Below are 144179 nucleotides of genomic sequence, written 5' to 3'. Positions count from 1 at the left end.
AATTCTAAGAATGGTGGTGTTGAGAAAATGATGGCCAGGAAAAGCAAATCCAAAACCAGAATAGGTATCTCTTCCAGTAAGGAAAAATCACTGTCTCCATGAAGCGGTCCAGTGTGGCTGGCTGATCCCTCCAGGATATAGTATTGAAATCAGAAGTCTCTCATTTTATGAGCCTTAGTAGGAAGCAGCCCTCCACATCATACTGTGAAAGCTTAAAACTAGAGATGCCTAGATATTCTCTTTCTCTAGACAGCTAGGACATGGCATGTGATCTAGGTTTGGCCATTCATATCATCGTTCCTGAGACTGCTACTCGTGAATATAGTATCAGTTTTGAAACTCAAATAAATCAATTATCTCTAAATTTTGATTACTGTTTTGTAGAAGCCATCCTGATGTTCACAAATATAGTGTGGAGACTGTACAGTGGTATCCTCATGACACTGGCATGTTCACATCAAGCTCATTTGATAAAACTCTGAAAGTATGGGATACAAATACGTTACAAGTAAGTACATTAAAAACTTTTCCAAGTTGCTCTGTGCGATAAATGAGAACTTAATCCTAAACCATTTTAGTGTGATTATTTGCTAAGATGTCATATAGTATATGTGAAATTAGTATAGCAGTTAAGGAGACGTAGAGTGCTTGAGTTCATATCTTGGTTCTGCTGCTGACTGTCTGTGTGATATTTGTCTGAACCTCTCTGTATTTATCTGTAAAGGGGGTAATGATTGTACCTTATAGAATGGTTGTGAGGATTAAATAGGTCAATATATGTAAAGTACCTGGAACAGTGCCTAGCATATAGTAAGTGCTCAAAAACCATTAGCTATTATTATTATTTGTTTTATTATTCAAAAACTACTATGGTCTAGTGGTGTAGGGAAGAAAATTGGATTTATCTCCTATTGGCCAAAAGACTTAAAGGAAAAGAAAGTTATTAACATTATAGCTTAGTAAAGGTAGACAGTAGATAATAGTTTTTATATTTGATCAAATTTATATTTCTTTCTCATGCTAATTTTTTCCCTGAGCTCTAGTCCCATATGTCTCCACCTGTCTTCAGAACCTCTCTTTTTTTTTTTTTTTTTTTTTTTACGGTACGTGGGCCTCTCACTGCTGCAGCCTCTCCCGTTGCAGAGCACAGGCTCCGGACGCGCAGGGTCAGCGGCCATGGCTCACGGGCCCAGCCGCTCCGCGGCATGTGGGATCTTCCCGGACCGGGGCACGAACCCGTGTCCCCTGCATCAGCAGACAGACCCTCAACCACTGCGCCACCAGGGAAGCCCAGAACCTCTCTTACTTAAATGTAATGTCATCTTCTCAAACTTAACATGTTCCAAACTGAAGTGAACATGATGGCTCCTCACATCCATTTAGTCCTCAAATCTTAGCAATTCTTCCTTCAAACTCTCAGATTTCCCTTTCCTATTTCCCTCACCATCACTGTACATCTAGACTACTCCTAAAAACTCATAACTGGTTTCTCTGCATTATTTTTCTTCCACATTTCCACAGCAAGTTTACCCCAGAATTAATCAGAATCAAGCAGTTTCATCCTGTCTCAACACGAAACCTCTAGTGACTCCATTGTCTAAATTCAGCCTGGCATTCTAAGTTCTCCATAACCTCACTTCCCACTTTCTCAACCTTAGCTTCTACCTCTTTTCAACCTAAATGATGTACTGCCACTAAATTGATCTCCTTTTGCCTTCTGAACACATGTTATGTGTTATGTTCCCTGCCTCAGGTCCCCTTCCCTATGAAACTTCTCCCTTCTCTTATTCATCTTATAACTGGAAGTTTATACTCTTTAACCAACATCTTTCTATTTCTCCCACCCCCCAGGCCTAGTAATCACTTTATTCACTGTTTCTATCAGTTTGGCTTTTTAAGATTCCACATATAAGTGATATTATACAGTATTTGTCCTTGTCTGCCTGACTTCACTTAATATAATGCCCTCAAGGTTTGTCCATGGTCACAAATGACAGGATTTCATTCTTTCTCATGGCTGAATAATATTCCTGTGTGTGTGTATGTGTGTGTGTGTTATCTTCTTTATCCCTTCATGCGTTGATGAACACTTAGGTTGTTTCCATGACTTGGCTATTATAAATAATGCTGCAAAAAACATGAAGGTGCAGCTATCTCTTTGAGAGAGACATTGATTTTATTTCCTTCAGATATATACACAGAAGTGGGATTGCTGTATCATATGGTTCTATTTTAAATTCTTTGAGGAACCCCATATTGTCTTTCATGATGGCTGCACCAATTTACATTCCCACTACCAGTTACAAGGGTTTCCTTTTCTCCATATCCTCACCAACACTTATCTCTTTTTGATAATAGACATTTTAACAGATGTGAGGTGATATCTCATTGTGGTTTTGATTTGCATTTTCCTGATGATTAGTGATATTGAACACCTTTTCATATTCATTTTGACCATTCTTATATTTTTGGAAAAATGTCTATTCATGTCCTCTGCCCATTTTTTATTTGGATTGTTTGGGTTTTTTGCTACTGAGCTGTATGAGTTCTTTATATATTTTGGATATTAACCCTTTATCATGATTTTCAAATATTTTCTCCCACTCTTTAGGTTGCTTTTTCATATTGTTTATGGTTTCCTTTGCTGTGCAGCAGGTTTTTAATTTGCTGTAGTTCCATTTGTTTAATTTTGCTTTTGTTGCCTTTGATTTTGGTATCAAATCCAAACAGTTTTCACCAAGACCACTGTCAATGTTTTCTTCCAGGAGTTTTATGATTTCAGGTCTTACATTCAAGTTTTTAGTCCATTCTGAGTTAATTTACGTGCATGGTGTAAGATAGTGGTCCAGTTTCATTCTTTTGCGTATGGTTGTTCAGTTTTCCCAGCATCATTATTGAAGAGACTATCCTTTCCCCATTGTACATTCTTAGTTCCTTTGTCATAAATTAATTGACCATACATGCCTGGCTTTATTTCTGGACTGTCTTTTCTGGTCCATTGATCTGTGTGTCTGTTTTTATGCCAGTACCATAATGTTTTGATTACTATAGCTTTGTAATGCAGTGGTCCCCCCTTATCCATGTGGGATACATTCCAAGACCCCCACTGAGTGCCTGAAACCACGGATACTATCAAATTACCGTGGTTATAGTATATACCAACCCTGTATATACTATATTTTTTCCTATACTCATGTGTGGGTAGCATATATGATATGGATACACAGAACAAAGGGATGATTCACATCCACGTGGGACAAGCAAACTTTCATCATGCTCCTCAGAACAGTGTATTATTTAAAACTTATGAATTATTTACTTCTGTAATTTTCCATTTAATATTTTCAGACCACAGTTGACCTCAGATAACTGAAACGGAGGAAAGTGAAATACAGATAAGAAGGGGACTGCTGTATAGTCTGAAATCAGAAAGTGTGATGCCTCCAGCTTTGTTCTTCTTTCTCAAGATTGTTTTAGCAATTCGGGGTCTTTTGTGGTTCCATACAAATTTTCAGATTATTGTTTCCTATTTCTAGAAAAATGCCATTGAGAATTTGGTAGAAATTGCACTGAATTTATAGATTGTTTTGGGTGCTGTGGACATATTAACATTGTTAGTTCTTTCAGTCCACTGGTATGGAATATCTTTTCATTTATTTGTGTCTTCAGCTTCTTTCATCAGTTTCTTATAGTTTTCAGTGTACAGCTTTTACCTCCCTAGTTAAATTTATTTCTAGGTATTTTATTCTTTATGCTGCAGTTATAAATGAGATTGTTTTCTTAATTTCTCCTTCTGATAGTTCATCATTAGTGTATAGAAATGCAACTGATTTTTTTTTAACAGTTTGAATCCTGCAGTTTTACTGAATTTGTTTATTCTAACAGTTTTTTGGTGAAGTCTTTAAGGTTTTATATGTATAATATCATTTCATGGGCAGATAGAGACAGGTTTACTTTTTCCATTCCAGTTTGGATGCCTGTTATTTCTTTTTCTTGCTTAATTGCTCTGGCTAGGAGTTCCAGCACTGTGTTGAATAAAATTGGCAAGGGTGGGCATCCTTCTCTTCTCCCTGATCTTAGAGGAAAAGCTTTCAGCTTTTAACTGTTGAGTATGATGTTAGCTATGAGCTTGTCATATATGGCCTTTATTATGTTGAGGTACATTCTCTCTATACCCATTTTATTGAGGAAAATATTTAATACTTCTTAATATAAGTCAATACCCATTCGTGATTTTTTTAAAATTCCTAACATAGTAGGAATAAACGGGAAATTCCTTAAACTGGCATTTACAGATTACATGATTACAAACATGGAAAATCCAAAGGAAACTTTAGCCAAATTATAGTATAAGAAAATTCAGCAAAATTGCTGAATATAAGGTCAGTTGTATCTGAATTCCAGGCACAAAGAATTATAAAATGAAATTTCAAGAGTAATATAGTTTATAATTGCAGCACAAGTCATCATATACCTAGTAAGAAATTGAAAAGTGTACAGGACCACTCAACACTACACAGAAAACTATAGAATATTATTGAGAGAAATTAAAACCTAAATAAATGGTGGGATATGTCACATTCACACTCTCACCACTTTTATTCAACATAGTTTTGGAAGTCCTAGGCATGGCAATCAGAGAAGAAAAAGAAATAGAAGGAATGCAAATTGGAAAAGAAGTAGTAAAACTGTCACTGTTTGCAGATGACACGATACTATACATTAGAAAATCCTAAAGACACCACCGGAAAACTACTAGAGCTCATCAATGAATTCCAGTAAAGTTGCCAGAAACAAAATTAATATACAGAAACCTGTTGCATTTCTGTACACTAACAATGAATTTTCTGAAAGAGTAATTAAGGAACAATTCCATTTATAAACGCATCAAAAATTAAAATACCTGGGAATAAACCTACTTAAGTTAAAGAACTGTACTCAGAAAACTATAAGACACTGATGAAAGAAATTGGAGAACACACAAACAGATGGAAATATATACCGTGTATATGGATTGGAAGAATTAACATTGTGAAAATGAACATACAACCAAAAGCAATCTACAGATTCATTGCAATCCCTGTCAAAATACCGAGGGCATTTTTCACAGAACTAGAAGAAATAATTTTAAAATTTGTATGGAAACGTGAAAGACCCTGAATAGCCAAAACAATCTTCAGAAAGAACAGAACTAGATGAATCACGCTTGCTGACTTCAGACTATACTACAAAGCTACAGTAATCAAAACAGTATGGTACTGGCATAAAAACAGATACATAGATCAGTGAAACAGAATGGAGAGCCCAGAAATAAACTCATGCACTTATGGTCAATTAATCTACGACAAAGGAGGCAAGAGTATACAATGCAGGAAAGACAGTCTTGGCAATTCCCTAGTGATCCAGTGATTAAGACTCTGCACTCTCACTGCCGAGGGCCCAGGTTCAATTCCTGCTCGGGGAACTAAGATCACACAAGCTCTGTGGCATGGCCAAATAAAGGAAAAGAAAGGAGAGTCTCTTCAATAACTGGTGCTGGGAAAACTGGACAGCCACATGTAAAGGAATGAAATTAAAACATTCTCTAACACCATATACAAAAATAAACTCAAAATGGATCAAAGACCTTAACGTAAGGCTGGAAACCATTAAACTAAAAGAAAGCAGAACATTCAGCGCATTCTCGATATAAATCATACTAAATTTTTTTTTGCATCTATCTCCTAAAGCAAAGCAATAAGAGCAAATATAAACAAATGGGACTTAATAAAACTTAAAGCTTTTGCACAGCAAAGAAAGCCATAAACAAAACAAAAAGGCAAACTACAGAATGGGAGAAAATGTTTGCAAATGATATAACTGATAAGGGGTTAATATTCACATATATAGACAATTCATACACCTGAACATCAAAAAAACAAGCCTAATTAAAAGATGGTTAGAAGACCTGAATAGACATTTTTCCAAAGAAGACATACAGCTGGCCAACAGGCACATGAAAAGATGCTCAACATCATTAATCATCAGAGAAATGCAAATTAAAACCACAATGAGATATCACCTCACACCTGTCAGAATGGTTATCATCAAAAAGACCACAAATAACAAATGTTGGTGAGGATGTGGAGAAAAGAGAACCCTTGGGTGCTGTTGGTGGGAATGTAAATTGGTGCAGCTACTGAGGAAAACATTATGGAGGTTTCTCAAAAAACTGAAAATAGAACTACCGTATGACCCAGCAGTTCCACTCGTGGGTATTTATCTGAAAAAAACAAAAGCACTAATTCAGAATGATACTTGTATCCCAATGTTCATAGCAGCATTATTTATAATTGCCAAGATATGGAAGCAACCCAACTGCCCATCAACAGATGAATGGATAACGGAGATGCGGTGTATACAATGGAATACTACTCAGTCATAAAAAAGAATGAAATTTTGCCATTTGCATCAAATGCATGGACATGGAGGGTATTATACTAAGTGAAATGTCATACAGAGAAAGACAAACACTGTATGATATCACTTATATGTGGAATCTAAAAAGTACAACAAGCTAGTGAATATAACAAAAAAGAAACAGACTCACAGTTATAGAGAACAAACTAATGGTTACCACAGTGAGGAGAGGGAAAGAGGGAGGGGCAAGATAGGCATAGGGGATTAAGAGGTACGAACTACTATGTATAAAATAAGAAAGGTACAAGAATATATATTACAACACAGGAAATATGACAAATATTTTATAATAACCATAAATGGAATGTAGCCTTTAAAAACTGTGAATCACTTTGTTATTGTATATCAACTATACCTCAATTCTAAAAAGAAGAAGAAAGAAAAGAATTAGAAGGCTTAATATTATAAAGATAATGATTTTACCCAGTATGATCTATAGAATCAGTGCATTTCTGATCAAAACCTTTGCAGAATTCTTTTGTGGAAATTGACTAGGTAATTCTAATGTATAATACATATGGAAATGCAGAGGGACAAGGTGCTCTTGAAGAAGAATGAAGCTTGAGGACTTCACTACCTGTAACCAAGACTTTACCATAAGTTAATTACACTAATCAAGGCAGTGTGATATTGGTACAAGTGAAAACAAACACACACAGGGGAACAGGATAGAGAATCATGAAACACACCCATAGCTGTATAATGATGTGATTTATGATAAAAATAACACTGCAGTGAATTGGGGAAAAGATAACCTTTTCCATAAATGGTCCTGGATGAACTAGGTATCCATATTTAAAAACTAGTTTTGACCCTTACCTCACACCAGACACAAAAGTCAATTTCAGGTGGATTACAAGTATATAAATGTGAAAGATAAAATGATACAGCTTAAAGATGAAAAAAGAAAATGTGTTTATGGCTTATGACAGTTAAAGACACAAAAACTACAAAAAGGCAGAGATAGATAAATTGAGCTACATTAGAATTAGGAATCTCTAGTCATCAAAAAACACTATTACAAAAGTGTAAAGGTAAGCCATGGAATGGGATGATATATCTGACATATGCATATGTTTGAAAAAGGACTGATGTACAGATTATATAGTCAACAAAAATTAAAACAGTCCTATAGAAAAATAGGCAAAACACTTGAATAGGCACTTCAAGAAAGAGGATATCCAAATAGCCAATAAATAAAAGTGTTCAACTTTATTAATTGTGCACCTGGATGTGTTATTTAAATACATAATGAGATACCTCTCTGTACCCTCCAGAATGGCCAAACTTAAAAGAGGTTGATGATAACATCATCAACCTCTCTGTACCCTCCAGAATGGCCAAACTTAAAAGAGGTTGATGATAACATCATCACACATTACATATGTTGCTGATGAGATCACAAATTGGTACAGATATTTGGTATTGACTGAAGCCAAATATGTGCATATCCTCTGACCCAGCAGTTACACTTTTGGGTATATAAATGCATGCATATGTGTACTAAAGGATATTTGTAAGAATGTTCATAGCAGCACTGTTGATGATAACCAAGAACTGGAAACAACTCAAATGTCCATTAGCAGCCAAATGAAATCTGGCAAATTTTACATCGGAGCACTCTCCTACAATGACAAGGGAACACTTCTGTATTAACAAAAAGTATGAATCTTATATAATATTAGATAAAATAACCAAAAACTAGAGTGCCTAATATATAATTCCCCTTATAAGAGGTTCAAAAATAGACAAAACTAATCTAATGATGATAGAGGCCTGTATGATGGTTATCTTTCTTGGTGAGATTTGTAAGTGGGGGTTCTAAGGAGCCTTCTGGGGTATTTGTAATGTTTGTAATGTTCTGTTTTTCAATAAAGGTGGTCATTACTTTGTGAAAATTCACTTCGTGAAAATTAATTGAGCTGTACACTTATGATTTTTGTGTACTTTTCTGTATGTTACACTTCATTTAAAAGTATGACTTTTAATTAAAATTTTTTTAATTAATTAAAAATTAATAAGCCATACATTTACATTTTCTTTCCTTAACATTGACTTCTATTAAAACTCTGACATCTTGGATTTAAATTTTCTTTAAAACGTAAATGTTTTGCTAACTTAAAACAGTATTCCATGAGTTCATAATTCTGTTTGAAATAAAGGTATGACAGTATTTTATTTTATTTATTTATTTATTTATTTGCGATACGCGGGCCTCTCACTGTTGTGGCCTCTCCCGTTGCGGAGCACAGGCTCCGGACACTCAGGCTCAGCGGCCATGGCTCACGGGCCCAGCCGCTCCATGGCATGTGGGATCCTCCCGGACAGGGGCAGGAACTCGTGTCCCCTGCATCGGCAGGCAGGCTCTCAACCACTGTGCCACCAGGGAAGCCTAACAGTATTTTATTTTTAATAATAAATTTGAAAGCATTCAGTAAGAAACAGTTGTGCCTCTGCTATTATTTTCTCTGCTATTATTTTCTCCATCGTCTACTCCCATCATTAGTTTTTCCTATTAATATATATATTAGGTACTTTTCATACCTTCATCTCAGTTTTCCATGAGCATGTTTTAATAGCTTGAGCATATGTTGTGGCTTAGAGGAATGTCTTCTCTAGAGTCTTCTCTATTTAACTTTAAGGTGTAGAGCCAAGTGGAGATAATCCAGGAATTGAGCTATACCTAGGTGGAATTTGGGAGTGTGGTCTAAACTGAAAATATAGATTTGTGAATCACTAGGATATAGGTGGCAGTTGAAGAGAGGAGTCTAAACCTTGAGGAAGATTATAAGGACAGGAGAAGGAACAACAAAGCCTGCAGAAGACAATGAAAAGGCCTAGCCAGAGAGAATAAGAGGGAAATCAGGAGTATGTGATATAATGGAAGCCAGTGGAAGAGATTGTCTTAACGAAGGTAGAATAGTCAGCTGTGTTGAATGCTACTGACAGATTAGGTAAGATAAAGACTACATTTGGTGATAGAAGGTTATCAGTGGTATTGGCAGGGTGGTGAGAGTGGGAGTAGTGGAGATAAAAAATAAGTTTGCAGTAAGTTGAGAAATATATAAGAGATAAGAAATTAGAGACAGCCAAAATTTGGATTTAAAGGGGGAGGAAGAAGATTAATTAGGAGGAATTTGGGTGAAAAGGATTTTGTTTTTTTGTCTTGGGGAGGGGAGTGCTGTTACAATGAAAGAGACTTGAACATGTTTTAGTGCTGATGGGAACGAGCCAGTAGGGAGAGAGCAGTTATACATACTCGGGAGATAGAGGCAATAATGTATAGGATGAGATTTCTGACAGTGCTGAAAGTGATCTGAACACAGGTGGGGAAATTAAATAAGAGGAAGGATCATTTTTTTCATGATAACAGGAATGAAGAAGGAAAAAAGATAAGCGGAAGCAAATGTGTTTATAAGTTTGTTGTTAAGACAATAAGGAAATTCTCATTGAATGGCTCCTATTTTCTCTTTGGAATGAAAGATCAGATCACCTGTAGTGATGAAGGGGCGATTTTTGTGGAGAGTGGCGAAGGTTTGAAATAGCTGCAAATATTGTAGACAACGCTATTGAAATTGTAGGACCGGCAGTCAGTACTAAAGCCCAGTTGAGATGAATGATCTTTTATAGTGATACTAGTCTTCTCTATTATAAGATTTTCTTCACCTGGATAGGGCAGAGGTCAACTAACTGCGGCCCATAGGCCAAGTCTAGGCTCTGGGCCAAGGCTTCTCATGGACTCTTTTTGTAAAAAAAAAAAAAAAAAAGTGTTACTGTAACACAGACATGCTCATTTATTGTCTATGGCCACTTTGACACTACAGTGACAGAAATGAGTAGTTGGTTCTCAAAGCCTGCAATCTGACCCTTTACAGAAGTTTGCTGACCTCTGGTGTAGTTAAACCTGCATATAGGTACACGGAAGGCAGACATTTGGAGTCAGGTTGAGGTCTTGACAAATGCAATGATAACATAAAAGATATTGGCAGTTGAAGCATTGAAACTTGGAATCCAAGCTGAAGAAGGAAAAGAAGTGAAGAAAGGAACTGATAGGACTTCTGGGCTTTATTGGGGTGTCTTGTAGGTAGCTGGGCGGGGGGGACCTGGAACGATATAAAATTTGGTCATATATAACTGAAATAGGTGATTTCAAAGGAGAAGCAGTTCTAGGTGATGAGAATGTCCTGGGTGTGGTAGCTGAGGTTGTATGGCACTGGGAGGCAGAGTACTGGCTAGATCATCTGTGTAGATGCTGAAGTCCCTCAGAATGGAGCGGAAGGGAAGATGGTAAACCAAGTGGTTGTCTTGTCTTGATTTCTGAGATTTATTAAAGAAAAATAAATAAATTGCTAACAGTCAATTAAAAAATTGCTAACTGTGAAAATAAGCAAATAGAAAATTTGTTGCTTTTGTGATTGTAATTAGAACTTACACTTATTTTAAATGTCTTTTGATTATCAGATTGCAGATGTATTTAATTTTGAAGAAACAGTTTATAGTCATCATATGTCTCCAGTTGCCACCAAGCACTGTTTGGTAGCAGGTTTGTACATATGTTGTTTTTTAACATATTGAAAACTTTCTCCCTTTTAATATCTAGTTAGTTTTGATATAAACATTTTAACCCTGATGAAGATCACAATTCTTTAAAAAAAAAAAAGTGTGTATTACTCTTTGTATTCAGTTTAACGGATATTGTACAAGTTGGGCACTGTGCTAGGTTTCAAAGTGGCTAGGATTCAAAGATTAAGAAAGCACATTTCTGTTCCCTTAAGAGTTACTTTTTTTAAAATTTTTAACATCTTTATTGGAGTATAATTGCTTTACAATGGTGTGTTAGTTTCTGCTTTACAACAAAGTGAATCAGCTATACATATATCCCAATATCCCCTCCCTCTTGCGTCTCCCTCCCACCCTCCCTATGCCACCTCTCTAGGTGGTCACAAAGCACGGAGCTGATCTCCCTGTGCTATGCAGCTGCTTCCCACTAGCTATCTATTTTACATTTGGTAGTGTATATAAGTCCATGCCACTCTCTCACTTCGTCCCAGCTTACCCTTCCCATCCCCATGTCCTCAAGTCCATTCTCTACATCTGTGTCTTTATTCCTGTCCTCCCCTTACATTCTTCAGAACCTTTTTTTTTCTTTTTTTTAGATTACATATATATGTGTTAACGTACGGTATTTGTTTCTCTCTTTCTGACTTACTTCACTCTGTATGACAGACTCTATGTCCATCCGCCTCACTACAAATAACTCAATTTTGTTTCTTTTTATGGCTGAGTGATATTCCATTGTATATATGTGCCACATCTTTATCCATTCATCTGTCGATGGACACTTAGGTTGCTTCCATATCCTGACTATTGTAAATAGAGCTGCAATGAACATTGTGGTACATGAAAGAGTTACTTTTAAATCACCAAAGTTTCAAAGATTTTACGTGAACAAAATTTGGCAGCTTTTTCATTTTGACACAGTAAAACAAGGAAATGATTTCCTTTTCTCTAGAATGTGTGATTCAAATTAAACATCCATTTTTATGAAAGCACCTGCAACAAAAATTTTCATGTGTGAAGAAGAAAAAATGTCTTCCTGGTATCAGGTATCAGGTCCCTGTGACATTATTTCTGTGGCACTTCATGAATCTCTTCACCTCCAGACATCAGTCAGCTGCTTCATCTTTAAAGAGTTTGGTCACTAACTTGTCTTTGAGGTCCACTCAGTCTGTGTCCAGAGTTTCTGTGAATCTGTTACTAGTGATTAGAAGTATATCATTACCATGGAAAAGCTAAGCTATTAAAATAAAATGAATTTTTCTAGTTATAAACATTAATAACTATTTAAAGTATATTATTAGCATACATTTTTATATTTCTGCATGGATACAGTGAGTATGTCATGACTCATAGGGTAGTTTCTTGTTTCCTTTTGGTGATGATTTATAGTAAAATTATCTTAAACTATTTTTTTTGTTTTGTTTTTACAGTTGGTACTAGAGGGCCCAAAGTACAACTTTGTGACTTAAAGTCTGGATCCTGTTCCCACATTCTACAGGGTATTTGAAACAACAACTACTTTGAGTAAACCATTCAACAAAATGAAACATTATTAACAATGTATTCTTTATAAGTGACATGACTGATGTATTTTGTGCTAGTTGTTAGAAGTCAGCAGGGAATTAAAGATCCTTTTGTGCATTATTGTTATAAAACTAAACTATTGAGGAGACATTTTTATGTACAGTAGCCAAGGGGAAGCTCAAAGAATATAGAAAGTCTAACTCAAAAACCGTGTGTTATTTCTACATTGAAAAAAATGAACTACTTATGAAACTTACATCAGTACATTTGTCTCCATGAGCATTTTTTTAATATTGTTCTGGCTGAGTAAACATTCTTAATATTTAGGTGCTTCTTTTCTCAATAAAAATATTTTAGAAAAAGGTATTGAAATAATACTTCAGTAAAGTTTTACTAGCTTAAATTATTTTTGCTACTTTTTTATTAGTATTAGATCATCTAATTCTAAACAGTGAAAAAATAGGATGTAATTCAGATATACTATTTTTATTCATCTCTGAGAAACACATAATAAATATATCAGGAAAACTTGGTGAGATGGATAACATTTGTTTTACATTATCATGAATTTCTATGAATATAAGCTAGGTAGATGAAAATATATGATTTGAATAGTTTAGTTAGGTAGAAGTGAATTAAAATGCTGAAATCACTTATCCTATGAACTTATCACTTGTGCTTTCTAGATAAAAATTTTTATATAAATACCTTTTACAATCATGATTTAAAATAATTTTTTTCTGTTATAACTTTCTGAAAACTTAGAGAACATTTTTATTCTTTAGAATGTTTATCTTGTATGGTGGTTTGTTGCAGGGATTTTGTTGTAGAGATAAGTAAGTAAGCTTGAGCTATATCACTTATTAATAGATAGACTTGCTAGGCTAACACCTGTATTTGAAAAGACAGACTCACTTGCTCTGAATGTTTTTTCCAAAGCAAACCCAGACCTTTTATAATAAAATAGCATTGTGAGAAATGCCCCATAGACTTCACATTAATATTTAAATATAGATTATTATAAATGTGAAAAAATCATGATTGTATCAATTTATTTTTAAGATTTAGTCTATGCTTTCTTCATAATCCAACAAAATTAATTGCACTGTATCTTTTGATTTTTTTCAAATATTTTGCAAGTCATTTTATACAGTTGTTTTGCAGGTCACAGACAAGAAATATTGGCAGTTTCCTGGTCACCGCGTTATGAGTATATCTTGGCAACTGCAAGGTAAAATGCAAATTATTTGGTTTTGAAGTTAATAATTAATGATAAGCATTTTGGAAAGACTGTTTTTATGTTAGACGCATATTTAGTTGCTAAGTAGGTCCTAGAAAATAAGATAATTGAGTTACAGATTTTAATTCATATCACCAAAAGAAATCTTCCTTTGCATCATAATCTTAATCCTGACTATCTATCTTGAAGGTGCTCACTTTGTAAAACAGAGAAAACAACAGAATCTATGTAGCAATGCAAATCTACTAGTACTACCCATGAAACAACTGTGTTGTGTCATTTTTGCTTACAAAAGTGTAACACTGTCAATTTAAGAATAGTAGCATTTTAATTCATTTTCTTTAACCCAAAATTATTTTGAATCTGATTCAGCACATTCATCCACTCATTGATTCAGTTTACTAACATTTAATGACTCCTGTCGTGTGCCAAGCATTGTGCTAGGGACACAGAGGTAACACAGGCGTAGTCCTTTCAAGAAGGTAATAGTCTAATGAGGGGGTATAGTCAGAAAAATCAGTGATTTCAGAACATCCTGAAAAATGATTTAATAGAGATATGTCTCTGGTAGGTATAATATGGGAAAAAAGAACAAGAGCACGTAACTCTTTTTCTTTTCTTTTTTTTTTTTTTTTTAATTGGGGTATAGTTGTTTTACAGTGTTGTGTTAAAAGCACTTAACTCTTGAGGATCAGGGGGGTTGGGGGTTTTGTTTGCTGAAAGGAAGAGTCTTACATATTTAAATGCTGACGGAAAAGTATCGCTGGAGAGAAATTAGTGAAGATAAGAAATGAAGGGGTGACTTCCCCAGTGGCGCAATGGTTAAGAATCTGCCTGCCAATGCAGGGGACACAGATTTGAGCCCTGGTCTGGGAAGATCCCACATGCTGCAAAGCAACTAAGCCCATGCTCCACAGCTACTGAGCCTGCACTCTAGAGCCCATGAGCCACAATTCCTGAAGCCCGCATGCCACAACTACTGAAACCCGCGCACGCTAGGGCCCACGTGCTGCAACTGCTGAGTCTGCGTGCTGCAACTACTGAAGCCTGTGTGCCTAGAGCCTGTGCTCCACAGCAAGAGAAGCCACCACAATGAGAAGCCCATGCACCATAATGAAGAGTAGACCCTGCTCGCCGCATCTAGAGAAAGCCCACGTGCAGCAGAAAGGACCCTACGCAGTCATAAATAAATAAATAAACAAATTAATTAATTTTTTTAAAAAAAGGAAGAAATGGAGGGAATAATTGGTACATCAGGACCTTGACTAGACAAGAGAGGGTAATATCAAGGGTCCCAGTAGAAGGGGACACTGATTTGACACATGAAGGGTATCATGAGACTAAATGGAAGGAGGAAAAAGGCATGAATACAATTAAATTTGTGACTTTGGCAGAGAAGCTCAAGAAATGTGAACCCAGTGGCCTCTGTTGTTTTTTAGTGAGTAGAACTTGATGTCATCTATTGAAAATACTGGAATAGGATGCAATTTTCAGGGAAGGTAGTTAAAGATTTGGAATAACAGTTTTAATGAATGGAAGAAGGAGCTGATTAAGGGCACATAGGATTGCTGGTCAGTATTTTGTGCTCTATCGAAGGTGTAGCCCACAGCTGTACTAAGCCACAGAAATCAAAACATTGAATGACACAGACTTAACAATTGTCTAAAAATCGTTCAAGTCACAGGTATAAGGAAGGAAATAAAATCACCAAAAGGCTTATAGGAAGGATCAAGGACCTAATGAGATACAAGCATGAGTGTTGATAAGAAAATTTAAAAACTGAAGGGACAGGAAGTAGTAATCAAATTTTGATATAGACATTTTAATAAAACTTTTTGCAGAAGAATTATTACAAAAACTACTTTTATTAGTCTTATAAAGAAATGTCTCAGTATTTGTATAGCAGCCAGCCCTTCCTCTCTGTCACAGTTTATTCCTCAGAGAAGCTTCTGTTAGTAATTTGCAGAATGTGACATTGAAATTTATGATTTCTGAAGTAGAACAAAGTCGAGAATGTAGCCATAAGAAGGCTGGCCAAAGAGGTGTGAAGGTGAGGAGCTAGGCACTACTTGTGGGTCCATGCTAGACTGGATTTACATTGTTTGTTTCTAATTTGGTTTTCCTCAAATCAGGAGGGAAACTGAGGCTTTCAATTCTCAGAGTACCCCAGGAATTTGAATCAGTACTACAATGGACTTAGTCATCAATGTTAGGAGTTAGTTATGTGCATATCTAATCTGTTTCAGAAGAGACTTAAGTCCTCAGACTCCTCCCATTGCAGACCTATTCCCCAGCTGGAAAGAAAGAAAACCAAATTGAGAATGGAAAATGCTAACTTTTTGCCGACTATTCTAATTGGCTACGTTTGATGGTGATCTGTGAAAATAACCAAAGTTATGGGAAGAGATAAACCCTGTATAGATATTTTTTTAAAGGTTTATAAATGAGAAATAAGCTTATAAAATGCAGCGTAATACTCTTTCTAATTAAAATGACCTGGATAAACCCAACAGGTTAGAATATTATTGAGGGCTTTGTGAGGATATGATAGCATCAGTTGAACTGATTTATATTTTCTTTAGTAGTAGTTTAGAAGCTGAAATTGATATATGATCATGGTTTTACCTTTTTTCGTTTCACTTGAAATAAAATGAAAATAAGTGTCGAATTTCTAGGAGACATTAAATTTATTTCTTGTATACCTGGCAAAGATTGATTTGAGTACAGGAAACCAAATAAAAATATTTTGTCCTATGATTCACCTTATTCTTAATTTTTTTCATAAAAAAAGAAAAACCATATTCCTACCAAATGGATTCTTAAGCAAAGTGAAATTAGTTCACTGCTTGATTATCTAGGCAACATTTGAATAACAAACAGTAGAACAGATATAGTAACAAATTTGCCAAGGAACAAAGCTCTAAGCCTGTCTAGTCTTTGGAGAGGAAGATGCTCATGTCATTAAAAACAACAGAAGAAACAGCAGAATTCCATCCTTGTGATTTACTTTTTTTTTTTTTCTATTTTTTCACTTCTTTGTGCTACTATTGACTATTGAATATTTGCTGGAAAGGCAAAAGTACAACCATCCAAATGTACAAATGCATTTGTGCTAATATACTGAGACCTCTGTATGCCATAATACTGGAAAGGTGGGTGAGGAGTACAGTTATTATCCTAGCTATACACGTTAATGTAACATTTATGTCTTCTCAGTGCTGACAGTAAAGCAAAATTATGGGATGTGAGGAGAGCATCAGGATGTTTGATTACTCTTGATCAGCATAATGGGGAAAAGTCACAAGCAGTTGAATCAGGTAATGAAAAACACATTAATACAGAAATATGGCATTGATAGTATTTTTATATTGAAATTTTTGAATTGAAACCAAATAAATGTATGTTGACAAATTGTAGATTTTATGTTTTTTTTAAAAAGGCATTCACAACAAATCAGTTTCTAAATTTACATCAACTAAATTATGGTTGTCTTTTTTTTCTTTTTTTTTTTACTAAGGATTCCAGTGAGCTTTTTTTTTTTTAAATTTTTTTTTAAATTTTTAACATCTTTATTGGAGTATAATTTCTTTACAATGGTGTGTTAGTTTCTTCTTTATAACAAAGTGAATCAGCTATACATACACCCCCATATCTCCTCCCTCTTGCGTCTCCCTCTCACCCTCCCTACTCCACCCCTCTAGGTGGTCACAAAGCACCGAGCTGATCTCCCTGTGCTATGCGGCTGCTTCCCACTAGCTATCTATTTTACATTTGGTAGTATATATAAGTTATGGTTGTCTTTCTTTAAGATACAAGTAAGGGGACTTCCCTGGTGGTCCAGTGGGTAAGAGTCTGTGCTCACAATGCAGGGGGCCCAGGTTTGATCCCTGGTCAGGGAACTAGATCCTGCATGCTGTGTGGCATGGCCTTTAAAAAAAAAAAAAAAGAAAGAAACTAAAAGATACAAGTAAGTATGGCATTTCTTCTGCCCCTGAATTTTTGAATGTAGAAACTTTTCTGGATTAACTTGTTATTTTATTTTTTTCCTCACATGAGGCCAACTAATACAAATTCAGTGCCATTTAGGAAGTTACAGTAAATTAAAGAAATGGTAATATTTTGTGTCCATTTTGTCACAAAATTTGCAAGTTGTGTTTAATTTGAGTCCACTGCAATCCAGGTGACAAAGTACCTCGATTGCATTTTTATAACAGAATTTAATTTCTGTGTAGGTTAAAATTCTGATTCAGAATTAAATTTGGACCAGAAATACATTAGGTTGAACTATATAAAACCTATGATTGTTTTAATAATCTTTTAAATTAAATTAATCAGGTTATTGAGAATTACACTTTCTCAAACCTGTTCATTTTAGAAGTAATATAAATTTTGATTGAGACTATAACACTTCTTTAAGTGGCAAATACTAGTATTATTGATTTTTTTTCTTTTTTTTAGTATTATTGATTTTTAATAGTCCATGGAATGATTTTTAGATTGCAAATGGAAATAATATATAAGAAGTTTAATTTTCAATTTAAAATTTTTGTGGTAAGTTTATGCAGTTAATTGAGTTTGATAGCACAGCTTACTCTCTGAAGAAAAATTATATTTGGCAGGATTTTCTCCCTTTGCTTTTCCTATTTTCCTCTGCTTTTATGGTTCTAATTTATATAGCTTATGTTCAAGTAATCCAAAGGGATGATTAGTTTTAAATATAATCAACTTATATTTAGATAATTCAGATAGTTTTCCTTTAATATGTTTAAATAACTGTATCATCAAGCATTAAGTGTGTGTTGAATTTATAAGAACAGATAAACTGAATTGTGTTTTTCATTGCAGCAAACACTGCTCATAATGGGAAAGTTAATGGCTTATGTTTTACAAGTGATGGGCTTCACCTCCTCACTGTTGGTACAGATAATCGAATGAGGCTCTGGAATAGTTCCAATGGAGAAAACACACTAGTAAGACATTTTAAGTACCTTGAATGTTTTGGATCTACATTAAGGAAATGAATCTGTGACTTAACACTTGGTGTTTTTCTGTAGATTTGACTTTGTTTCTTGCCTCTGAATCACAGCTTTCTTTATATAATATTTTTCCATTATGTGAACTAGTAATTCTCAACTCAGGACAACCCGCCCCACCTCACCCCACCACATTCTCCCCACTTAGTGTAGAATCATTGCTCTACTGAGCCACTGTGTATAATGGGAGCGTGCCATCTCTCTCAAGTTTATTGTAGAAGAATAAAAGATTGAGAACAACTGATATAAATTAAAGCTATAAAGTTAGTCAAATTTTATATTATGTCTGACTTTTAAACAAAATCCAAAATGAGGGCTTCCCTGGTGGCACAGTGGTTGAGAGTCCGCCTGCCGATGCAGGGGACACGGGTTCGTGCCCCGGTCCGGGAAGATCCCACATGTCACAGAGCGGCTGGGCCTGTGAGCCATGGCCGCTGAGCCTGCGTGTCCGGAGCCTGTGCTCCGCAACAGGAGAGGCCATAACAGTGAGGGGCCCGCGTACCGCAAAAAAAAAAAAAAAAAAATCCAAAATGAGGGATTTCCCTGGTGGCGCAGTGGTTAAGAATCCACCTGCCAATGCAGGGGACACGGGTTCTATCCCTGGTCCAGGAAGATCCCACATGCCGCAGAGGAACTAAGCCCGTGCGCCACAACTACTGAGCCTGCGCTCTAGAACCCGCGTGCTACAACTACTGAGCCTGCGTGCTGCAACTACTGAAGCCCACATGCCTAGAGCCCATGCTCCGCAACAAGAGAAGCCACCGCAGTGAGAAGCCCACGCACCACAATGAAGAGTAGCCCCCACTCAGTGCAACTAAGAAAGCCCACACGCAGCAATGAAGACCAAACGCAGCCATCCATAAATAAATAAATAAATAAAAATCCAAAATGAATGTTATAGTATGAAAACATATGGTAATTGGAATAGATGTGTTCTAAAAGTGCTAGATTCTTTTTTTTTTAATTGAAGTATAGTTGATTTACAGTATTGTGTTACTTTCAGGTGTACAGCAAAGTGATTCAGTTATACATATGTATATGTGTATATCTTTTTTTTTCAATTCTCTTCCTTTATAGGTTATTACAAGATACTGAATATTGTTTCCTGGCTATACAGTAAATCCTTGTTGTTTATATATTTTATATATGGTAATGTGTATCTGTTAATACCATACAACTAATTTATCCGCTCACCTTCCCCTTAGGTAACCATGGGTTTGTTTTCTATGTCTGTGAGTCTGTTTCTGTTTTGTAAATAAGTTCATTTGTACTCATTTTTAGATTCTGCCTATAAATGATATCATATAATATTTGTCTTTCTCTGACTCACTTCACTTAGTATGATAATCTCTAGGTCCATCCATGTTGCTGCAAATGGCATTATTTCATTCTTTTTTATGGCTGAGTAATATTCCATTGTATATATATATATATATATATATATACTACATCTTCTTTATCCATTCATCTGTCGATGGATATTTAGGTTGCTTCTGTGTCTTGGCTATTGTAAATAGTGCCACCATGAACATTGGGTTGCATGTTTCTTTCTTTTTTTAATTCTTTTTTATTTTTTTTTAATTTTTATTTATTTTATCTTTGGCTGCGTTGGCCCTTCATTGCTGCGTGGTCTTTCTCTAGTTGCGGCGAGCCGGGGCTACTCTTCGTTGCGGTGTGTGGGCTTCATATTGCAGTGGCTTCTCTTGTTGTGGAGCATGGGCTCTAGGCACACAGGCTTCAGTAGTTGCAGCATGCAGGCTCAGTAGTTGTGGCTCACGGGCTCTAGAGCGCAGCCTCCATAGATGCGGCGCACAGGCTTAGTTGCTCCACAGCATGTAGGATCTTCCTGGCCAGAGCTCAAACCCATGTCCCCTGCATTAGCAGGCGGATTCTTAACCACTGCGCCACCAGGGAAGCCTGCATGTATCTTTTCTAATAAGAGTTTTCATCTTTTCCCATTATATGCCCAGGAGTGGGATTGCTGGATCATATGGTAACTCTATTTTCAGTTTTTTAAGGAACCTCCATACTGTTTTCCATAGTGGCTGCACCAATTTACATTTCCACCAACAGTGTGGAAGGGTTCCCTTTTCTCCACACCCTCTCCATACAAGTGCTAGATTCTTATGTGGTAATTAATTTTTAGTCTTTTTAAAAATTTATGTTATAGTCCTTACCAGATGGACCTCTGGTTTAGTCACTTTCAGAATAAGCTACCAAAAGTTTATAATTTGGCAATAATACTAATAGTTAATATTTATTGAGAGCTTATGTGCCAGTTACTATGCTAATAAAAATTAACATTTAATATATGTGCCAGAGTATACATGGTGTTGTTTAATCACCACATCAACACTCTGAAGGGTGTTACTCTTATAACACACATGAGGAAAATAAGACATAAAATTAGGTAACTTGCCTGAATTTGCATAGCTAGAAAGCAACAGAGTTTGACTCTAGATTCTACTCTTGCCATAATGCTGATTATACCCAGACCCCTTAAAGCATTTATTAACTACCTTAAGGTTCATATTAATATTAATCATATTCCTTTCTTTAATCATCCTTTCTAGCTAATTCTCTCTTAGATATTCTAGGTATCACTTTTATTATTAAAAACTAACTTTAAGGTCAGGATTGTTTGTGCCAGATTACTTTAGGGTTTGCTAATCCCTCTTATTCTTTATGAAATGCTTCTCCATCGTGTCTCAGGCTAAAAACTCAGACATTGCAAATTTTAATTTAGAATCTCTCACTCATTATATTGTACCATGTCCCTAATCAGGTCACACCTTCCTTTTTCTCATTTTATTCATTTGTTTAATAAGAATTTATTGAGTACTTCCTATTTTCCAGGCAGTATTATACAGGAATAGACAAAACAGAAAAGTTCTATCCTTGTGGAGCTTACATTCCAGGGAGAGAAAGAAAGACATCCATCAATCAATGAATGGATGGATGGACGAATGGGTAAAATATATATTCGGTGCAGTAAGTACTGTAAAGAAAAGAAAAGCAAGGAAGGGAGCATAGAAAATATTAAGAAGCTGGAGTTGATGTTTTACCTAGGGCAGTCAGGCTAGGTCTGACTCAGAAGATGACATTTGGCCTTAAGGAAATGAAGGAGTGAGCCATCCAACATCTGGGAGGGAGAGCATTCCAGGAAGAGGAAGAAAGAAAGTACAAAGACCCTGAGGCAGGAGCATGCTTGGGATACCCAAGGAGCATGTATGTGGCTCTTGTGTTAGACTAGAGTAAGCAAAGGGGAGAGTAATAGGAGATAAGCAACAGAAGGAACAGGATACCAGAGCTTACAGGCTTGTAGCCCTTGGTAAGGGCTTCGGCTTTTTCTATGCGTGAGATAGAAAGCCACTCAAGGCTTTTGAGTGGAGAAGTGACAGGGTCATTTTGGAAAAGTAGGTTACATGTGCATCAAAGGTGAATGTGATAGAAATAAATGGTATTGAGTACATACATAAATTGTTAATGTGATTTTATTCCATTTTTCTCTCCATCTTGAAGGTGGTGATACTCATACTCTATGGATTTTTGCTAGTAAGCCCATATTTTGAATAGTGTGTTTAGAATGGATAATACATTTTAAAAAGGACTTGATCAAAGGAAAAGTCATTCATGCAAAAATACTAAAGTGACCCAGAAACTCACCTACAAAGAACACTTAAAGGAATTGGGACATTGATCCCAGAAAAAGTAACTCTCAGGGGAAGCACACTGTATTCAAACACTTAAAGTGCTGTCAGACAGAATAGTAAGCAAATTTCAGCCCTGCCATTTAGTAATTTGGGTAGTAGGCAATTTATTTAAGGTGAGATCATGAAGGACTATGGTCAGAGTTTCAGTGTCTCCATCTTGTAAATCAGGATTATTAGGTACCTAAACAGTAATTGTAAGGGCAAAATGGAAGTATGTTAAGAGTAGTACTGTACCTGCTAAATAATAGGCATATCATAAATGATAACTTTTTGTTGTATGGTGTTGCCTTATTGGTAGTACCCTTATAATTTAAGAAAAATGTATAAGTACATGCTTCCAATATATGTATAATTATTTATAAATTATATACACGTACTGTTGTGAGTCCATATATTTTATTAAAGCTTAATTTCTTATTTTTTAGTTAAAAATGAAATAGAAATTCTCACATTTTCCCCTCATACCTTAATGGATCATCTTACAGACTCTTTGAGGTGCCAACTGCACTCTGGAAACCATTCCCTTAGAGTACAGAAAACTCTACCTACAGGGAAAATTCACAGAGAGACAGCTTTTGGCACAGCAACAAAATTTTAAAATAGCTATTCTGGTGTTTACTGTTTTAGTTATTGGTGTTATCATTCACCCAATCACCAATGGCTAGAAAGTGGGAGTCTATCCTTTATTCTTCCCTTCCCTTATCCCAGCTATTAAATCATTTACAAGTCCTCTTAATTGTTTCTTCATAATTTATTTCTTAGCTCTCTTCCCTTCCAGCCTCACTTTGGGCCCTCATGGTCTCTCTTTAATTACTCTAACGTCCGTCTAACTTTTCCCAAACTCATCTCCCAGTGAAAGTGTTTCCTCAGTAAACTTTCAGGTTATGAAAACTGAATATTTTTGCCTGTTGTGCACAAGGCCTTCATAAGCTGTCCCTTCTAACTCACTAGCTTTACATCTTGCCACTTCCCCATTTTTTCCCGTGTCCTTAGCCATACTGAGCTACTTAAAGGTCTTTAAATATATGCTCTCTCACCCTTCCATTCTTTGCGTGGACTGCTGCCTTTGCTTTGGAATACCGTCTCCTCCTTCCTGTCCTAGCTGCTTCTCAGCTTTCAAGATTCATTTCAGGCACAATCTCTTTTTAACTCCTCTAGTCTAGCTTACCTGCTTCCAGAGTACCCAGTGCTCACTTGTATTACAGTAGACTGTGATCATCACTTAGTGGAATTAAAGAAAAATAATTTACCACAGTGTGGCACAGTGCTTTTTGGTTAGTATAGTCTAGATTTCAGTTTCTGATTCTGTCACTTACTAGCCAAGAGACCTTGATCGAAATACTTACTTAACCTTTCTAAGTGTTTTCTTTTTGTTTAATAATGCTACCTATCTTATAGTATTGTTTTGCATATTATATGAAATAATGCATGTAAAATATTTAACACATTGTCTGATACTTAACAGCAAATGTTAACACTTAGTAAACATTACCTGTCATTATTATTAATTATGCTGATAGTTGTTTGACAGTGAAATGGGCTGCCTTATGACGGAATCTCGGCATCACTGTAGGTATTTATTCAGTGACTAGATGTATATATTTCCTGGAACAATAAAAGGGATTCATAAGATAGGGAACTGTGTTTGCCATCATCCTATCCCACATCTATGAAAATTTCCTCCCCATCAGAATCTTTTCAAAGACTGTACATACCACCTTTAAGACATAACCAAAAGTACCCTGTTCTTCTTCAATACTTTCATAATATATAGCATGATATTTGTCACATACTGCTTTTTATGTTAAGTGTTTATAGTCATAAAACGGGGAGCTTAGATAATCACCTAGCACAGTGTGTGACACTAAGCACTTAGTAATTGGTAGATCTCTCCTTTCCTTCACCTGTTACTAGAACTTCATTCCATAGGCATTGAAAAGATATTGATAGTTTTGAGCCCACAGGTGATTTGATCACAGCAGTGATTTACCAAGATTAATAGGACAGTAAGTTGCAAGATGGATTTCAGGGGGAACGCCTAAGGACAAAGACAAAAGTTAATTAGCTGGTTCAGTATTTATACCTCATTGAACACTTTCCAGTTCACATTTGGGAAGGAATGTGGTATAGTGGGAAGAAAATAGATTTTGTAGGTAGGTGTTCTGATGTGTGAATAAGACCATCACATTCTAGCAGTTCATAATTTTTCCAGGAGGAACAGAGAATTGCTAGTTGAGATTTGTGTTTTTTCTCCACCCCACCTCCCCACCCCACAGTGTTATTCTACAAATTGTTGTGCATGGAGAATCAAAAGACACAAATGAGGGAATGTTATTCTTTTAAATATATAGGAATTAATAAATCTAAGGACTCACTGAATACTTCTATATCCTAAGTGTTTTCTTATGCATTATTTCATTTTTTAAAAAATATTTATTTGGTTGCATTGGGTCTTAGTTGCGGCAGGCGGACTCCTTAGTTGTGGCATGCAAACTCTTAGTTGCGGCATGCCTGTGGGATCTAGTTCCCTGACCAGGGATTGAACCCGGGCCCACTGCATTGAGAGTGTGGAGTCTTAACCACTGCGCCACCAGGCAAGTCCCTGCATTATTTCATTTTATTTTTCACAATAGCTCTGGTAAATGATGTTATTTCCTTTTAACAGATTAGAAGAATGAAACTCAGAGGTTAAATCATTCATTACTCATAAGAGGCAAAGGAGGGGTGTAGTGGGTTTCAAAAACCGAAGTCTACTGATTATAAGTTTAATGTTTTAACATTTCACTGTACTGCTGCTGCATTGAGATAGTTGAACACACATGCTCATTTCTGTCACATGTTAACCTCGAGGGTGGGTAAGCCGAATGTAGTATCCACAATTATCAGCATATATCCATTTGAGCCTCAGTGTTTGTTTATACACAGAAACACACACACACACACACTCCCACCCAACCTTTATAAAAAGAAGGCAAATCAGTCACTGTCTGTTTAAACTCCATTATTAGCCATAGTGAAGGGAGATATTGGTGATCTGCTTGCTCATAATTCCTAAATGATTAGATACTGGTTTTACACTTACCCTAAGCTTCTTATCTAAATTATCACCAGGAAGTAAACCTTTATCCCCAAGCTTCTCAGACTTTGATGGACCTACAGAACATCTAGGGATCTTGTTAAAATGAAGATTCTAGTTCAGTAGATTGCGATGGGGCCTAGAATTTGTTTCTAACTGCTCGGGTGATGCTGATGTTGTTGGTCTTGCATCTTTGACTTACCGGTGTAGAATTTTTGTTTTTGTCCCAAATATATAATTATTTATAAGAAGCTGCAATTGTAGTATACACAGTATTTGTGTTCTTTGCTTTTTTATACTTAACTTTTATCCCTATTTTCTGCATAATTTTCATACTTATGATTTTTTTAATTTCTATATAAACTGTAGAGTTAATATAACACTATTAGGAATTTACATCTATTCTCAGTTACTTTGCCATTCTAGATAGTGTGGAATTGAATTCCTCTCGGCATGTACCTTTTTGCTGTTTAATTATTTCCCTAAGATAAATTCCCAGTAATAGTTACTACGTCAAGGAATAATGTCTTTGTTGTTTAAAGGGTACAGGGTTTCAGTTTTGCAAGATGGAAAATGGATAGTGGTGACGGTTGCACAACAATGTGAATATACTTAATGTCACTGAACTGTACACTTAAATTGTGGTTAAGATGGCACATTTTATGTTATGTGTATTTTATCATAATTTAAAATGTTATAAATAAAAAGAAAGTTATCCTCCCTCCAAAAATATGTATACATATTATATATGTATGTGTGTATATATTTAATTTTTTTTTCTGGAGGGAGTATATACATATACGTGTGTGTGTGTATATATATATACATATACATAAAGTATACTTTTATATTTTGTTGCATAATAAACCATTTGGTCTTTTAGAAAGAATGATCAAATTGTGGTGCCACCTACACGTTTACCTCACTTGTACTAGTATTGAGTGTCTCAATGGTTTATTAAAATTTTTGCTAAATGGTCTAAAATGATTCTTCAAGGTTGCCTTAATTTGCATTTTTATTTCTATCACAGTTGAAATGTGAACATTTGTTTTTGTGGGTCTTTTTACTATTTGTGTTTCCCTCGTATATGAAATGTACATTTATGTCATTGGCCCTTATTCCTATTAGGACATGGATCTTTTTTTTTTTAGACTTACTAGAGTCATTTCTATAGTAGAATATTTTAAGTAAATATTTTTTCCTATCTTTGTTGTCTTTTTAATTCAGATTTAAGTAAGTAACTATATGCTTTTACATCCTACAGGTGAACTATGGAAAAGTGTGTAATGACAGTAGAAAAGGATTGAAATTCACTGTCTCCTGTGGCTGCAGTTCAGAATTTGTTTTTGTACCATATGGTAGCACCATTGCTGTTTATACAGTTTACTCAGGAGAACAGATAACTATGCTTAAGGGACATTATAAAAGTGTTGACTGCTGTGTATTTCAGTCTAATTTCCAGGTAAGAATGATATTTAGGGGAATTTAGAATGTTCGGGTAGCTAGCTTGCCAGAGTAGTTGTATATAAAAGAGTAAATTGCAATTTCATTCTAAGGAATTATACTTTTTATCCACATCCGAGCTAGAGTTTATTAAATAGAGGATAGATTTTTTTTTAGGTGGCATAGGATGTCTCTGTGAATCAATATAATACTGTGCAACTTGACTGGGATAAATTCTTTCTTTTGTATATGGGCTCCATTTATTTGGCAGTTGAAAATCTCTGGCAAATTAAAATAATTTCTTGCAAACGAGCTTTTGGGAAAAAAATGGAACATATGTGTCTCATCTCAAAATATAGTTTTTGTATCTTGATTTACGTATGTGTGAATGTCTGAAATTTTATTTTTTTCTTATTTTCTGCCAATGGCTAATAAGTTTACTTTAGTGTTGATGCAACTTACATAATTTCTTAAATACCTATGTTTTTTGTTTGTTTAACATCCTGACCTTTCTCTTTCATCTCACCAATGGAACAGATTGGTTTTTTCATAGAACATTTGCATAGATTACCTCATATGCTCCTTTAAATGAGTCCCTAATGTAGCAAGATTGTTGGTATTTTCCCTGCATCGTAGATAACGAAAATGAGGCTCATGAAAATTAAATACTGAAAGAATGAATATTATGGGTTATTAGAGCTAGGAGGGAATTTATCACCTTATTCATTCATTCATTAATACTCATTACTTAATTTGTGTCTGACGCTGTGAAGTAAGATATACAGTGCTGGTTTTTCAGCCAGCACACATCAGCATGGCAGTATCCATTATTAAAATACTCAAATTCATATCCTGCTGTTTGTTACATAGCTGTTGTACTAAGCCCCCTAAGTGACTTCCAGCTTCACCCCCTTCCCTGGGGCCTCCTAGACCAGTAACTAAGAGGGACCTTCAGACCCTGCTCCCTCTCTATGTCCAGTATCTCTTTGGATTGGCCAGTGTCCTGATGTACCAATTATTAAATATTTTTAGTGTTACTTCTGGGAAAAGGCTACTAAGGCAACCAGAGGGGTGATGTGACTTGCCTCAAATCTGCAAGTAGATTGACGAAGCATGATTATCCATTCAAAGAAATTCTTAGAATACAGTACCTCTTTTCTTATCCAGAGTCACTTAGAGACACAGCCAAGATTTTAACACAGGTATTCTGACTACCAGTTGTTGCTTTCCACCAAATCAGAGCTTCCTAGAATGTATTGAAAGTATGTCCAGATATTTGATTCCCTTCAGTCCCTGGAATAGCTGGGACAAGCCTAGGATAGCCAGAGAGCTGGGGCCAGTTGCCTCCTGGCAAATACCAGTCCTTTTATTTATTTATTTATTTATTTATTTAGCTACATTGGATCTTCGTTGCTGTGCGCAGACTTTCTCTAGTTGTGGCGAGCAGGGGCTGCTCTTTGTTGTGGTGCACAGGTTTCTCATTGCGCTGGCTTGTCTTGTTGCAAAGGACGGGCTCTAGGCGCATGGGCTTCAGTAGTTGTGCTGCGTGGGCTCAGTAGTTGTGGTGTCCGGGCTTAGTTGCTCCGCAGCATGTGGGATCTTCCCGGACCAGGGCTCGAACCCGTGTCCCCTGCATTGGCAGGCGGATTCTTAACCACTACACCACCAGGGAAGTGTGACAAATACCATTTCTATATGTGCTGTGCCCTAAGAAAGATTTGAATCACTGCATTACATCAGAAAGCTTCCAACTCTTATCCCTATTATGATTTCTGAAAAGGAAAATAATTATAAATCTAAATTATAAAAGTAAAGGAGAGTAGTATTTTTGCCTCCATTCAGCATCAGAACCCTTTTAACCAATTACATGTTACACACAACCCACTATCTGAAAATAAAATTGATATTTATAGTAATTCTATCATAAATGTAAAAATTTGAAAATATATACCCAACATCAAAATAAATAATGATAATAACTGATTATTTCCCTTTGACTAAAATAGGGATCCATGAGTCCATTCTGCTATTAGTAAGTAATAAATTGAAAGTCTGATGAGGAATTTACATAATCTCAAGGTAGCACCCTACAAAATATTAATTACAAAGGTAAAATGAGTAATTTTACCTTGAAGAAGACTGGCATACATCAGCTTAATCAAATTATCAAAGTGTGTGATATTCCTGGCAAAGATATATCACCTGAATTTGATCATGAGGAAACATAAGACAAGGTTATCTGACCTTAGTGTATCTTGGGTATATATCTTCTCAGGAAACTAAATTGCTCTAGGGCACTGAGCATATGAAAATATCTTTGCATCATGCATAGTTAGTGTAACCATACATTCTAGATTTAACAGTGCAGTCTGTAGAATTTTGTTCCATTTAGGAAATCTGATAATGTGTAACTAAATGTAATTTACTTAATTCTCTTTATATCTATATTTCCTATAAATCACTTCATAATCTTATTTTCCCTTTACCCAGAACCTTTACATATTTTTTTTAGAAAAATACTAATTATACCATGCCTCAAATAGCTTTTGAGATGAGTAACAGTAAAACTAAATTATTTCATACCAGAACAGGAAAAAAAAGTTATAGTGTTAGAAATATTTGTGTAGAAATATATTTGCGAGAAAAATAAACATTTAATCAGTCAGAGGTTTATAACCACTTAACATTTTGCTGTTTTTTCTTTTTAGCCCTTCCTCTTTGCTTAGTAGCTTTTTAAAAAATTGACCTAGTATTTTACATCCTGTTTTTTTCTTTTCACACTATGACTATTTGGTTTACATCCTGCTCCTTTCTCTTGACAATATGAATATTTTCCACTGTCATTAAATATTCTTCAAAAATGAATTTAGTGATTATGTAATATCACATCATATTAATGCAGCATAAATTTAGAAATCATTACCCTGGACAATAATTTTTGGAAAATTATTATTATTTTTGTTATTATAAATATAATATTGATGATAATATCCTTGAATTTCATGTGTGTCTTTGGCATGACTTCCTAGAAATGCATACAGAAACTTCTGACACATGTTGAGATTTCATTCTCTGAAAAGATTATAGCAATTTATACCCTCTGTATGGGAGCATATCTATTTCACTGCCGCATAGGAATATTTTCAGTACTAGCCAATATAACATATTTCTGAAGTTTTGTGGGGAGGTGAATGAACATTGTTCAGCATGTGCAGGCAGCATATCCATAAAGACATTGACACTGACTGTGCATCAGCCCAAGCTGCTTATAAAATAAGCTTCTCAGCAAGCATGGCATATATGTCTTAATGCTCTTTAGTTGAGTTCTTTTTTTGAACTTTTGGTCTATTTTAGCTAGAAACTCGTATTTTCTTCATTGAAGTCTTTATTAAAGCTCAGTTATTGACAGAAAAGGATGAAATTTATTTCTTCCATTTTTTTCTCATTCTCTGACACTTGAAATAAATGGATACTATGGGGCTTCCCTAGTGGCACAGTGGTTGAGAGTCCACCCGCCGATGCAGGGGACACGGGTTCGTGCCCCGGTCCAGGAAGATCCCACATGCCGCGGAGCGGCTGGGCCCGTGAGCCATGGCCGCTGAGCCTACGCGTCCAGAGCCTGTGCTCCGCAATGGGAGAGGCCACAGCACAGAGAGGCCCGCATACTGCAAAAAAAAAAAAAAAAAAAGGATACTATGATTGATTAAAAATTACAGTGATTGTTTTTGTGAATTTTAACATGTTAGCAACATGTTAACATATCATAATACTATTTTTAAATACAAAACAAGTCTTTACTACATCTTAAACAGAAAAAAACATCAGCCCAGTTTCTTTGGGGAGTAGAAATAGAATTAATCTTAATTAATCTAATCTAACAAATAATCATTTAAAAATTGATGTCATTTATTTCAGATTGGCACCAGCTTTAAAGTGACCTACAATTACATCTTTGCTTTGTGTTATAGGAACTTTACAGCGGTAGCAGAGACTGCAATATTCTTGCTTGGATACCATCCTTACATGAATCAGTTCCTGATGATGAGGAGGTAAAATATTATTTATACAAATTGAACAGTGACTTCTAAATCATAAAAAAAGTTTTTATTAATTTACTTTATATGAGAGAAACTTTTAAAGCATTTCTTGCTATTTTGTGATTGTAAAAATAATTTGCCTCTATATTTGGAAAATTCAAAAAAATATTAAGAGAAGAACATAAATTTCTGAAGTTTATTAATTACTATTAACATTTTGATTTAATTCATTCTTGTTTTTTCCTGTGCGTACTTTTTAGCATGGTTAATGTTATGCTTGAACATACAGCTTAGCATCCTGCTTAAGACTTTTTCCATGTCATTAATAAGTATTTGTAAATATTGTTTTTAATAATATAGCATTCTGTCATTTATTTACCTTAATTTACTCAAGTATTTTCCTATTGGAAGACATTTCTTTTGATCATTATAAACATATCAAGGTAAATGTCTGTTCAAAAATTATTTACATTTCTGATTACTTCTTTGGTTAGATTCCTAGAAGTAGTGTTACCTCTTGAGTTATCACGTATGACATGTTTAAGGTTCTTTATTCACACTATCAAATTTTATCAGTTTACACTTCTACCAGCAGTCTGTTAGTGCCTATCTCAGAGCATAAACTGGTACAAATATGACAGTGTGAATAAAGAACCTGAAAAATGTGGTGGGGAAACAAAGATAAATAAGACATGATTTCTGGTCTTAGGTAGTAGCCTCTGAATTTTTTTACTTTTTTGTCAAGCTATCTAAAGGTGAAATCTTCCAGATTTCATCATGTGTCTATGATTTATTATGGCTTTGATTAGTTTTAGTGTACACCTGCTTTAAATACTGAATTTTTTTTTGTACAAAGCTTAATATGTTCAAATAATTTGGTTCAGCCATTGATTTTGCATTATTATTTAATTACTGTGTCCTGCTGTTTGGGAATTACTATATACATTAAATCCAACTCATAATACTATAAGCCATGTTAGAAAGTTTAACAATCATTCACCAAATGAAAACTATAAAAAAAAAAAGCTAGAAATAAATCATCTTTGGGCTTTCCTGGTGGCGCAGTGGTTGAGAGTCCACCCGCCGATGCAGGGGACACGGGTTCGTGCCCCGGTCCGGGAAGATCCCACATGCCACGGAGCGGCTAGGCCCGTGAGCCATGGCCACTGAGCCTGCGCATCCGGAGCCTGTGCTCCGCAATGGGAGAGGCCACAACAGTGAGAGGCCAGCGCCAAAAAAAAAATCATCTTTGACTTATGTATGAAAAAAGGATATTATTTAGAAGAAAACTAAATTGCTTATTTTATAAAGAGAGTATGTGACTCTGATGGTTTATTTCCTCATTATATAGTTACAGTGATAGTTTGAACTCCCCATCTAGAAGAATTTTTGTATATGGGAAGTTAAGCTGAACAAGTAGAAATCAAACAGAGGTACACAAAAAATAGGTTAGCTTTATAGTTAAGCTTTAGAGCTATGAAACCTTACCTTTTAAAATGCACTGTATATATTCTTTAGGATAGGCACCATTCTCAAATTAATATAAAATGGTAAGTGCTAAGATTATTTCCACAAAATTTTAGTTTGAAAGATTTCTGTGAATGTAGGTAGAACATGAATATGATCACGATGCAGATCCCAATAGAGAAGTCTGTCTACACTAGACCCTGTTCCTTACATGTATATTTACTATTTAACTCATATTTAAAAGTATTTTCATCTCACCTATCAAATGAAGGACTGCTGCAGTTCCCCAGAGAGGCAACTTAACACAAAACAAAGCATACACATGCACATACTCACACACTCACTTTATCTGTAGTTTCAGGTAAACTAAATAATAGTAATACTGGTAACTGGGTTCGAATCCCAGTTCTGCCATTCATTAGTGATCTGAGACAAGTTTATGATATCTTCAAACATCAGAATCATCAAAGCAAAATTGTTCTTAGGTTTCCTTTCAAATCCCCCCTTGAGATGAGATTTACTTCTCCATCAACCAACATACAATCCCTTAGGGGTGTTTTCTTCTGATATCCAAGATAGAAGAGGAACTTAGTTCTACCATGAGAAATTGAAGGGCATTGGGCAATAGGGGCAGGTTTTATGGTCTTTAAGCATAAATCCTGTTATTTAATTGGCAGGCTGTTTTCTTATATTCTGAGGAATCTACCTTCCTTTTGCCCCCTCTTCCTAACATTTGGTCACAATCAAAGCAAGCCTATGTAACTCCTACTCACTTTTTCCTGGCTGAGATCTCTAGGGTGACTATATTACAGTTTAAATCTGACCTCTCATCAAGAATCTTACTTTATTTTGACAGTTACACAATATGTAGCTGTTTTATTTACCACTTGTGTAGATGTATAATCACTTGCTATATTGAGACAACCCTATATTCTACCTATAAAGATTTTCCACTAATTACCAGTAAGAAATTTAGAATTTATCAAGATGCATGTATGGAAGATGATCCAGTTTGGTTTTGTTCTTCCTTCCCGTTACATGGACCTGAACTATATCCCCTTTAAACTCATGCTTCCCTGTCTCCATAACATTCACAACTATCTGTCAGTAGAACAGGCAGGCTGGATGGATATGTTCAAGCATAGAAAGAATGTCCACTAGGAGGAGATGTTGTAAAGAAAACTGAAGTAATAGATGGTAGTTAACTTGATCAGTAGGTCTCAAACAGTATTTGTGTACCACATCATATATAATATTTTTACTGAAGCTTTCAATTACAAGTAAGATGTTTTATTTGTGTTTTTTAACAATAAAATGTACTTCTAATAATACTGTAATATATTCATATTGTTATCCTTTACTGCTATAAACAGTAAAATTTATATGCAACTGCCTTTCCAATTTTCACTTATTTTTGTTTGCTTACCATAGCAACAATAATTTACATTAAAATATAATTTTGCTTCTCTGTTGATTTTTAAAATGAAATTTAAGTGTTTAATAGGTTACATATTTGGCTTCCATAGTGAAATTAGAAGGCATGGCCTTTGTGTGGTTCATCTACCCAGGGACATTTTGGGGTAGATATCTAAGGCAGAGTTAAAGGCTTTTAGAGCTAGAGTAGGGAAGAATAATCACCTAACCCCTAAGGATAATACATCTTTAAATAAACTGTCACTAAATAACCTAACTTGGTAGTTAAATTATAAACCCAGAAAGGTAGGAAATTCAGTAAACACTTGGATGAAAGAATAAATGAACAGTCTTCAGTATGCTACTCTTGCAAATCAGTGGACTGCTACTAGAAATAAGTGAATAGTTTGCTGAGGTTTGGTAATAGTTTTGGATCTGGACACCAGGTATAATGGAATTTTGTTTGTGCAACTAAGTGACAATAGCCAATGTTACGTTTAGTAATGGTGACAATACCACCATTAGATTAAGTAATGGACTCAGATCTAAGCTTTAACAACTGTAAAGAATACCTAAATTCACATATTGTTTTCTGACTGTCCTGGCTGATACTTGGGGAATTTACTGCAAACACCCACTATTTCTACTGTTATCATTTTTTGAATTTTAAGAGTCTAAATCATCATGTTCATCAAAAGGAAATGAACATTCTCAGACATACAGTAGGGGCTACCCTTAACATAAAATATTGCTATATGTTGTAAAAGGTAATATATCTAAGATAATTTAAGAATAATCTAAGAACTAATACATTATTGGATTTGGAGTCTGAACAAACTGGCAGCAGACATAAAAACTGCAGAGTAGGAAGCACACGTGGCTCATAATGCCCAGATAATCAAAAAAGAGATCATTTTAAAGTCCTTTAATCATTTGCCAAAGAATAAGAAGGTTAGCCATTCAAAAAATTTCCCCAGACAAGTGAATTGATTTGAAATACCACAGGTAATTAAAATTCCTCTGTTGCTGATTACATTTATTATTAAAGTTGTGAGAGTACTGTGATGTTTTGTTATTTTAGATAAATACCATCTAATGCATGTTCTCTTTCACAGAAATCTCCCAGGGAAACCTATGTGCTAATGACAAAATGTTACCGTTTCCAATACATTTTACCTTTTTCAACTGCTTTCCTAACTACATACATACATACATACATACATACATAAACCTCGCCACTTAATACCAAAAATGATATTACTCTGACGAACACCTTATTCCCCACATGTGGATATTTGCTTATTTATAAAAATCAGGTCCATCCAAGCAGTAAAAAGTTGCTCACATTAATAATTTGGGCTCTCAAGTCAGACTGTAGACCTGAGTCCAGGCTTAGCCACATGGATATTAATGTGCCCTCTTCTCCAGGTAACTCCAAAGAGGTGTAAAAATGCCTTAAGTAATAGCAGCAGCAGCATATGTGTGTCTGTGCGTGTCTGTGTGTGTGTATGAGGTAACTACTTTGAAGGAAACAGATAATTTAGATAAAGTCTGATATGTCTATTTAAAATGAAGTTACATTATTTTATATTGTATGCGGGGTGTTTCTTTTGTTAACTTTTGGTTTGAAATTAACAATTATATAGTTTCTTCAAAAATAATCTAGTTGCTTTTTATCTGATATATTTCATAACTATATTGTGAGCCTAAAATTATGAGGTAGAATAATTGAGTCTTTCTTTTTTGCCCCTTTTTTTTAGACTTCAACCAAAGCACAGTTAAATCCAGCATTTGAAGATGCCTGGAGCAGCAGTGATGAGGAAGGATGACTATCATTCTTAGTACCTTTTTGTCTCTATTGATGAAACTTTTAAAACAGGACTGTTTTATTTTTTTAACTGTCCAGTGACAGCTAAATTAGCCCTGAATTTGGGTGTTTTTTTTCCTTTTATTTTAAAATGAAGTTAATAGTTGCATGAAATCCTGCAACAGAGTTCCATATAGTTTATTTAATCAGAACAAGTCTCCTTGATCCCAGTTGCTGTTGTCTGCCGCAGCCCGTATAGCTGTAGTAGAAGGAGACAGGTCATGGTAGCCCCTTTGTGGGAACTTGAGCAGATTGTGTGAACAATAAGATGCAGTCTTAGAGGATGAGCACGTAGAGGTTATCAGCACTGACCTTCTTCTGCTGGTTGCACCATCACCTTGCTCATTTTCACTTTTAAGAATGATTTTACTGAGGATTATATCAAAAAGTATAGTTGAGAAGTTAACATCAAAATTTGTTTATTATTATTTATGTATTCCGTTTTTGCAATGATTTCATTTACTTAACCGTTGTCTAGCTTTATGTTAAATTTTCTTGAACTCATTGCCTTCCACAATCTAAAAAGTGCATCACAGGAGGTATTTAACTTAGGGAAAATACCATGTTTCCTTTATTTTAATGCATCAGATGGCAGCTTAAACTACTCTTCTATGAATCTGTTTAAGATGTGACCAAGTCCTACTTCATTCATCAAAGCAGAAAATATCCTGGCAGGGAATTTGGCTTAAACATGAAATGTCATAAAATTTCTATTTTTTTTCCACTCTTCTTGTGTCATAACCCACAAGTGATTATCATGAACCTAATCTTATATTCCCTTTCTTTCTGATTCTATCAATAGGAGGCTAGTTAAAGAGGTTTTTGTGAGCTTGAATACCAAGTATACAGTTGTTGAGTTTTTAAGTGTGTGTTAGGCCTCATATCAGACCTTTCTGGCCAAACGTTTTCCATACGTTTACTTTATAGTTGATCTTCTTAAGCCCTGACCATTTTACTCTCACTTTTTCTCACTTGGTGAGGATTCTTAACAATCTTTGAGAATGCTATTGAAATTGGAATTTTTTTTTAATTTTAAGAAAAAAGGAGTCTTTCTCCAAACTTCAAATACACATAGGTAACTGGTACATTTCGAAAAGGTCCATCTGCTGGGGATGTGGAATGACTACCCTCCTAGAGCCATGGGATGAGTCTAATCCACTGACTGGGCAGTGCCAACAACCAGTGAGGCCTTGTCAGTACCTCGTGTCTGCGACGTTACATGTTCCTGTAGGCATCCATAAACCATTTTCCTTTTCCCCTCTGAGCTTTTCTGAGTCAAATCTCCACCTGTTCCTCAAAGTAGTCGGAGATGGCTGCACCTGAGCACTCACCTGTGTGCTGTGGGCCATTTGTGGTGTGAGGGCCTTCTCAGGAGATCATGGCTCCCCACAAGCACTGTTCAGGTCACAAGCTTCTCTGCTATGTCTGCTTCCTGCTGTCGCAAGCAATCCGTTCCCCACACTAGTAGGGTATAAGAGGTCCCATCCCTGGAGACCGTGACTCAGTGTTTAATGAAGAAGGAGAGGAGGGGAAAGGAGCACCAGTTTCCAGCATGTCCCTCGCCAAGACCTGAAGAGTTGATCCAATTAATTTTAAACATACAAAGCCCTGGTCCATGCATATGGGCCGTCATAAGAGCTGCTGCTTATCAACATGCAAAGAGTCTCATGCTCAAAACAAAAAATGTAAAAGGTGAAGTTGATGCCACCGTTGCTTTCCTAGATGTAGACCCTAGCCCCTCTAAGGTTGATTAGCACACCCTAGAGAAGGGGGGGGCGCTGCTTACAGAGAGGCCACTAGCGACCAATAGGAGCTTATCAGGTGAACACCCAACAGAAAACAAAAAGGAAAAGTGTTAGTCATCTAGAGGTACAAGCCATTCTGTAAGTTTTAAAAAAAAGGTGGCAGTGTGAGGAAGGGACTGATGATTCCATGGACAGGGGCAATCCCGGGGGTAAGTTGCCCAGAAGCACCTGGCCCCTTCAGCCTCCCTTTTTTCCTCTTATTAGCCAGAAAAAGAAAGTAAAGACTGCACCTTCAGGGTGCAAAAGCCTGAAACAGGAAGAGAACAGAAAAACTGACTGCCACTTTAGGTGGATACAAGCTCAAGGGGAGAAAAAAACAGGAACTTTAAATCTTAGGTACTAAGCAAACACCAATCTAGCAAACATAATGCTAATTGTGGATTACTTAATGATTTAAAAGCAAAAACAGAAAATAAAAGGTAATTGAATAATATATACATAAATATAATATTAAAGCAAAGTTTTATAATTTGATGTAATTGTAAATCCAAAATTTATATACTAAATGAATATATTAAAGAATTTATATAGCAATAAGATTAAAATGCCACCTTATGATGGATTACTACAACGTTAATGATGTGGTCCCATCCATTGGGGCCCCCATACTCAATATCCAATGTCATTTCTTTTAAATTTTATTAAAGTATAATTGATTTACAATGTTGTGTTAATTTCTGCTGTACAGCAAAGTGACTCAGTTATACATATATATATTCTTTTTCATATTCTTTTTCATTGTGGTTTATCACAGTATATTGAATATAGTTCCCTGTGCTATACAGTAGGACCTATATTTTATCCATCCTATATATATAATAGTTTGCATCTGCTAATCCCAAATTCCCAATACTTCCCTCCCCCACCCCCCTCCCCCTGGGCAACCACAAGTCTGTTCTCTATGTCTGTGAGTCTGTTTCTATTTTGTAGATATGTTCATTTGTGTTGTATTTTAGATTTCACATATGAGTGATATCATATGGTATTTGCCTATCTCTTTCTGACTTACTTTGCTTAGTATGATAATCTCTAGGTCCATCCATGTTGCTGCAAATGGCATTATTTCATTCTTTTTAATTGTGTGTATATATATTTATTTATCCCACATCTTCTTTATCCATTTATCTGTAGATGGACATTTAGGTAAATAGTGCTGCTATGAACATAGGGGTGCATGTATCTTTTCGAATTATAGTTTTGTCTGGGTATATGCCCAGGAATGGGATTGCTGGATCATATGGCAACTGTATTTTTAGTTTTTTGAGGAACTCCATACTGTTTTCCATAGTGACTGCACCAGTTTACATTCCCACCAACAGTGTGAGACCCTTTTCTCCACACCCTCTCCAGCGTTTATTATTTGTAGACTTTTTAATAATGGTCATTCTGACCAGTGTGAGATGGTACCTCATTGTAGTTTTGAATATCCAATATTATTGAAATTACTGATTCTATTCAGTCAACAACCTGTAAATATTTTGCCCCTGTACACTTGGCTAACATGTTCTGTTCAGTGCCTATTTCACCAGCCTCTAGCTGCTGTTCGCCTTCACTTCAAAGAGACACAATACACCTTTTCCAGACTATCTATTGGGTACCTCAGCAGCTTTGCCATCACAATCTAGGCAGACAAGATCTCAACTGCATCCACCTTTTTCCAGGAGCACAGGTGTGATGTTACATTGATGACATCCTCCTCCAAGGAGACTCATTTGATATACATTTAAGGTATACAGGTCCAACATGTTTTAGTACTTTGGGGGTTCTGAAGGCAACATATTCTTTATTTACAAATTTTACTTCCAAATTCAAATCAGTAGGTACTCCCGTTAGTGCCCTGAAGGACTCTTTCACCAAGGAAATTTTGGCAACCTCTTGTCATACCTCCTGGAATCTCTAGACCACGTAGGATGGCCATAAGTTGTCCAAGGGCTTACGATGCAAAAAACTGCCCTCTCAGCCTCATACTATACTCCATTAAAACAACAAATAAAATACATGCTGAGCTCTCTGGAAAATAGAGGCTCTCACATACTCTGAGCCTGTGACCTTTCATACCCAACTGCTTGTTAAGCGTTGGGTCGTAGAAACAATACACCAGAAACTCAGCACAGCTACCAAGGCCTCTTTAGACAGGATGGAGCCGAACCTGAGCTCTCTGGCGTATTCCACCTGCAGGATGAGGTGGCTTCCCCTGTCCTCAGTCCCTTGTTAAGTGCCATGGTGCTGGAGGATGTCATCCCTCCCCCAGATCACTTGGCTGCTCAGAATCCACTTGGGATTAACTGAATGAACAGCAATGGGAGTAGATAGACTATGCAAATGGCACTGCTAACCATCATACATGATGGAGCTCAATGAAATATTGCTGTTTTCCATCTCAGGGATGTCCCTAATAATGGATGGGACCCAAGAAACAACACACTCAACCAAACTTCTGGATGCCCTGGCCAACAAGTAGCCTCATTTCACATTTATTATAAACTGTTGGGTCATTGCCTAAAATTGTCCCTTTAAGGGAGAAAAAAACTAACAAAACTGGGACTCTCTTGCCTCACAGATGTCCAAAATATAAGTCAAAATCACACATCTCCATATATATTTAGGCCACAATACAAGGCCTTTCCAGTTGCACGCCATACTACTTTTAGAGTTACAGATGTTATTGTTAATAACTAAGATATACATTTTTCTTCTAAAAATACACAATGCTAATCTCTTGGAAAAGGTATTCAATAGAACTTTCACATCCCTTGTAGGTATCAGATAGCCAGTTTAATTAAGAGACATAATGGTCTCACACAGCTCTTTTTCAAATTCCACTCAGGTAAATGGACCCCTAAATGGGTCTCTATCTTGCTCTAGGCCTTAATCTCTCTTAATTCAAGGCCCCTTGGCCAGTTTACACCTCACACCAACTTTTAAAAGTTTTCTTTCCCCCTTATATTTAAAGGGGATGTGCATTGCCTCCGTGTATATAAAGACTCCTTGTAAATGAGACCCTTTTTATAATGTCTTCCCATATCTTTATAAATGTTTTATCATTCCTTCATCCCAGAAGGGCTGGAGGCCAGATCAAGGGGCGCATTAACCAAATTGTCCATATACTAGACAGCTGTTTACCTGATAGAGGACCCATTTGAGCTGAAACTTCCACCAAAAACAAAAGCCCTCTCAGTGCAGCTGCTTATCTTCCTGTTGACTGTTGGTCTTATTGCTATTGGTCTGTATACTTTCATTAATTTACAGTCTGAAGACCCAAACACGGTAAATGTGAGACCCCACATCACCTCGAGTGGATACCCTCTGGGAAAGGATACCCCAGCCACGTATCCCAGAGGGCATCTCCTACTCCAAGTGCCCATCATTGGAGATGACTTCACTCTGACACTAAAACCTCGCTTCCAGCAACACATGGGTTGCCTCTCCTAAGGCACAAATTGTACACAGGACGTTTTTGCTTTTCTTCCTTTGATATTAGGGATCCCATTACATTTCTGAGCTACTGTCTGCCTAGCCCATGATCCTACTCCTTGTTCTTTGCCAAAAGGCACACCCCTCATACCTGTGCCTAAGGAGAAATCTAGTAGAGGTTACTGCTCTCTGTGTTCTAAATTAATGGAGATTATTGCTTTCCCTGGAGGCATTTGCCTCATATTAGTCAAATCCCTCAGCACTTTGGGGAGAGGACCACCTAGTTCCCAAGGCATTTTCCTACTCTCACCTTGTGCCTCCCACCATGATCGCCACAACCACTCTTTCTCCTTGGTTACACACAATCCCACTAATCTTACATATACTTTACTAATGTATCATTTCATACTGTCCAACAGAACAACTGCTGGACCTGCTATCTTGATATATCATACCTTTAGCACACTTTCCAACTCCACTTAGATATTGTTGGAGACCCCAAGAATTTCCTATTTCTTGGTTAATGCCATATAAATAGAAAATCTAGTCATAGGCTGGCCTGCAAGGACTCCTTACACCTCTACTTGTGTTCTTCCTTTCTACTCTCTTAGTAAAATGTTTTCTACAGTGTTAGTGCAACTTATGCCCTGCTCGCTAAAAGTCTCCACTAGTATCACTCCCAGGGATTCCTTGATGTGATGCCAGAGCATCACAGGGCCAATGGTATTGACTACATTTTCTTATTTTCTGTATCCTGGATACTGTGGCATTTGGATCCTTGATCGATCCTGGTGACACTGCCCCTTCCAGAACTAATTCCCAGAGATAGCAAAGGACCCCCCTGGAAGCATGCCTTTAGCATACAAGACAACCAATCCAGAGTCCACACCCCCAACCATCCCCTTTATCAAATTCTCACACGTGAGCCAGTATTCTCCCTGCCCTAACCCACCCCAGAGCCAGGTACCAGGCAGCTAGGAACCAGCCCTGTAGCCCAGTCTACTGAAATTATTCAAAATATCCAATCCCCCCAACAACAACAAAAAAAATCCAATCCCAAACTTACTCAGTGTACCTGCCCTGCCTCCCCCATTCCTTCCCACAGAAAATGTTAATAAAGACTCTAGGCCATGCTGCACCCTCTCCCTCTCTGCCTCCTGACTGATCCTGGTCCTTCCCCGTGTGGCTCTTCATGGCATGGTGTGCCATGCTTCCTGGTTCTAGGGATATTTGAGTATAAACTATCCTTCATTTCCATGTCTGCGTGTCTTAGGAGAAATCCCAGCTACAAACACGAAGTCATTCTTTTTATTAACTTCACAATACTCCATCTTGTGAATGTACCATTTGCTCCCAGCCATTCCCGTGTTTAGGGCCACATGTACAGTGGTAAAGATTGTGAACTGCACTATATCTTCCTTAGATAATGTATTTGGGTGATACACTTTAGTTATTGAATATCATCTTTTCCTCTAGCAGAGGAAATGGTAATTTTGCTGGGTAGGATTCTTGGGTTGTAGTCCTTTTCTTTCATTAGCCTGTAACTATTACGTCCATTGTCTTCTAGCTTCTATTATTGCAGACTAGGATTTTATAATAAAACCAGTTTGATTTTTTTCCCCTTTGTGGGGAACTCGTTCTTTATAGCTAAAAGCTTGTCAACTATGAGGGGTTTTTTTTTCCTTTTTATCCTTAGAGTTTCTTAATTTTATCAGATGTCTGATAAGTCTACCCCTCCCCCCTCACTTCCTGGACCTCTTGTGAGCTCTTTCAATCTGAAGCTTCAAGCCTTCTCTCAGCTCAGGAATATTTTCTTCTAATATTTGTTTAATTGTTGCTTCTCCTCTTTTTTTTTTTTTTCCTTCTCTGCATGACCTAATAATTGCATGTAAAGTCTACTCTACTCTCTCCTTCATAGTCTTATCTTATCCTTCCTGCTCACCTTTTTTTTTTTTAATCCTAGAACAGTTCCTGCTACTTAGTAGGTGCTCAGTAAATACTTGTTTTGTGGTTTCTGTTCTGTACTTCGAGATTTTGCACTTGACCTGTGAGGTCACTAATTCAGGCCTGACTGTGATCATCAGGAGAGACTTTAATTATTGTTTTATTCTCCTCCCTACCCTACCCCTTTGTTTTGTTTTGTTTTTAAACACTTGGAGAAATAGGAACGATCTATAGAGGCTTCTACTTGAAACTTTTTTTTAATTGTTTCATTCAATTGGTATTTGTCCAATCTTACTGACAGTATATATCAATGAACCTATTACAAAGGTAGTAATCACCTGCAATTTCTCTCCATTGCCTTTTACATTTTATGGACTTTCCTTCCATGGTGACTTGGCTAACAGTATGTGTCTTTTAGTTATATAAAGTGCTTGTATCCTGCCATATTTCAAAGGACACATATGCCAGTTGTTTACTGCACCTCAGATTGATCCCAGTTTTAAAGTCATTTATGGTACACCTGTGAAATGCCTAGTTTTTAAAAATATATAGAAAGAATAAACACACATGTTTTATTGACATAGCCCTAAATCTCTGTTTTAACAGGAAGTCCAAAAACAGCATCTTAGATAAGCTTTTTATATTTCCTGCCAAGTCTTTTCTTTACAATTAATTGAGGAAATACCTTAATAGAGAAAAAAAAAAAGATATCTTCAACTGAAGCATGCTTTCTCTTCAGTTTATACTAAAAAGCCCCATTTAAACTAGATAAAAACCTTTAAAGAAAGCTCTGAAGACAAACCCTTAAACTGTAAACGTTGTATTAACAGATAAAAATAACCTCAAAATGAAGACTCTTCGGTAAAGGACACAAAGGTATAGAGAGCCTGCTATTGGTAAGACACTAGAAAACAAAAACCTTTAGCTCTGTTATTTAAAGTCTCAGTGAGACAATAATAAAACCAGTTTGTCTCAACAAACTCATCTCAATTATCTTTCAAAGAAAAGTCACTAAACCTAATGGCTGCATAGTTCTAACTCATACTTCATTACTGTTCTGTCATATACTAATACTTGGTTGTTTCCATAAAAATGGTTAACTACTGAAGATTAGAAAAGAATTTCTGTAAGCTGTAATTTTTATAAACAAACACACTGATAAATTTCCTTTTTTCCAACATAAATTTTTCTCTATATTCAGGTCCTATTTACTGAGCCTGAATTTTAAAACTCTTGAGTATCATTAGAACAGTAAACTTAAAATCAGTCAAACCATGCCAGAAATGAAATTGGCAAAAAGCCTAGCATGCTTGAGATTTTTCCTTTCAAAAAGTATAGCAGGGAAAGCTAATTACAGAAAGGAAAATAATCACTTTGTATTGTGATGAAGGTTCTAGACATCTGAAGGTTAAATCTAACAGTTGTTTCTTCTGTTTTAGCTCTGGAAAAAATATTAAATTTAGGGGACATATCTAACAAAGCTCAATCATGAATATGGCTTTTCTTTGCAAAAAATATGTATAGTCCTTCTGTGCTGCCTTGATCATTGTACTAAACCCTGGTGCCTAGAATTTATTACAAGTCATTTCTGGTAAGGCAAGCTTGTCTGTCTTACTAGAATATCAGCAACATCCTCAAATACGGGAGGCATAGTTCTTTTCCTGCCATCTAGTTCCTTATTTTTCTGCTTTTAAAGTTGGACAATTAAAAAATAGAAAAAATATAAGGGAAATAATAAGACAAACAACTGTGTTGTGACCGCTCTAATTCTCTGTGTGTAGGAATCTACAAATGCCCTGTATCCTCCTGACAAACCACTCTTCTTTATCCTTATGAGGATACTCATAAACGTTGTACTAGTGGGTTAATACAGCTCTCCCAGTCTTTGCTCTCCCTAGGCTTGGAACTAAATAAATGTCACAATCTTAACTTGGTTTGTTATTTTATCACTAAAAACACAAGTCAGTGTTTAATACCAAATTCCTCAAGCTCCTCTTATTTTTTATGCCTTGACAGTCTGTCCAGTGGGTATTGCAGAGAATCTGTAGCCTTGGGCCTAACCAGTGACTTAGTTTCCTAGGCACTGGTGGTCAGCTCTTGAAGGCAACAAATGATTGTCTGACTGTGGCACAAGAGTGATTGGCACAAGCCACTTTTCCTTTGTTCATCTAATCATTACAGCAAGAGTTAGCAACAGTACTAAACTAGGGCCTGCTAACCCATTCCTTTTCAAACACCAGCAGGAACAGGAGAGCTGCTACTTCCCAGGTGGCTCACACTCCACTCTCCAGCTTCTCTTCAGCTGTATAGTAGCATTATCCACTGTCCTGTGAAACTGTGTATCATCTATATAAATGTACTGTTAATATTGTGCTAAAATGAGGAAATAGTACTCCTGATAGGTCTTTGAGAATTGAGCTATTAACTATTTTTATTGTATGGTTTTAATTTTTTTCTATATATCATGTATGAAAAAATTTGAGTTTCAGTAAGTACTGTAGAAAAAAATGTATTAAAAATAACTCAGTGGGCTTCCCTGGTGGCGCAGTGGTTGAGAGTCCGCCTGCCGATGCAGGGGACACGGGTTCGTACCCTGGTCTGGGAAGATCCCACATGCTGCGGAGCGGCTGGGCCCGTGAGCCATGGCCGCTGAGCCTGCATATCCGGAGGCTGTGCTCTGCAACGGGAGAGGCCACAACAATGAGAGGCCCGCGGACCACAAAAAAAAAAAAAAAACAACACAAACTCAGTGATGATCACTATGAACATTAAGGAATGGTAAGTTTATTTTTAAAATGAACTGGTTTCATAAAGAAATAAATAATAAATAATAGTCTGGAAATCAGAAGACCTGAGTCTTCATCTTAGTTTTACTACCAAGTAAACATATGAAATTTGAATACTATTTTTTTACTTTCTTTTTTTCCATTAGTTAAAAAAAAAAAGAAGGGACAGAAAACTGGAGTAGAAAATTGTCAAATTCATTCCTGTTCCAAAATCACACATTGTAATATTTAGAAAGCATTTTAAAATGGTATTCACTGTGTGAAATACATAAATAAGTAGAGGTTTATAGTCAAGGCTAACTGAAGTTTATTGAAGGCAAAGGTAGAGTGTCTTTATAAAAGGCTCATGAATTATCTTATACTGAATAAACACTCAAATTTTAATGGAATTAACATGTATTTTGCCTAAACTGAAACTTGTAAAGTTCCCATCCAAATTATTATGGAACCACCACTTGATTTAGCAAGTTAGCCTCCCTGAGCTAGTTTCATTTGTGGAAAGGGAATAAAATACACCTTACAGAGTTGTAAAGATAAATGAAATAAAGTTCTTACATATAATAATTGTTCAGCTAATAGAACTCTTGTTACTTAAAATCTCTTAATTATTGGGTTCTGAGGTCTTGTCAAATTCTCTCACATTTTACCTCCTCAGGACATGGTCTGTTTATTTTATCCTTCTCTCCCTCTAGAATGTGTATTCTATGAGGGCAGGGGTTTTGTCTGTTCTAGTTACTGCTGTATCCTCAGTACTTAGAACACTGCTTGGCAAGTAGAAGATGCCATATATATGTGTAAGTTATTAGTGAACACCACCATTACCAAGCACTTAAGTGCAGAACAATTTCACTCATAATTTGCAGATGATAAAATGCTTAATTGATTATGCTATTTTTAAAATTTACTACGTATGAAATTTTGTTATTAAATATTAGTTAACAACTTGGGTATTGCATTAATCTTGTAGTCTTTCTTCTCACCCAATGGCAAAGTGTCCTATTCTTAAGGTTGCTATTGGTCTGTACACCTATCGTAGATCCTCCCTGAATCCTTTAGAGGGCTGCTGTTATACCAGAGACTTGCTATGTGAATCTCAATAGCCAAACAAGATTAGGGGATCTTTATGAAACCTTGAGTTCAGATTTCTTTACGTGGTCTTCTCCAACTCTAGCCCATTTCCACCTGCTAATATTATGGTTACACTGAATTTCTCCATTGCCTTTGGCTCTAAAGTTCTGGGCTTTCTTTTCTCGTCTACCCCCTTCATGGAAAAAATGACAAATATTTTTGGAAATTTTACCTGCTCAGGGCACTGACTATCTTTGTATCCAGAAGGAATGCAAGAAAGGCAAGACGAGGGCTCACAATCTCAAATGCTTACAAAGGCCAGGAGAACATGGTAAATGAGTGAAGGGGTGGTGTAACGAGTATCAAATATGAGAATTATATCATTTATTTTTATTGCACTTTGCTATAAGCATGTAACATAAATATATGATATTAGAGATTAAATTTTGATATAAATTCAAATACTAATACATATTTTACTTATGCATTTCTTCTATAATTCATTATTTTTATCTTGAACCAGGGAAATGTGACTTTTTTCTTCATCTGTGAGCAATATTAATTTTATTCAAATTAATAATGTAAGGTTTTCACAGTTACAGTTTTTCCAAAACATAGATTCCTCACTCAGGTTTTTGGTTTTGGGGTTTTTTTTTTGCATTTTTAAAATATCTGAGTTATTTATAGAATTCAGTTCCTGGTTAGTTTTTGGAACTACGCTTTAGTATACTAACTTCCATTTTTTAGCTCTTTATTCACATGATCAATATTAGCTGAGAAAAGGCAAAATGATCTAAGTTTATTTTTATAAATTTCAAAATCAAATAACTTAGAATTCAGTTCTTAGCTCCACAAGGGGTAATCATCACTTAAATTTCTGGAAAATGATTTCTGCATATTAAAGCCAGATTTTTTTGTGGCTAGTGAGTTTCCCAAAGGCACGGTTTGGTTAGAAATTAGATGAATAAAAGGAATGATTGGTTTGTGTAATTGATTGCGAACACACTTGTAGAGAAATAGAGTGTGAATGTCACCCGGAGTCCCAATCTTTGAATAAATCTTCACTGATGGGTTCAGATGACACTTTCTTTAGATAACACAAACCAATTTATTAGAAACATCCAAAAAAAAAAAAAAAATCCCTTCATTCTCACACCACATCTACTTTGCATACGATTCACCAAGGAAGGAAAGCATTGGCGTGTCTCCTGTGGTTCAAACCACGGTAGCACATTCATTTCATAGTATTCATTGCTATATTCATTTTCTGTTCTCTTTTTCTAAATTAAATTTTATTCTTATTTAATTATGAAATAAACATATTATTGTATAAGTTGTGCAAACTGCCAGCATGGACTTCAGTTTTGAAAAACAAGTCCAGTATTAGCTCTGACTTGCTGAAGCACCTCCTGCGGCCCTGTTTACCCACTTCACTCAACATGCAAAAATAATGTTCTGATATGCCTATTACTGGCACAAAGTTCAAAAGCAATTCAAACACTTAAGGCCTTCCAGACACCACAAATGACTCTAGCTACTTGGGTGGTATTTATATCTTTTATATCTGTACACTCATTGGCTGGAAGGGGAAAAAACTGTAAATGATTTAACCTTTTCATGCTGCTTCATACTGTAAATCCCTTCATTCCAGCTTCAGCATGGTAAGAAATATTACATGATGTTAAACTTATATTTGCAAATATTAGTTTCTATTCAGGACACAATTTCTGCTGCAATCAACCTTTTCATAAACCCATCACTGGCAAAAGGTTTTAATGCCAAGCACATTTTTTTTTACTTAATACATTTTACACCATTATCATTGCTGTAATTCCAATCCTTGTTTTCAGTCCATTAAGTTATTCATTAAGTTTGTCATTAACATGTCTTTGCTTTTCTGGGTATATTTCTTACTGTGGTTGGTTTCATAATAGCTTCTGAAGTCATATTTAATAGAGTGTGCATTAGTAGTTGGTGTGCAGTATTAGTCATGTAGAAATAGTCTCTACTTCCACAATGACATATGCTCTTCAACTTCCTTTGAAACACATGACTATGTCAGTTTTTCATTTTTCCAATTTTAATGGTGAGAAAAAGTGTGATATGACGATAAATGGCAACCCCTGGTCAATATTAGGGAGTTATTACATAGTGGTGGGATTTGTGATAAACCTGAGAATACCTGCTCAAAGGCAGTAGCTTTTATGAATTAGGATTAGATTTGCCTGAAAACTCAAATAACATAGCTTAAATAAAATATAAATTCATTTCTTTTGATAAAAGTCCAGGAAGGCAGTCCTCAGCAGTATGCTGATTCTGAGATCATCAGGAAACTAGGTACTTTCTTATTGCTCTCACATCCTCTATCAGCATCTTCCCCCTTGAGATACAACAAAATTGTTCTAGCCATTGTATTCACATTCCACCCAACAGGAAAAAGGAGAACAAAGAAGACGGCATCCTCCCTTTGAGGACAGTTCTTTCTTTCACACACTACTTTCAGTAACATCCTATTGGCCAGAACTCCTGGTCAGACCTAACTGAAAAGGAAGCTGGGTCTTTAAGTGGCCATGTGCTCAGCTAAAAAGTGGGAACTCAATTACTGTTGACAAAAAGGAAAACAAATATAAGAGAACAACTAACAGCCCATGTCATATGACTACTCAGCTCCAGCTAACTAAGGCCATGTGTGAATGTGGGCCTATTGAAACTAGAAATACTAATTATTCAAGAGAAGTGAAAAAATCCATATTTTTATGGGAAAATACAATTTTTAGATGTTGACAATTCAAAAATTTTTTATGGCTAGAGAGTCAAAAAGTGGTCTACATCCTACCTGAGTGTACTACTTGTGACCATTTATGTAGATAAAAGTATAGAACATCATGCACAAGAGATCTGCTACATGTCTTCATGTTTCAACATTTATGCAAGAGGAAAAAAGGATTTATTATGGTAGAGGGAAGTTACAAGTATTAACACATGTATTCTCAGGGGTGACATTCACCTGCTCCTTACCAGGTGATGACACAGGGAAGAAATATATCCATACTAATTTGTGGCATGCTTTTGATGAGGCTATCAGAAATGAAGTGACACAGTGCTTGCTTCACCAGCACATACAATAAAATTGGAGAATTTTATTGTATGTGGAGAAGATTAGCATGGTCCTGTACAAGGATGACACAAAAATTTGTGAAACATTTCATTAAAAAAAGAAGAAGAAGAAATGAAGTGATTCAACATAAACCAACAGCCCATGTTGCTCAGGGAAGTAACATAGCTTGGCAATTAAACTAATCTCAAAACGAATTTCTAGGTATTTGTCATTACAACTTTTATTCATTCAACATATTTATTGAGGACCTTGTAAATGCCAAGCTTATCTACACATTTTTATGACAAAAGATCAGGAGCCAGAGGGCTCCATTCTCAGCCCTGTTTTCTTCAGCACCAGATCTTTAATAAAGATATTAGTGGCAGTGGTGATATTTGCATATGACACTAAGCTATGAGGTATGACAAATATCATGGATGACAGACATAGGATCTAAATTATTTTAACAGCTTGGAACAAATGATATGCCAAATTCAATTAATTGAAAGTGAAAATGTCAAATCCTACTCTGAAGACCTGTGGCAGACACTGTTCTTTGTCTACCCGATATCTATTTCCATTTCCTTCTTCTTGAGAAACCCAAATTCTGCTTGGGGAATCAATGTATCCAGCTAAATACTCACTTTCCCTACATCCCTTGCAATTTAGAATGGCAAGATGACACACTTCTGGAAACACATAAGTAGAAACATACAGGGACTTCTCTGGGGAAACTTTTGCATTTCTAAAGAGGTCAGAGACAACTTGCACCTTTCTTTCTTTCTCTTCCTTCATCCTGCCTTCAGTATCAGAGGTGACATTTGACTTGCAGCCATGGGGGACAAGCACACAAGAAAGGACAAGAGAATGGCAATGATAATAGGGCTTGACACTGTTAGGCCACTGAACTAACACTATACCAGCAATATGTACCTCTGGTCTTCTTAATGTGTGTGAAAAATAAACCCCTAATTATTTAAGCCTCTCTTTGGGCTTTCTGTTACTTGCAGCAGAACGCATTCCTGACACAAGTCCAAAATACCAATTGGAAAAGGAGGTAAACTTCACAACTATGAGGCAAAATCTGGTGGTTAACTAGAAGCCTAATATACCAAGCCAGTGCTCTCTTAATTTACTTTAATAGACAGGTAAGATTCATAAACAAGAAAAAATAAGATCACATATAAAGTATTGTGGCTCGTTTCTAATTCCTTGCAGTACATTTGCAATTAGGATGAGCAGGAGACATGAAATCAAGTCATATGAAAATGACCAAAGGGATCAAGAGCCATTTAACCCAGAGAAAACAAAGTCTGCTGTGGACATGACAACTATCATTCAATGTCTGAAGAACAGTCCTATAGTATAAAGATTTATGTGTGGCTCTAAAGGGCAAATTAAAAACCAAAGGAAAGCGCAGAAGCTTTTGTTTCACTGTGCATGGCATGTGGGATCTTCGTTCCCCTACCAGGGATCAATCTGCACCCCCTGCAGTGGAAGGTCTTAACCACTGAACCGCCAGGGAAGTCCCAGGAAAGAGTTTTAAAGCATGTATTTCTCAAGATCCATTTTGATTGACATTTTTTAAAAGCTTGTGTTTTTCTTTACTATTTAATATAAGCACATCTAACCTAGAGCCTGTTGTACTGTTTTGTATTCATATATACTCTCCTTCCTCTTTCCTCCTAACCTCTCTGCTTAGAACTGTTTCAAATGAATGAGTTACTCAGAATAAGCTTCCTTTCCAATTTACATTTTTAAGACATTTTTGCATTTTTAAGACTGGGCTTAAAGTTACTAAAGTTACTAAAGTTGCAAATTTAAAACCTTGTTTTATTTAATAAGCAAATTCATCGCATAAATCTTGTTATTCTACTTGTAAATCTAGTAAATTTTAAGCATGACATATCAATCAACTGAAGTTAAAGAACTCAACTTCTCTCTTTTTTATTGACATAATTCACACACCATTTACAAAAATCACCTTTTAAAAATAAACAATTCAGTGGTTTTAGTGTATTGCCAAAGTTGTGCAATCATCACCGCTAATTCCAGAACATTTTCAACACCCCAAAACGAAATCCCATACCCCTTAGCAGTCACTCCCCATATCCCCTAAAAATCCCTAGCCCTAAGCAACCTCTACAGATTCTGTCTGTATAGATTTTCTTATTCTGGACATTTCATATATATGGATCCTACTATATATGGTCTTTTGTAACAGGCTTCTTTTAATTAGCGTAATGTGTTCAATATTCATCCATATTGTAGCATGCATCAGCACTTCATGCTTTATTTATTGCCAAATGATATTCCATTGTATGGATATACCACATTGTATCTATCAGCTCATTAGTTGATGGTCATTTGGATTGTTTACACTTTTTGGCTATTATGGATAATGCTGCTATGAACATTGTATACAAGTTTTAGTGTGGATATGTCTTCAGTTTTCTTGGGTATACATATAGGAGTTTAACTGCTGAGTCATATGTCAACTCTGCATTTTACCTTTTTTTATTGAAGTATAGTTGATTTGCAATATTGTGTTAGTTTCAGGTATACTGCATCTTTATGAAGAACTGTCAGACTGTTTTACAAAGTGCTTACACCATTTTACATTCCTACAAGCAACATACGAAAGTTCCAACTTCAATTTTTCTACATTCTTGCCAACAATTGTTATTGTCTGTCTTTTTTATTATAGCTATATTAGTAGGTGTGAGTGGTATCTCACTGTAGAACTCAGCTTCTCTTAAACCGTAAGTCCTATTCACAAACCTATTCAAATTCCCTTAAACTGCATTGATAATTTTAATAACTGATGTTTTTAAGCACTTCAAATACCTTACCAGACAAATGAACATGCAAAGCTTCCAATAATTTCAACATCTCTTATAAATCCAATAAATTAAACTTACAAATGCAATAAAACAACTTTTCATTTCAGACATTTAATACTGACTATAAAGATTTTAAATGTTTACATCTCTAACCTTTAAATTGTGAGTCTGAATTCAATGATAAAACTCAAAATGGAATCATAAACCTGATCTGTCGAATTCCTTAATATGACTGATTCTCCTGAATACAAAAATTTTAAACCCTAAATACTCATATTATCTATAATTACAAGTATCTATCATAATTATAGATATTTAATATTTACAATATTATACATAATCATTATCAATAATTACTAACTTATTCCTACATTTAACATGAAAGTATCAAACTATGAGTTTGACCCCTTTTACCATCTTCTAAAATTTTAACTCTTCCTGGGTTTGGAAGGACACTTACTCACTAAGGAAACAGTTGTACTGGATCTAATTAATTCTTGATCCATTCATTATAACGAGTTTAAGCACAAGCTATGTTCCGGTGAACAAAACAGACCAAATCCTTTGCTATGCTCAAACACTTCCATTGCGAGTGAGGGTTACTAGCATGACTTTAAAACTGTGACTGAAGAAATGGAAATGGGAGAAGAGAGATGCATCTTTTAAAAGGTGAGAGTTATGATCTTATACTGAAGTGGAGGAAAAAGACAATAAATAAGGTGAATATGAAAGTAAGATACATTATCGAAAAGTGCAAAGGAGGAAAAAAAAGACAAAAGGGAATGAGAAGTGGGGGGCAGGAACCCGCATTAAATTTTTAGATAGGGCAGCCAAGAAAATCCTCACTGGAAAAGATAAATTTTGAGTAATGACTGAAGCAAGTGAGGGAGCTAGCTAAGCAGACATCTGGGGAAAGAACATATTCTAGATAAAGAATATCAAGTGCAAAGGCTCTGAAGCAAGAGCATACATGGAATAGCCAAGGATCAGCAAGACAGCTAAATGGAGAAGAGTAATTAGGGATAGTGGTTGGAGATGATGTCAGGTTAAGAAAGGCCTTGCAGGTCCCTGAGGGGATATAAGAAATCATTGGAAGGTTTTGAGCAGAAGAGAGACATGATTTGACTTAGGTTTTAATAGGATCACATGGTATCAGTGTGGGGATTGGCTGAAGAGGAGCAACAAGCAGAAGCAAAGAGGCTCGTAAAATCCAAGCAGTCCCAGGGTGCTGGCAGTGGGGATGGTGAGAAGTGGTTCTGGTTAAATTGTGAAGGTAGAATTGGCAGAGAGGAAGAGGAGAATCAAAGATAATTCCGAGGCTTTTGGCCTGAGCAACCGAAAGAACAGAGCTGCCATTAAATGACATCGGGAACACATGGCAAGGGGGAAATATCAGAGGCTCTATTGTGGACATTTAACTTTGCGATACTTAGACATCCAAAAGGCTCTCCCAGTAGGCACCTGATGCAGATCTGGAGTTCAGGAAAGAGCATCTAGAAATGTATGTTTTGTAGTCATCAGTATACAGATGGCATTTAAAGCCCTGACATTTTTTAAAGTTTTGATCCCCTGAGGAATGAGTGTAGAAAGATGAGAAGAAGACCAGGACTGAACCCTGGGCGCTCCAACATTTAGAGGGGGGAGATGCTGTTGAAGAGCCTGAGAAGGGATGGCCAGGAAAGTAGGAGAACAGCCAGGCAAATGTGGTACCCCGGAAGGCAAGTGAAGACGGCACTTCAAGAAGACAGTCACGACTGTGTCAAATGATGTTGATAGGTCAGTTAAGAGGAGGACTAAAAAGTGACCATCGGCTTATATGCTCAGCAACTGCATCAGCTTCCAGTCCTGGAAGAAGAGTAAGTTTCTCCAGAAGACTTTTTCCTGCCAGATCCCAGTGTGAATTAGGAGTTTCCCTTTAGTGCTCCTCTGGCACACGATGCTTATCTATATAAGAGCATTTAGTCATTCAGCAAAAATGTATCTATTATTTATTATTTGCCAAGTACTACTGTAGGCTGGCAATTTAACAAAAAGTCAAAAATCCTTTCTCATGGAGCTTTCGTTTTAAGAGGAGTGTGGAGGGGAACAGACAGTGAACAACGTTAAAAAGAAAACATGTATAGCATGTTAGAAGGTACTAAGTGGGCGGAGAAAAATAATAGAGGGAAGGGGATGGGGAGTGTAAGGAGTTGTCATTTTAAATAGTGTGCCCAGAAAAGGCTCGCTGAGCAAAGACTGGGAGAACAATCCATGGGGGTGTCTGGGAGAAGAGCATTCCAAGCAGAGGGAACAAACACAGAAGCCCTAAGGCAAGAGCATGCCTGCTTTGTTCAAGGAATAGCAAGGAAATCTGCGAGGCTAGATCAGAGTAAGGGAAAGGGAGAGTGTTAGGAGAGAAGGACAGAGAGGGTATGAGGAGAGGTGGCAGATCAGAAATGGTCTTATAGGTCATTGAAAAGACTTTAGCTTCTTGAAATGTAGACAGTCAAATGGAGGTGTGCTTTAAGTGTTAATACACATATTGAATTTTGAAGACAGTATAAAAAAATGTAAAATAGCTTGCTAATAATTTTTATAGTGATTGCATGTTGAAATGAAAATTTTTGATATATTGAGTTAAATAAAATATAGTATTAAAATTTTTTTAAAAAGACTTTAGCTTTGGGCTTCCCTGGTGGCGCAGTGGTTGAGAGTCCGCCTGCCGATGCAGGGGACATGGGTTCGTGCCCCGGTCCGGGAAGATCTCACATGCCGCGGAGCGGCTGGGCCCGCGAGCCATGGCCGCTGAGCCTGCGCGTCCGGATCCTGTGCTCCGCAACAGGAGAGGCCACAACAGTGAGAGGCCCGCGTACCACAAAAAAAAAAAGACTTCAGCTTTTTCTCGGAAACAAATGGAGAGCTTGGAGGGGGTTGAAAAGAATGACATGAGGTCACTCTGGTTTCTGTTTTGATAATAAACTGTAGAGGAGGGCACCAGCAGAAGCAGAGAGCTAGTTAGGAGGCAATTGCAATAACAAAGGTGGGGTTAGGAAAACTTGTCCAAAGTAGAATGCCAAAGAAGTTGCTAGGTCTTATCCAGCAAATACCAGAGAGGCCAAGGGAAGAGGCAACCATTTCCTGCTTTCTGCAGGCTGAGAGGTAACATCCTTGACCAACAGTACTATTCTGTTATATCAGTTGGGGCAGGCTAACTGTGGTATCAGATGAACTACAAAATTTCTGAGACAATGCAATATACGTTTGTTTATAGCTCATATAAAATCCCTCTCCTCCAAATGTAATTTGAGAACTTAGGATCCCACCATCTTGTGGCTCCACCACATTCAACATAAGGCTTCCTTATGCTGCAGCAGAAAGGATCTTACTTGGTAAGTATGAACGAGCCAGACCAGGAAATGCCAAGCCCTTCTGCTCGAATTCCATTGGCCAGAACTCTATCATATGGCCACACCCAAACTGCAAAGAAGGCTGGGGAATAGAGCCCCTCTGTGCACCCAGGAGAAAGAAGAAGCTGACCTAGTGAAGAGCTAGCCATCTTCTGCTCCAGCTGTGAACGGGTATGCTCTTCATCACCACACATTCCAAGACCTCTTTCTTCAATGCACCAAGAGCTAATTCCTTTGCAGATTTTTAAATTACAAGGAGCTGGCTATTTGTGTGCCCACCACTGTTTTCACTTACCTGCCTGCAACTCTTTAAGCTTTCTGAAAAAGTCTAATTTTCCCTCAGCCTAGCCTAGAAGAAAAAAGCTGAAATGAATGAAGTTGTAACAAACCAAAGGACTAAAAAACTGCTTTGAGGAATAGAGTCCACAACTGCTCCACACGCATTTCCTAGACTACTTTATCTGCGCAATTGCTTTATCATTTAGAAATAGATAGGGAACTCATTTTACATGCAACAGAATGGATATGTAAAACCAAGAACAAGAGAGATGGAAGATACGCCTTTTAAATTACATTTGTGTGCACAGTCAGCTCTTAATGATCTGTGCGAAAGAAAAAGAAATATGGATAATATAAAGCAATATACATCTTTTCTTCACTTAGAAATTAGCCACTAACACATATATGCCCATCTCCACTCAGTCTGATTTTCAGAGCTGGCCTGTACTATCATTTATGACAAATGATCAGTAAACGTTGATTAACTGACTACAGGTTACACTCATAGGAAGATATCCTGAAACTGTAAAATAAAAACATTCCAGTAAGAGTTTAAAATGCGCATTTCAATTAAAGACAATTTGATTGTTTTGATATTCTTGTAGGCAGCTAAGGTTCACACATGTTGATAGAACATAATCCCTGGTGCCTCTTTCTGCTTACTTATTACAATTTTAGTATAGTAGCAGTCTCCTGGAAAATACCCAAAAAGCAACAAAAATTTTTTTAAACTGTTAGTGTATCACATAGGATTTAAAATGTAATGATGAATCTAGTATTTTTACAAAATCTTATGTGATACCCTATTAATAGAAGTGTCCTTAGTTTCTTCTCTTATCTCAAATTGATAAGCCTTTCACAAAAATTAAATGATTACCCAGTCATCCTGAATGTATAATAAATTATACAAGTTCTCGCTTCAGTAGCAGGTATATCTAGGGGAAAAAATATATGCAATGTTTAAAGAGAGAGAGAGAGAGAGAGAGAGAAAATTGATCAAGATTCTTACCATTGGTTATTTCATAGCAGTCCAAGGTAGGGTTGGACCACTATTTGAGGGACCTAAAAAAATCTGTGTTTTTTAACATTTGTTTCCAGTGATTATGCAAATCAGGTAAGTTTGTGAAACATCAACCAAGTACAACTGTAACTCCTCCAAGAAGACAGAGCTTCCATCTGCTGAATTGTTTTGTAAACCTACAAGGTACGGGACTTCCCGGGTAGTCCAGTGGTTAAGATTGCGCTCCTAGTGTAGGAGGCCCAGGTTCCATCCCTGGTCAGGGAACTAGATCCCGCATGCCACAGCTAAAGATATCGTGTGCTGCAACTGAAGATTCTGCATACAGCAATGAAGATCTGGCAGGCGGCAACAAAGATCCCACGTGCCGCAACTAACGCCCGGCACAGCCTAAATAAATAAATAAACAGACCTACAAGGTACACTGAACAGTTACCAATACATAAAATTTAGAGTAACATAGTACAAATATAGTATATGTTAAAAATTCCAAAAGAATCATGACTGCTAAATAGTTTTACTATGTAAAATTTTTTGTTTTCTTGTTGTTTTGTTTCAAGCACATCATTAAAATATACCTTATCTTGATGGTATATTATTTAGTCATTCAATAAGATATAAATTATGATAGTTCTCCTATCTATTTGAGAAACATTTTATTATGAAATGAAATATATAAGAATTTTAATTAAATATTATTTAGACTTGGCCTTCACAGGAATTTGTGATATCAAGATATTGATTGAGGGACTTCTCTGGTGCTCCAGTAGGTAAGACTCTGTGCTCCCAATGCAGGAGGCCCCGGTTTGATCCCTGGTCGGGGAACTAGATCCTGCATGCATGTTACAGCTAAGAGTTCACATGCCTTAACTAAAGATCCCATGTGCCACAACTAAGACCCAGTGCAGCCAAAATAAATAAATAAATATTTTTTAAAAAAAGATATTTGTCGAATACACAAAATAAAACACTGCACTTTAGTTTCAGATAATACAGTTGATTCAGAAATCAGTTCCAGGGCTTACCTGGTGGTGCAGTTGTTAAGAATCTGCCAGCCAATGCAGGGGACATGGACGGGTTCAAGCCCTGGTCTGAGAAGATCCCACATGCCATGGAGCAACTAAGCCCCTGTGCCACAACTACTGAGCCCGAGTGCTGCAACTACTGAAGCCCACACGCCTAGAGCCCGTGCTTAGCAACTAGAGAAGCCAACACAATGAGAAGCCTGTACACCACAATGAAGAGTAGCTCCTGCTTGCTGCAACTAGAGAAAGCCCTCGTGCAGCAATGAAGACCCAATGCAGCCAAAAATAAATAAAATTTATTTAAAAAACAAAAGAAATCAATTCCATAACATTTAAAATCAAATTAATCATAGCTAATGTCATAATCACAGTAAGTGACAATCCTTCACGGTGGAAAACCATTTGTATTAATATTTTCAAATGATTGGGGTTTATAGGAAGATAATTATAATACTGATTTTTATGATAGTTTAAGGGATATTTGCATTCCATATCTCACTTATATCCTGTCCTGGGGATATAAATTTTATAGACGTCTTAGATATCTGCACAGAAGGATACCAAAAGGAAAATGATTTGTCTGAAACTCATAGTTTGCATTTTCAGTGCCAAAAAGAAATTATGCCATTAAGCTTGGCAAGATATAGACACATTGGGGTAAGGATTGGTAGTCACCTAGTCAATGTACCTATCACATTGCAATCATTGTTCTTCCTCTGATGATAGCAAAGTTATCTTTAATTTATTTTTTTATAAATCTTTGTTATTTTTATTTATTTAATTTATTTATTTGGTTGCGCCGGGTCTTAGTTGTTGCAGGCAGGCTCCTTAGTTGTGGTTTGCAGCCTCCTTAGTTGCAGCTCTCCAGCTCCTTAGTTGTGGCATGTGAACTCTTAGTTGCGGCATGCATGTGAGATCTAGTTCCCTTACCAGGGAACTGCATTGGGAGTGTGGAGTCTTAATCACTGCGCCACCAGGGAAGTCACAAAGATATCTTTTACTGTTTTATTTTTTTAATTAATTAATTAATTTATTCATTTATTTTTGGCTGTGTTGGGTCTTCATTGCTGCACCTGGGCTTTCTTCAGTTACATCGAATAGGGGTTACTCTTTGTTGCGGTGTGCGGGCTTCTCATTGCGGTGGCTTCTCTGTTGTGGAGCACGGGCTGTAGGCACGTGGGCTTCAGTAGTTGCAGCACACAGGCTCAGTAGTTGTGGTGCACCGGCTTAGTTGCTCCATGGCATGTGGGATCTTCCCAGACCAGGGCTCGAACCAGTGTCCCCTGCATTGGCAGGCAGATTCTTAACCACTGCGCCACCAGGGAAGCCCCAAAGATATCTTTTAAATGTATATAAAATGCACATGAGAAAACATTTTTAAAGCATTTAAAAGCAGCTTCACACAAAATACTTCCAATGACTTTCCTAAAATTCCTTTTTACCTTCTGCACACTTATTTAGCATCTACTGTTGGAAGGCTACTATTCTAGGCGCAAAGGATACAAGAGAGATTAGATAAAATCTCTGCCATTTCATTGGGGAGGCAATAATAAATATCAGAAGAGATAGGTTATATGTAAGAAGTTTCCCAAACTGCAGCTCTCTGGGCAACCATAGCCGAATCATATACGGTGTGTGTTAAAATACAGACTATGTATCCCACTATCTAGACCTACTAAATCAGCATCTCTGGAGACACATTTCCAGGAATCTTCATTTTAACAACATCCTGATAATCCTCGCTCTCAGGAAAGTTTGTGAATCACTGGTAAAAGTTAAATCCGTAACAGAGTGACATACAGTAAGAAGTTGCAGGTTAAGGATTCAGTAATTATAATTATTCACAGGAGATATTATTGTCTCAGTTAAAAAATCATAGAAATTCTACAGATTACAGAGTTTAATAAAGACGAAGTATACACAATAATTACAGAAAAATTAATAACATTCCTATATTTACAATTAGAAAATGTAACTTAAAAACACATATACTATTTATAATAGCCACAATAATTATAGGGTTCCTAGGAATAAATCTAACAAAATATGTGAAAAACCAAAACAGAGAAAAATCAAAACTTTATTAAAAAACAAAGAAGATTTACATAAATAGAGAAATAATATCATGTTCATAAATGGGTCACTTCAATATTCTAAAGACGGCAATTCTCTCTAAATAAATGTTTAAACTTTAAGGCAATGCAAATAGCTTTCTGTTCAAAAAAAAAAAAAGAAAGCTGTTCTTAAAATTTACGCAGAAGAGTAAAAGACAAAATCCAAGGCAAGACAAATAGACAGTGGAATAGAACAGAGAGCTTACACAGAAAGACATGTGTGTGAGATCTCAACAAATGTGGAGGGGGGGGAGATACCTACCACTTATATTACAGCAAAGGGCTAACCTTCCTACATATATATTAAAAGACTCCTAGAAATTGATAAGGGGGAAAAAAAAAGGCCACAACCTGATAGAAAACTAGAGAATAGAAACAGTCTACAGAAATAGAAATGACTTTTAAACATATGAAACAGATGCTCAATCTCACTCACCTTAAGGGAAACACAAATGGAAACTACAGCAATCTCCTGTATTTCATTTATCAAATTGACAAACATCGGAACATTTGATAACAAATGTTACCTTAACTGTGGTAAGGCTATGGGGGGGAAAGATACGTTTATAGATTGCTGTCAGGAGTGTACATTAGTGCAAGACTATATAGAGGTAATAGCTAGCACAATTACATATGTACTTACTCTCTGAACCAGCAGGTCCACTTCTAGGAACTTACATAGTGTATGCAAGGGTATTCACTGTAGCACTGTATGTGATGATGAGTCTGAAGGCTAGAGCATGGTTTTAAATTCTAGCTCTACCACTTACTAACATTATGTTCTTCGGTAAGTTACTAAATCTCCCTGTGCCTTGGTTCCTTCATCTGTAAAATGGAGGTAATGATAGTATGTATTCTTTGGGTTGGCGTGAGGATTAAATGATTTAATCTATATAAACAGTACTTACAACAGTACCTGGCACATACTATACATGTGTTAGCTGTCGATAGTAACATCACAAGACTACAAACGACCTACATATTTATCAATAGGAAACTTGTTAAATAAATCATGGTAGAGTCATACAACACAGAGAGGAATAAGGTTTTTATGGAAGTATCTCAATATATATTGTTTAGTGAAAAAAACAGGTGCAGCAATGTGTATAGTATTTACTATTTGTGTAAAAAAAAGACAGAAACAGGAAGAATACGCTGTGTTTAAAAAATTATTTTTAATCTCTCAAAGTATATCAGAAAAGCGTAATGAGAGATGAGATAGAGGGAGATTTTTCACTGTATGACTTTTTGATGTGCAAGGCATGTGAACGTATTACCTGTTCAAACATACCAGTTTAAAAACAATTCCAGATGGATTAAAGATCTAAATTTAATAAGAAAAAAATAGATTTTGGAAAACAAAAATGAGTATATTTATAACCTCAGAAAAAGAAACCATTTTTTTTTTTGAGAGGCAAAAAGCACAAAGCATAAGACAAATCTTGATAAATTTAACTATATTTAATTTTTTAAGACTTAAGAATAACAAGACTCCTCGTAAAATTAAAATATAAGTCCTATATTGAGAAAAGATATTATAAAACATACAATGGACAAGTCAACAAAAAAATATAAAATAAGTACATATGACTAAGCCAGTGCTTATTTTTCTAAGCAAATGATATGAAAAAGGAATTCAAGGAAACTATCTCAATGACTAAAAAAAATATATAAAAAGATGTTCAGTATCACTAGGAATCCTGAAAATGCATACTAAAACAACAGTGAGGGGACTTCCCTGGCGGTCCAGTGGTTAAGGCTTCACCTTCTAATGTAGGGGGTGCAGGTTCGATCCCTGGTTGGAGAGTTAAGATCCCACATGCCTCGTGGCCAAAAAACCACAACATAAAACAGAAGCAATATTGTAACAGATTCAATAAAGACTTTAAAAGTGGTCCACATCAAAAAAAAAGAAGAAAGGGGAAACAATAGGACCCCAAGCCCTTCCTCCACATCCTTGCTGCTTAATTGGAACTTCAGTGTGGCTTTCGCAGTTCTGATTCTGAGTGAGTGCTGTCTTTGATTCCCGCCTCAACAGGATGAGCATTTCTGAAAAGGTATATACGGCGGGAGAGGAGAGGGGTTGGGGGAGAGTGAGAAAGAAGAAGGAGGAGGAGGAAGAGGAGGAGGGGGAGGGGAGGCGAGGCGAGGGGGAGGGGAGGCAAGGGAGGGCGGGTGACCAGGGTGAAGATAGGGAGGAGAAGGAAAAAACCAACAAGGTTTACAAATATGCACAGGTTAGGAAACAGTAAGTAAAATTTGAGGTGAAAATGGTCTAATGTTTTTAATATGACTTTATATTAATTAAAATTTAATATTACTTCTTTTTCTTTTTTTTTTTTTTTTTTTCTTTTTGCGGTACGCGGGCCTCTCACTGTTGTGGCCTCTCCCGTTGCGGAGCACGGGCTCCGGACGCGCAGGCTCAGCGGCCATAGCTCACGGGCCCAGCCGCTCCGCGGCTTGTGGGACCGGGGCACGAACCCGCGTCCCCTGCATCGGCAGGCGGACTCTCAACCACTGCACCACCAGGGAAGCCCATTAATATTACTTTAATAAACACTTGATTTGTCTTTAGTTGATGATGGATTGGTTGGTATTGTGTGTGTGTGACTATAACTACAAGGAAGCACGTGAGTGGCTGTGTTTGAGGTTCAGTCCTACCTCCCAAACCAAGGAATAACCACACCCCCTTATTTGTGCCTTGATCTTGAAGCATGCTAAATGGCTTGTTAATAACCTTTAAAGATGTGGTTTAGTCTGGTTTTTTGTTGATGTGTTGTTTGTTGCTGGGACGAAGAGTTTGCATTTCATAATCACGGGTTGAATTTACGGACTTTCAGTGAGTGTGAAGAGCATTAAACTTTAACTGGAGAATAGTTTAAGTGACTCATCTGAGCTCCTGATTTTTAGAGCCTGCTTCACGTTCTTATCTACTCCAAGAAGCTTTTATCTAACTCTTAGAATCTGACTATAAGTATGGTGATTCACATTCAATTTTTTTTACATTGTATAAAGAAGTCGAAAGCAAGAAGAATTGATCAATACAGAAATTATGTGGCATCCTTTTGTATTTTATAATAATATTAATGGAGAAATTCTAACCAGGGCCTATAATAATTTCATTTCAAAATTAGCAATATAACAAACTAATAAAATGTATCCAAACTGAAATATAGATTAGAGAAATCAATGACAGAGATATGCATTCTCTTAGGTTCTCTTTATAACATACTGGTTTCCACTTTTATAATAGTTTAGTGATGAAGCATCTCTCCCTTGCCTTGGATCACATTTCTGTTTTTGACATTTATGAACTTAAATTTTGTTATGCTCTTTCCACGTAATTCTTCTATTTCTATTTACAACAACACTAAAACTTCTGTTTACCGGTTGACTATATCTCCCCACATTGATGATTTTTCTGCATCAATACAACAGCTTGATTAAACAGATTATTTTAAAAGGAACATTCACTTCTTTAGACTCTGATGGGATGCTTCAGTATATGCTAATCACATTTGTTAAACTTTCTTTGATACCGTTCGTTATTATAAATTTGTACCTACTTTGTTTTTATTTCTATCAGCCACAAGTTTCTTTGTAAGGTAGTCATGAAGAAAATATTTTCCAGCTATTAGAAATCAGTGTTCAGGTGTTTCTCCATATATATATCCAAAATAGCATTAAGAAGTGTGAACATTGTTTGGTTATTTCATTGTGGATCTCTTTTTATTGTCTGTTTGTGTTCTCTGGGTGTTCATATCATCACCCAATTTAGTATCATCTGTGATTTGAATTAATGTGCAGTGTACCTCTATGTCCAGACCAAAAATAAAAGAGTTAACATTCTTCCGAGATACTTTAAACTGAATGCAATTTAATATCCAAAAAACAAACAAACAAACAAAAATGTGAGGGGACTTCCCTGGCAGTCCAGCGGTTAAGACTTCGCCTTCCAATGCAGGGGGTTTGGGTTCAATCCCTGGTCAGGGAGCTAAGATCCCACATATCTCGTGGCCAAAAAACCAAAACATAAAACAGAAGCAATATTATAACAAATTCAATAAAGACTTTAAAAATGTTCCACATCAAAAAAAAAAAAGGAACAACAACAAAAAAGAAAAAACAGTGAGAAATCATTTCACACCCATCCGACTGGGAAAAATATAAGGTCTGAAAACATCAAATGTTGGCAAGGATGGCGGGAACTATTAATACAATGTGGTGCTAGTGTAAATTGGCACCACTTAGCAAAGTCTATCAGTCAAGGAGAGTCTGTCAGTCAGGGTCCTGAGCTGCAAGAAATAGAAACAAAGTAAGTTAAACATAAAAGGTGTTTATTGAAAAATATTGAGAGCTTACAGAATCTCCACAAACGCTGGATAATAGGCTTGGAAAATGTAGGAACAAAGTCAAGCTTTGCCGACAAACTAGAGCTAAATTTATGCCAGTGAATCAGTCTGGGAAGCCACCCATGCCACTAGCAAACACAACTTCTTGTGTCACTAGCTTCAATTTCGGAATCCTGGGAGGAGGGTTGTCAGGGAGTTGCGGCAACTGTGAGCTCTAGCTGCCCAAGCGGGTGGCAAAGTGAGTATCATGCGTTTTCAGCTTCTTTAACGGGAGGTGAGCTCTGCCTCTATGAAGTCATAATAGGAACTACCTCAAATATAGACAGAGGATTCAGATACAGGGCAGCCAAAAAACAGCAAATGTCCGTAGAAGAGAACAATCTATTCCATGACCAGTAGTTCCATTTGTAAGTATAAACCCTAGAACTTTTTCTCCATGTGTACAAGAAAATAGTTGCTTGTATATTCCTTGACACATTGTCTCCAGAGGGAAAAATTAAAACTAACCCAATTTTGTTCATTAGAAGGCAAATGAATAAATGGTTTAGTTATACAATAGAATACTCTATAGTATTTAAATGAGTGAGCTAAATGAATCAACATGACTAAAAAACAAAGTTGTAGAAGAATACATACAGTATGATACTATTTCCATAAAATTTAACCATATACAAAATTACAGTATATATTGAGATAGATATACTAATGAAAGTATAAACACATGCATGGAAATGATACATAGCTACTTCAGGATACCTTTGGGAGAAAGAAAAGGATTAGGATAGGGTGGAGCTTTAACTGTAACATTTTATTGGTTTAAAAAAATCATCAGGGCTTCTCTGGTGGTGCAGTGGTTGAGAGTCCGCCTGCCGATGCAGGGGACACGGGTTCGTGCCCCGGTCCGGGAAGATCCCACATGCTGTGGAGCGGCTGCGCCCGTGAGCCATGGCTGCTGGGCCTGCGCGTCCGGAGCCTGTGCTCCGCAACGGGCGAGGCCACAGCAGTGAGAGGCCCGCGTACCGCAAAAAATAAAATAAAATAAAAATAAGCTAAATTTGGAAAATGTTAACATTTGCATAGTGAACAATATTATTATTTCACCCAGATCCCTTTGGATCCCTACTGACCTCAATAAATCACTTGCACACAACTTTCTGCCTCAGGTCTGCTTCTGGGAAATCTGACCTAAAACAATCTATCAACACAAGCTCCTACTTCCCCCCAATCTTTGCCCATAACTCTACCTTCCCTCTGTTGCCTATTGGTGAATGTGCATGTTCGGATCTGAAAACCCAAATGGGGTGGGTTTTCATTCCTTCTGTTTCTCCAAACCTGTTCTGTCATGGTCAAGCAAAGACTTCCATATTGCTAAATCAAGGGCCAATTTTGGTTCCCAGCTTATTGGGCAATCACTTCCCTCACCTTGAAACACTTTCTTCCCTTGCTATGATAAAAGTTTGGATTCTTGTTCAGCAAATACTCATTCTCCTCACCCTTCCACTGTAGGTTGAATATGCTTCCCACTCCCCTCTGATGTTGGATTTGGCTATGTGACCCACTCTAGCCAATGAAATATTGGCCAACCCAATGTGAGCAGAGGCCTTAAACATGCTTCAATAATGTGAGCAGAGGCCCACAAATCATGTGGATTTTGGACTGCCTCTTGTACCCCGGTTGATCTTCTCCAGGTGGCTGCTGACTCTTCAATCTGGGTTCCAGAAATAACACACATGGGACAGACTTAAGCTGAATCTGCAACCTAAAGCAGAACCACCCAGCTGAGCACAGCCTAGATCTACTGAACTGCAACCAATCTGCTGACTCGTGGGCATGAGAACAGGCATACTGCTATAAGCCACTGACCATGGAGTGATTTGTTATACAGAACTATTGTGGCAATAGCTGACTAACACACTTGCCTTCCAGGAAACCACACTCTCCTGATTTTACTCAAATCTCAGGACTATTCCTCCTCATCCCCTGATGGCTTAATAGCGGGGTGCCCCAGGACGAAGTTCTGAAACCTCTTCTCTAGTCTCACTCACGGTGCTCTTAGCCATTTTCAGACCAGAGAATAAATAAATATCATGTGGAAGCTCCCAAATTTATATCACCAGGCCAGACCTCTCTCTTGAACTCCAGACTGGTATAACCAACTTCCTACTTGACATTCCCACTTGGATATCTAATAGGCATCTTAAATTAAATCAGTCCCACAAACAACTCCTGATGAACCCCCACCCAACTGTCTTCTCTCAGTCTTCCTTTCCTTAGTAAATGGCAGCTCTCTCCTTCCAGTTGATAGAGGAAAACACCCTGGAGTCATCCTTGACCTTTTATGTCCCGCCTTTCACACCCCACATCAGATCCTCGCGAAATCTTGTTGATATTACCTTCCACTCCACTCCAACAGCTCTGGCCTCCTTGCCATTCTGTGAACGTGATCATCTGGGGCACGCTCATGCCCTGGGCCGTTAGCCTTACAGTTCCCGATGACTGGAATGCTGTTACCCAGATAGACACACAGGCTTGCCACCTCATCTCTGTACAATTTTGGCTCAAATGCCTCCTTCACCTGAGGACTTCCCTAGCTACTTTAACAGTGCAACTCCTCACCTCCCCACCTCCAGAAGTCCCTATCCCCATTCCTTCTTTACTTTTCTTCACAGCACTTATCACTACATGAACACTCATACTTTACTTGCTTATTCATCTGGGGTCTGTCATCTCCAACTAGAACGAAGGTAAATGAAAGTACGTTCCACAAGAACAGAGGGTTTTTTTTTTTTTTTTTGGTCTGTTTTGTTAGCTGTTGAATCTTCAGAGCCTGGAACATAAAAGCACTGAATATATATTTGTTAAATGAATGAATCCATTTGATCTTTTGCATACTTGAAATTTCATAATTGTATATAGATGGGCAGATAGTGACAAATGCAAAGACAAATATTGTTAAGCAATTGTCTCTAGTTCCCAGTAGCCAAGACTACTAAATGACATGGTTTTATTATGAAAGCAAAGTTTATCTAAAAGGAAGGAGAAATCTTTAGTTTCACTGAAGCTGGGATTCTCTTAAATTTGAGCTTTCATGTTTTTTGCTTTTTCTTTTTCTTCCTGAATGGCTACTATGGGGGCTCTCAACATTTTGTATAAAACATTTAAAATCTCTTGTTGATGCAGTAGGATTAGGTGATGGTAGGCAACTACCTGTATGTGAGGAAAACATGCTTGTGGCCCACTGAGTGTTCTTCCTACCCTCCCTCCCCTGTAGTCTGGACCCTTTTGTTGTGATTTCATACTTAAAACTCACAGCAGAAACTCACAGGCCAGGTTTGTGAGGTGCATGGGCCAGGACTGCAACCCCTGAGGTTATTTTTCCAGTTTCTAGAAGACAACTCAATTCTAGTTCTTGGTTTTTGCCTCCTGAACAAGTAACTTCTTTTGTAAGTAACAAGTAACTCTTATTTTGCCCTCCAGCTATTGATGCCAGGATTCCAAAACATGAGAGCGGTTAGGAGGCTCATGATCAAACACAAAGCCAGGTAAGGTAAAAAATAATGGAGCGCGCATACACCCGCCTGACATTCATCCTCACCCCACCGCTCAAGCCAGCCGTGGATGAGGAAAAGTCAGTGTGCCAGAGTGTGTTGGCTGCAGCAGCAGCTGTTACTAACCAGGGCAGAAAAGTTAACTTAGATTATATACAATTTCCTCTTCATTGCTCTAAAAGCCCCCTTCACTCCCCAATATTTGCGGCAATTCTCCAGTTTTTAATAAGCAGGGGATGGAGCTGACCCAAATTGGGTCTCTCGCCGCCGTTGGGTCTGGCCTCCATTTCAGATAATGAATTAACCCTCCGAATAGCCTTTTCAGGAGCAAGAACTCCCCTTTTTTCTCCCTCTCCGCCGCCAGCCTCACCCTGGGCCAGGTTTTCCTCATTTCAGATTTTTCTGCAACTCAATCCTGAGTCATGCATGACGACAGTTTTCACACTATTTATGTTAAGCCTCGAGATGACCTCAGGTGATGACATTTGTGCTCAGAAAGAAATGTAATTAGTCTGGATCTCCCCGAGCGGTCCTCGGTCCCCCGTCCCGGCCGCGCTTCGAGCTGCGGGGCGCCGAGCCAGGCGGAGGTGGGGCGACCGAGGCCGCGCGCCCTTCCCGGTCGATCCCTCCCGGGAGGGAGGCTCCTCCCCGCGGTCCCTCGCGAGTACCTGGCGGCGGCGGCGGCGGCGGCGGCAGGCGGTCAGGGGGCGGCGCTCCGCGGCGTCACGCGGCGGGGTGGGAGAGCGGGCAGGTGACACCCGGCGGCCTCCGCCCCTTTTCCAGCTCGGTCGGCTGCCCGGGCAGCAGGGCCCGCTGTGAGGAGCTCCGCGCTAGCGCCGCCGCCCGCCGCCGCCCTCTGCGCCCGCGCCCGGGCACTTGGGCTCAGCTCCTCGCCGGGTGAGTGTGGGGCTCCCAGCCGGTGGGCCGGGGCCAAACTTTTCCGAGGCGCTGAGGAGAAGAGATGGGGGGAGGGAGAGAGACGCCGGGGGCAGGGGTCGGGAGCAGCCCAGTGGAAAGAACTTGGGCGCGGCGCGCGGGGAGTGGGATACGGGTCCCGGAGACTCGGGAGCCCGGCCAGGCCCTGCCTGGGCTCTGGCGGGCCCCTCGGAAGTTGTCGCCGCGCCGTCTTTGGGTGCCCAGGGTCGAAGCCCTTCGCGCCGGAGGGAGGGGCCGCCGCGCTCACCTGCGCCTTCTCTGGGAGCCCACCGCCGCCCCCAGCATCCCAAAGGGATGGTGGTCCCCGCCGCCCCTGGGCTTTTGAGCCTCTCCCGAGCGCTCCCGCGGGACAGGGCCCAGCTGTTCCGGGCGGGAGGACAAAGGCGCTTGCGGGTGGGACTGGGAGGGAGAGGGACCTGCTCGACCTTGACCTCCGAGGTCACTTTCCCAGCTCCTGGATTTGGGCTCGCTCGCCCGCCCCCCGAACCCCCCCCCCCACAGAATCCCCGAGCCCCTTTCTTTCTGCTTTTTCCCCTCTGGGGCGCTTTTGTGTCCTCGAGGCCGGAATGAACTTGGGGCGTTGCTCTTGCAGCGGGCGCTGCCTCTTTGGCTCCCCGAGCTGCATCCTGTCCCGACGGCAGCTGCTGGCTGAGGAGAGTGATGAGTACACAGCGGTGGAACAGGTCGTGCCGGAGATGGAAATCGGAAAGCCTGTTGTTTCATCTTACAGGGTATCGTTGGTTAGGAAATGGGCCTTCTCCCCTAATCAGCCAGCGCTGATTCAAACTTACCGGATGCCGAGAGAACGCTCTTGGGAAAGCTGCGACAGGAAGGATATGGTCTCTACCCCTGTCCAATCGCTGTGTGGTTGGGAAAACAAGTCGCACAAAGACTGAAGAATAGTTTTAGCGAGCCAAGCCTTTTTCCTCTTGCTGAGCTGTTCCCTCGAAGAGCATTTTCATTTAACCCTGTACTCGCAGGTTACTCTTTATTTCACTTCTCGCTTGTATTGCTTAACTGCTGTGAAAGAGTCTTCGATACTTTGGGGTTGCCTCCGGCTTCTTAGCCATCACTTGTTTGTTAATTCCCTTATTTTGTAGTTTCTGCTTCTACCACTGGCCAGGAATTGTTCTCCTCAAGGTCACCGACGATTAAAAAAATACTTTCCCCCCAGTGGCAGACATTTATCGAATGCTTCTGTGCCCGGCACTGTTCTAAGAACTTGTATCAACTCTTTTAATCCTGGCAACAATCCTATGGGGGTAAATAAATGATAACATTATCATTTTACGGATAAGGAAACTGAGACACGGGAACTTGCCCAGGACGCACAAGTAGCAGGAGGAGATTCCAACTCAGGGGCCCTGGTCCAGCGTTGAGGCTATTAACCACTGTGCATACTGCCTCACCTAGAGTTCCTTTCTTCATCCTTACTTTCTTGAAGTCCTGTGCTTCTTCATGTTCACTGACTAGGCTCTCAGTCTCAGGTCCTTCTTTTCCTTCTTGTGTGACTTTGTACTCATTTAGGTTTTCTTTTCATAGAATTTTGTTACTTAGGTTATCAGTGCTACTTACCCACTTAAAGATTCTGTGCTTTCCATGTATCTGGGGGCTTCCCTGGTGGCGCAGTGGTTGAGAGTCCGCCTGCCGATGCAGGGGACGCAGGTTCGTGCCCCGGTCCGGGAGGATCCCACATGCCGCAGAGCGGCTGGGCCCGTGAGTCATGGCTGCTGAGCCTGCGCGTCCGGAGCCTGTGCTCCGCAATGGGAGAGGCCATAGCAGTGAGAGGCCCAAGTACCGTAAAAAAAAAAAAAAAAAAGATTCTGTGCTTTCCATGTATCTTATTCAGTTTTAGTGTAGCATATGTCAGTGCATACTGTAATATTCCATTTGGACTTGCCGTGCTTTGCCCCAAAGCATTTCTAGTTAGCATCATTTATGTCAGCCTCCCTCCCTTTTATTGTAGTCACCCAGGTGCAAAACAGCAGTCAAGTCTCACATCACACTTCTCCCAATCATGAAACCTCTTCTGTCGGCTTTTACCTTGTCTCTTCCTTCTAGCCTTCCTCATTCTCATCCCCGTTCCCTACTCCTCTTCACCAGTCTCCCTCTTCCCCACTCCTGAACATTCATTTATCACTTATGTCATTTTTCTTTTTACTGTTGGTTAGCTTCTTTCATAAATATTCATGGTCCACAGAAAGATTGTTAACAACTTAAGACTTTAACTCTTCAAGCCTTACAACTAGTAGTTGCTTGATAAATGTTTGCAGAATATGATGCAAGATGAATTAATGTAGCATATATTGGGTGGGTTGAATAATGGTGGAAACCTTTTTGAAATTTTTAAGCCGGGTTTTACAGGGTGTTAAGGATGCGTTGGTAGACGTGGGGGACCTGGCAGGCTTTGTAGAGGAAGGGCAGGGAAGCCTCTGCCAACTCCATTGCTGCAGATAGGAACCCAGCTACCCTGGCTAAACATTCCATTTAGAAAGGTAAGGAAGTAGGGCCATATCAGCAGAGAGCCATGAATCCTAACCTCATCCTAGCCAAACAAAATATGAAGCCACACAGAGTTACAAGAAAAACCCAATTTCATTGAAAAATATAACACATACACAAAAATGCATAAAACATAAATGAAGAGATTACCACAGTAGATATATTTAGCAGTAGAATGACTGTCTTCTTCTGGCAGTAGATATGATAGTTGAATGAGACTGCAGAAAAGCCAAATGGGAATCTTTTCTCGAAACCTCTGTATAAGGTAATTGTGGGCCTGGACTAGTCCTGAGAGGCATTGTCGAGGAAGAATTGGCTGTGTTTGGGGAGGGTTGAGGAGAGGAGAAAAGAAAACTGGAAGGATGTACCAAAACGGTGAAATTGGCGAGCCAAAAAGAGAGTTTTGTCACCTTGAGTGTGAGTCGACCAGACTAAATATTTTGCCATTTTACCTTTGTCTCTCTCTATTTATTTATTTGTTGGCTGCGTTGGGTCTTCATTGCTGTGCGTGGGCTTCCTCTAGTTGCGGCGAGCGGGGGCTACTCTTTGTGGCAGAACGCGGGCTTCTTACTGTGGTGGCTTCCTTGTTGCGGAGCACGGGCTCTAGGCACGCGGCTTCAGTAGTTGCAGCATGCAGGCTCAGCAGTTGTGGCACATGGGCCCTACAGCGTGTGGATTTCAGTAGTTGTGGCGCACGGACTTCAGTAGCTGTGGCATGCGGGCTCAATAGTTGTGGTGCACAGGCTTAATTGCTCTGTGGCGTGTGGGATCTTCCTGGACCAGGGATCAAACCCATGTCCCCTGCATTGGCAGGCAGATTCTTAACCACTGCGCCACCAGGAAAGTCCCCGCTCTCATTTTTTAAATGCATGTTTTCCTACATCCTACTACATATAGAATTTTAGTATGTTGTGTTTTCCTTATAATACACAGTAAGCATTTTTCACCTGTATTTTCCAAAACTCCTATTGTCTGCCTTATATTCTAAAAATTATAATGTAATTTCCTTAACTAATCCTCCATTTTTGGATAGGTATATTAGCAACAGTTATAAACAACTTAAGTCACAGTAATGCTTACCTTTGCAGTTATATCATTTTACAAATTGGGATTTGTTTCTTTATGCTAGACAGTGGAATATACTTAAAGCCTCTGACCTCAGGTACTTACTGGTCGAGTTGAAGAAATAAGACTTTTTGGGCTTCCCTGGTGGCGCAGTGGTTGAGAGTCCGCCTGCCGATGCAGGGGACACGGGTTCATGCCCCGGTCCGGGAGGATCCCACATGCCGCGGAGCGGCTGGGCCCGTGAGCCATGGGCGCTGAGCCTGCGTGTCCGGAGCCTGTGCTCTGCAAGGGGAGAGGCCACAACAGTGAGAGGCCTACATACCGCAAAACAAAAACAAAAACAAACAAACAAAAAAAAACAAAAAAAAGAAATAAGACTTTTTCTAGTTTGTTTAATTGCTTATTCTCCTTGGTGTGCTACATGTGCAAACATCAGCTTTAGAATATAGAAGAATGCTGTTTACCAAACAAATAATTTTGGAGCCTTTGTATATACAGTAGCATGTTAAATTGAGAACTAATCTTGAGTTTCAATAAAACACACCATATAGCATGGAAAGAAGCATGCCATAAACACATTTTTAGAGAGGAATATATCTTATATGTATTTCTGTGACTCATCCAATTTGGACCATTCACATGTTATGAAATAGCTGAACACTAATGCAAATTTAGCACTTTATAAGATTGGTCTTTTTTAAAAAAATTGAGATTTTTAATTATTCCTAATTGATTTAGATATATTAAAAGCACATGTTATTGCCTTGACAAGTAAAATTATCCTTTTTGTTAGTGATAAATATTTCTAAACAGACCGTTATTCAGAGGAACTAAGTTACCATATAACATATAACTCATAAATGTGCCACGTTAAAGACAAATCTTCATCCACTTGGAGAAGCAGCACAGGCCTTGAACACCAGCAGCCCAGCTCCTTTGTCCCCTCTAACATAAGGTATAGAGCAAAACCTAGCCAAAATCGGGGAGTTTCAGAAGTTGCATACTCAACAAACATTTGAGTGTCAGCTTTGCGTCAGGCAAAGTAGTCGGCAGGGTGCTGAAGCCCGTCCAGATCTATGTGGGTTCAAGGGAGGTAAACACTTAGAGTACAGTGTGGAAAACTGTGATTAACACAGAGTGTTGGGGAAGCCGAGCAGAGAAAGGCAGACAAAGTTGTCCTCCTGAGCCGAAAGAAGGAAGACTGGGAGTTGGGGCAGCAGAGAAATGGGATGAGGGTGGGAAATCAAATTCAGGCTGAGAGCATGCAGGTGCATTCAGAGAATTGGAAACACTGTAAAATCACTGCAGAGGAGGGTGTGAGAAGAGGTTGCCTAGGTATGCACAGCTGGCTTACTGAGAGCCTTGATTCACCTAGTAAAGATTTTGGATTTTATCCTACAGACAATGGGGAGCCAGTGGAGCCCTTTAAGAAGGGAAGGGACCTGTTAAGATTTGTATTTTTTGTTGTTGTTTTTTTGGCTGCATTGGATCTTTGTTGCTGCGTTGGGTCTTCGTTGCAGCGTGCGGGCTTTCTCTAGTTGCGGCGAGCAGGGGCTACTCTTTGTGGCAGTGCGCGGGCTTCTCATTGCGGTGGCTTCTCTTGTTGCGGAGCTCGGGCTCTAGGCGCACGGGCTTCAGTAGTTGTGGCACACGGGCTCAGTAGTTGCAGGCTCTAGAGCACAGGTTCAATAGTTGTGGTGCACAGGCTTAGTTGCTCTGCAGCATATGGGATCTTCCCAGACCAGGACCCGAACCTGTGTCCCCTGCACTGGCAGGCGATTTCTTAACCACTGTGCCACCAGGGAAGCCCAAGATTTGTAGTTTGAAAGCACCTGTCTGCATGTGCAACTTAACATTTCTGGAACCTCCCTTTCTCCCGTGGAGGCTTTATCTCCTTTCTCTATCTGATCTGGAAAGGACAGCTACCTTCACTATTTACATGAGATATCTTGATTATGCTCAGTGTACATAACAATTTGGGAATAGAAAACGATCTTGTGCCACATGTTTATAGAAAGCTCAAGCCTGCATTTAAGTTTTTACCTGCTTGCTGAAAATCATGAGGTGAAACGTTTGGGCATCTTTTAGACATCAGTCATAGTTGCAGTCAGGCACTTTCTGTGCATTTTCTCAGGAATTGTCTAAAGCCAGCAAGGTCTGCACCAGAATCCTCACAGCACACATGGGTGCAGAAAAGTGAAGAAAGGTGCTCAGGTGAAGAAGCAGAAAGGGTGCTCAGCTAGGGTACACGGTTACAAGTGCGAAGCTAGCATTTAAACCCAGCTATGGTTACAATGTTCAGGTTCTTCCCCCTCTGCATACTAACTCAGTGGGTTGATGATTTAGCGGGTATGAGAGACACTAGGGCTCTGATATCCAACGATAGTTTTGTGAGGGCATAAGGACAACCATAAACGTAAACTTGATTTAGACTTTTTAGGGTCAGTGGTAGAAATGTGAGAACTAGAAAAAGAGGGTTTGACTAGTTGTCCCTCAACTAAATACAGCCCCTCCATTCTTCTGCTCCTTCCTTTCCATCCCCAATTGTGGGATTTTGTCTTAATAGCACATTTGTGATGTATTTGTTTGCTTATCATAATTCAGTGACATAACATGGACAGAACAGAAGGAAAGGCTGCTTGTATTTAAGGGGGACTTATCCTAAGCCTGTATGGGGCTTCCCTGCCCTCTCCTCTTCTTTCCTTTTTCCTGCCTTCTCTAGGCAGAGAGTGCTGTGTTGGATCCCCTGAGCCAAAAAGTTTTATGTCTGAGAAGCAAACAAACAAACTAATGAATGCTGGCCTCACATTTTAAGACCTCTGCTCTTTACCCTTCAGTTCACTAGAAGGCACACGCTTATACCTTCAGTCTTTGAAGAATTTCTTTGAAATTCTAACAGGTGTGACTTTAACCTGAAGAAAGAAAGAAGGTAGAAGTCACATTCTTAGGAAACCAGAGTTTAATTACTGATTATTTAATAGCTTGTTCCTGAGCAAACATGGAATTTAAAAAATGAAGTTGTGGGGCTTCCCTGGTGGCACAGTGGTTGGGAGTCCGCCTGCCGATGCAGGGGACACGGGTTCATGCCCTGGTCCGGGAAGATCCCACATGCCGCGGAGCGGCTGGGCCCGTGAGCCATGGACGCTGAGCCTGCGCGTCCGGAGCCTGTGCTCCGCAATGGGAGAGGCCACAACAGTGAGAGGCCCGCGTACCGCAAAAAAAAAAAAAAATGAAGTTGTGAGAACCACTATTCATTGTTCAAAGGGAGGGGAAAAATAGGATAATAGATGTGATATTAAACATTAAATATAGTTAATATTTTTAAAATTAAAAAATAGAAATATTAGGTTGAACACATGCAATTGCCGTTTCTCTAGGAGAAGTATTTGTATATTGGCAATTACATATGGTTCATCCTAATATAAAGACAGTCCTCTTGACATCTAACCAGTTGACCCTACAAGCCCATGCTTCTCATTTCCCCAAAAAGCAGACCAAATGCTGCCCAGGCATGATGAACACCAGTTCCTAGCAGCCTGTTCCCTGCTCTGATGGCTGGCTCGGTGGCTGTATTTATTGCAAACTTGTTGGTGCCAGTTATGCTTGTTATTGTGATTAGATAATTTAAATGTGTGTAAATCTATAAAGTGCAAAAGGGAAAGAGTATTATTGCTTCTGTGAAAGGAATGTTGAATTCTCTGAAAAGATTCCATAAAAGTGAGTGCCTTAAAAAGTGGGCAGGAGAACTAACTGTAAAGAGTTGGAGAGAAAATTGTGAAAACTTGAAAGATAATATCCTGAGCTTGCTTTACAAGTTTTTTTTTTGTTTTTTAGTTTTCAGTCCACTTAGAACATTAAAAGTGGAAATTGTAGAAAATAAATTCTGAGTATGGTTTACATGAGAAAAATATCGGGGAGGAATTCTTCCTCAAAGAAAATCTTGAAACTACTTTGGAAAGTTGGCAGTTAATGCATACTTATATGTCTCAAGGTAAAGTACGTATTTATGGGGTGTACATAATTTTTTAAAAAATATTTTATTTATTTTTTTGGCTGCTTTGGGTCTTTGTTGCTGTGTGCGGGCTTTCACTAGTTGCGGCGAGAGGGGGCCACTCTGTTGGGGTGCACGGGCTTCTCATTGAAGTGGCTTCTCTTGTTGAGGAGCACGGGCTCTAGGCACGCGGGCTCAGTAGTTGTGGCTCGCGGGCTCTAGAGCGCAGGCTCAGTAGTTGTGGCGCACGGGCTCAGTTGCTCCGCGGCATGTGGGATCTTCCTGGACCAGGGCTCGAACCAGTGTCCCCTGCATTGTCAGGTGGATTCTTAACCACTGTGCCACCAGGGAAGCCCAAAACATCAATTTTTAAGGTAGTATTTTTTTCCCCTAGAAATGAATTGTACAAGGGATTTATTTATGAGGTAGGTTCTTATAAAGAGGATCTTGAATCACTTCATGTATAATACTTTCAATAATAGTTTTGGTAAAGATGGAAAGATATTCTTTAAATTAACATTGGTTCTTTTTAAAAAAATTTTTTTTAATTAAATTAAATTTTTATTTGGCTGCACCACACATCATGTGGAATCTTAGTTCCCTGACCAGGGATCAAACCCATGCTCCCTCCAGGGGAAGCATGGAATCTTAACCACTGGACTGCCAGGGAAGTCCCGTAAATTAATGTTGGTTCTTGGTAACTCATTTATTATGGACATGAATGAAGGTAAACCCTTTGAAAGCATTTCTCCAAAGGTGCCAGGGCTAGGCTAATAAAGTTTAGGTTCTTATAACGATATACAATAACAACTCACATTAGGTAGATCAGGGTATTTTTAGACCTGAAATTGGTCTATGGATGGGCATTAGAGGGTCCATAAGCTCTCCAAAACATCAGATTTATGTATACACATCATCTCTAGGGAGGTAGCACATAGCACCATAGTCTCAAAGGTTAAAAGCTATTGATTTGGGAAAGACATGAAATAAAATATATAAAATGCTTAATAAAGTTTAACTTATTGTATACATGTACAAGGATTAGCTTTTAATGTTAATGTTGGAATTAGACATATAATGTTGACATGAACCAACTATGTAGACTTTATCCATGTTATAAGGACACAGTACCGATAGTGAGGCCCTAGAAAAGAGAGATCTGCTTCATCCGTGGTAGTTTTCATTTCTGTTTTCCTGGTTCTCTGGGAAGAAAGGTTTCTACTTATTAAGTGTTAAATCAATATTCACTCATTTATGAAATAAATGTTGGCAGTTTTCTGTGTGCTAGACCCTGGAGATATAGAAATCTAGACGTCAACTCCTCTTCTCATTTATTTCTTTATCTCATGCCCACATCCAAATTAGCAGCGGTCATGTCAGCTCCGTCCCCAAAGTGTATCCTGAATCCATCTATTCAGTAAACTCCTAATCCTGCTGCCTCCCTACCATCAACTCTCTACCAAGCAAGTAACTTAATTTTTAAATCATAAGTCAGATCATGTCACTGCTTTGCTTAAAAGCCTCTGATGAGAGTTTCAGTTTTATAAGATGTAAAGAGTTCTAGGATGGAGGGAGGTGATGGTTGCACAACAATATGAATGTACTTCATACCACTGAACAGGGCACTTGAAAATGGTTAAGTTGGTAAATTTTATGTGTATTTTACCATAATTAAAAAAATAGTCATACACACGAGTTAGACAAGGTTCTCAGAAGAAACACGTTTCGTGTGTATAGGCTTTAAGTGAATTCAAAGCAATGGATTCCTTCTAGGACAATAGGCTTTAACAAGAAAGCTTTTTCTTTCTTTTTTTCCTTTTAATTCCATTTTTATATGCATACCTGCTGACTCGTGTGCTTCTGGCATGGATAAATTAAGGGAGCAGTGTCTGCATGTAAGATGAGATGTGATCAATATTACTGATCCATGTGTAGCCTGGCGAGGGGACGGGGAATTCCCGTCCCCAGGTGGCACAGAGCTGTCCTTTGCAACATTCTCATAAAATTGGGCAAAGAGTTCGCACCGCAATGTTTACGGGAGCAGGAGGGATGGGGAAAATAAACGTAACTCTACAAAAGCAAACTCTAATGCATGCAAGGATCATTAGGTTGGCAGGTATATTAATAAGTGAAAAATCTGGAAGTATAATGGTAGAACATAAGGCTTGTACTGCTTCTGTTTTAGTGCAAAAATGTACTAGCCCATACGCTTAAGTGTATGGCCCACAAATTGAACAATTTAATGTTGACATCATATCCATGATATTATGTGGAGTTTTTGCTAAGGGGAAACTAACTCGTCCAGCCTAAAATGTTTCTTTTAATCTGTATTCTGTTCTTCTAGTCATGCCATTAATAGTGCTCATGTTATCAATTTCCCCCTTTATTGAAAACAATAAACATTTATTTAAAACAATTATAATCCTTCTGGGGGCACTGGAAGCACAATGTGGTGATCATCTTGCTTTTACTTTTTTAAAACATTTGAACTATGATTTTGCTAGAAATAGGAGGCCCAGTGATGGAATGTTAGAGGAATGGAAACTGACAATGTTGTGAAGGTTTAGAAGCAAATACATACGTGTAGCTTGGAGTGCTGATATCTAATATACCATTGATTCCACTAACTCGAAATAAACACATTTAATCTTGAAAAAAATAGTTATACAACAACAACAACAAAAAGTCTTTGATGGTTTCCCCTTGTACGTAGAATAAAACCCTGGCTCTTTCACTGAGGCCTCAAGGCCCTGCATGCCCACTTCTCCGAGTTAGCTAGCATCCACGTCCTCTTTGTGCTCCGCTCGCCGTTCCTCTGACGTACTGTTTGTCCCTGCCTCTGGGCCTTTGCCCTTGCTGTTGTCTCCTGCAGGACTGTTCGCCCTTAGATCTTCTCAAATGTTCTAGAGCTTTCTGGCTACCCTTCTAGTGTTGCTGCCCTCTGCCTCTGGTGACCCTATCACATCAGTCTGTCATGTTTCCTTTCTTCATAACTTTTGCCACATTTGCCTGATGTTTGTGTTTATCTTTGTTTACTTATGTGTCTTCCCACAAGAAAGTAAACTGTATGAGAATAGGGATTTTGCTGTATCCCTCATGTCAAGAAGGGTGCTTGGCACATAGTGGGTACCCAGATATTTATTGAATAAGTGAATGGAGATGTGGTCCCTTCCCCCAAGGACCTTACAGTTTCTGATACTGAGTCTCAGGAGCCCTGAATTGTGCTTGTGAGCGAGGTCTCACATAGCGGATAGGCAACTTGTTCTGCCCCAAATAAAGTGATGTGGCGAAGGAGAAGGAGAGAATGATGTTGGGGCCAAAAGGGTCAAAAACACATCAGCTGTTACCTCTCATTCAAGGATGGAGAGAAACTTTTCCTCTCTTCTATCTCCCTCCCCATCTAAAAGAAAAATATGAGAAAACAACACTATAGGTACGTATCAATATTCAGGCATGAACCCTGCGCAAGCCAAGCTTAAAATGAAAATTACGTAAGATATCTTTTATTACATTCCCAGAAACACCTGACACCCCTGGACCATTTGCTCTTCGAGGATCCATTATGAGCACTCAGTTGTATTCGTCAATCAGATTGTCTTGCGAAAATGAGACAAAAATCTTCCCAATCTTTCTATCACTCCAATATTACCTTCTTTAGCACACATTTCCCCGGTGACAGTCAAAACTCACCCTTTCCATACTGCTGTCATTTTGTGCATGGATAACTGGACTTTTGTGTTCATGTTTTTCATTAATATTTTTCATGGTAAATATAGGAAAAAGTTTTATGATATAGATAGATTCTCTATGCTTGACATGGAAAATCATACTTTCACATAATCAGAAAAGTTAGACTACTTTCTGACTACAATAATAGATTGTATGCTGATTTTAGAAATATAGAAGACTTGTAACAAAAAAACAAAACAAAACAAACTTGTAACAAAAAGAAAACAGACATCACCCATAATCCCACCAACCAGAAATTACCATTGCTAACATTTTGGTAAATTACTTTGCAGCCTCTTGTAGGCACTTTTTCAAAGGTTGTCAGAGTTTTTCTTGGGGAAAAAAATTGGAAACTACTTAGTTGAAGAACAAACCATTTCCTAGTATACTTAAAAAACAACCACCACCACCACCTTATAAGCATTTTTAACATGGAAATTTTCTTTCTTTCTTGTTTTAAAAACTCATATTATGGAAATTTCCAAACATTTATAAAAGCAGAGAGAATACTATAACGAACTAGATGTACACATCACCCAGGATCATGGCTAATCTTATTTCATCTGTAAATATTTTGGTGTATCTCCAAAGGATAAGGACTTTAAAAAAATTACCACAGTACCATTATCACACCTAAAAAGTTAAAAATAATCCATTAATGCCATCAAATATCCAGTCAGCAGGAAGTTTAAAAAATACGTATAAATCAGGTTATGACTAAAAGGGCAATAGTTTAGAAATTCTTGGCTAATAGGATGATATACAGTCCACTTAACAAACTATACAAACAGTTATAAGAAAAGATTAAAAACAACAGAAACTTACTTAGCCGTGCTTATTTCATGTAGGTAAGTATTAATATGTTATTAAATAATCTGACAATATATTTCCATAACTTTGCTATTTCTACATTCTCGGTGTTCAATTTAAAATGCAGTGTCCACCTGTGCCAAATGAATTTTTTTAACTCGTCTATTTTGGGGGCTAGTACAGGGCAAAAGTGTGAACTGGGTACATAAAAGTCAGCAGTTTATTTCATTTATTTATTTTTAAGAATATTTTGCTGCGTTGGGCCTTCATTGCTGCGTGCGGGCTTTCTCTAGTTGCGGCGAGCAGGGGCTACTCTTCGTTGCGGCGCACCGGCTTCTCATTGTGGTGGCTTCTTTTGTTGTGGAGCACGGGCCTAGAGTGCATGGGCTTCAGAAGTTGTGGCACAAGGGCTCAGTAGTTGTGGCGCACAGGCTCTAGAGCGTGGGCTCAGTAGTTGTGTGTATGGGTTCAGTTGCTCCGCAGCATGTGGGATCTTCCCAGACCAGGGATTGAACCTGTGTCCCCTGGCATTGGCAGGTGGAGTCTTAACCACTGCACCACCAGGGAAGTTCCAAGTCAGCAGTTTAAAATGTTCTCATAAGGTCCCATACTATGCACATTTAATATATTTTCCTAAAGCTATAAATACTTTATCTGAAGTAGAATAAAAACGACAATTTTAGGCATAAACTCTGTTACATTAATAAAGCAGAGTAAAACCATTTATTTATCTGGGTTTTTATGAGTAGTAGAAATAATCTTTTTGCTCTTAAGAACACATGATAACTTTTAAAGAAAAAAAAGCAAAATCCTAAAAGTCTCTGATGAATGTATTCCTATTTCAGTTATTGTGAGGGTGTAATAGAGAGAATTTAGAGAATAGCAAGAAAATTTACTTGGCCAAGAGAATTGCTGGACGATTCAGGTTGCTGGCTTGTCACTGTCAGTGGAGAGGAAACTAGGGTGTGAATCAGGGAAGATTGATCCCTTGGTCCAGCACAGAGCCTGGACAGGTGTCTGCTGTATGGATGGAAAGGAATGAGAAAGGCAGAGAAAGTGAAGGAAAAGTGAAGAAAAGGAAGATCTAGAAGAAGGAAGGGTAGGAGGCCAAGGTTTGGAGCCTGGAAACATGGGTAGATTGTGGTGTCAAAATTGGTCTTAGAGAAACTGGATCAGAGGAAGGTTTTGACTGAGATACTGGTAATTCCTTTGTTTTTATTCCTTCGTAATCATTGCAGGTTAAGTGAACAAATTACATGCTCATTTGTAGAGTTTGAGACTTTTAATCAGTGACTTTTTCAGGGCAATTCCTTCATGATGGGATATTTAGAGATTTAGCAATTGTTGATATATTTCAAAGATCAGATGGTTGAAACTCATAATGGTAGATAAAGCCAGAATCATTAGAATTTCTCCCTCGCCTCTCCTCCCCCACCAAGGGAAAAATCCTTGGAAATCATTTAAGTATTGCCTGTAAAACTAACTGGAAAGGAAAAGTCTTTCTTTGTTTATTTAGAAAGACATTTGTAAATATTTGCTGTGACCACTTTTATAGGGCAGTCATTGTTTTAATCTTGCATTGGTTTGCAATTTCTCTTTGATGTTGAGCTATTGTTTCAAAGGGCCATAGCTGGAGGCGCCCACATTGAGATAATATTGAACTAAACTCTATTTTTCTATCCAGATAAATAGTGGGGGGATATGTTTGTCTTTCTAAGTTGTTAATTCTAGAATCATTCATATCAAAATTATTTAACTTAAAAATTAAGTAATGCTATTTAGCAATACTATACTTTATTATAAATGTATTGTATTTTACATACATTATGCATTAAATCTATTTGTCTCCTAGCTTAGGAATGTAACTGTATTTTTCCCTGGGAAAACCTTTTCTTCAGCTAAAATAATCAAATTATAAATTTTGTTCTCAGTTGGCGATGTCTTTTGCAGACATGGAATAAATGCAGATCCTCTGTTGTTCACAATCTGTGTTACTTTTTAATTTGTGAAACAGCACTGAGACACCTTAATAACATTTTATTAGAACTGAATGAAGAATATGGTGTAGATACAGGAACAAGTCTGCTAACCCAGGGGCCGTTTATTATGAAGTTTCATTTGCAAAATGCTATTGAAAATCAGTAAGAAAGCAGGGAGATCATCCCTGAGCAGAGAAGACAGTGTCCTGAAGTCCATTGAGTAAATCTGTACTTGACCCATAGGGAGATCCTCTGGTTTTTAATCACAGCCCATATAGCATTATTTTATTTTATTTATTTATTTTTCCATATAGCATTATTTTAAACATTCCAGCATCATTGTTTATCTAGTTTCTCATCCCATAGCAGATTAAGGGCAGCAAGTTAGAAAGAATGGGGTCTTATAGAACCAGGAATGCTGTTAACAGACAATGTAGTGGCTAACAAGCTGATAGGGAGGAGACAGGAAATACATCAGAAGCAGACACGGGTTTTGGAACTTTTTAGTGTAGGGCAAAGGTCCACAGCTGTAGACATGGATAGTCCCAGAGAGCAGTGCTGTGATACTGCTGGTCTTACTAATATCCCTGAATCATCCAGAAAGTTTCAGTGTATAAGATGGTTGAAATCTTTTAAAAAATGTTTTACATTTTTCTATCAGAAGCACTTTTTGAAGTGATTACACCTACAGATAAGCATTTCAGTATCTAAAACATTCACTTCTATGGAACGCTGCAATCCTGGATGAGGCTGGATAAATGAATTGTATCCAGAAATAGAAAGCAGGATAAATCAATTTAGTCTTTACTGTTGGTTACTTTTCTTATCCACACTTCTTTTTGAGGACCATTTGTTTTTCTTCCTTTTATGGGCTTCTCTGCATATTTTAGGGATGTGTGCTATTAGGCACATGTGTGTTATAATACTTTCCCTATGTTCAGATTTTTTGTTCTCTCTAGGAGTCATCAATCCACATGACCTACCCATCTACTCTGGGTACCATCTCCCTCCCCTGATGAGGCTCCATTCCCTATTCCCATCCCCACCCAGAATGAACCTGTTACTGCCAATTCTGGCTTGTCTCAAAGGCGAAGTATTTGAGGTCAGTTGATTTCCACCCTTCCTCTCATGATTCTTGGTTACTGCCTATAAGAGATACGCCTTACTAGGTATTACAGCCTTTCTGTTGTCTCCTCCTACTGTTAACCACACCTTCAGCTCTGTCTTTTATCCTTTGAAACCCTGTTCCACTGTGTTCAAACTCTATCATATCTTCAGTACTATCACCTGCCAAAAATAACTGAATCATGGCTCTTCCCCTTACCCCATGCCCACACGCTCCTCATGAAAAGGTTCATCCATCCATCCACTCAACAAATATTTGCATGTCTGACACATCCCAGGCACCATCTCAGGTGCTAGAGAGGCAGCAATGCACAGAACAGAAAAAGATCCCTGCCCCCGAGGAGCTCATATTCCAGAGTATTACTGGGGAGTGGAGGGAATCAGACCATAAACAAATAAATATAGAATGTTGGTGAAATATATAAAAATAATGATGTCATGGACATATACACACTAACAAACGTAAGGTAGATAGCTAGTGGGAAGCCGCCGCATGGCACAGGGATATCGGCTCGGTGCTTTGTGACTGCCTGGAGGGGTGGGATAGGGACGGTGGAAGGGAGGGAGACGCAAGCGGGAAGAGATATGGGAACATATGTATATGTATAACTGATTCACTTTGTTATAAAGCAGAAACTAACACACCATTGTAAAGCAATTATACCCCAATAAAGATGTTAAAAAAAATAAAAATAATGATGAAAAGTGCTATGGGGAAAAATAAAGCAATAAAGACAGGGAAGTGCATGTTGATGGGGTGATGAAGGTGACATTTTAGTAGAGATCCGAAAAAAGTAAAGAAGCATGCAGGTATCTGCAAGAAGAGAATTCCACATTGTCGGGACAGTGGTTTCAGATGCTTTGAGGCAGGGTTGTTCTTGGCGTGTTCAAGAAAGGACAAGGAGCCCAGTGTGGCTGACACTAGCTAAGTAGGAGAAGAGGTGAGAGGAGGAAAGGTCAGAGAGGTAGTCAGGGCCACTTATAGGAACTTTGACTTTTAGTGTGAGTGAGGTGGGAAGACATTGGCGCATTTTAAGCAGAGAAGTGACATCAGTTGGGTGTTTTTCTTTTGTTTTGTTTTTTTCTTCAGCGTGATGAATACATTGGAGATGGACAAAGGTGAAATCGGGGAGACCAGTTGAGAGGCTATTGCAGTAATTCAGATAAGGGAGGACCACCGGTAGAATGAAAAGTGACTTGGACCACCAGTAGAGTGAAGAGTGCTTGGATTCTAAAAACATATTTAGGAGACAGCGTTGTCAGGATTTGCTGATGGGTTTGATGTTGGGGGTGAGAAATGGAGGATTTTTCTCGTATTCAAAGGTACTACACCTTTGGATGGACTGGCCAGAATTCCCCTGTCTTCCCATTGCCACATCTGAATCAAACTTACTTTTTCACTTCCATGGGCAAGTAAAACAAAACTCTCCTTTTCTGGATGCCTCCCTCTCCAGCTTTGCTCTCTGCTTTTCTTAAACCTCTTTGCCCATCATTTCCCTCTTCAGTCCCACACGCATTGTGGACTTTGGCATCTGACTTGATTTGGCATCTCCCCATCCTCTCTCTCTCTGGGAGACTTCAAAACCCTTTCAGAGACCAACTACGAGTAGCCTCATCAGACAAAGTTTGTTGTCTGACCCAACTGTGATAAGCTCTACTAGACTGTAATTGCCTGCTTTCATAGCACATCTCTGGGCCTCTTCACCTGGAAATGTGCCAAGAAAAAATCATCAATTCTAATATCCCTTCTTCGAACCACAGCCTCTGGTTTATCAGCTCTCTTACACCTCTCCCTTTTTTTTTTCCCCTTCCAGTTTTATTGAGATATAATTGACATACATAAGCTCTAAGCTCACAGTATAATTATTTGACTTATATACATCCTGAAATGAGGACCACAATAAGTTTAGTGAACATCCATTGTCTTATATAGATTCAGAGTTAAAGAAATAAAAACATTTTTCTACCTTGTGTTGAGAGCTCTTAGGGTTTTCTCTCGTGACAACTTTCATATGGAACATAGAGCAGTGTTAATTATATTTATCACGTTGTATATTACATCCCTGGTACTTATTTATTTTTCTTTACTCTCACAAAGTTTATATGCAACCATGGGGGAGATGCTCAACAAATGAAGGAATACACATGAGGGGAAAAAAAAGGATGAAACACAGATGGTGCGATGCTAAGAATTCAAGGTGATGTTTCTGTCAGGTTTGTTTGTTTTACATCTTTATTGGAGTATAATTGCTTTACAATGCTGTGTTAGTTTCTGCTTTATAACAAAGTGAATCAGCTATACATATACATATATCCCCATATCCCCTCCCTCTTGCTTGTCCCTCCCACCCTCCCTATCCCACCCCTCTAGTGGACACAAAGCACTGAGCTGATCTCCCTGTGCTATGCGGCTGCTTCCCACTAGCTATCTGTTTTACATTTGGCAGTGTATATATGTCCATGCCACTCTCTCACTTCGTCCCAGCTTACCCTTCCCCCTCCCCGTGTCCTCAAGTCCATTATTCTCTACGTCTGCGTCTTTATTCCTGTCCTACCCCTAGGTTCTTCAGAACCATTTTTTTTTTTTTTTTAGATTCCATATATATGCGTTAGCATAGGGTATTTGTTTTTCTCTTTCTGAGTTACCTTACGCTGTGACAGACTCTAGGTCCATCCACCTCACTACAAATAACTCAATTTCGTTTCTTTTTATGGCTGAGTAACATTCCATTGTATATATGTGCCACATTTTCTTTATCCATTCATCTCTCAGTGGACACTTAGGTTGCTTCCATGTCCTGGCTATTGTAAATAGAGCCACAGTGAACATTGTGGTACATGACTTTTTTTTTTTTTTTTTTTTCCGGTACGCGGGCCTCTCACTGATGTGACCTCTCCCATTGCGGAGCACAGGCTCCGGACGCACAGGTCCAGCGGCCATGGCTCACGGGCCCAGCCGCTCTGTGGCATGTGGGATCCTCCCGGACCGGGGCACGAACCTGTGTCCCCCGCATCGGCAGGCGGACTCTCAACCACTGCGCCACCAGGGAAGCCCCGTGACTCTTTTTGAATTATGGTTTTCTCAGGGTATATGCCCAGTAGTGGGATTGCTGGGTCATATGGTCGTTCTATTTTTAGTTTTTTAAGGAACCTCCATACTCTTCTCCATAGTGGCTGTATCAGTTTACTTTCCCACCAACAGTGCAAGAGGGTTCCCTTTTCTCCACACCCTCTCCATCATTTATTGTTTGTAGATTTTTTGATGATGGCCATTCTGACTGATGTGAGGTGATACCTCATTGTAGTTTTGATTTGCATTTCTCTAATGATTAGTGATGTTGAGCATCCTTTCATGTGTTTGTTGGCAATCTGTATATCTTCTTTGGAGAAATGCTTAGACCACTATTCTTCTCATTCATCCACAACTGGTTTTAATCACCATCTAGATGTGAAAGCTTCCCAAATCTGTATCTGCAGCCTTGACCTTTCTCCCAAGTGCCTGCTGGCCATCTCCACCTGAATGTCCCACAGGCTTGTAACACTGGAATTTATGAATTCCCTGCCTCTTAAACCTGTTCCTCTTTCTGTGATCCTTATCTCCTCTGGTGACACCACCACGCACATACTCACTCCACCAAACCAGAAACTTTAGTCACGCTCCCTTGTGTCTTTTATCCTGTCTAGCGAATCACCAAGCCCTTCCTGTATTGCCTCACAAATATTTCTTGACTTTGTGTCTACCACCACTGCACGTCACTAAATTATCTCTGCCCTTGTTGAGGGCTTTCAGCATTTCTCATTGGGATGGTTGCAGTTAAATCCTAGTTGGTCTCCCTGCCTTTCTCACCCCCTCACATTCATCCTTCATGAGCTAGGTCACAACACTGGTTTAAAACCCTTCAGGGACTCCCTCTGCCTTTGCTAAGGCTTGCACACGCTCACTGAGAGCGTGCTGCTGGGGTAAGCTTGAGGGAGGGGGTCAGGGTGGTTGGACTCTGGCAGAACCGTCTGGCTGAGCTCTTCGACATCATTATGCTTCGGCATAATATTTCACCTTTTGAAAACTTTCCATTGCCTATGCACCATCTTTTCTTTGTTGAAAAAGTTAATTAATTAATTAATTAATCTTTGGCTGCATTGGGTCTTCATTGCTGCGTGGGCTTACTCTTCGTTGCAGTGTGTGGGCTTCTCAGTGCGTGGCTTCTCTTGTTGCGGAGCATGGGCTCTAGGCACGTGGGCTTCCATAGTTGTGGCACGTAGTCTCAGTAGTTGTGGCTTGCGGGCTCTAGAGCACAGGCTCAGTAGTTGTGGTGCACGAGCTTAGTAGCTCCATGGCATGTGGGATCTTCCCGGACCAGGGGTCAAACCCATGTCCCCAGACGGATTCTTAACCACTGTGCCACCAGGGAAGTCCTACCATCTTTTCTTGCTATTCCTCATTTGCACTTCTTCTTCAGTGCATTTGCCCATGCTGTTACCCCAAAGTGCCCAATTCCTGCCAGTCACTAAGAAGTAGCTCAGATCTCATGTCCTCTAGGAAGTCTTCTTATCAGTCACATCTTTATTAATTTTTTCACTGAGATTTATGGAACATCTGCATTGTCTCAGGCAGCCAACAACATCCCAAAAGGTGGAAGATGGGAACGTACCTGAGTGAGTTAGAGCTGTGCTCCTTAGACTTTCTGTGATGGTGGACCAATTGAGTTGTTCTTTGTTTTTGCTCTATCACGGACCAATAAGTGGTCCTGTTGCACATGATTAAGATACAGTTTGCACCACGTGTGACTCACCACACTAATTCAACAACATCCAAACTGGTGTATACCTTGTTCAACAAGTATCACATACTTGGATGTCCCTGCAATGTCAAATTGCCATAAACATTTCTAAGTACTTACACCTGATTTCTGGACTTACCTTGGACCAGAATGGTAATAAACCATTTGGACACCAGCACCAGTCCACAGGCCAGCTTTGAGTAGCGTTGTACTAGAGGGTTTGCCGCAGATGCTGTGGTAGAAGAGGAGACAGTTATATCAGGGGCTCAGAAGAGACTAGACAGAGCTGTAAGATGAGCATAACCCTGTTAGAGGAGGGCAAAATTTAACAAAAATGAGATCTGCTTACCAGCCAGGTGAACGAGGCTTTTTAGCCATGAGGGGAAGGTGGAGCATGAAGAGAGAGGGAAGGTGGAGTAGGCTGGGACTGCGAAGGCTAGGGTAGTAGGAGCATAGTGAACAGGGGCTGCTGAAAGGGAAGCAGTGAGGCTGCAGCGTCAGCAGGGGTTGATTTTATTTACTCAGCAAATACTTTCCAAGAAACACCTATGTGCCAGACCCTTCCTAGGCACTGGAATTAGAAGCCAAGCAGGGACAGTTTTGGCTCTAGTAGAGCTTAGAGGGGTTGCTAAGAGTAGCCAAGGAGTTAGACTTTAACTGCAGGCAGTCTTTGAAGGATTTTGAGCTGGAACATGGCATGCTCAATTTAATCCTTGGAAAAATGACCCTGGTGGATTGGGGGAAATGGATTTGGGGAAATGGATGGCTATTGAGTCAGGAAAGTTAATCGAGAGGTCATTATAGTAATCTAGGTAAGAGATGATAAAGGTCAGAAAGTAGCAGTCAGAGGTTGGGGGAAGAAATGGGGGTGAGGGAAAGAGAAGGGACTTTTAGGAGGAGTATTATTAGGGTGATATAAATCACAGGTCTGGAGGGGTCAGTGGAGTTTAGGATGGCCTTCTGTTTCTGACTTGTAAGAAGGTTGGTGGTCCAATTCATTGGAAGAGGGAGAGATTGGAGGAGTAGTAAGTAAAGCATCTGCGGACGTCACACAGTTAGGTACCCTTCTCCGTACTCCTGCAGTGTGCTGTGCTAAACTGTATCATAGCATTGTTTAATGGTTTCTGAGCTTGCGAGCTCCTTGAGAACGTGTGCCCACTTTTCTACCCTAAACACTTGACTCAGGGCCTCACATGGAACAGGCTCCACAAATGATTCTTAAGCTGAACAGGAAGTCTTCATTTTTTATTACTGCCATAACAAATTATCACACGCAGAGTGGATTAAAACAGCACAAATTTATTATCTCATAGTTCTGTAGGTCAGAAGTCCAGGTTGGCAAGGGTGATCACTCTGCTCTGTGTTTCAAAGGTGCTGGCCATCTTGGCTCTTATCAGAGGCCTCTAGAAAGAATCCATTTCCAAGCTCATTCAGGTTGCTGGCAGAATTCAGTTCCTTGTGGTTTCAGGACTGAGGTCCATGTGTCCTTGCTGGCTGTCAGCAAGAGCTGCCTAAGCTCTTAGGAGAGTTCTTTCCAGTCCTTGAATGTGGGCTGCTACATCTGAGAGCCACCGACAGTGCACTGAATCCTTCTGCGTCCAATCTCTCTGTCTTCCTGTCTTCTTCCAACCAGAGACAGTTGTCTGCTTGAAACGGCTCGTGTGATTACATTGTGCCCACCTGGATAATCCACGATAATCTCCCTACTTTAAGGTCTGTAACCTTAATTAGATCTATAGAGTCCCTTAGAGATTCCAAGGATTAAGGCATGGACATTTCGGAGGGGCTGGGGAAGGTGGGAGCATTGTTTTGCCAACCCTATTAGGAATTATCCACCGAGTTGTGTGGAGGTTACCATCATGTTTCTTAATTATTTGTAAATTCCAGCACCTCCCATTTGTATAGGAGAGCACAAGGAGACTAAGGCTGGCCCAGTGTCAGAAGGAAACGGGAGCAGAGAGAGATCACAGTCCTTCAGTGTCTACTCTTTCTTCCAATCATCCATCTTTTTATCTATCCCATCCATCCATCTATCCATCTATCCCATCCATCCCATCCAGTCATCCTTTCAATCTGTTATGTACTAATGAACACTTGAATACCTGCTTTGTTTTAAGAGTGTATGCTAGGTTGGGAAATGAGGACGTGAGTGAGCTACAAAGATAAATGACACCTGATTTCTGTCAGCCGGTTTTCAGTATATTGATGTCTACATCAAATTTTTATAAATCCATACCATCTACTGGTGAGTTTGACCTGTTTTGATAATGTGCTCTTCCCTGCTTAGTGAATCTTTTTTTAGCAGGCTTTAGCTTCAAACCCTATACCAAGGACTCAGTAAATGTACGTGATTATGGTCATGACTGCTTGGCTCACTCCCTTTTATGCGTGGCCATAAAGTTTGGGAAACATTAATAAATATAGATGATTGTTGTGTTAATTTTTAACTTAAGATAAGTAACCACTGTTACCAATATCTTACCAACCTTTCCAGAGATACGGAAGTGTTTATCCTGTACCTGGCGTTAATTATGGTTTTTAGTGATTATTCCATAGCAGCTTTGAAAAAGCTACTTCATTCCTTTTTTTTTTTTTTTTCTTTCAATACGCGGGCCTCTCACTGCTGTGGCCTCTTCTGTTGCGGAGCACAGGCTCCAGATGCGCAGGCTCAGCGGCCATGGCTCACAGGCCCAGCCGCTCCACGGCATGCGGGATCCTCCCGGACCGGGGCATGAACCCGTGTCCCCTGCATCAGCAGGCGGACTCTCAACCACTGCGCCACCAGGGAAGCCCTACTTCATTCCTTTTTATATCTACATAGTGTTTCCTGGTATGAGTATGGCAGTTTTTTTAACAGGTCTCACATCGGTGGACATTGGTTAGTTTCCACTTCTTTTGCTATTAAAAATTGTAAAAACTCTTCTATGTGTACCTTTCACACAAGTGTTCAACATATACCTAGAATATTTGCATTGCAACAGATATTGCCAAATCACTCTGACAGAGGTTGTACCAGTCCAAATTCCCACCGGCAATGTACAAGGGTGCCTGTTTTGCTGTACCTTGGCCAGCAAAGTATGTTATCAGACTTTATTTGATAAAGTAAAAATGGTATTTCACTCTAACTTTGAACTTGTTATATTGCTGAGTGAGGTTGGATGTCTTTTTTAGAGTTATTTCTATTTCCTTTTCTATAAATTATTCATATATTTTATCCATTTCTCTGTCAGGTTGTTGGCTTTTTTCTTATTAATTTGCTGGCATAAGCTGGGACAAAGTGAGAGACTGGCATGGACATATATACACTACCAAATGTAAAATCGATAGCTAGTGGGAAGCAGCCACATAGCACAGGGAGATCAGCTCAGCTGCTTTGTGACCACCTAGAGGGGTGGGATAGGGAGGGTGGGAGGAAGAGAGACGCAAGAGGAAAGAGATGTGAGGATATATGTATATGTATAGCTGATTCACTTTGTTATAAAGCAGAAACTAACACACCATTGTAAAGCAATTATACTCCAATAACGATGTTAAAAAAAAGTTGCTGGCAGTCTTCATATATTGAGGAAATTAGCCCTTTGGGAGATGAGATGCATCTATTTTTCTTTCTGTTTGACTTGTTTTTTGTTTTTGGTTTTTTTTTGTGGTACGCGGGCCTCTCACTGTTGTGGCCTCTCCCGTTGCGGAGCACAGGCTCTGGACGCGCAGGCTCAGCGGCCATGGCTCACGGGCCCAGCCGCTCCGCGGCATGTGGGATCTTCCCGGACCAGGGCACGAGCCCGTGTCCCCTGCATCGGCAGGCGGACTCTCAACCACTGCGCCACCAGGGAAGCCCTTGACTTGTTTTTTGATTTTGTATATAATTAGGCTTTTGACATGCACAAATATTTAATTTTAGGTGGGTTTTACATCTTTACAAACTTCCAACTGTCACGGTTGGAAAGGCCTTCCTCATTTCAGTATTATAAAATAATTATCTCAGGTTCACCAAGTATTTTTTTAACTTTTTATTTTGAAATAACTGTAGATTCACAGAATTAGTGCAGAGAGATCTTGTGTACCCTTTACTGAGTTTCCCTCAATCACCAGGTATTTTTATAGTTTCATTTTTTTATGTTTCAAATTTTGATGCATCTGAGATTTATTTTGGTATGAGCTGTGGATTCCAATTTCTTTCTTTCCAATTGGTTACCCATTTGTCTAACTTCATTTACTGAATCATCTATATTTCCTCCGGTAATTGAAAATGCATACATAGCAATCATGTGCTAATAAGTTCCCACATATACTGGTTAATCTTTCAAATTTTTAAAGTATCACAACTTGAAGAGAAACTGAACTGTCACTGTATATTTTTCCAAGAGCTACATGTTGGGATGACCAGAGCTGGCCTTGTTTCAGAATCCTGTTATGGTATAATTTGGCCTGTTTGTCTAGAATTAACTTTGTAGTGCTGTGGGCTGTGCTGGGATTCACGTGAATAACATTCACTCCGTGGCCTCCAGGAGTTCATCTTAGCTTATTGATCCCAATCTGTTGAAGTGACGCCTTTAGACTGTGTAGTGCTTAAGGTTAATCATGCAGTTAACTTCACAAGACCTTTCTGAGCGGTGTATATTACCTCCATTTTGTAGATAGGAAATAGTGACTCAGATTAAAATTGCCCAGACCTCAGGTCTAGAGCAAGTTGTCAGAGCTCAGACAGCTTCTGGACTTATGATTAGTATTATCCCACACTGTTCCAGGACATGCCTCAGACCTGCCCGAGGTGTCTCTTTACTCCATGGATCTGAGATAAAAACCGACATAACTTCTAGGCTGCAACATAACTCCGTTTTTCCATCTCTGCCTTAGCAAACCTAAATCACCGTTTTTAGTTCTTGCTTTCCAGTGAAAAGACTAAGCAAAGACAGATAACTTTTCCAGGGTTTTTCTGATTTCTTTCTGAGCGATGCTAAAGGAAAAATGAAATACTCATCTGCTTATTTAGTTATCTGAATTTAAGGAGTAGATTTAGATAATTCTTAAATTCTTTCTCAGCTCTGTGATTCGATATATGTTTTTTATCTGGCTAGTATTTTCCATAGTTTTATGTGCCTATATAGGAGGGAGTGAACAAAAGCATTTAAAGAATGACAAGTATTTTCATGTGGGTTGTTTAGAGGGAAAACATGCTAGAAATTCTTTAATCCAATTAAAATCACAACTGTTAGGGGAAGTCCTGTAGGCTGGTTATTGTATAATATAATAGGAGTCTTGATTTCAGTTCATTACAGTAGCTTGCTAGCATATATTTAAAGGCCACCCTTTAAAACTGTCTGTGTGCTTTGAGTTTAAGGTTATCAATTCACACACCCTGTACGGTCCACTTACAATTTCTGTTAGCTGCAGTGTAGTCCATGTGATGCTTTTCATGGGATAGGGATTTTAGGAGAAGTAAAGCAGGTGAGTCTCCAGCACTGAATTTTCCACTTAATGTTAAGAATGATCACTGTAGGGCTTCCCTGGTGGTGCAGTGGTTGAGAGTCCGCCTGCCGATGCAGGGGACACGGGTTCGTGCCCCGGTCCGGGAAGATCCCACATGCTATGGAGCGGCTGGGCCCGTGAGCCATGGCCACTGAGCCTGCGCGTCTGGAGCCTGTGCTCCGCAACGGGAGAGGCCACAACAGTGAGAGGCCCTCATACCGCAAAAAAAAAAAAAAATTATGATCACTGTAGCAAAGTAAGGTCTTCCAGATGATTTTGCCCACTTCTCTTGGAAGCCGTGTCTGTATGTGGTTGCTAAGGACAGTCCTCACACTGGCCAATTTGGATATCTAGATACATAAATCATTTCATGTGTTTGGTGGGGAGGAGTATATTCTTAGGGTCTAGTGAGCTAATACAAGGCCAGCCACACCCAAGAAACTGGCTCATAAACTAGAATTCCAAGTCATTCATTTAAAATTGGTCATATATGTAGACAAAGCCAAGATGGAGTAAATGTGCAAGTGGATAATCCTGCTCAGGAGATCCAGGTCTAGGTGAGAAGATTGTTTGGTAAAATTAAAGCAAAAATGTCTAATTCTGTTCTCCTCTCTAGAGATGATTCTTTCTTTTAAAACCTTCATTCACAACACCCTTCTATGCAGGGCTGGAAAACCTAGTAAGTGCTTTGCCAACTGTGTTTTTGAGACTTTGAGGGGACCTCTGTTGTTCAGTTTGCATTCAGTTTTACATTACCTTCACTAATTTAAACAGAACTGTCACAACCTACAGGCGTACATACCTCAGAGATATCACAGGTTCAGATCCAGACCACCACAATAAAGCGAATATGGAAGTAAAGGGAGTCATATGAATATTTTCATTTCCCAGTGCATATCGAAATTATGTTTACACTATACTGTAGTCTGTTAAGTGTGTAACAGCATTATGTCTAAAAAAAATGGATGTATCTTAATTATCAAATACTTCATGGCTAAAAATGCTAACCATCATGTGAGCCTTCCGTGAGTCATAGTCTTTTTGCTGGTGGAAGGTTTTGTCTCAGTGTTGATGGCTGCTGATGGTCAGGGTGGTGGTTGCTGAAGGTTGGGTGGCAGTGGCACTTTCTTGAAATAAGACAACGATAAAGTTTGCCCCATCAGTTGACTCTTTCACGAGCGATTTCTCTGTAGCACACAATTCTGGTTGATTGCATTTTATCCGCAGTAGAACTTCTTTCAAAATTGGAGTCAATGCTCTCAAACCCTGCTGCTTTATCAACTAAGTTTATGTAATTCTAAATCCTTTGTTGTCATTTCAGCAATCTTCACAGCATCATCACCAGGAGTAGATGCCATCTCAACAAACCACTTTCTTTGCTCATCTATAAGAAGCGACTCTTCAACCATGAAAGTTTTATCACGAGATTGCAGCAATTCAGTCAGATCTTCAGGCTCCACTTTTAATTCTAGTTCTCTTGCTTCTTCTACCACATCTGCAGGGACTTCTCCGCTCAAGTCTTGAACACTTTCTTGTCATCTGTGAGAACTGGAATCAACTTCTTTCAAACTCTTGTTAATGTTGATATTTTGACCTCTTCCCATGAATCACAAATGCTTTTAATGGCATATAGAATGGCGAATCCTTTTCAGAAGGTTTTCTACTTAGTTTACCCAGATCCATTAGAGGAATCACTATGACAGTTATAGCCTTATGGCATGTATTTCTTAAATACTAAGACTTGAAAGTCAAAATTACTCGCCGGTCCATGAGCTGCAGAATGGATGTTGTGTTAGGAAGCATGAAAACAACATGAATTTCATCTTACATCTCCGTCAGAGCCCTTGGGTGACCAGGTGCATTGTCAATGAACATTAATACTTTGAAAGGAATCTTTTTTTCTGAGCAGTAGGTCTTAATGGTGGGCTTAAAATATTCAGTAAATCCTGTTTTCAACAGATGGGCTGTCATCCAGGCTTTGTTTTTCCACTTATAGAACACAGGAAGAGTAGATTTAGCATAATTCTTAACAATTTTCAGAATGGTAAATGAACCGTGGGTTGAATTTAAAATCCCCAGATGCATTAAGCCCTAACAAGAGAGTCACCCTGTTCTTTGTAGCTTTGAAGCCCGGTATTGACTTCTCCTCTGTAGCTGTGAAAGTCCTGGATGGCATCATCTTCTTATATAAGGCTGTTTTGTCTCCATGGAAATCCTGTTTAGTGTAGCCACCTTCGTTGATGATCTTAGCTAGATCTTGAGAACTGGCTGCAGCTTCTGCATGAGCACTTGCTGCTTCACCTGGTGCTTTTACAACGTGTTACGGAGACGGCTTCTTTCCTTAAACCTCATGAACCAAACTCGGCTAGCTTCAGACTTTTCTTCTGCAGCTTTCTCACCTCTCTCAGCCTTCACAGAATTAAAAAGAGTTAGAGACTTACTTTGGATGAGGCTTTGGTTTAAAGGAATGTTGTGATGGTTTGATGTTCTCTCCAGACGACTAAAACGTTCTACATATATACAATAAGGCTGTTTGGCTTTCATATCATTTATGTGTTCACTGGAGTAGCACTTTTAATTTTTTTCAGGAACTTTCCTTTGCATTCACAACTTTTGGCCAACTGGCCCAAGAGGCCCAGCTTTCAGCCTGTCTTGGCTTTCAACATGTCTTCCTCACTGAGCTTAATCACTTCTAGCTTTAAAGTGAGAGAGGTGCAATTCTTCCTTTCACTTGAACACTTAGTGGCCATTGTAGGGTCATTGTATTGATAGGTTCACAATATTGCAGGGTTATAAATGGGCATAATTTCAATATTGTTGTGTCTCAGGGAATAGGGAGGCCTGAGGAGAGGGAGAGAGATGGGGGAATGGCTGGTTGGTGAAGTAGTCAAAACACACACATTTATCGATTAAGTTTGCCATCTTGGTGGGGTTCATGGCACCCCCAAATGATTACATAGTAACATCAAAGATCACTGATCACAGGTCACCATAAAAAATACAGTAATAAAGAAAATGTTTGAAATATTGCAAGAATTACCAAAATGTGGCACAGAGACACGAAGTGAGCAAGTACTGTTGGAAAAGTGGCGCTGATAGGACTTGCTCAACGCAGGGTTGTCACAAAACCTCATTTTGTAAAAAGCACAATATCTGTGAAGCAAAATAGAATATAGACTGATGAAACAAGGCATGCCTGTATTTTGATGAACTGCTAAACTGTCTTCTACAGTGGCTGCACCATTTTACAGTTCCAACAGCAACGTATGATTGTTCCAAATTCTCCACATCCTTGCCAACGCTGTTTATTGTCTGTTTTTTTAAAATAAATTTATTTATTTTATTTATTCATTTTTGGCTGCGTTGGGTCCTCGTTGCTGCGCGTGGGCTTTCTCCAGTTGCGGTGAGCGGGGGCTACTCTTCGTTGTGGTGCGTGGGCTTCTTATTGCGGTGGCTTCTCTTATTGTGGAGCATGGGTGCTAAGCGCACAGGCTTCAGTAGTTGTGGCACACAGGCTCAGAAGTTGTAGCTCACGGGCTCCAGAGCGCAGGCTCAGCAGTTGTGACGCACGGGCTTAGCTGCTCTGCAGCATGTGGGATCTTCCCGGACCAGGGATAGAACCCATGTCCCCTGCATTGGCAGGCGGATTCTCAACCTCTGCGCCACCAGGGAAGTCCTTGTCTGTCTTTTTGATGATAGCCATCCTAGTGGGTGCTTGTCTGGTCCACTTCGGAATCCCAGCATAGGGCCTGCTATGGTGTTGATAAATGTTGGTTGATTCCCTAAGTATGTTTTGCCATCTTGCTCATCTTAGGACCCTCCACATCGGAAAGCTGTGTGCTGCAGTAAACAAGCATAGACTAGGGTCCTGTTGAACTCTGAATACCTGCTCTGCAACATAGTAACTGTGTGATCAGGAACAAATTACTTAAGGTCTCTCCAGCTTCAGTTTCCTTATCTGTGACCTGAAGATTATGATACCTTTTGCCTAGGGTTGGTGTGAGGCTTAAGTAGATAATGTGAGTGAAACATCTAGCGCAGGACGTGACCCAGAGCCCTGGATAAGTGGACACTGTTGTTATTCTGTTGTTATTCTCTTGGATAACTTGGGGAGCAGCTTGCCCTACTCCCTTGCCTCAGGACGAGGCAACAGTTGATTTCAGATGTGCCTAGTTGCATTGCCTGTGGTGTGCCGGGTCAGCTCCCTTTCTTTCTTCAAGAAAACTCCCTGCAAATCTCCTCACAGGATCTGTTAAGACCTCTTCAGTTTTTGAGTAAAACTACTGAGGTCTAAGGAGATAGCTGACTGTCATTTGTGGTTTTGCTTCTTCCTTGGGAATTTCTGCTTAAGGTTGGACCGACCCATTTCACAGATTTGCTTGCTTCTATTAACTCATTATTAAAAGGGCATTCCTTTCAGAGGTACCAGTTTTTAAAACTTTAATAAGAGCAGCTTTTTAACTGCAAAAATCCCTGATAATGAGGATTCCACGTTGGCACAGGTTGATTTGGGCAACTGAGAAAAGTCTTTCCGACCTTTGTCAGAGAAGTTGCTTAGCAGAACTTGTTGCCATCTTGCTTTTGAACCTCTTGGTTAATTTATGAAAGCAAAGGAACTGCTTTCATCTGAGACACACAGTGGCTGAGTTCCCGTGGCAGGAAGTGTTTGTCCTTACAAATCTCATACACAGTGGTCACAAGGGAGACCTTGGTATTTTGTTTTACTTGTTCGTGCTTTATGGTGATTTCACAATTGTTTCAGTGTTTTTACCTGAGAGCTATAATAAATAAATAAGACACACTTGCCCTTAGGGATAGTCATTATTCAGCCTCAGTCTAACTGTCCGGTTTTATCTGCCTCTTCCCCTCTTCACAGATCCTTGTGTACTATACAACTAGACTAATGGTTTTTTAACAAGCAGCCTCTGAAATTTCTAAGTCCCCATTTCTGTTAGTAGAAAAAATGTGATAGGAGCAAAACCAAACAGCTGATAACTTTTGAGGTTAAGAGGGGAGGGGAGAGGACAGGTGGGAAATAGCTTACTGGAAAGAGAGAGAGAGGGAATAAGGGAGGGAGAGAGGGGAAGAGAGGGAGAGAGAGGGAGAGAAAGATTTTAACGTTAGAGTAGTAGGGAGTGGTGGGAAGTAAACTGGAATCAGATAACGGAGCTGAGAACTTGGAACTTGATGTGATTTATAATGGGGTGTCACTGTAGGTTCTTGAGGAGGGAGAAAATATAATAAAAGTGGTATTTGAGGCTGATTTTTTTTCTGGTAATAGTATCAACCCTAAGCATGAATCTAAAGGAAATAAGCATGGAGGCAGGCGTTGTCCCAGCCTGGGTGCAGTAATACAGGGTGAAGTGGAGTTTTGGGTGTTAGCATGAAAATGGTGGAGAAAGGTTTCATCTTAAAAAAAAAAATCAAATTAATTTGTAGCAGTTTGCAAGTTAGAGATGAAAGAGCAGAGTCAAAGATGAGTCTGGTGTTTTATATAGGAAGAAAAGTCAAGCCATTAACATTGGTGTAGGTATTGGATAAAGAAGCCAACTGGTGGAAAGTAGAAGTTGGGCAAGATGAGTTCCTTTGGGGATTAGTTAGGTTTTCTGTGACAGTGGTATGTCCGAGTTATAATGTTTATGGGCAGTTGCAAATAGCGGCCTCTGGCATACATGAAAGGTTAGGCCAGAGTGTAGATTTGAAAGTCGTTACCATAGTAGTAAGAGCAGGCAGATAACAGGAAAATCCCACAGATTGAGAAAGAAAGCCCCAGTGCAGGAGCATGAAGAAAAGAACCAGCAGAACAAAATGATAAAGAGCTGACGGATGGAAAGGCACGAGGCCAGTTAGAAAAGTGCTATGTTCTGACAGCCGAGGTTAGGCTTTCAGGAAGGAAGGAAGAAGTCAGAATTGTGGGATGGCAGGGAAATCAGCATAGATAAGAACTCAGGAAAAGCCTTTGGGTATAGCAAAAGGGGGGTCTCTAACCTTTGTGTGTGGCTCCTGTGAGCAAGGACACCTTTAACCAAGAGGGGTGGTTGTTTGAGAACAGTCACACCCTCCCTCAAGCACCCTTTAGAGACAGTGGGGTCCAGAATCTCCACCGTGATGAATCACAGTGTGTCAGATCTACTCAAGAACAGTCCCTCTCTCTTATTTCATTATCATAGGCCTAGCCCTTATTTTTTCCATTTGGATTGTGTCCCAGCATGGCCAGGGGCTTGTCGCTGTTGTTATTGATTTACCAACACAGGCCACCACAGTTAAACTTTCTCCTATCACAACACATGTCTTATGATGAAAATTCAATATATACCAGACAATAAGTTTGGCTCTCTGTTGTCAAACGTATTGGCAAGGCTCCTTTTGCTACTTTATGCTCTTTCCTTTTAAGCTTTTATTTATGTTTCTCATTTTTCCTTTTTTCCTAGAACTTGTCTTGGATTAAGATTGAGGTTAGAGAAATAGAGAAGCATTCTTAGAAGAGAATAAAGAAGAGCTAGGGTCATTGGAAGGGTAGGTTGACAGTTGTGGCTGGGAAGGGATTTTACAGAGTAATGAAAAGAGGCTGCATTGTTACTATCCTCAGCATTACGAGAATTCTGTGAACGATGTTTGACTGAGAGGTGTAAGATCAACACAGTCAATAAAAGCATGAGTCAAGGTTATATTCCTAAATTTTATTTGGAGGAATCACAGACTCTACAGCTCAGAATTAGCTAAAGCTAATTTAACTATACTAGCTTCTATACTATATAATACATAATATTTCCAAACACAACTTCTGACCTTAAATGCTATTTCTCCCCAACCAGCAATTCTCAATTCTGCATTTCAGTATCTTCCCTCAGAAGTGAATTTCAAGTTTTTAAGTCTGTCAGAACTGGTGGTAGCACCTGGTACCCCAAAGGTGGAGCCTGGCCTCCTTCCATGCGACACTGAGACACCAGTAGGCACGTTGAGGTTTCTGTTTAATTTCACATCGCAACAGGGTGCGGTGGACACCACGACGCCCGCGGACACAGCACTCTACTCAGACATTCATCAAACACTACACGTCTCACAGGATCAAGAATTTGGCAACTGACAGTCGTCTGTATTAACTTTCATAAAAACAGGCTTATCTTTTCTTATTCCTGGACATATGGCAGTTCTAGAAGATGGTGCTGCACACGCTGTGGTTTATTTGTCAAGGGAATTCCTTCAAGCCACGAGGATTTCATTAAAAGGTCACAATTCAAATGAGTGAAATGCAAGTAATCTTATTTCTAGAGTTAAAAAGAAAAAAAAAAAGTACAGCTGACCTTTAATGAAAACACATTCCTCAAGTTTTTCAGAATCAAATCCCATTAAAGGAAATCTTTTGAGATGATCAAGTACAGCCTCTCAGTAAAAGGCAAAAAGCATAAATAAATCCAATTAAACTGTAAGTAATTGAGAAGTTGACCTTGTCATGTGAGAGGTTTACAGATAAATATGCCTTATTTCCTTACACTTTAACTTAATTTGAAGCTGAGAAAATTGGATCTTCCTGCTAGCCGGTGCAACAAAATGTAAACATCAGCTCTGATCATTTACTTGATTGATTGATTGATTAATACCATGGATTTTTTTTTTTGCCTCCCCTCCCCTGGTTTAGTTCTGTATGAGATATAAATTTGCATAAGACACCCCTCCCACCCTACTCCACAAGAACTTACAAGAGTTTTAAGTGATGCAAAACATGTCTACAGGGCTTCCCTGGTGGCGCAGTGGTTGAGAGCCCGGCTGCCGAGGCAGGGGACACAGGTTCGTGCCCCGGTCCGGGAAGATCCCACATGCCCCGGAGCGGCTAGGCCCGTGAGCCCTGGCCGCTGAGCCTGCGTGTCCGGAGCCTCCGCAACGGGAGAGGCCACAACAATGAGAGGCACGCGTACCGCAAAAAACAAAACAAAACAAAACAAAAAACATGACTACAAATAAAATTAAATGCAGTGTGATGACTACCAAATATAGAGTGTCAAAATAATTGACAACCAGTTTGGCGTGAATGTCCAACCCACCAGATAGAATGCCACCCGTGAAAAACTGACCTGGACATCCCAATGCACAAGAGCGAAACACTAGTACTGGTTATATATACTGTGCTGTAGGATTGCATATAATTTGGATAATTCCATAATTGATTCAGCTGAATAGTAGTATATGATAATGGGCTAATCCATCGTCAGTTTTGGACAGAACAATATTTCTAACATCATTAATTCCTTACAGAATCTCTTTAAGCAGATGTTTAGATACGCAGCAGACAATAGCTAAGAAGTAGGCTTAGGGCATCCCTGGTGGCGTAGTGGTTGAGAGTCCGCCTGCCGATGCAGGGGACGTGGGTTCGTGCCCCGGTCCGGGAGGATCCCACATGCCATGGAGCGGCTGGGCCTGTGAGCCATGGCCGCTCAGCCTGTGCGTCCGGAGCCTGTGCTCCGCAACGGGAGAGGCCACAACAGGGAGAGGCCCGCGTACTGCAAAATAAAGAAAGAAAGAAAGAAAGAAAGAAATAGGCTTAGAAAAACTCATATATGTGAAAAGCCTGGAATGAATGGATGAATTCATCTTCGCTCTTCCCCTTCAGAAGGAGTTCTAATGTCACTGTCTTCACCCATGAGTGTGAAATGAAGGCGTGTATTAAGTTTTAATACATAGCAGAGCGAAAATCCTAGGGGCACTGCCCCAGACTGGACCATCCTGCTTCTGTTGTTCTGCCCCAAAACATTTTCCTTCATACTGTAAGAAATGCTTTATTTCATTTTCTTAAGTACCTAAAACACTCACTTAAAAATCCATTTGTGTTAACAAGCAGTGTTTCCCTACCTGTAATTGAAGACCCCTGGAATGATATGATCACCTTCTGGGGAGGCCCTAGAAATAGGCCTTTTCAACAAGTATCTCAGGAAAAGTCTAATGCACATTAGAGTTTAAGAATTACCCTCTTGCGCTCGCTTCGGCAGCACATATACTAAAAATGGAACAATACAGAGAAGATTAGCATGGCCCCTGTGCAAGGATGACATGCAAATTTGTGAAGCATTCCATATTTTTTAATTGCAATCATTGTTGCTTTTGTTGTGGTCATCCATTTACAATGCCTGGTGTCAGTTGATTTATCTCTTGTAAAAATAAAATACAGTATGTGTGTGTGAAAAAAAATTACTCTTGTTCTGAATAGCGATGAAATTCTTTTCTTTCCTGTATCTAGCCAATATGAGTTGCAATTTAATGAATTGACTTTTTGTCTGCTTGTTTGGGGGACTAGGTAGTTGTGTACTTGGAACATTTTTGGTGGGGTTGAGGCCTTGGTAGATAGGGGATTTAGGGCTGAATGAGATCTCTGGGTATAATGTATACCCAAATACATCTCATATACTCAGGTTGTATTCTCACTTTTAAAGTGTTGTTAAGTATCTATACCAAGATTCACTCCACCTTAAAGGTGTGTGCCATTCCCAAGGGACACCTTTAAGGCGCCTGTCTCCGCTCACCAGTTGAGTGTGAGGCCTCCATCATCAGAGTCTCTCTATTGTTCCCTTCTCTGAGCTGGAGAAGGGAAAGATTAGGATTAGTCCATTTGCTTCTCTTCAGGCTCGGGGGTGCTTGTGCAAGTTCTCAGGCTCTTTTGCAACAGCAGTGCAGCTGGGGAAGAGGCTGTGTTGGGTTAGGAGCTCTGCCGTCCTATGCATGCTACTCTGCTCCAGAGCCTTTCCTGGGCCACAGATTTTTTGAAATTTAGAACATTTGTCTGTGTCCCTTCCTTATTTGGTTCCTTCTGTGAAGTTTTGTGGCTATTTATTTATTTACGATTCATATTACTTTTTTTTTTTTCATTATTTGGAGGGAGGTTCTACCAGGCAACTTTATTCTGCAGGTTTCTGACTGTTGCTTCTTTATGTTTTTCCATGGCTTCTCTTTCTGTTTTATAAACACGGGTGTTCACTGAGAAGGTGCCCTTTGCCGTGTTTCCTCCTGCATTATTTATCACAGAAATGTATTCTGCTCCCACGTTATCAGCTCTCTTTATTTATAGTTGATGATGACCTTAATCCTGAGCTCTGATTCTGGGTGTTTCTCCAAGCTGGCTGAACATTATCACTTACTGTGTTAGTTTGCTAGTGCTGCTGTAACAAAGTTCCACAAACTGGGTGGTTTAAATAACAGAAATTTATTGTCGCACAATTCGGAAGCCTAGAAATTCAAAAGCAATGGGTTGGCAGGGTCAGTCCCTGCTGAGGTTGTGACAGAAGGGTCTGTTCCAGGCCTTTCTCCTTCATTGGTAGATGGTCACCTTCATGTTCATATTAGGTTCTTATATGCATGCCTATGTCCAAATTTCCCCTTTTTATAAGGACATCAGTCATATTGGGTTAGGGCCCACCCTAATGATATCGTTTTAACTTGATTACCTCTACAAAGACCCTATTTCCAAATAAGGTCACATCTGAGTATTGGAGGGTAGGATTTCAACATATGAATTTTCAGGGTCACAGTTCAACCCGTAACACTTGATTGTTCACTTCATGCCACAAATATTTTCTGCTACATGCCAGGCAGTGGTCTAGGCGCTTGGGAACACAAGGATAATTAGGCCTAATCTCTTCCTCTTGATGAGCGAAAAGATAAGAATTAATAAACAGGCATTTTCAATACTGTGCAATAAGTGTTATCATAGATGAGATGAATTGTTATGAGAACACCTTAGTGGTACACCTCAGCCCGACTGATTGAATCAGGGGTGGCATCTCAGAGGAAGCAATGCTTATGCTGGATTCTTCCCAACAGAATGCAATCACTGCATTGTCTTTCTCCCTGCTTCCAAACCACACCCTCAGTCACCCAGCCCTGGACTCTGCTACCCAGATAATCTTTTCAAGCACCACTTTGATTAAGATATTTCTCAGTTGAGAAACCTGTAATGACTCTTACTTTGTCAACAGAGTTAAGTCTAAAAAATTCTTTCGCTTGGCTTTTGGGTCGTCCACAGTCAAGTACCAACCCTGGAATCTACCTTTCCTGTGTTGACCTTTCTATTGTTCCCCTCTTTCACTCTGTGCATTATCAAAACAGACTAACAAACATTCTGGAAATGCAGTTGGAGATTTTCTATAATTTTGTGAAGGCAAGGTTTTGATTTTGTTTCCTACTATATCACTGGCACCTAAAGCAGTGCTTGACCTATAACAGATACTTAAGAATATTGGTTGAATAAGCAAATGAAAGAACTTTCCCCTGGAGGTCCCTCTGCTTGTGATGTGCGCCTCTCCCCTGTCCCAGGTGCACACATTTTTGCCTATTGAAATATTATACTCAAGGTTCAGCTCATATGCTCTCCTCCATTATGCATTTCTTCTGGGTCACATGTCCCAGATGTGAACCTTCATTCCGAGAGGCTGTAGTTGTCTGTGTGAACTGTTCACGTGACCCTGCATTCTGCTTTGCATTTTGGGTATCTGTTTAGGTGTTTATTTTTTCTTCCAAACTGAAGGTTGTTTGAATTCAGGAACCATATTTTAAAAGTATCCTGTTCAGCACTTCCTTGCACAACAACAGATGCTCAAAAAATACTTTTTGTTTGAAGAGAAAATGAACGAGAGGGGTATCTCATTCATTTGAAACAAAGTAGAGAAGAAGGCCTAAGGGATGGAGTATTTGGTCTGGCCCCCTTGCCTGGCCTTGTTTTTCTGAGTTTATACTTCAAAATTAATTCAGCAGATATTTATTGAGCACCTACCCATTTTACTCAAGGAATTGTACTAGGACTTAGATTACAAATAGGAATTAAACTGCCCTTGAGGTACTTGTCACTTCTTCTAACAGAAAAATGAGTCCTATTGGTCCTGGTGGTCTCTTTAGTCTGTTAGTCTAGTGGTTCATATATATATAGTGTTATAGTTTCCAGAGGCATCTAATTTGTACAGTTTTTCAGATGCTTTTCTCTTCTCAGATTTATCGAATTTTCTAGAATTCTCCCACATGTTGAGGCTGCCTGAGGGCAGGGCCCTATTTTCATCCTCCTATTCCCTACTGCCTAGCACTGAGTTTACAGCTGCTGGTGATTTGAGCAGGTCCTTTATTTACCCTAAATGTTCTCTGACTCTTCTCTGAGTTGGCCTTGCCTCTCCAATTACAGAATGCTGTCCTGGGACCTGAGATGCGGCAAAGACACTGATTACTCTGCTTAGCCTGGGAAGCCCTCTGTTTTCATAAGAGTAATAGTAAGCACAATAAATAGTGCGTTTAGCATTTTGCTAAAGGTTTTACATGAATTGTATTTCCTAGTGGGGCCTTTTGCTAATATCATTGGTTTCTAGGATGCTTTCATTTCTAACAAGTTGTCATATTAACATGTTGAGGTTGTTAAATGAATATCTAAACTAAAGTCTGTCTGCCTCGTACATACTCATGAGTCAGGATTATGTTTCAGAGCCAAAGCAGGAATGTAATCTGATGTATATAATAATGTATATAATGTGTGTGTGTGCATAAATATATATAAATATAAATATATATGTAATGTAAACCAGTCTGGTGGGTCATGCATATATAGTGTTATGTTATCCGGAGGCATCGAATTTTAATAGGTCCCTCTTTCAAGGGAAAGTGAAGATGTGAAAATCAAGATGAAATAATAGAATTGTAAGGAAAGGAGGGGGTGGTAAGGATATTTGTTTTGAGGTCCTGCTTGACATGAAAAGTAGAGCTCTTAAACCTGATTGAAGGGCAGATCTGAGTCTATTCATACAGAGAGAGTGTTAATATGTAACTCCTATGTCATTGTTATCGGGAGTGGGAAACACCCATTTTACTTAAACATGCTGTATACCAGTGAGAACAACATTAAGTTTGTGGAAGTGGTAATAGCAATTACAAGTGTGAGTCCAACTCTATGCTGTCTGTGTTTATGGACTTAGAACATATTATCTGTATCATCAAAGAGGCTGTGGCACAAGGTAATTCCAAATAGCAGACATGTAAAAGTCACTAGGAAGTCTTACATGGTGTTGCAAAACATGCTTAACTTATTAATCATGTTTTGTTTAAACAAACAAAACAATCAAGATTAGTCTATCCTGAACACACATCACCAGGGGGAGCAGAGAGCACTTAGATGGGTGGGTTCCCTGTCAGACCTTCGTTCATATCTGAACTATCACTCCAGAGTAATCACCTAAAGTCACAATTTAAGCAAACATTGTTTCTCAAAGCTAACCTCCCTTTCCTCCTCGTGGGTTAATCAGCCTTCTGCCTTTTTCAGGCTCCTGCTTCCTCCCTGAAGCCATGTGCTTTCCCACACGTGCGGGGTGGGAGTCAGCACAATACCAATTACCCTGTAGAAACCACTTCAGGCCCAATCCTTTTTCAGTGCTTGGTTTAAATATGGGCACTTGATACAATCCTGGGAGGAGGTGTTTTAGGGGCCTCTGGGAGCATTGGGAAAGGTTTTAAACCTCCTAAAAAGAGACACAAAGAAAAGACCCTTTTACTACGCTGGAAGAAGGTGTATGAGAATGTGATATTTTGGAATGACTGTCACCATCTTTTTCCACAAAAATGACAAAACAGAAATTTCAGAAGAAATTTTCCTACCTTTGGACTCCTTTTTCTATGAGATAACACGTCCTCTTACTGCTTAAGCCATTTGAGTTGTGTTCTGTTATTTGCGAATGAAAGCATCATCCCTGATACTATAACATTCCCATTTGAAAAACAGAAAGTTAGGCGTTTAGTATCTTTATTTGATGTTTGAGTTGATCAGTTTTGTTTGCCTAAAAGACAAGGCTTATATTCTAATTTTCTGTAACTTCCTAAGACCTCAGATGTAGCAGTAATTTTCTCTTTTCACAAATGCTTGAGAACGTCAAGCTTATTTCACCCTTGAAATAGGAGTTTAGTGTATGCTTGACTCAAAGATCTCCCAGATTTCACATCTGTTGAAATTATTTTGAATCACCAGAGAAATCTTTTCCAATATTGATTGCACCTCCTGGTCCTGCCCTTCTTGACCCAGATACCTTATCATATCCTAGTGACATTCATTTGGAACCCCTTGTCATGAATCATGCCTATTCCTCATATTGTGGGTGTTGTCATGTCAGAGAATGGTTTATGCAGTATTAAGAAGTTCCCAAACCTGGCCCATCATCAGAGTCTCCCCAGACATACTAACTGAATCCAAATCTCTCTCTAGGTAATTATGACAATCAACCAGGTCTGACAGCCACTTGTATTAGGGCTATAGAAGAGAGGAAATTTGTACTGACCTGATCCCATACATAAAGTAAATGGTTTCAAACCTCCCTTGACAAAGTCAGCATATAAGAACAAAATTTTATTTTGTTATAGCTTAATTTTTAATTTTAATAAAGCTTTCTTTATTCTTTGGGCATGGTAGGAACCTATTTCGGTCAACTCTAAATGTGACCACCCCTCTCTCCATCACCTCTCAGCAAGTTAGAAAAAGCTTATGTATAAGTTAGAAGGAGGGGTCCTTTAGTTTCCATGGCCTCTGTCCACACTGCCATCCCCTGAGATGTCCAGGGTCCTATCAGGTCTTTGACCACTAGTCCATACAGGTCTGTGTTGTTGCTAAGCTACATGATTCCTTCATTTTTTACAGCTCTTCTGCAATACTTCCACATCTATTGAGTGTACTCAGAAGACTTTCTGCTGCCCTTGCACCACGCTGGAGCAAGAGTAACTCTCTATGGATGCCTAAGGCCCCATCAGCCACCTGTTCCCGCTCTACCCAGGCAGCAGAGCCTGACCCCTTCTCCTCTGTTTCCATAATACTACTTGGCACCTCACCAGGGCTTATTGCCCTTTTCTCTGAGATCTGCACTAATTGCTTTCCCTCTGACTTTCTCCCTTCCCAAGCCTGAAGCATGCTCTTCTGTGCTAGGAGGCATGGAAACCTCAGAGGTTTCCTCCTAGATCTCTTGTCTATGCCCTTGAGTTCTTCTGTATGGCTAAATACCTAAGCTTTTGTAACTCAGAATCTAGGATTAAACTTTCTGGGTTTTTGCCTTCTATGTTGTGTTTCATTCCCAAGGCGATTTGCATTAACCTAGCTGATAAAGGAAATACCAAAGAGAAACACAAGTTCATATATGTATGTGAAGCATTAAAATAACACACAAAATCCTGTATGGTAAGTGTAAGGAACATGACATGTTTTTTGCTTCTGCTGTGTGTGTGTGTGTGTACGTATAATTGCAGTACACACATGTATATAGTAATTAATAAAATTGAAAATCTGTACGAAATAATTTTTCACCGAGTCTGTTCATGTTCTAGATTTACTTTCTTTAATTTGCGTTCATAATAAATGACAAAGGGAAAAAGGATTTAGGATAATATGCTGGAAAGTACACTTCCCACATATTACCTCAGGCTACCTTACATTTATTCCAGTAATATTGCCATAGCCCTAAACATTTCTGGATTTGTTCCTTTGCAATTCACAAACCGTAAGTTGAAAATCTTAGTAAATTATGATAATCCCACCTCCACTTCCCCCATTCCCACCCCCACTTATCAATATGTAGCTCAGCTTGATCCGTTTACCTTCAAAACCACTCTTATGATTAGTTATGAGCTTGATTTTTAGAAGCAGTAGACAAAGATTTTTCTTCCTTAAGGCCAATTAAATGAAATTCTGAAAAACTCTGATGTTGATTTGTAAAGAAAAGCTCAAAAACTGCTTTGAACAACAGTATCACTGAAATAAATATATAATTGCCAAAGTGATTACCCTGAAGCAAACTACTTTTATTTAGATGAAAAAATGTTGGTAGTTTACTTTAAACCAGTGCTTCTCAACTAGGGATGACTTTGCCCCCCAGGGGACATTCACCAATTTCTGGACACCTTTTTGGTTGTCTCAGCTGGGGAAGGGGTGTTCCTGGTGTCTGGTGGGTGGAGGCCAGGGTTCATGCTGAGAATCCTGCACTGCTCAGGGCAGCTCCCCACAACTAAGCATTGTTTGGCCAAAATGTGGAGAAAGATGAGGTTGAAAAACCCTGGTTTAAACAAACAAATGATCCCTTTATAGTCATTGCTCACATTTTAATACACTTAAAAGTTTCTGATCCCCTTCCCCCAGACTTAGGCAGGTCAGCTGTTTTGTTCTTACCCTGCTGCCCTATTTCCATTACAGACCTCCATCTCTCTGCTGGTACCTGCCTTAGCTCATTTCAGTTTATGTGTCCCTGAGCAGCATCTGGGGCTAGCCAGAAGTGTTCTTGCAGCTTTGTCCCTGATGTCTGATTTAAAAAGCAGAGATCAGTGGGGAGCCCAGAACCTCCCAAACATCAAAGAGAAAGGGAAAATCATAGGGCCCTGCTCTGGAGTGATAGGCATGCCCTAGGAAAGCCATACGCTGCCTCTATCCTCCTTTCCCTCAGGGAGAATGTCCCATCTCCCTGGGACAGGGTTTGGACAAATCTTTTTACATGAGGGTTCACCTGTAAATGGTTGGCCATGGTTTTTGATTTCTGGACTCCTGCCAGGTCCTTCCCACCACAGGCAACCCTAAGGTCATGTCCCCATCTGAGTAAATTCCAGCAAGAAGTCCTCCCAGCTGAGTGCTGCCTTGTGAGTCCTGTTGAGATAGATCTCAAAGTGATCAGATTCCTCAAGCTCACTCTGTCCTGGTGTTAGCATTTATGTGGCTTTGAAGAGTTTCCAGGTAAGCTGTAGGTGTCAGGCACATTTCTCAACTTGACATCTTTAATATAGGTCTAAAGAAGCTAGTCTGGGCAGATTAAGTCCCTTTTTAAAAAAAAATTAATTAGTTTATTTATTTTTGGCTGCATTGGGTCTTCAGTTGCTGCACGCGGGCTTTCTCTAGTTGTGGCAAGCCGGAGCTACTCTTCGTTGCAGTGAGTGGGCTTCTCATTGTGGTGGCTTCTCTTGTTGCGGAGCACAGGCTCTAGGTGCGTGAGCTTCAGTAGTTGTGGCTCGCGGGCTCTAGAGCACAGGTTCACTAGTTGTGGCACACGGGCTTAGTTGCTCCGCAGCATGTGGCATCTTCCAGGACCAGGGCTCGAACCCGTTTCTCCTGCATTGGCAGGTGGATTCTTAACCACTGTGCCACCAGGGAAGTCCCTAAGTCCCTTCTTTACCAAGTGGTCCAGTTGCCATGTGATAATGTCCAAAACAAGGAGTGGAATTCATGGGTTAGTTGCAGGTGCTGGTCAATGAAATAGCAGCACCAGTTCCCCATCAGTGAGCTCCTGTTTACTCTAATCCTGCCACATACATTTGACGCCTTTGGAAATGGGCTGAGCTCTGGCAGGGAGCCTTTTTCTCTTCCCCTGTAGCACCTGCCTGTCTCTTCCACCCATAGTGAAGGTTTGGTAATTTGTCTACTGTTTTTGAGTTTTAAGTCTCTGCTTCACATTCATGGAGCCCTGACTATTCTGGCATCTCCAGATCTGAAATTTTATGTCATTGAGTATTTAAAATCAGTTATTAAGGTCCTAGTTCTGCTGTCAGCTAGAAGATATCTCTGTACCTTCACCACATAGAATAAGTTTCTCCCCATATCTATGTACCATTGCCTAGCAATCAAGGGTCCCTGTTAAGGGGGGAGGTCTGGGTTGGGACTGGGGAGATATGCCTGGCTCTAGCCCGGGGGTAGCACTGTATTTATAGGACAACTCAGGTTGCCCCCAATTCATTTATCAACAGTTTTCTAGTCTAGTCCCTATAATGTAATATTGGCGTCCAGTCCATCACTGTCCCAGCTTATAAGGAAATTCTCAGCAGTTTGTTTAGTTCCAACAAGCTAAATGGATCAGGTTTCTTTTCATGCCCCATCCCTACACAATTATGCAGGCTCCTTCTCTTCTGGTGGGCCCACAAGGGTTAAGGACTGTTGGATGGCAGGTTATTTACAAGGAAAGGATCCGTGACAGAGTTCCACTCCAGTAAGCTTGAGACAACAGATCCCTTTCCTGCCTCTCCAGTCCGCCCTTTCACCTGCTTGAAGGGCATCTACTTCTGTCTCTCCCTCCCCTCTCTCCCCGCTCCCCCCCCAATGTGAGTTATTCCTCTGACAACCTTCTCCCTCTTCCTCCATCTCAGTCTTGTATAGTCTTCTGGATTAGAAAAGCCAGCTCTCTTTGCTGCCTGTGAATATTACTGAACTGCATTAGACTGTGGTTTCTTTGAGGCTTCGTGCTTTAGTGAGGGCTGGCGAGAGGAAAATGGCCTATGTGGAATGAGTGGGGGGAAAAGAGGAGGCAGGACTTGCACAGAAAACAGTTTAATACTTTGAAATGTAAGCCCACCATATGCCCTATAAAGTAGAATCTTTCACTCTGATTCTGAATAATTTAAACAGCATTATTTTGGTAGTTTAATTAAGAGAATAATGGCTCGAGGTCTGTTACATCAGCAGTTAAGGTGAGCTGGAAAGTAGCTTTTATCATGGTCTAAAGCACTCCTACCAAAACCACTGGAAAACATCAAGGGAAGAATCATTTATAATTTGTGACATACCAGCTCTTATAATGAAAGTAGTAGACTTTTCTCTAGATTTGTGCCATATACTGCCACTCAACTGAGTTTGGCTGGATGTTTTCCATTTAAATTGGTACAACTTATCTCTACAAATGATAATGTCTGACTCTGATTGAATATTCATTCTTTATCAGATTCTGTGCTCTAAACTTTAGACATATATGTTATCTCATAGAGTCTTCCAAACAACTCTGTGAGTTTATTTTATCTTGGTAGGTTGTAGAATTGCCATTTTACAGATAAGGAAATTGAACTTTAATTTTGCCCAGGGTCACACAGCTAGTCAGTGGTGGGATTCAAACCAACGTCTTTGCGATCCCAGAGCTTCTGCTCCTACCCGCATATCACACCTTCACTACAGAAATCATCCACAGGAAAACCAGAATCCAGGCTGACTCTGGCAAGTTCCTGGCATCACCGTAGCTAATTTGAGTCTGAACTCAGCTTGAGGACACTGGATGTATCAGATCAGAGGCCATGCTGAGATACCACCCTGGACTGGGAGAGGTCCTCTGGAGTGGACAGATCCTTGAGGCATTAAGATTAAAATCCCTCTTTTGTGTTTATGTGCAAGTGTGTATGGGTGTTCAAGCAACTATGTCCCAGCAAAAGTGCAGCTGATTCCATTCTTTTTTGTTTGTTTATTTAAAATACTTTAACTCTTTATTTTTGTATAGGTAATATAGTCACATGAGTCAAGACCCAAACAGTATAAGGTCTTCCTTCCATCCTTTCCGCCCAGTTTGTACCCCGATCCCTTCCCCATGGATATCTTTTCAGAGTTCCTTGTATGATAATATATATAAATGGAAATTTATATTCTTATTCCTTTCTACCTTTTCTGTATAAAAGGTAGTCATTTAAAAATTCTGTCCTGGGCTTCCCTGGTGGCTCAGTGGTTAAGAATCCACCTGCCAATGCAGGGGACACAGGTTCGAGCCCTGGTCCAGGAAGATCCCACATGCCGCGGAGCAACTAAACCTGTGTGCCACAACTACTGAGCCTGCACTCTAGAGCCCGCAAGCCACAACTACTGAAGCCTGCGCACCTAGAGCCCGTGCTCTGCAACAAGAGAAGCCACTGCAATGAGAAGCCTGCGCACTGCAATGAAGAGTAGCCCCCGCTCGCCGCAACTAGAGAAATCCTGTGGGCAGCAACGAAGACCCAACACAGCCAAAATTAATAAATAAATAAAATAAATTTATATATATATATAAAAATTCTGTCCCTTCCTTTGCTTTTTTCACATAGACATTTATCTTGGATATTTTTCCATGTTAGCACACAGAAAGCTTCCTCATTCTTATTTACAATGGCATGGTATTTCCTGGTGTTAGACATATCATCATTAACCAATCAGTCCATTTTTAATAGACATTTGGCTTGTTTCCAGTCTTTTGCTCTTACTGACTGATGCAATGATTAAGCTTGAATATATGTCATTGAGCATATGTGCATATATCTCTATAGGAGAAGTTTCTAGAAATAGGATTGCTGGCTTAAAAATATGCGTTTATAATTTTTTTACTGATAATGCCAAATTGCACCAAGGGTTATACTAATTTGCACTCCCACCAACAAGGTATGAGTTTCCCACAGTCCTTCCAACAGAGTGAACACATTTTTGGATTTTGGCCCATCTGATTGATAAAAATTTTTGGACTTTAGTCCATCCAATGCAATAAAATATTGTAGATTTCTTTTTTTAAAACTTTTTTAAAAATTAATTAATTAATTAATTGTAATTTTGGCTGCGTTGAGTCTGTTGCTGCACGCGGGTTTTCTCTAGTTGTGGCGAGCGGGGGCTACTCTTTGTTGTGGTGCCCGGGCTTCTCATTGCGGTGGCTTCTCCTGTTGCAGGGCATGGGCTCTAGGCACATAGGATTCAGTAGTTGCAGCACGCAGGCTCAGTAGTTGTGGCTCACGGGCTGTAGAGCGCAGGCTCAGTAGTTGTGGCGCATGGGCCCAGGGCTCGAACCCGTGTCCCCTGCATTGGCAGGTGGATTCTCAACCACTGCGCCACCAGGGAAGCCACGTATATTTCTTACTATGGTTAAAGTTAAGCAACTTTTCTTATGTTTAAGAGCCATTTGTATTTCCTTTTCTGTGAAATTTGCCCATTTTTTTCTTGGCTTATAGGTCTTTTTCTCATCAGTTTCTAGGAACTCTTAATATATGGGGGAGAGTAGCACTTGTCTGTATTTTAAATTGAACATATATATTTTTTTCTGTTTGTCATTTGGTTTTTTTCCTTTCTTCTTCTTGATTGTCATATGGTTAAATTTGTTAGTCTTCTCTTATGTCTTATGGATTTTAAGTCAAAGTTAAAAAAGAGTTTTTCTACTCCAAGGTTATAAAAGTGTTCTCCCTGTTGTCATGTAGTACTTTCATGGTTCTTTGAAATTTTTACTTAAATCTTTGATATATTGGAGTTTATCTTGGTTTTTAATATAATTTTTGGATCCAACTTGTTTTTTGCAGTTGACTATCTAGTTGTACAATACCATTTACTCAGTAATTGCTGGTAATTCAGTGCCTACTGGTTTGAGTTGTCACCTTTATCATATACGATATGTCTTTAAAAAATACATATATACTTTATATATGTATATTCTAAAATGTCTTTATCTTAGAATGCTAGAATAAAGTCTGAATATTTCTGTTGCAGACCTAGAGGGTTTATTTTTTATTGTGGTAAAATATACATAATGTAAAATTTAACATTTTAACCATTTTTAAGTGTAAAGTTCAATGGCATTAAGTATATTTGCATTTTTGTGCAACCGTCACCACCAGCTATCTCTAGAACTTTTCATCTTCCCACCATATGACTTGAAATCAAACCTACTATTCATTTTATGATGCACCATTCCTTTGTAAGGTGTGTGCTGTTTTCAGAGACGTTAAAATTTGGGAAAGTGTACATCTTAGAATTTATGAAATATGGTATTAAAATCCCCAAAGTTTTTGGTGTGTTTCTGGATGTTCTGTTCTATTCCATTGGTTTGCCTCTTCATGTGCTAGTGTCACACTGTTTTAATTACTGAATATTTAGAATATCTTTTAATACATGATAGAGCTAGTTTTCCCTCATTGGCCTTCTTTTTCAAAAGACTTCTTTTTCCAGCTGTTTTTGTCATCAGTCCAGATAAACTAGGCAACTTCTCTTTGGCTCTTGTAGATCTTTTCCTCCCTCTCTCTACCTCTATTTCAATTAAATTATAAACACTTGAATATAGAAGATCTTCTTACGCCTGAAGGTCAGCTAGAAGTCTGGATCAGGTCTTCCCTGGTGGCGCAGTGGTTGAGAGTCCGCCTGCCGATGCAGGGGACGCGGGCCCGTGCCCCGGTCCGGGAAGATCCCACATGCCGCTGAGCAGCTGGGCCCGTGAGCCGTGGCCGCTGAGCCTGCGCGTTCGGAGCCTGTGCTCCGCAACGGGAGAGGACGCAACAGTGAGAGGTCCGCGTACCGCAAAAAAAAAAAAAAAAAAAAAAAGTCTGGATCAGAGTATCTTTTCTGAAAGTTTGTCATCTTGACTTTCTTCTGGGTTTTTACTTCAACATTGCCATGGGAGGTACAGCCCATTCCTGACCTATATTGTTTCCGTAAAGGGAGATAGATGCTCCTATGACAGTTCTTAGAATCACTTACTCCTTTTGCATCTCGTACATAGAACATCAGCTTTTTGAGTGAATTAAGCATTGTCCTTATGATGAAAAGTCTTAAATGTTTGCAACTGCATCAGGGTTTAATGTGGTTCACTAATGCATTTACCCTCAGTAAGTTTGTTGTTTTGCCAGTTATTCCTATTAAATTTTTAACATTATTAATATTGTATTAGTAGAAACTTGGCTTTATTTGCATCCATAGATCATAAACACATCTCTTTTTTGTTTTACTGAAGAACCCATTGTAAGGGCGAGTAAATCCTGTGGAAAATGGCCTTCAGTGATCTTACATCGAGGACTGTGCGTCTTTATGGTAATTGGATCAAAGATGCTGGTAAGTAACCAAATTTCTTAACTATGGCTCATCCTTCTTTTTCCTGTCAGATTCCCATATTTAATAGGATTTCATTGAAACAGAACGAGAGACTTTGCAACTTAACACTCCCTCACTGACACCCCACATATTGATTTTTATTACTAGTTAATAAAGTGTCAAAGATTTCACTGAAGATATGTACAAAGATAGAGGTACGCAGATGATGTTCATTACAATGTTTATAATAGTGAAGATAGCTTTAATATCCAAGGAAGGGAACTGGTTAATAAATGATGGTACATTCCAACTCAGTAGCCATTAGAAGTGATTTTGGAGGCACAGGGCTCTTAGGCTTGATTCTGCCCTAATGCTCCTAAGGGAAATAACAGTTACTGCCAACAATGGCTCTGTCCAGGATGACTCTTGAGTAGGAAGGGCCGCAGCCCCCAGGGGCGTATCAGAAAGGATGGGGAGCGTTTCCTAGGGTAACCCCTGAGTAATTCTAGAAGGACCAGAGTAATTCTCCCCTTGCCCATTAGAAAAGTAAAAATCAATGTTGTTGAAGAACATTTAATGCCATAGGAAGAAGTTTAAAATACATTAAATGAAAGCAGCTTATAAAACACCACATGTATTTTTTTTTGTGAGGGTTAGCAGTTATCTCTGTGTGGTAGGATTATGGGTAATTTCTATTTCCTTATCTATGTCTGTCTAGATGTTTTTAAACCACACAAATGTATGTTGCTTTTATAACTACTACGAAATGTGTTAATAATATAACAAAGGTAATTTTTTTTTTTAAATAGACAGGAATCAGCACATTTTAGAGCTGAGATGGACTTAGGTATCATGAAAGCTACCTCCTCATTTTAGAGTTGGAGGAACTGAGGCCCAGAGATGTGACCTTCCCAACGTCATGGTCAGTTGTTAGCAGAAAAGATTAGAACCTATGTTTCCTGATTAGGATTAGTATTCTGACATTTCACATTTGAATTACTTTCCACATATTCACCACCATCACCACTTCAGATTAGTTCTTACCCATCAATTAGAAATCACATGTTCACCAAATCCAGGGGGAAAAGTGTCACCTCTTGATACCTACCACAATTGAAATTATATTCCAGTTTACACTGATTTCAGGAAAGATACACTGTTTCATGATTGCTGTCTTTCTCAGTAGACTACTGAAGACTAATCTTATTTCACTGAAAAAGGTCCTAACAGTTTTGCCCCTGAAGAATGCCAAGGACCTGAAAGAGATCCCATAAATAAAGAAGCTTCACTCTGGTGAATGGAGAGTTAAGGGAATTTTTATATTTTCTCATTTTTTTTCTTAGTTTTTCAACTTACGTATGGTGCAGAGAATTGTAGGTTTCTTTAGAGGTCATCTTTCTCTGAAGGTTTACAGTAGTTCTCATAAATTCAGTAATTTAAAAACTAATTTTTTTGTTTTGTTCTAATGGTTTTTATTTTTATTTAATTTATTTTAAAAAATATGAATATTTTAATTTCTTTTCAAAGTAGAGGTGTAACTTGCTACCTCAACTCTCACGATTTAACCTTGAAAACCAAGTAGATTTGGGTACATTTTTTAAAATAGACCTGTTTGGAAGAATAGATCCCTTACTATCCAACTCTTGCTATTAACTATCCCAATTGCAGGAACCCAAGAGATTCGGGTAATCCATATCCTAACTCAGACGATGATGAGTATCTATATAGTGCTAGAAGGATAAAATGTTTTAAGATGAACTACTTCTGAATTCCACTTCCACTTTTATTCATGGGTCAACACTTTATTTTTATTAGGAATACTTACATTGGAAAGCCCAGTAATATTAGGTCAGAAAAAGGAACGACAAAGGGGTGGAGGTGGTTAGGGAGAGGCAAGGAGAACCCTGGAAGCAGTGTTGCAAACAGTGCAGGGAGGAGGAGAGAAAGAGGCAGGTGATGGTACCTGTCTGAAGCTAAGCTAATTTAAAGTCTTGAGAGAAGAGGAAGGGTAGGGGTGTGTAGTGAGAAGACCTAGATTTAAGTTCTGACACTACTGTGAACCAGCTAGGTGATCTTGAACAAAGTATTTATTGTCTGTGGGTTTCAGTTTCTTTGTTAGCAAAACAGAGATGAGAATGGTATCCACCAGCTACCCGACAATACGCATGAAAATGCTCTGTTGTTTGGGAAATATCCCTACACAACCGGTGGTGGTGGTTGATGACTGATAGAGCATTTCCATCTTCAAACACTTTTAATATAGCATATCATTTTTTTAAAAAGTTTCTCCACATTTTCTTTTCCTGTCAAAATCCAGAAGGGTTAAAATGTTTTGTGTTGAGATTTATAACTTTATGAGAACACTATCGCGTGTAACTGGAGAGGTTTTTTTGCTTCTGCTTAGTGTGGTATCGATCTCTGAGAGCCATTAGGAATCATTTCTGGCCATCTTAGTCCAGTTTTACTTTGCCTACCCTCTGAAGGTCTGAGCCCATGATCAAGTGCCAAGAATTTCAAGCGTATTCTTGGCTTTGGCCCTAATCCTGAGTAGACTTTGGAAAACTTAATGATATTCATTGGTTTTCTGATTGCTAGAGAAGTGGGGGTCATGCATAGTTATTTCATGTGGAAAATTCCACAGCTACAGAATTTAAAAACAGTTTAATTAATACTTAAGCCATAAGAGGGTTTATTGTGATTCTTAGATATGAGATGTCAAACCTTGAAACAGTGCTATAACATTTTTGTGTGTGTGTGTGTGGTACACAGGCCTCTCAGTGTTGTGGCCTCTCCCATGGCGGAGCACAGGCTCCGGATGCGCAGGCTCAGCAGCCATAGCTCACAGGCCCAGCCGCTCCGCGGCATGTGGGATCTTCCCAGACCGGGGCACGAACCCGTGTCTCCTGCATCGGCAGGTGGACTCTCAACCACTGCGCCACCAGGGAAGCCCTATAACATTTTTAATGTTTGAAAAGCAACTTTCCTTGCATTTGGATAATAATGATGATGACTTTTCAGACATAGTTGTGATTTTTTTGCAAGAAGACAATGTCTGAGTAAGATTTGCTGCCACTCTGAACCTTTAGTACTTCACAAAGTATGAGAGGTACATGTTTGCTTTTCCTTCCAGCTTCTTCATCTTATTGGCGCTTATACCTTTAAAAGGGTGTACTCTTTGAGCTAGTACATGCTACTTAAGAAGTGAACACACTCTTAAAAGTAGTTGGTGGAAAAGTTCATTAATATTCTATGTATGTGGCCCTTGTACTCTCCTGTACTCTCTTTAGAACGCTCTTAGAAAAGCATTATCGGGCTAGTAATAAGTCAGAACTCTGGTAATCACTGGGTCATGGGCTCTCAGACAGCCTGCCCTCCCATCCTCTGCCTTTATCTTGGTTCTGCTCATAACACTTAAGCCCAACTCCGATGCTAAATACAAGGTACATGAAACTCTCCCTCCCTCTCTAGGGAAAACAGAGCTCACTTGACCCCTGATCCTTTTGTAATTTGTGGGATCACAGACTGAGGCAGAATTAACTTTAAACATTGTTGAGCAGCCCCCTCTACAACCCCCTTATGGAGTCACCAGCCACACCTGGCTTGTAGACGTCTCATCACCGGGAACCTCCTGCCTCACATAGAAGTGGGCTCCCTATTCAGAAAGGTATCACTGTTGCCAAGAGAGAAGGCAGGAACAGTGAGCAGTCATCAAAGTCGTGGACATATTAGGACTTTGAATTTTATTCGCTCAGCAGGGAGAGCTAATTTAAGCAGAGGAATAATCTGAGCAAAGCTTTACTTCTAGAAAGTGAATTTGGCAGTTGTATAGAGACAAGACATAGCAGATTGGGTCAGGAGGCAGCGAAATCACATAAAAGATTATTGCAGAGCACCTAGTGAGGAGTACTGAGGACCTCAGTGTAGGTGAAGGAAGCACTGAAGCCCTGGTTTATAACGTTGATGGTTCATCACGGTCACCTTGGCAGCTTTTTTCAACATACAGATGCCTGGGACCCATGCCGAGTCTTTTTTTTTTTTTTTTTTTGCTATCTGGTTTATAAATATTCCAGAGGTGATTCTGCTGTGCTGACAAAACTGAGATCTGCTGAAATAATAGTAGCCGTGCTTACTGAGCAATTTGAGGTTGTGCCAAGCTCTTTACTCAAAATAACTCACTAAATCCTCTCTGAGCTACCTGCTGTTTTATGCCCAATTCACAGATGAGGAAACTAAGCACAGAGAAGTTAAGTCGGTGGCCTCAGGTCACATAACAAGTCATACTGAGCAATTTGAGGTTGTGCCAAGCTCTTTACTCAAAATAACTCACTAAATCCTCTCTGAGCTACCTGCTGTTTTATGCCCAATTCACAGATGAGGAAACTAAGCACAGAGAAGTTAAGTCGGTGGCCTCAGGTCACATAACAAGTCAGTTATGTGAGAGCCAGGATCAGAGCGCACACTGAAATAGGATGAAAAAGCTTGGTGTTTTGTTCTGTTATTTGCTTTGAAAATAATATGAAATTAAATTAGCTAGCTTTTCCTAAAAGATAAGATTTTTTTAAAAATCTGTAGAACTGGAAAGTCACACTCAGGATTCTTAAAAAAAGGTGTGTGCTTAAAATGTTAAATTACAGGAAAAATGATTTATTTAAATCATTTTTAAATAAAATGAGCCAGCCCAGCATGCATTTCCTGGCTTTTTGTTTCTCCTACTGCTACCAGCAGAAGAACAGAAATATGATGTCATTTGATACCCACGTACCACCCCTTCCCCCCTCCCCTGCCACCACTGAGCTAATGAAAGAGTACAATAAAATATTTCTGATTCAGGAATTCCTTTGCTGACGAAAACAAAAGCCCAAAAAACTAGTTTTCCATCATGCCCGTGATGTCCATTAATAACAGAAACGTTTAAAATTCCTTATAAAGAAAAAGAAAAAAATAAAAATCACCCATATTGTCCCCATCTGAAGGTGATAATGTTAACATTCTTCCAGAAGCCTTCTTTTAGTATTGGTTTTAAGTCTTTATTTCATTGGAGATAAAAACTTGACCTATTAATATGGTTTATGATGTTCATATATTTAAGGTTTGGATTACCAACTGATGGAAAAAATCCGTCATTTATAAATTTATTTTGGCAAAGGGCTATCTTTCCTAAACGGTGCTCCACAGAATGTTAGTTCCACAAGGTGTTAAATAGTATTCTACAAAAAAACAGGGCTACATGGCCAAGTAAGTTTGGGGAATGCTGCATACCACCATTCTCATCTTGGCAATTCACAACAAACATGAAGCACTAAGAAATCATGCAGAAAGGCACTTGTTTGTTTAACCTAGCATTTCTAGTAGCCTTTCCCCACTTTTTGTGGAAAGACTTTAAATAGCTTTCTTATATTGCATAGTTTGGGACATGCTTGGATAGGATACAAGGTAAAGCACAAACTCATTTTTCTCCCAGGTAGTCAATTTTCCTATTTACTGAATCGTCTCTCCCTTCCTGCTTGCTTATGAGGCTTTCTTTATCATACATTAAATTCCTAAATATCTTGGGGTCCCTCCTAGAGCTGACTTTTGGCTTATGTATTATTTCGAGATAGGGCATCTGTCAGTATTTTTGAGGGAAGCACATTTGAGTATAGAATAAATCACCTTTAATAGCTACAGCCATGCCCTGGTATATCTGAGTATCAAATGTGAACTTTCCAGCAATAAAATTGAGGCCAAGTGAGTCATCAGGTGTGGAGTCTATTGAAGAAATTTTTGCATTGGGTAGGAAGTCAGACTTGAAGGGATATGCAACGTTTTTTTGGTAATTGGCCACATCATTAGCAGTTTCAGTGGACAAGGGCTGTATTCCCCCCACCCTTTTTCCCAATTAACAAGAATGATGGTACTTAGCAACCTAAGGTTAGTCAAGACTCAATTTTGAGTCAGATGTATTTGGAAACTTGTCCATACATATTTTCCTTTACAATATTCTGGCTTCATGAGGCAATTTAGTAAAATTATACCCGAACTACTTAAGATTATAGAATTAATCACATTTCATCTTGAGTTGCAAGTTTTAATTGATCTAATTCTCATGGCCTGGAACTAGCAGGGACCATGTGAATTTCTTTTTTACATGGTTGTGAGGCTAGTACTTTTTTGTTTGTTTTCGTTTAAAATATCAGATTGATTAGCCCACATTTTGGACACCTAGAACCCACATTTTAGATACTTAAATGATGCTAAATCCCCTTTCAATTGTATGACACAGTATACAGAAAACTTTCCCCCAGTTTCCTTGGGGAAAGAAGAAAGTTAAGAAAAAGCAAAACCAAACATATTTATATATATAAAAGCATGTCTGGATGGAGAAACTCTAACATGTTACTGGTGGTTATAGACAGATGATAAAAGTTTGCTGGGAGCTTCCCTGGTGGCGCAGTGGTTGAGAGTCCGCCTGCCGATGCAGGGGACACGGGTTCGTGCCCCGGTCCGGGAAGCTCCCACATGCCGCGGAGCAGCTGGGCCCGTGAGCCATGGCCGCTAAGCCTGCCCGTCCAGAGCCTGTGCTCTGCAACGGGAGAGGCCACAACAGTGAGAGGCCCACGTATCGCAAAAAAAAACACACACAAAAAACAAACAAACAAAAAAGTTTGCTGGGTATCTTCTGTTCTTCAGATTCAACTGTGTACCCCTGGTAGAATGACCAGGATGAACTACATCCATGGGCTTGCTCCCCTGCCCTCTGGTTTCTGGTTGAGTTCGGCGACTGGAGAGAGAGGGAGGAGGGTGAGGCTGGGGTATTGATTTCCCTGGCCCCTTATTTGCAGGATTGCCGTGCTGGCTGAATCCCTCAACTGAAGGTCACAGCTCCTCGCCAGAGGGGCTCCTCCATATGGCTCTCTCCTGGGTTCTGGTAACCACTACCTCCTTTTGCCCTTTGAGCCTCACTGTTTCGAGCTCCATCACAATCCCTGGTGATTTCCCTTGGCACATCCTAAAAATAGCAGTGATCGCTGACCAAATAGTCCACCGTCAGCGTTAGGATCTAGGTGCTCACTTAAATGCTGGTTACTGTCAGTTATCTCTTGGCTAAATGGATGTGCACTTACACCTTGTTTTTCTCTTAGATCCAAGAGTTGAAGACTGGCTCCTCATGTCCTCGCCTCTGCCACAAACTGTCATCCTGGGACTCTATGTCTATTTTGTCACATCCCTGGGACCAAAGCTCATGGAGAATCGAAAGCCCTTTGAACTCAAGAAAGCGATGATAACGTACAATTTTTTCATAGTACTCTTTTCTGTGTATATGTGTTATGAGGCAAGTGTCTTCAGTATTCCTAACGGGAGAATTTTGCCTGAGTCTTTATGTTTGTCTGTCATGATGTTTCTTGTTATGACTGTAAGGGTAACTCTCCAAGATTTAAGAAATTTCAGAAACTTAGCTCACTAGAGTAGATGTTTGTCAAAAAATTGTTATATATAGACCAGATATTGAACTCCTTAGAGGATCTCAGTATAGTCTGCCTTACAGGTGGTGAGAAGAATTAAGTCCAGGGACTTGCACGCAGTTAGCCATAAAAGATGATTGAATGAGTCCATACATGTTAAATTTTAAGGAAACTCAGAGTTGGAGAAATTAGATAACTTACCCAAAGTACTGTAGGTGGTAAGTGGAGGACTGATGTTTGAATCCAGGTCGGTCTGACATCAGAGCTCATCCTGACTCTAATGAGTTGACATCATCATGGTAGCAGCTTTGGGTTCTGCATGCCCTGATGACCTGTTAGGTGGTAGACTGGTTTGATTTAGCTGGGCTTTGTTGGGGACAGAGAACTTAGACTCATACAAAGCAGTAGGTGAGGGAAGCTGTCTCTTAACTGTCAGTAAGAGAGGTGGAGAACTTCTAGGACCCAAAAGCAGACTCATGTATGCTCTCTCTCCCCTCTGCCGATTACAAGTCTCAGCCACCCTCCCTTCCCTGCTTTTCTGGGATTTCTTGCTTCTCTTCCAGTGCTGGCTGGCTTCCTCATCCTATTCTCCTTACTTACTTCCTCTGCAGCATAGCCTATGCTTCCTCACAGCTGGGTCCCAGGAGGGCCTCGCATGACCTCTCCAGCCTCTCTAGATACCATGGCCTCTGCACATGCATCCTTCCAACCTGATTCCTGCCACGGATCCACCTGATCAGATCACCTTAAATCTGCTCTGGCCTCATTTCTCACGGCCTTCCTGAAGTCTGGACTTCCTTTGCTGCCTTCTACTTTATTTCCAAAATTAACTCACAGGTCATCTTACTCTCCTTTCTGGAGCATAAGCAACTGAAAGGGAAGGAGTAATAGAATAGAGCTAGGGAGCAGAAAAAATACATGCTTTGGGCAAGTTATCAGAGATAGGATATTGCCTACTATAGGACAGTGCTAAGAACAGACCTGGAAGCCAGGAGACCAGGGACTCGTTAGTCCCAGTTGCACTACTAACTAGCTACCTGATTTTGAACTAGTCATTTAAATACTCTGGGCCTCACTTCTCTCATTTTATAGAGTCAGGATTGACCTTGTCTCTCAGATCCCTTTATGCTCTGTGTCTGGTTGTACCATTGAATGTGACGTCCCCAAATATATTTCTCTGCAAGGAATCCAGTTATAACCAGTAAGTTTTGGTTTCTGTTTTAGCAATTACAACATAAAAGGTTTGAGAATATCTGAATCTGAGAGTTTCTATCTCCCATTAACCAGTAATACTAGAGTAACTTATATGCAGTTCTGGGGTTTTTTACCTGCCAGATATAAATTATTACTCTTCCTTTGTGAAAGCCTAAAATATAGACATATATGTCAAAAGCTCTGCAGGCTTTTGGAATGTTCTTAAACTTAATATCAGGAAAGCATTAAGTTCTACTTTCTATTTAAACAAAGACTTTTGACAGCTGAGCAGCACATCACCTCCAGGACACATTCAAACGCATGGTTTATTGGGTGGGGCACAATTACATTTGCTCTACAGAGTGAACCCCTCTACTAGAGATGTTAGGGCAAATATGAATAAGGTGAGAGGAAGTACATCAGACTAAAGGAACCCACATGCCTCATTTTATAGTGATGGTTTGAGTGTGCTAGTTACTTGGCACCAGTCAAGAAATAAAGAGAGACCAGTGAAGACCCTGAAGAAGGCTACATCCCACAGCTTCTCCTATTTGGTGCAGCACTTGTTTGGCATAGGGTAGCATGGGGAATCAGTCATCCCCATCTGAGTGGATGGACTTAGAGTGTTACTTGCATCAGTCAGAAGTGAGTTCAAGTGCAAAAGAATAGGAAGATGCTCACTGACAGATCAGGATTTTGTAAAACAGATTTAACTAGTTCTGTACCACATTCCCTTGTTCCTTTGAGAAAATTCATTGACTTGTTTTTGTAAGATACTTTTCTCACCCATGATATATGTCTTATACTTTTCTGAATCTTAATTCTCAAGATTTCATAATTTACCAAGTTAATAGTGTGATTAATTTATATTACAAATCAAGCTAGGAGCTAGTGTCAATCAAAAAGGATAGTGTTTTTAAATACCACAGTGTAAGTAGTTTTTATTTCTCCTTCATTTCTTTTCTTTTTACCATTAAAATGTCATTCTGATTATGCCTCATAAACTTTTGCCTTTAGAAGTTAATTTACTGTAAAGTTGTCATTTCAGCTTTAACAGTAATTAAAAGTACAAACTTGTAATGTAATAGAAAATGATATAATCCTTATGCTGAGAAAGAAGACATCCTAGGGAAGATGTTGGCATTCGTGAGAATAGGACTCCAGAGAAGAACTGGTCATATTGTCAGAACAGTAAATTAAGCCAGCCATTTAATATAAATGTTAATTTTAAACTAGAACCCTTAGTTTTTCACTTTCAGGTACTGTTTTAAAAGGAGACCTTCCCACCGTCAGACTGAAAGAATGTCAATGTAATCTTTGAGTTAAGGTCCAGATTTATCAACAATAGGCTTTTTCTTCTCACCACTAGCCTAAGGTCACTTCGTGGGTGTGTTGGAATTAAGGCTTGCCAGACTGCACTTTCTTGTTAGTATTTTCATCTCTTACTTGTCATGTGAATCCAAAGCAAAATTAATACGTGAGTCTTGTATTTGGTCGATCTTGATTTAAAAGCTATGGACTATCACTTCACGTTACATCCACTAGCCGAGATAGGAAAAACCCAGTTGATGCAGCCGTTGGATGAGTACATTGAGAAAGCTGCTTTGCTCATTTATTTGTTGACTAATTGCAAAGGCTAGAAATTATCAGAAAAGACTGATTTCAGACTTAGTCACCCCTTTGAGAGTACACAGACATATGCACAAGCACATAGAGATGTACACAAGGTCAAGCACTTACCAGTATTTGCTGTTCCAACAAAACATTCCTAGTATTTTGTTCTCCACTATATTAGAATAATCATTCCAAGAAATAGGTATTTTAGTTAGTACACAGTTTATATAAATGTGACTTTAAAATTTTGAAAACTCTTTTTTTAACATCTTTATTGGAGTATAATTGCTTTACAATGGTGTGTTAGTTTCTGCTTTGTCACAAAGTGAATCGGTTTGAAAACTCTTGATGCTTTGATATCAAGCGAGTTCCTGGTTTGTAATTGTTCTAGCCCGCCTTTCCTTCTGCACTGACTGCTGACTCAGCTGAGAATGTAATGAAGAGACATACTCAAAACTACCTTCATTGTAGCCGTTGAGCAAATATTTCCTTCTTTAATATGCATGTGCTCTCTTGCAGTTTGTGATGTCTGGCTGGGGTACCGGTTATTCCTTTCGATGTGAAATTGTTGACTATTCACGCTCGCCTACAGCATTGAGGGTAAGTTTCTTTTTGGAGAAACTTGTAACACAAAATCAACGTTAAAACTTTTTGGACTCTATTTGTAAACACTGAATGTGAAATCAGAATGAGTAAGTGACTCAATTATCAGAATATATGTGTTGAGAGAAAAAGCTAAAAATTACAAGAAAAAAAATCAAAGAAATTCAGGTGTGTGATTTTCTGTAAAATGAAAACTGGTGCTTTTCTTTGTGAATTTCTTGGATTTAAAAGTAAATTTATGTCTGGTTCTTCAAAAAACAGAATTACCATATGATCCAACAATTCTACTTCTGGGTATATACCTAGAAGAATTGAAAGCTGGGATTCAAAGAGAGATTTGTACGCCAGTGTTCACAGGATTCTTCAAAAGATGGAAGCAACCCATATGTCCATCAGCGGATGAATGGATAAACAAATAGTGGTATATACATACAATGGAATATTTTTCAGCCTTAACAAGGACGGAAATTCTGACAACTGCTACAATGTGGTTGAGCCTTGAGGACATTATGCTAAGTGAAATAATCTAGGTACAAAGGGGCAAATAAATACCGTATGATTCTGTTATACGAGGTACACAGAGTAATCAGATTCAGAAATAGGAAGTAAAATGGTAGTTGTCAGGGGCTGGATTCACCAACGGGGACTTACTGTTTAATGGATACAGAGTCTCAGTCCTATAAGAGGAAAAGAGTTCTGTGGATAGACGGTGGTGATGGTTGCACAAGAATGTGAATGTACTTAATGCTACCAAACTGTACACTCTAAAATGGTTAAGATCGTAAATTTTATGTAATGTGAATTTCGCCAAAATTAGAAAAAATAAAATTTTCTTCCATGTAAAAATAAATAAATTCATATCTATGTGTGTTTCTGCAGATGGCACGCACCTGCTGGCTTTATTACTTCTCCAAATTTATTGAGCTCTTAGATACTGTGAGTATATAATCACCACATTTGGTAAATGTTTGATGTTTCAATGAAAGCAATAAACTGTGAGCGTACAGTTGTCTCATAACTTTGGTTATCTCTGTTCCTCAGGCAGACCTCATATTATCTTTTACTTTTTATTATCAGTTATTTTAGAGAATAGGATAAACTTATTTTTCAGTCTTTTGCAAATGCCAAAAGATTTTCTTCTATATGAACCACCTGGTTAAGATAAGAATGTAACTAACACATATACTACAAAGCTATGTCTCTATATAGATGGATGACAAGTTGTTTTGTGAAGTAAGTTCAAGAAGCAAAGAGCAGAGAATATGTTGCCTTTGGTTCTTTATAGCAAAGCACTGTGTCATCCATACTCCTTTAAGAAGATAAATGCTTCAAAATTCATAAACTTACACTAGAATGTCAGCTTATCCCTGGAATATCAGTAATTTGGGTAACATCAAAACTATTTCCATCTGCCTTTCTGAAGTCCATGTTTACTGGTCTTCTCCCTTCCTGAGTATCAACTCTGACTTTGAGTGACTAGGCCTGGGAGAAGCAAATGCCATGGATTAGGGTCCATGATGAGAGGAGAAAGCCATGCACCTTTATTTCCAGAAACAAAGGAAAGCTGGCTATTTATTTTGTTTTTGTGGCATGTGGCTCTTATTCATCTGGAATCAGTTCGGGGCCTAAGACTGACACGTGTTTTCTCTCTTCAGAATATATACCACTACATTTCTGGTAGCAAATTTCAATATGCTTTACCTTCTCAGCTGGCTACGCATAATGTTAGAATTAGAAAGGAGAATTTAGTGAGTGTAGAATCCAGTGGTTCTCAAACGTTAGCATGCATTAGAATCACCTGGAGGACTCATTAAAAACACGTGTGCTTGGATCCCACCCGCAGAATTTCTGATTCAGTACGTGTTCGATGGGGCTCAAGAATTTGCATTTCTCTCAAGTTCTCAAGTGCTGTTATTGCTGTTGGTCCAGGGTCCACACTTCAAGAACCCCTGCTGTAGTGCAGTGGTTCTCAAACGCTGTGGTGCTGGAGACCTAACTGCGTTAGGAAACAAAAACCTGGGCCCTGCCCCCAGAGATTTGGTGTCAGATGGTCTGGAGTTAGAGACCAGGCATGGTTATTTAAAAACAAAAAACAGACCTTCCTGGTCACTGTAATATGCAAACAGGGTTGAGAACCACTGACCTAGCCTGGAGCATTAAATCTGAAGAGAAATGGAAGCCAGAAAGTTACAAGACTTGTCCAGAGGAACACCACTGCTGACTAGGACCTAGGACCCCAGATTGCTGGTTTATGGCTTTTTCTGTTGCACCGTGTTGCCTTCCTCCACATGCATAAGCAAAAGCATTTTGACTTCATTGTTCCTGCTTTGCATGTTCTCAGTTTCAGCTTCCATAAGGAAACTTGCTGCTCTGTGTTCTTCCCTGAACCACATTTCTCAACTACTCTTAGGAACGCTTTTGTTTCTGCTACTCTGTTTAGTCCTGTACTAGAAGTCTAACTCATCACTGGTCTTCTGCATTTTGAATATTTTTGAACATTTAATTCTGCTTTTGAATATGTTTTTGAACCCCCCCTCCACAAAGCCTTCCTCTTCTACCTCTTTGTTTGTCGTTTCTGTAAACCACTGGAGACATTCAATCTGGATGGTGCCTCTGTTGCCTTTCTCATTTTTCCTAAGCTGCTTTGCTTTCTTTTCCACCCTACTTCCCCAATTAACTCTTCAAGTATTTCCCTTTTCCTCTTTCTTTAATAATAATTTGCTAACTTCAGATTTGCTACAAGTCCTCTTTTAGTTTGCTTAATCCCTTATCTAACTTGGTAGGATGTGTTAGTTAGGGAACAGTGTAGAAATTCAGTCCTAGGACTTAAAAGTCTCTGCTTCCCCATATATTTCAAAATCCACATGGGTTTTTTTTTTTTAAACCAGTAACGTTTTTTCAGTAATTTTTGGTCATATTCTTCACTTTATATCTTTGATTTTTAAATCTTCATTCAATATCTTTTCACCTTTTTATTGATTCTTGCATGACTAGGCATCGTACCTAAGTTCTCTCATACTTATTAGCTTTTGAGCTGCCTCTTGGAGAATCAGCTGCTTCTACAGGCATTCTGTAAGGCAACTCTTTCAAAGCACATTACAACGTGGAATAGTTTGCACTTTGCCAATAGTTTTGTAACACTAGATAAATTATTGCATGATTTTATATGAACTTGATTTTCTTTAAATTATTTCAGATCTTTTTTGTTCTGCGTAAGAAAAATAGTCAAGTGACTTTCCTGCATGTCTTCCATCATACCATCATGCCATGGACCTGGTGGTTTGGAGTCAAATTTGCCGCAGGTAGCCAAGGGAGAGTTGGGATCATGTGTTACAATTGATTACGTTTCTGTATGCTATAAGCATAAATCCTGTCCTTAAATGTGATTTAAAAGAATCTCAAAACATCAAAGAATCACTTTGATCAAACTTCTGACTTTCATTAATTATCTGAAACATAAACATAGGACTCCTAACTAGATCTCCCCTCCACCTCCCAATACTCTTTAATATGTAAGACCTTTGGGTATAGTCTTCTACACATATCCTTTAGTTGTTTTGTTTGGATTTTATTCTTGTCCTATATAGTTCTATAACTATTTTTAAATAAATAATTAACAAACAAATAAAATGACAAAATCCTTGGTTTTATAGGAATATAGCTAGATAACTTATTCCTTGTATTTCCAGGAAGTTAGAATGTTTATCTCAAGTTCCATGTCTTCTTTGCTTTCAAATTTCCGAAAACTGATACACATCCCAATCCCTAACAACTCTGTAAAGATGTGTCAAATTGCAGTTTCCCACCTTCCCTAAACATCCTACCATAGTAAAGGATGTTTTGATATTGTTTTTTAGGTCAAAAATAGTTTAACTCAAAAGCTTGGCAAACAGGTTCTTTAGTTGGTTTTGATTTTATGCTTCTGAACATCTAGAATATGAGAAAACAGAAAGGTAAGTAATTTTACCTATCATAAATTTTTAAATAAGTGATATCCTGAAGGATATAGTCTTACTAGCAAAAATTGTTTGGGGTATTTATGTATGCTAGTTTCTTCAATTTAAGAAGTCTTCATGTAAGCCTGCAGCTCATACTAGACAAAGCTTTAACATTTCCGTGAAGAGCTTACCTCTATTGGGTATTCTGACTTGGTAAGACTAAAAGGAAAGAGAAACCACAACTGAGGAACTCTTGTTTGAGTTTTAGACTCTCTAGGCATGGGGAAAAATTCTGCATGTCTCAGAGCATGAGGGGACATGGATAAGCCAGTGGCTAGAAGAAGATGGCAGAACCTAGGGGAGCTGGAAGGGCTGTCCCTACCTTGGCCTAAGGGCATCAGATTTTCCAGCATGTAAAGTAGCTCCTTGCCCCAAATTGGCATTTATCTGTTGAGGATTTTTTTTAAAGGAAATGTAGTTGTTTTTCTTATAATGTATATGTGTTAATTTAAAAATTTAACTCACATTATAACAAGATAGTCTCATCTGTGTCCATTTTACAATTGAAGGTAGTTATATTATTTAATCTCCATTATTTTTCTTTGCTTTCTGTGTTTTTATTTTCTCTCACGTGTATATTGTGCCTCTCAGTTCTTTCTACAGTGGCATTTCTTAACACTATTTTTTTTGGTGAAAATGAGAAAATACCTAAACATCCAGTAATAGAATGGTTATGATGTCTTGTGTTTATAGTTGTGAAATGCAAATGATATTGAAAGACATTTAGCTCAAACTTTTGTTAAGAAGCTTGGCTCCTAAATTATCAGAAATAGATGGCTATTCTTACTATTCTGTTTTTAAAGTATGCTAGACAAGGTGTTTTCACACCCTTAGAACGAACTTATTCAGATTTCTTCCCTGAGACCAGATTATTCTATTACAACACTGAAAAATAAATATAGATTAAAAATATATAGGAAGACAATACCCCAAAAACAGTGATTTAGAGAAATCGACACAAAAGTGGTCTCCCTCTCCTTCTTTATCCATCTCTGCATTTTCTAATTTTTCTAGTTTGAATATCTGTTGGTTCTATAATGGGAAAAAATAAATTTTATTTGAAGAATAGAGTTGAGCATTTTTCTAGTTTCTCTCTTTGAGTCCATTGATAGTCTGGTTTCCATTTAAAAAACAAGCAATGCTTTCAATAATGAACATTAAAACATATAATATTCCTCAATTTTTCAATGTTACCATGTACATTAAGCACTTTGTAGTGGATTCATTGTCCACACCTCAATTCCCCGTCGGCTTTACAAAATGTAAGTGGTAGAAAATAATGTTTTCTTCTCTCTCATATGTTCCATGAGTTGGCACTTCTGCTCAGTCTCATGTGTGGAACCTAGTAAACCCTTGTACAGCACACCTGGTATCTATTCAGTGACAAGCACAGCAACAAGAGCTGAGGTATTCCCAGAAGTGTGGTGTGGCATTGGCTTTCATTCCTAGAATAAAACTGTCCAGTTTAAACTGTCCTTTCAAAAACTTGAGCACAGCTGATCTCTATCTAGTATTTAATTTCCTGTTTGCCTGTGGTACTCCTCCCTGGGATAATAGCAATCCACCTTTTCTTTTGAACGTGATGAAAATATTTCTGAGGCAGGTTTTTATATTAATTATGTATATACTCCTTCCCAGAGATATGGAGAGTTGTGATAATTACCCAGGTGGCTCCTTTATTTTTTTCCAAAGCAAAGGAGTAAAATGTGATGGTACTAATTATAATTCATCCTGAGATGTTTGCTTTTCAGAACTATTATGAAGAAGAAAACAAGCTTAGAAAATACTTTATTAGAAAAGCCTTCCAAAGAAGATATGAAAAGCATTACTAATTAAAATGTGATTGTTCTGTGAACAAACATTAAAATAACTTATCAGAAAATAATCATTACTAGAGAAAATAAGCAAGTTAATTTGATTTGATAGCTTATTTTGATCAGTAACCCTTACTGAACACTCTTAACTACACGAGTGCTTTGTTAAATTCCTGTCCGTAGGAGCCTCATTTTAGGACATTTAAATGGTGAAAGTTTCTGAGTGGAAGATAGAACGCTTGACCAAAAAATGGGAGAGGTGTCTTAGTGAGAAAGGCTCAGTCTAATGTAGTTCATTATCAAGCATGAAATAGATTTCCTGTGTATATGTAATGGTGAGACAAATGGACTTGAGAGGTATTTGGCTTGTCCCCATGTTAAGCAGCTTGACTCCTAATCTATTCTATTTTTAAATTAGCCTAGAAAAGGTGTTTTCATACCATACTAATTTATTTATTCAAGTTTCTTTTGGGAAATAAGACTAGTCCAAATGTAAATAATAAAAGCTGGGAGGTTGTTAATAAGCTTCATTAATTCAGTTTCTTCTGACTTGAAATTTGTGATAATTACAGGATTAGCTGAAATTTGATTTACTTAGGAAAGTTTATGAAGCACAGTATAGCATAAAAGAGACTTTAGGGGAATATTTAAACTACTTAAAAGTAATTATTTAAAACAGGTATTTTAAGGGTGTACTTTGGCAGTGGTAGTATTTAGAAGAATCTAGCATTGCTGCAATTATGAATGATTTTTTAAAAAAATAATTATTTCTTCCATGAAACAATTTTTATGACATTTCTCCTTAGAAGATTGTGGTTGAAGTAATAAATTTGTATTTTGCTTTAAACTTTCTATAACTCATAGTGTTCATGGATTCAGTCCTTCCTCTAACATAGGCAAATCTGTGAGGTTTTGCTTAATTTCTGAAATTAAAGAATATTAGAATAAATAAAATAGCATATTTTGGAGAAAAATTTAAATTCTAGGTCAGCATTACTAAGCTGAATCAGGCTGTGCATAAAGAATGAAGATTCTTCAAGATTGTACATCTTAGGAAAGAGACACTAGGGAAGAGTTTTGGTTTTTTTCCCTACCATCAACTGAACACTCTGTTACCTCTTCCACTGTACTACTGATCCAGCTAAACACAATTGTAACAATCTTTGCTTATATTCCCCCCAGGGTCCTTTTCTTCTATTCTAAATTGAAAGTGATCAGTGGGAGATGTGGTGAGATCAGAAGAGGAAAACCAGGATAGGAAGGCACAATTGATAATAGTCAAATAGAAGCAGTAAGGAAAGATGATTAACAATTAATAAATGTTTATTTTGGAAAAACAATGATTGATTAAAGCAAACTTAGCACAGCTTGGTAATGAAAGCCAGTGGTTTTACTGCCAAAATTTTGTGGCACTTGGACTTCCCTGGTGGTTCAGTGGTTAAGACTCCATGCTTCCACTGCATACTGCAGGGGAACGGGTTTGATCCTTGGTCAGGGAAGTTCCGCATGCCACGCAGTACGGCAAAAAAAAAAGAAAAAAAAAAAAGAAAAAAATTGTGGCACTAAAAGTATTGATGGAAAACTATTGAGAATGGAAAAAGTTAATTTGATTCCACACAATGTTATGTAAAATAATATTCTTAGTGGCTTTATTCATAGTAACCCAAATTGAAGATAACTCAAATGTCTTTTAATGGGAGGATGGATACATTGTGATGCATTCATATCACGTAATACTACACAGCAATAAAAAGGCAATCACATGGTTGAATCTTAAAAACAGTATGTTGATTGAAAGAAGGTAGCCACAAAGAATACATCCTGTGTAATTCTATTTATATGAAGTTTTGTAACAGGCAAAACTAATAGTTGATGATGGAAGTCAGAATAAAAGTTACATTGGGAGGAGTATGTCCTTGGAAGGGGCACATGGGAACTTTATGTGGCATCAGCAATGTTCTATATCTTGAATTTGGTGGTGGTAACAGGTGTATACATATGTAAAAAATCATCAAGTTGTACACTTAAGATTGGTGTACTTTGTGTGCTTTATATATGTTAATTCTCACTAAAAATGAATTTGATTACTATTACTTAGCAATATATTATATTTAAAAAGAAGTCAACTTAGTTTGTTAAAGTAACCAAATCATAAGACTGTTTTAAGGTTAAGATATCACAGAATAAAGTCATGCTAATTTATTTTACAAGATTTGTATTTTAGTTTTACTAACTGGATGTATTATCCAGCTCCCTCTAATTTTATAGCTATTTAACAATAGAGATATTTCATATATAGTTTTCTTCCTAATAAAATTAAAGAAATAATTATACTAAAATTTCAGTTCAGACACAAATATGTCTCATTTTAAGGAACAGTGCCCCTATTTTACAATATTTTTTTCCAGGTGGTTTGGGAACATTCCATGCCTTTCTAAATACAGCTGTACATGTAGTCATGTATTCCTACTATGGACTGTGTGCATTGGGACCAGCCTACCAGAAGTATTTGTGGTGGAAAAAGTATTTGACATCATTACAGCTTGTGAGTAATTAATTTTCTTTAAAACCAGATATGAAACTAAACTGGAGTCCCTTGTCTTCCTTACGAATGAGGATACTAACTAAAGAGCAAAGTTTACAAAACACAGGGATATAAATTGTCTGGCCTCTTATGGCATCCCATCATTGTCCTTTCTTTGTTATGTGAACTTTTCTCAGGAACTTTATTGAAAGCAAAGCCTATTTGGTAGCCAAGAGGCTCAGACAATTAAACTAGCGTGGGTATCTTTATACTATTTTATGCATTTATATAAAATAAAAATATTTATGTTCAAAATTATGTGAACCTCATTATACATAATATTAAATTAGAAGTTAGACATTCCATATTCTAGATCTAAATGACCTTGAGGGAATGTAACTTTGAGAGGATTATGAGCCTTTCTGTGTGCCTGCCTATCTAGTCCTAACATTTATAAGTCTATTTTTCCTCCAACTAGTAAAAGTACTGTGGGAATTAAAGGTGTAGAATGGTGGTGTAATATACATATTGACAAAAGTGACAACACCCTAAATAACTAACCATAAGGAAATGAAGAAGTAAATTATTCTAATTCCTGCTTGGGAATATTACAAAGTCATGAAAATTATTCACGAATCCTTTTTTTTTAAGCATTTTTTATGATTGTAAAGTAATATGTCCTCATTGCAGAGAAATTAGAACATCTATACTGCATATAGAATTTTTTAAATTAATTTATTTATTTTTGGCTGTGTTGGGTTTTCGTTTCTGTGCGCGGGCTTTCTCTAGTTGCAGCGAGTGGGGGCTACTCTTCATCGCGGTGCGCGGGCTTCTCATTGTAGTGGCTTCTCTTGTTGCGGAGCACAGGCTCTAGAGGCGCAGGCTCAGTAGTTGTGCCTCACGGGCTTAGTTGCTCCGCGGCATGTGGGATCTTCCCAGACCAGGGCTCGAACCCTGTTTCCTACATTGGCAGGCAGATTCTTAACCACTGCGCCACCAGGGAAGCCCTGCATACAGAATTTTGTATCAGGCTTTTTTTTCACTTAACATACTCTTAAATGTTGTAGAAACTTTTTAATAATGTGGAAAAATACTTATATAGCAAAAAGAATACATGTTGTTCATTATTTTTTCAAATATGTTGATAATATTTACACAAACACACCTGCATAGAATGTTGAGGATGCTGCTTACACTTTCTAAGGTTTCATTTTCTCGTCTGCAAAATGAGAGGAATAATTGTATCTACCGCACAGGAATGTTCTAAAAGTTCCTTAAGATAATGCAAGGAGGGCTTCCCTGGTGGTGCAGTGGTTGAGAGTCCACCCGCCAATGCAGGGAACACAGGTTCGTGCCCCGGTCCGGGAAGATCCCACATGCTGTGGAGCAGCTGGGCCCGTGAGCCATGGCCGCTGAGCCTGCGCGTCCGGAGCCTGTGCTCTGCAACGGGAGAGGCCACAACAGTGAGAGGCCCATGTACCACAAAAAAAAAAAAAAAAAAAAAAAGATAATGCAAGGAAAGCTGATGATTATAACAGGAACAATGTGAAAATCTTAACTATGGTTATAACAGGATACATTGTGGGTATTTTTTTTTATGTATAGATTTTTTAATTTATTTTTATAGATTTTTATTTTCCAATAGATTTTTATTTTCCAAAATTTCCACAGAACGCATGTTGCCTTTTAATCATGAGAAAAAATATATCCAAAAAATCTGGATGTTAGCCCAAAACATGTCCCTTTTAAGACTGTGTAGAATGTTCTAGAACACAGAGCCCTTGGGCATCGCTAGGAGGGTCACCAATGCCCTCTCACTCCTTGCAGATTCTCTGCTGCAGTTGGCAGATAGGATGTATTTTTTATCTATGACGGTGGAGGACCGGTGGCAGATATGAGGACTTAGCGATGCTTTGGCTCCTACAAAATAAGCGGGGCTCTAATTAGAATGTTTTTATTCCCCTCCCCACCAATGGAAATATCCAGTCTACCAACAGGACAGAATGTTTGAAATCAAACTGCCCTAGAAAATTAGGCCATAAGGTAGTGGTCCTGTATGCATTTCATCGGTCAAGGACTCAAGTCAGAGACTGATGGTTCTCTGAGTGTGAAAGGGCTGCTGCACTGCCCTGCTCCAGGGACATTTGCATAGCTCCCCCTGGAGCTGTGCACTTTGGCAGGACTGAATAGTAGTTCCAAATTCCCATCTGCATTTTGACATTGTTCCACCCACTGTCATTCCCATAGAGGCTAGATTGAAAGATAAAATTCCCTGTCCAACAGTAGCCTGGATGTGGTTGGAGAGTGTTTAAACATAAGCAGACAAAGAATGCATTAAATAATTGCTCCATTGTGACTCTTCGTAGCTAAACAATACTTTTCATTCTTCCGTCTGTTAGGTCCAGTTCGTTATTGTCACTATACACATAGGCCAGTTTTTTTTCATGGAGGATTGCAAGTACCAGTTTCCAGTCTTTCTGTACATCATTATGAGTTACGGGTGCATCTTTCTGCTGCTCTTTCTCCATTTTTGGTACCGTGCTTACACCAAAGGTCAGAGGCTACCCAAAACAGTGAAAAATGGAATCTGCAAAAACAAAGATCACTGAAATTCAAGCACAGCATAAATCTATGAATAAGACTGATATCTTGTCTTCCTTGACAATCAAGAGATATTTCCATGTGCAGTGCATTTTGTATATTTTTCAAAACTAAGAGCTTGTATTTTTATGATAAGTTATTGGGGTTTCTGATATTTGAGAGCCCAAAGCTCCCAGATAACAGTCTTCTGATAATTAGAGCCTAAAGCAGCCAGTTTTTCAGCTGCTTTTAAACCTAATCTAAAGGTTTTATTTAACACATTTTGTTAGCTTGAAAGAAGGATGTGAAACAGTAGAGTACTCTTCAAAGAAGTCCAGTATAGATGAAAAATATCGTTAGATATTTTGAGCACGGACAGAGATCCATGCCGTACAGTAGATTCCTTCTGCCGGGTCTGGAAACCTTTAACTGTGGGCTCTGGCTTTGTTGCTTGTTGACTATATTCAGAAGACACTGTATTTACTCTAAACTTAAATTCCCATTCTAAAGAGCTAATAGGGCGAACGTTCAGTGTATTTTTGATCAGTTATCATTTAAAATCACTAATGGTAATTTTTAATGGATCTTTTGAGTAGCCGGCACCAGTTTTGCTTGTAAGACTTCCTCACAACGCTTTTGTTGTGTAAACTGTTTAAAAGTGACAATCCTTTAGGGTAATACATTGATGCACTTGAAACTAAGGTTAAGTTATTATTTTGAAAACAAGGTGATTTGTTCTGATGGCTTAATGAACACTTTGCTATCACCGTTTTGCAATGAACTTTGTATATTTCGGGAAAGAGGTGAATTTATCAATGGAAAAAATAGTTGTCTGTGGTGTTGTCATGTCACTTTCTCATATCATGGTTTAAAGGATTATCTTGGTTAAATATATATTGGTTAGATGTGTAAATGTTCATATCACTGGCACACACTAAATGATTTTAGACCACCCAGGGATGGGTTAAGGGTGGCTTGTGAAGCAACTGGAAGCAAATGGTGGCACAGAGATTATCCAGGCAAGATTTGGTGACAAGGGTCTCTCTCATAATGAGAGAGAGCAAGAGAGAGACTGTATAATAGTTATTGTTATAGATTCACTGCATGGAAAAATATTTTCCAGAATTATGAATTAATTAACAGCCTGGAATTCTTTTTCTCAACCTTATAAACTATATAATGAGGGACTGAAATTCATTCTGCATAGCTCTCATTTCTTTAAAATTGCTCCTTTCTAAAAGTCATATTTTCTTGTTGGAGAACCCAACTACTGATCAGTAGAGTTTTGCCCAAGAAACAGCAATATTTGGACATTTCTGAATTTTTCCACAGTGTTTTTTTTTCTTGTTCTATTTTACTTGATTTTGAAGGATTGCTTATGCTTGTATGACTGTAAGCAGTTAGTACCCCAGTAATTGTGTAACACACAGTGATACTTACTGTACAATAAAGGCTGAGTTTTTACCAACTGTAAACTCCTAGAGGTAGGTGTCTCCCTCCTAATCCATTAATCTGTACCATGGCCTTTTCTCTTCACACTCAGCAAATTAGTAAGGTTATTTGCCTTTAGTGACTTCACTCGCTTACAATATGAGAATTTGAGGGTTGATAAAAGGGGAGATTTCATTTTTTTTTAATAAATAGTAAAGAACAGGAGAGCAAAGCTAAAAGAAACAGCAGCTCTAATTTATTTCTCTGTGAGAGTCTCAGGGTTCCTTAAGTGTTTTCCTGTTTTTCTCTTCAAATCCAACCAGTGCTAAAATGAGGAGGTACGGTAGATGCTGTTACACATACACACAATTCCCAAAGACCCCAGTAGGGTAAAGACCAAAAGGAAGCAAAACTAAAAGAAGAGAAAACAGGAGAGTTTGTTTCTTCTCTTGCATACTTTCTGCCCTGCACTGTACAACCCCTCCTTGTCTCCGTGTAGTCTTTAAAATGTTTGCTGTGCCTGTGAACTAACAGCAACATGTGACAGAATCACATTCTACATTATATGAATAGGAGTGGAGAGCTAGAATGTTACATGAAAAGAAATCACAGCTGGCAGAGGTAACCTCCGTATGAACAGCAGCAGATTAGAATGGGTATCACTGGATGTAGGATTGGATGGGCCTTGTTTTATTAAACAGCTCTGTGGGTCACATAGAGTTTCTGCTGGAGTTTCATCCCACTTTCCAGGACTTCCTTGCCTTTGGGTTTGCTTACCTAACAAATAAAAAGGCCAAAAGGCCAGCTGCAAAATCTGGCTTATGACATAAAGCTCTATGAATCCTTTAGAACCTATATCTATATTACAAATAAATGCAAATGTAAAATTTTAAATATCTGTGGGACATTGCCATTTTACAGTCTTAATTGAGTAGAATTCTTAACTGAGCAAACTACATTGTTACATAAATTATAAGATTATGATGTTACATTTCTTCAATTATCCCTTATCTCTGTTAACTACTTTTAACGACTGTGGAAAACTCTGTGGATACTGTCAAAGTTTGGGTTTGGTTTTTGGTGTGTGTATTATAATAAATTTGTGGTATCACATGCACATGTGTGTGTCTTTCATTTTGGAATCTAACTGCATGTGTTTGCGTGGATGGATGGTTTTTAATATGAATATTCATTTAACCAAATCATTTTACACATTTGTTGTACACTTGTTATGTTCAGAGCCCTGTGCTAGACATTAGAGTGATACAAAATACAAAGATGCCTCCCGCATAGTTGGGACCTCCTGGAGCTTGCATGCTGGCAGAGGAGATTATGTTACAGGGAAGTATATGATTGTTACCCTATGATTGAAAGTCGTGGCACTTAGCAAGCAGGTAGGCTCCATGAAGGTATTTAAATTTGGGTCATGTATTTAAGATGTACAGGTTGTCAAAATGGGGAGTGGGTTAGTGGGCAAGGTGTTCTAAGTGAAAAGCAATAACAACTCAAGGCCCAGGGGAAGGAAAGCATTAGGAAAGTGTAGGGAATGGCCAACAGACCAGATTGAGCGAGGCACCTGTAGGTGTCACAGAGAGATGAGGCCAGTAGGGAGGAGGGCTCTGACACTGGAGATGTGCTGCTGCAGCATCCGCCCTTGATGCCTCAGGCAAATAGGAGCCTTCAAGGATTTGGGGGAGAGGAGAGGTATGACCAAAGTGGTACCCTAAGAAGAGTCACCTGGTAGGGTGGTGTGGAGGCATGAGACACTAAAGGCAGAGATAAATTAGTTGATTAGGGTGAGGGGAAGAGAGCTGGAATGTGTGACTGCAAAGAAAGAGGCTGATGTGAGAGAGCTTCTGATGGGAGAGTTGAATCTGGCAACTGATTGACCAAGGATGAGATGTGCTGCACAGTTCAGAGAAGCAGTGTGGGAGTGTGGAAAGGAGGTTGAATCTGAAGCTGTGAGGCATGGATATTAGATGCCAAGCGACCTTGAACAAGCCAGTTAACCTCTCTCAGCTTGTTTCTTCATCTGTAAAACGAGAATAATAGTACAAGTTCTCCTGGCTGGATTGTTGTATGGTTTAAATGAGATCATGTATTTAAAAGCCTTCTGTAGTAACTGGTGAAAATATGAAATAACATAAGCACAAAGAATACAGATCTACCAGACTTGAGTGGGGAGGAAAAGAAGGTGGATCCTTACCCAAGGGAGACCAAGGGTTTTGGTACCTCCACTTCAGGACGTAAGTATATGTGTTGATTGGGGAGGAGGTGGGGACAAAAGTTTTTCTAGACGTTTCCAGCAGATGCAATCACAATGCAGCAGGCTCACAACTGGTCCTGTAACACCAGCCTGCCCCAGAGAGAAGACCAGAGGGCTCTTACTTTTATGTGGCTACCTGGGTGTGGTCATGGCTTTCACTGACACCTGGTATCAGGTCAGGCTGTACTTGCACATATGGCCCAACCATCTTTACAAACTGCAGCACGCTTATCATCTAAAAGAGCATTTGTTCCTATATTTAAGCTGCAGCATTTTGAAAATATTGCTGTACCTTGTGTATATTCTAAAGCCGACAGGATTCAGTTAATTTAGGGGACAGTGTGGTTACTAAGAGAGAAGTCTTGGTACAAGGTAGTATTGGCTTCAAGTGCCCAGGCTGCCCAAAGGGACATTCTGTGCTTAGTACTTACAACTTCAGTAGGCATGATGTAAGCATCTGACTACCTGAATCTGAAGGCCGTGAGCACAGACCTGCTGCCTTCTATCTTAAAAGCTGCACGAATCTTGGTCAGCGTGTCTTCCGCTTGCTTTGTGTTATCGTGCCCATGAATCTTTTCCTTTCTTTCTTTTTATTGTGCCAAATATCCTACTTCAGGCCCAAATAGTTTTGCCCAGATGAGAGAATTATCCTTGGTCTTTTTGCATTTTGACGGACTATAAGAACCTTGTATCCAACTAGGCTGCTTTCATGGAGGGGAGCTTGGTGCAGTGGCTGAGAGCACTGACTCTGGAACCAGCCACCTGGTCAGAACCTGGCTCTGTCACTTATGAACTGTGTGACCCGGACGACCTCTCTATCTTAGTGTCCCCACTGAAAGTAGGAACCCTGGCACTACTTCCCTCATCAGTTCATTGTGGAGATTAGATGAGTTAATAGAGGGAAAACTTTTAGGGCAGTGCCTTCCTGCTGGTTCAGGCCAAAAACCTGAGTCATCCTCAACTCCTCTTTCTCACTCAACATCAAAGGCTTCCTCTTAAAGTATCGCCAGAATTTGACCACTTCTGGGCCCTCATCATGTCGGCCTGGATTTCTGAAATAGCTTCCTCTCTAACTCACTGCTTCTGCCTTTGCCTCTCTACAAGGCATTGTCCACAGAGCACCCAAAGTCATCTCTTAACATAAATTGATCATGTCACACTTACACTCAAAACCCACCAATGGCATGTGATTTCACCCAGAGAAAAAGCTGAAGTCTCTACAGTGGTCTACAAGGCCTTCCATCGTCTGTCTCCCCTGCCATTGCCCCTCAGTCCTCATCTCCCACT

The 144179-nt window shown here is 38.9% G+C and overlaps 2 protein-coding genes, 1 non-coding gene and 1 pseudogene across 7 annotated transcripts in view; all 4 read left to right on the top strand.

Moving 5' to 3' along the window:
- Positions 1–38294, top strand: part of ERCC8 (ERCC excision repair 8, CSA ubiquitin ligase complex subunit) — a 60778-nt gene extending 22484 nt beyond the window's left edge. For both annotated transcript variants that reach the window (XM_030843867.3, XM_070045138.1), the window contains 9 exons: positions 385–508; positions 10921–11002; positions 12450–12518; positions 13708–13774; positions 17000–17100; positions 18629–18753; positions 26870–27067; positions 31017–31097; positions 35726–38294. In XM_030843867.3, coding sequence (XP_030699727.1) covers positions 385–508; positions 10921–11002; positions 12450–12518; positions 13708–13774; positions 17000–17100; positions 18629–18753; positions 26870–27067; positions 31017–31097; positions 35726–35794 — 916 coding nt within the window. In that variant the 3' untranslated portion in view covers positions 35795–38294. The remainder of the gene's footprint in view (positions 1–384; positions 509–10920; positions 11003–12449; positions 12519–13707; positions 13775–16999; positions 17101–18628; positions 18754–26869; positions 27068–31016; positions 31098–35725) is intronic.
- Positions 38295–49949: 11655 nt separating this feature from the next.
- Positions 49950–50064, top strand: LOC115848612 (U6 spliceosomal RNA; annotated as a pseudogene).
- Positions 50065–69252: 19188 nt separating this feature from the next.
- Positions 69253–141733, top strand: ELOVL7 (ELOVL fatty acid elongase 7). 4 transcript variants are annotated; one of them, XM_030843848.2, is made up of 9 exons: positions 69253–69408; positions 70040–70178; positions 117350–117447; positions 124548–124738; positions 128196–128276; positions 129159–129215; positions 131476–131581; positions 136500–136636; positions 139015–141733. In XM_030843848.2, exons 3-9 carry the CDS (start codon positions 117384–117386, stop codon positions 139222–139224), a joined length of 846 nt encoding a protein of 281 aa, XP_030699708.1. In that variant the 5' UTR covers positions 69253–69408; positions 70040–70178; positions 117350–117383; the 3' UTR covers positions 139225–141733. The 4 variants fall into 4 exon arrangements, with proteins under 4 accessions (XP_030699708.1, XP_030699698.1, XP_060151784.1 ...); XM_030843838.2 differs by lacking the exon at positions 70040–70178 and having other exon boundaries at positions 69254–69408; XM_060295801.2 differs by lacking the exons at positions 69253–69408; positions 70040–70178 and adding an exon at positions 86765–86862.
- LOC115848516 (U6 spliceosomal RNA) lies at positions 103861–103967 on the top strand. Its single transcript, XR_004037729.1, has one exon. It is a non-coding gene; the product is annotated as a U6 spliceosomal RNA (small nuclear RNA).
- Positions 141734–144179: the final 2446 nt, after the last annotated feature.

This window comes from Globicephala melas, chromosome 3, assembly GCF_963455315.2.
Source record: "Globicephala melas chromosome 3, mGloMel1.2, whole genome shotgun sequence".
Classification (NCBI taxonomy): Eukaryota; Metazoa; Chordata; class Mammalia; order Artiodactyla; family Delphinidae; genus Globicephala; species Globicephala melas.
This window is presented reverse-complemented; position numbering and strand designations above follow the sequence as displayed.

Bases quoted from the DNA above. Each gene is read 5' to 3' on its own strand.
- ELOVL7 (XM_030843848.2), top strand. From the start codon at position 117,384: ATGGCCTTCAGTGATCTTACATCGAGGACTGTGCGTCTTTATGGTAAT. The intron at 129,216-131,475 runs GTGAGTATATAA...AAATTATTTCAG, and splicing joins TTATTGAGCTCTTAGATACT to ATCTTTTTTGTTCTGCGTAA. The intron at 136,637-139,014 runs GTGAGTAATTAA...TCCGTCTGTTAG, and splicing joins ATTTGACATCATTACAGCTT to GTCCAGTTCGTTATTGTCAC.